Here is a 123334-nt window from a genome sequence, read left to right as displayed (position 1 = left end):
AAATTCTCAACTTCTCCCTTCCCCTGCAACATCCTCCTCAGCCTAATTTCTACCCATCTGGGGAAGAATAACTTCGCGCCCCCCCACCTTAAGGATTTTGGATCCACATCCAGCTCTGAGTTGTGCAACTTGTTCTTCCCTACAGACAGAACCAGGCTTTAATAATAACACTCTGCTCTTTCTGTAGCACTAACTAGTTTAACAGCCACAGCCACACAATCACCATAGGGGGGTATCAAACCTGCGACCTACAGCACCAAAAGGGCAAGTACCACTGGGGCTAAAGGGATAACTCCATTAGCTGTTAGTAAACAGCAGCTTCTTGTTAACTCTGGGGCCGAGCACTAGCGGGCGACACTACCCATCACAATGTCATAAGGAGGTGGGAGAAAACTTGTTCATCTTCGCCTCTAAGGCTAGAACAAGAAGCAATGGGCTTAAACTGCAGCAAGGGAGGTTTAGATTGGACATTAGGAAAAAGTTCTTAACTGTCAGGGTGGTTAAACACTGGAATAAACTGCCTAGGGAGGTTGTGGAATCTCCATCTCTGGAGATATTTAAGAGCAGGTTAGATAAATGTCTATCCGGGATGGTCTAGACAGTATTTGGTCCTGCCATGAGGGCAGGGGACTGGACTCGATGACATCTCGAGGTCCTTTCCAGTCCTAGAGTCTATGAATCTATGAATGCATTGCACAACAGTTAATTTCTCCTGTCTCCTGGCAGGTGGGTAAGCAGTATGGATCACTCCCATTTTACAGGTAGAGACTTTAGCAGCTATGCTATGACTTGCCAAAGGTCACTGAGCCCGCAATAGAGCTGCAAATGGCCTTCACATCTCCTAACGCCCAGTCCTGAGCCGGAACCCACTTCCTTCCGCATAGTCAACAGCATCACGCTGTTAGATGGGAAATACTATGCGCTACTTCTGTGTGCCTAGGATAACATGACTCACGGGGCTTGGCCTTCTTCTCGGTTCTAGCTCTGGAAGCTTGGCCGTCTCCTTAGCTATAAAGTTTCTCGCACTGTGCCAGTTTGGCTGAGCTCCCAGCAGCGCCAGGAGCCACGCAATCAAAGTGTGATGAACTCAGCAGCCACAAGCCGGGATGGGTTTGAACCACCGAGACCCAGATCCAAATGTTCTGAGAGGGAGGGAGGTGGGTTTGGCTCTAGCGTTCTGGTCCACGCCAATCTCTGCTCATGTTCTGCCTGCACACCGTGCCGGCCGGGATAAAGAAAGACAACTTCATTGGTTTGGATACCACAGCAGATGCAATCCAGGTTCCCACAGTCTCCTGCTGCAGCAGGGGATTGAGACAGAACATTGACCGAACAGTCCAGGGCAGGCCCTGCATTCAGAAAAGCAGACTAGGGTGCTCTCAAGGGGATTCCCCAATTATTTTTCCAGCACTAACCTCCCCCATAGATTCTATTTTCCGTCTGCACTCCCACCCCACTGGTCTGAGCGTCGCAGCTGGGCTCGGGTCTCCAGAGAGTGGTAGGGGAGCCCTGCCGTGTTGATCAGCCTGGGGACATGGTTCACTTTAGCAGCAGCAGCAGCAGCCTGTCCCTGGCAGCCATATTTTGCCCAGGTTCCCCCCAGCCCACACCCAGAAGCCGCATCCTCCTTCAAGTGCTGTGCTCACACTCTCCACTCCGCCCCTCTCTGGGGCTTTGACAGGCCTGCAGCTGACCCCAAAAGAGCCGTGGACTGCAAGCCGCAGCCTCTCCCTGCACCACTGTGACATGCGGCCCAGCGAAAGGAGCGGAGGCCTCGGAGTCATGGACCAATGAGTCCCCAGGCCAGGGGAGGAGTGCAGCGATCCCGACCCCAATCGGCCTGGGAAAAAAGCTCATAAACCACAGCTATGCTTTGACCGAGGCCACAGTGACCTTGGCTGGATAACACCAGTGGCGGATTTAAAGTTAGTCGTGCCCTGAGAGCAGCTTCATTTTCACCCCCCACACACCCCTCAGGACCCAGCCAAGAAAAAGAACATTCTCTTTTATCTCCCCCGCCTCCCTTTTTCATTCTTTTTTTCTTCATCCTCCTCCTATACGATAAGTAATGGGAAGTAAATGAAAATAAAATGAGGTACCTTGATTGGGGCAGGGGGTTGGGATGCAGGCTCTGGGAGGAAGTTTGGGTGCGGGGTGCAGGCTCTGGGCTGGGCCAGGGGGTTGGGGTGAGGAGGGGGTGAGGGGTGCAGGCTCTGGGAGGACGTTTGGGTGCTGGGTGCAGGCTCTGGGCTGGGCCAGGGGGTTGGGGTGAGGAGGGGGTGAGGGGTGCAGGCTCTGGGAGGAAGTTTGGGTGCTGAGTGCAGGCTCTGGGCTGGGCCAGGGGGTTGGAGTGAAGGAAGAGGTGAGGGGTGCAGGCTCTGGGAGGAAGTTTGGGTGCTGGGTGCAGGCTCTGGGCTGGGCCAGGGGGTGGGGGTGCGGAGGGGGTGAGAGGTGCAGGCTCTGGGAGGACGTTTGGGTGCTGGGTGCGGGCTCTGGGCTGGGCCAGGGGGTTGGAGTGAAGGAAGAGGTGAGGGGTGCAGGCTCTGGGAGGAAGTTTGGGTGCGGGGTGCAGGCTCTGGGCCTGAGCCTTGCTGTGCTGCCACCCGGGACTCGGGGGCAGGTTGTCAGATGAGATTTGTCCAGGATTTTGGGGGCCCCCCTGTCATTGGGGGCCCTGTGCCACTGCACAGTTTCATGGTAAATCCACTCCTGGATAACACAGAGCCTGGCGCCAGGGCGAGGAGTCCTCTCCCCGGCTCCCTCCCACTCGCTCCCGGCAGGCGGTGCCTCCCTGGGATTAAAATCGAATGAGTGCTTTGTTCCTGGGCTGCGGGTTTTGTGCCCACTCAAGCACGTCACTCCAGGGGCACAGTATGAGGTGAGGTGACCTCACGGGGGCGAGACGCCCAGCCAGAGCCACATGCACATGAACGAACCCCCAAAGCAGGTGAGCTGAAACCAGGGTCAGGCTCCCCACAAGGCTGGGAGGCTGGACTGAGCTTGCAGGGGGATAGGAGCTGAATTTCAAGAGGGGGCCTGAGGCCGACTTTCCAGTGAGTTTGGTGTCATGTTTGGAGCAGATATGGGGTCAGTTTGTGCTTATGGGGCCGTTCGCACCCATCATTCCAGGGGAAGCTCAAAGGGCCAAGGCCCCCGAAAGGTGAAAGCAGAGAAAAGGCCAGGGACGAGGGATGCCACCTGGCCAGGCTTCCCCAGGATTGTCCCTTCGCGAGGTAGCTGCCCCAGGACGTCAGACAGGGGGCTCAGTGCACACCGCCAGCTTTGTGAGCTCACGCCCATCCCAGAGGGTTTGTCCCTCAGAGGGGAACCCCGATCCTGGAGCCTGCTCCCGCTCCGGTTCTCAGACGTGGCTCTTTGCTGAGCCATTTCCAGTGGGACATGTACCCGGCTGCCTTTCCGGCTCACCAAGCGCTACTGGGGAGGGTGAAACACCCCCTGTGCCGGACGGGGGAGACGTCATTCCAGCCCTCGCTTGCCTCTGCTAGGCCACGGCTGGGGAGCTGGGCTCGGCCAGTGTGGCTCGGCTGCTGTCCGTTCTCCTCCGCCTGCCTGTCCCGGTGGGAACACACGTGCTGAATGGGCCGTTTCTCCTTCCTGTTTCCCCTGACGGACGTTTAATGAGGACTCAGCGGCGTATTCGTCAGCGTTTCCTCACTCCCGTGGAGGGTCGGGAGCCCAGCTGAGCAGGGCAGAAGTTATACGAGTGTCTAAAAATACAGCTCACCTGGCAAGGCTGGCGCTGCTCCAGCCTGCTCCTTCCCCCCGCTGGGCAGTGCCTCCGGCTTCCTGATCGGAATGAGACACGACTCAAGTGGACACCAGGCCTGAATGTAAAGGTTTGGGGAGTGAAGAACTAGAAGGTCTTTTTAGAGCTGAGCTGAGCTTTTCCAAGGAGCCCAAGGGAGTTAGGTGCCTATTAAATTTCACAGCCTAGAGCTTATTTGTGCCTGTTCCTCTTGGTGATCAAAATGCAGCAGCTGAAATAGGCCAGGAGCTGCCTGCAGCTGAGACTGGCCCAGTTTGGCTCTTTACTGGTTTCCCTGGTAGGAAAAGTCCTGGAGGGTCCCCTGCCACGGCCTCCCTCTGGTGGACATGGCTGGCTGTTTAGCTGGTCCTGTCACTGCACAACCTGAGAGCCTGGGGCAGGGAAGTGTTGTCCCCAGCTGCCCGACGGAGGACTGAAGCCCAGGGCAGACGCAGTGACTTGCTCAAGGTTGCACGGGTGAGGATGTGGCTGAGCTGGGACTAGACCTCATGTCTGCTGAGTCCCAAGCCTGTGTCCTAGCCACTGGACCTACCCTAGGGAGGGGCCCAGGCATGAAAACGGGGCCCCCTATCTCAAGACGCTTTACAGAGCAAAGTAATAGCCACGAGTCACAGGAGCGAGAAGCAGCAACGTGCAGGCCAGGGAGAGGAGAGGGGATGCCAGCGGGACATTGGGACTACAGCTGGTGTGAGGCTGAGAGGCCCTGCAAGGCGCTTCCTGAGTGCGGGAAGCGCGGAGGAGAAGGCTCTTGCACCAGCAGCAGGGGCTGTATGAAAGGAGCCGATCAGCACTGAGACTCCCCAGGCTGGAAGCCGGATGGTGCGGGTCAGACATGAGAGGCGGAGGCCCTCTCTCTGCTGCTGCGCCTCACCTTGCAGCCACCTGGCCGGATCACGCCCTGCATCTCCCTGTGGAAAATGCCATTTCCTGGGCTAGGGGCTGCCTGCGTTTCCATTCCAGGCACCTGCACTGCTTGACCGGCCCTTGGCCCCTCTCCCTTCATTTCCCCGCCCCCACCTTGCTAGAAAACAAAGAGCGGAACAATAAACACCAAGACCCAGCGTGGTCGGAAGAGCAGAGTCGCCCTGTGGTGTCTCCAAAACTGGAGCCCCTCCGGACGCCGCATCACAGCGGAGAAGAAACCACAATAAAAACCACAAAGGATCCGGGCTGGGATCAAAGAGAAGCTCTTGACGCAGACGTCGCCAGCAATGTCCTGCGTTTGGCTCCCAGCCCCGAGGGCGCGGGGGGGCGCGGGGGGGGGGCAGATCACTGCCTGGGGCTGTTTGGTGGCTTGTTTGCTGGTTTTGCACAAACAAAAGCTGATGGAACGGCCCCGTGGCCGGGAGGCTCTACCCTGTGTGTTCTGTCCCCCCCGTCCCAGCGAGGCGCTTTCCCATCTCCAGGGGAAATATTGAATTTGGCTGAAGGTTCCAAATCTTCCGGGGGGGGATTCAAAGGTGGGTTTTGTTTACATGGTTATGCTGGATTAAGACCGGGATAGAGCAGATTAACAGCCCTGTCGTTATCCACACTACACGCAGGCCCCAGCCCTGCCTAGCCCTGGCGGTGGGACCGTAGAGTCAGAGAACCGGGGGGTTGGAAGGGACCGCAAGGGTCAGCTGCTCTAACCCCCTGCGAGCTGCTTCTCCAAGCCCCAGGAACTCTGCTCCACGTTTGGGCGCTGTCTGTCCTTAGCAATTAACTATGCACACGCACACAGAGCGAGCCCCTCCGGGTGTCTCCCCGTGGTGCTGCAGGTGTAAGTTGCAGCTTGAGGAGCTACCCATGGGAGCGTGCTGCAAAGGACAGTGCCACCGCGGTGGCAAGGGCTAGCTGCCTCTTGCCTAGCGTCCTGGCTAGGTGAGTACTCAGGGCAACTAGCCCCTCCCATCACAGCTATGCCCTGGTTTTAGCACCCTCATTCTGATCAGCTAACAAGGGGGAAGTTTGGAGCTGATCGGGAATGTCACAGAACCACATCTGTCCGCCACCCCCTGTGCACAGTCTGCAAATGTAACAGCTGCACAGACGGACACACATGTCTCTCCCTCCCAGCTAAACAATGGCATATCTCACCCAAACACACGGCCCTCTCCCGCTCATCTCAATTGCTCATCGCACGCACCCAGATCATTTACAAGAACGCTTCCTCTCGGTGTGCCATGAGGCGGATGACCTTGAACGGAGCGAGACCTCATTGTTCAGGGGGAAATTTCAGTTTCTCTGGTGACCGTGACTTGCTCAGGAAATCAGATCCTGACAAGGGTCATTTTTATTTGGCCTTTCCAAGCGGTTCGTCTCTGTCCTCTCCCAACAGAGCAGCGCAAGGTGTCAAGGAAAAGTCAGATTTTTCCAAAAAAGAGCTCCCAGTAAATACTAAAGAGTAGCTTCAGCTCTCGTTTGATGCCCGGGAGCGGGCCAGACTCAGACCGCGGTTAACGTTGGAGGAGCTACTCCAGATTTACACTGGTGTAACTGAAACCAGAATCGGGTCCTAACTCCGGAGAAACATAATGCTGTAAAACCCCGGGAAATGAGGGCTAGGAGATCGTTTCTGGCACTGATGTTACTAAGCCTTGATTTCACGCAAGGGGGCTGGAACAATTTGTATAGTGGGGGTGCTGAGAGCCAATGAATCAAACTGTAAACCCTGTGTGTGATGGAAACCACTTCAAGCCAGGGGGTGTGGCAGCACCCCTAGTTCCAGCACTTGTCATTTCATGTGGGAAACTGCATAGCCACCATGGGCCTGGTGCCGCTGTCTGTTATACTGCTGTCAAACCACAAGAAACTAGAGTCAGTCCAGATCTTAGCACATGTGGAGCTGTAAGTCTAATAAAACCAAATTCTGCATGATGAATTGCAATGGCTGAGCTGCTGCGCTGGCCTGCCCTCAGGCTGCAGCGCTGGTTTGCTGGGCTGAAAGGAGCACATTTCAAGATCAACATGTAGTGCACTGTGTTCTTTCAGAGACCTTTCCCCTCAACTGCCCAAAATAATTCTTCCCTGGGACTGGTTCCAAATCCTTAAACTGGAACGACGCCTCTCCAGAGCTGCTCGCTGAAACCATGGTACCCAACGTGCCCGAAAAAGTGGCTGCTGCTGCTGCTGTTTAGAATTGACGTTAAAACCGGATTAGATCTATTGAGTGGGAGCCAATCTTCTGTAGGCCAAAGGAAATGCATATCGCAGGCCAACCTCTCAGCTATATGGCGAAATCTTTTTGCGAGAGGTATGTACGAACTGTTAGAGTCTTAAAATATCCTCTTTGCTGTGCGTGAGAATGAGGCAATTGAGATAGTGAGTAGGATGGTGGACAGAAGAGAAACGTGTTGCCTGGTTGGTTAGACTAGGGGACAGGGAGTCAGGACTCCTGGATTCTTTCCTACCTGTGCCCTGGATTTGCTCTGTGACCTTGGACAGATCTCCTCCTGCGCTGTGCCTCAGTTCCCGTCTGTAAAATGCAGATCATAATAGTGTCCTTATGACAGGGTGCTGGGCAAGAACTACTGACTCAGCCCTCTGTCACACCAGCCCCTGTTATGCGAAGTTTCAGAGTAGCAGCCGTGTTAGTCTGTATCTGCAAAAAGAACAGGCGTACTTGTGGCACAAATTTATTTGAGCATAAACTTTATGGGAAGCAAATTGGAGCTGGCTAGAGAAAACCGGGGCCTACTGGGCGAATGGGAGACAGCAGCCCGCCCAATTAGCTGGGGGCTAGATAAAGGCTGCAGGGAAGGAAGCCAGGGGGAGGAGAGGAGAGGAAGCAGAGTGCAAGCCCTTCCCTCCTGGGAGCAGACACTAGAACCCAAGCTGTGTATGGTGAGAAGATGGTGGAAGCACAACCTGTAAATAAAAAGCACCAGTGGTTACTGAAGCCCAGGGTCTCTGAGTGACTTTATCAGCACAGCAGGGGCAGGAGCCCAGAGGGCCCTGCCACGACCTGCTACAGTCCTATATCCGTGGGGCTGTGGCGAGCCGTAATGAATATATGTCAAATGCTCCAAGGTCCTTTCAGAACAGACACTCCAGACACGCACAGGATTCTTCTTCTTCTTCCAAGAAACCCTCCTTTGGAGAAGCCACCTAGTAACCGTTCCTCTGTGTGTCTGGAGAAGGAGTTTGCTTCCAGCTGGATGACAGGATCATGTGATGACCTGCAGGGCTGGGACATGGCTAAGCAAAAAGCTGCAGTTGGGAAATGAGTGGCAGCACCCTCTGACCCACCTCACCTCAGAGCATGAAATAACTAAGAAGCTTGGCTGGGGGAGAGGTCACAATATTGTCCGTGTCCAGCAAAGGATTCCCCCCCTTCTTTCCAACGTTCAAAGGCCCAGGTTCCTTGGGGCCTGAGTAACAATTCACATTCACTCGGAACTGAGGCTGAAAGGCGAGATTTGCAAAGGGGCCCGGCTCTCATTGACTTCAGCCGCAGTTGGCTCCCTTGATAATCCTCCCAGCCTAAATGTGGCTGGATGCACTGTGCCAACACGAGCTATTTCAGCAAACCTGGCCTGCTACCCAGTTTGGCTCAGGCCTCCTCTGTGCCACACGAGCAGCGGTGACAGCTCTTGGGACGCTATTGCCACTGTCACTCGATTTGGGCTGAAATCCTGGCCCCAGGGAGACGTGACTCCCTGATGAGCTCTGCTCTCGGTTAAATGAAAAAGTAACTTTCTAGTCCTCACAGCTGCAGAGAAAAAGCTGGAGAACGTGATCCCTAAAGGCTCAACACCCAGAATTCAAATAAGAAGATGCCCCCACCCGCCATCCATTTATTATTGTCATCTCTCGTGAGCGTGGAGCCAAGCTCAGGATTTTGGGGGGCCTGACTCATGCTTTCCGAAGGCCGGGGGATGGCCACATTGCGTGTGTCCTGCCCATTGATTCGGGGGTTAAAATGACTTCCTCTTCCTCCGGGACCAGTGTAAGCCGGGCCAGGAGAGCGGGGCTGATGCACTCAAGCATAAACTGATCCGTGCAGACAACCGCGAGCATCTCCTGTGGGGCGTAGGAGGGTTCAGATCTGCTGTGACAACGCAGCAGCTATTACCTCAGCCTGCTGCATGCCGGGAGGCAGGAGTGGAGGTAATGGGAAGCGACGGCTGTTGGGGAGAGGTGGGCCTAGTCCTGACCCCCCTGAGGAGAGGCAGAAGCCAGGCGCCCCTTGAATGCACGATGACGTCTCATCGTGTTAGGCCCACTGGTTAACCCCTTCAGTGCTGCCTCGCTGTGCCACCTACAGGGGGCAAACAGCCCTCCAGTGCTGCTCCCTGTGCCTGGTGCATCAAATGCTCTGCTGGAGTAAATAGATGCGGCTGCATTAGCTTGCCCCATTTCCAGTGCAGCATCGGCGCTCAGGAGCAGGCTGTCCCACAGCAGCTGCAGCAGAACCAGAGGCTGTGAAGAGCGAACGTTCTGAGGCCAAAGCAAAAGGCCAGACCCTGCTTGTGCACTAAGAACCAGCACCCAAGGGACACTGGGAGCCCAGTGCCCACTGAAAGGCTGGGGGACTTAGGCCACGGAGAGTACGTCTGCACAGCTGCTGGGAACCAGGCTCACAGCCAGAGTCGACAGATTCACGCCAGCAGGGCCCAGGCTAGCACGCTAGAAATAGCAGTGTGGACATTCCGGCCCGGTCTCTGACGCCTAGGGAGAGGGGTTGTCTTCAGAGCCAGAGCTCCAGCCCGAGCCGATCGGCAAAGCAACATCAGCCCCCGCTATGAAAATGGTGGTGGTTGACTAGGGTTCCAGAACGTGCCCTCTTGGGCCTGGGCTCACGGGCGGAAGTGGAGAGCGGAGGTGCAGGAGTCAATGAAGTTACTCCCAAGTAAGACCGGGATAAGCAAGTGGAGAATCAGCCCCTTTCCTGCGGCTGATTCTCCCCGGCTTTGCAACATATGCAGCTATTTATGCCTGAGCAACATGGCTGTAGAACGCCACCAAATCAGAATTCCCTTCTCGCTTACACCCATGGTAGCATTTGACCCTCATTTTGCACAGGTGTAAATGGAGACACAAGCGGCTTGGCCAGGGAGCCCCTGGCCTGCTTTCATAGGGGAGGGCTGCAGCGCAACCACAGGGTCGACACCTCAGCTAGCTCCATCCAGCATGGGCTTCACTGCAGGCCGTACGAGCCCACCCAGGCACCTGGGTACGTCCTCGGGCAGCTAGGCCACACTGGAGCCCGTGCTCTCACTGCTCTGCTATCCAAGCTAGAGCAGTCATGTCTACACATGCTACAACCACACCCCACGACTGCAGTGTCGACAAACCTGTAGAGACGCACCGGCCCCAAGACCCAAGCTCTGAAGTCCCCTAAACTTTGATCTCAATTTTGTTAATGGCCCTGTGTTTATAATGAGCAACAAACCACTCGTGCACATTGGGGTGTTCAGTATCTCGCGTGGCTTGAATCCAACTCTTCGTCAGTGGCTGGCTGCTATTCAGAGTGCAGCTGTCTTTCCAGCCGCCCAGCCCAGCGAATGCCTCTATTGACCCCGAGAGCTTTAATTTGAAAGCCACAGGCAAGGCGGAAGGCAAATCCATGCGTCCATGTGTGTTTAAAAAATATATTGTCCCTGCTGCAGTTCAGCAGGTCAGAGGCCTGATTAGCTGCCCAGACACATGCTAAAGTTGGCTGACACCGAGCGCCACGGAATTCAGAGCTCTGTTTTTCTTTACACAAGGCCCTGTCGTCCCTTCACGCCTGTAGTGAAATCATATGTCACTAGCCTTTAACAACAGCCAATGGAAGCATTTATGGCTGGAAGGGATCATAAATAACCGCAGGCCGCTCCAGGCCAGCTCTTGCCAAAGGACTCGCTAGGGAGTCTAAGGGCATGCAAATGCCTTTTGCAAATGTAAAGGAAAAACGGGAGCTACCAGTGGCAATGGGCCAGGCTGCTTGAGCACAATAGAGACATTATAGCTTTAAAACACAGCTCCCTCTCCGCCCCCACCCTCAGCGATGCAGTCTGCAGTCGCCCGTCCTGATGCATGCTCTGCATTGGACAGAGGGGGCTGCGCTGGGCGTCCTGGGAGCAGTCTATGCACATAGGTCAGATTTTCCCAGGACTGAGCCTACGTTACTGGCTGGTGACTGGGGCTGGCTTGTAGACAGGTGACTTGAAAGCAGGGGCTTTGCTGAGCGGGCGGGGGCTGTCCGTGTTGGGAGGACTTTGCCTCCTTCAGGGGGAGAGTTTGCAAAAGGATGAAATAAGCGATGTGGTGCCTTCTAGGAGGCAGCAGTAACATCCCAGGACTTTTTACTCCCCGGTTGATGTTGTAGAGATGACAGAGGCCCAGGGTATTGTGGCTGGGCGAATGCCAGGTTGTCTTTATGCCGATAGGGCTTGTGCCTTTCCACTTCTGAGCCCTCCCTCCCCAGCACCGCCCTGCGTTTTTAAAACGGGATTTCACGATGACAGGCAGATACGGTGGGGTCAGTTTCGACAGAGACCTCCGCCCTCACCCTTTCCCTGGACTGCAGGGCTGGGAACTCTGCGCCCTGCCGAGGAAGGACCGCTGCTAAGGAATGCAGGGCTTGCAGCAGACAGCTGCGCACATCTGGCTCAATCCGCTGAGAAGGGCAGCGCTGCTGTCAGCCCCAGAGAAACACTAAAGCCCCCAGACATGTCAGGATTCAGTGCAAGTGTTGAGGGATTAAGCTCGTCTCTCAGTGACAAATCGTTTTCTCCTGCTTTGGGCTCAGAGCAGCTGATGGCCAACAAGAGAGGCTCGGCACTGGCTTCAGGGAGGGGGAGAAACTGGCCGTGCAGTGACGTCCACACAGGGAATCGCAGGAGCATTGTCAGCAATATCTGATGCAAGGACTTGGACTTTGGAACCCGCCCGGGGGCCAGAGCATGGCAGTAAATTGCTGCCCCGGTTGGCATCAGCGCAGAGGTGCATGAGTCCAGGCACAGCGCCCCCTAGTGTTCCCTGGCATCCATTGGATGAGCCTGCAGGAGGCAAAGAGGCCTGGGGATGCAGAAGGCAGGGGTACGTCACCATCAGGGAGGGGACATGCTGGGTCAGGCCAAGGGGATCGACTGTTTCGGGGCCTTGGGACCTTGCACTTTCACCTGGCAGTGGCTGTCCAGCAAAGAGGGGTGATGGCAGCTAGGCTCAGGGGGCTTTTAGGGCAGCAGATTCCTGATACTGCTCCTCTCCCATCAGCGTTAAAGACCAGCCAGCCCCAGAGTGCTTTGTCTGCGCACGTGCACCCCAGACTGCTGGGATTCATAGAGAGGGGAGCAGGATCCAAACCGCCCTCACCTTTGAATGGCGGCTCCCCAGCCCGCGAGGTCTAGGAAGCCCAAATGCAGCCCTGACTCTGCCTGGTTCTCTCTGATGGGACAAATTAGCCAAACCCCAGTGAACACTGAGGCGGGTCTGGGTAAAGAAAGGCCCCGCTCCAGGGGTTCTCAAACTGGGGTCGGGACCCCTCAGGGGGTCATGAGGTTGTTACATGGGGGTATCACGAGCTGTCAGCCTCCACCCCAAACCCCGCTTTGCCTCCAGCATTTATAATGGTGTTACATTTCTAAAAAAGTGTTTTTAATGTCTAAGGGGGGGGCACACCCAGAGGCTTGCCGTGTGAAAGGGGTCACCAGTACAAAGTCTGAGAACTCCTGCCCTCCTTTTCCAGTTAGGAACCTGGCTCTCCCTGGCTGTGACACTGGAACCCCCAAATCTTCTGAGGCAGCGATCAGAGGACCCTGAGGAGAGGCTGCTGAGCTGAATGTCCGGGGAGGGGCGAGGGGCAGGCGGGAGGCAGATGAGTCACGCTCCAGCATTCCAGTATCTTTTAGAAGCTATTTCTTGCACTTGACAATTTGCTAGTCTCGTTATCAGCCCCCTGATCTGCTCTAGCCGTAAAGCCCAATTGCAATCAGAGGTTCCTTTCATTGCGTTGGCCCGAAGTAGTTTGCTCACATGTTCTGGCTCTCGCTGCAAATATCTAACCTCATTAAAAAAATGAAAGCAAAACCCATGCTAGTATAAAGGCAAATGCCCTGAGCTGGAGCTTCCATTGCTGAAATGAAACTTTATAGCTTGAACCAATGTACATATTTTCCATCACTCTCTCTGTGGTGCTATTTGGATCCTAATGACTTCGGAAAATATGATCACTCTTTATCCAGGTTCTTTCTATAGGGACTAGAAGGGGTTCACAGATCGAAATCTCTTTCTTCTTCCTAGCAAAACATGGCACTTCTGGATGGACGCGGCAATTGAGCGGCAGCTGATTAGCTCAAGCACAGTACAGGGCATTAGAAAGAGCTGGTTAGCTGGGAGAATTGCCTAGAGTACAAACAGAGCTGAAAGAGTAGATCAAAATGTGTGTTAAAATGATGAGGGCCAATGACATTTGACTCAGGCCAGGCTGAGAATGGGGAGAGTTGAGGCCAGATCCTCAGCTGGAATCAATGGGCCTCGCCCCATTGGCCGCAGTGAGCGATGCTGATTTACGCCAGCTGAGGATCTTTCCATCAAAATCTGGCCCCGCCATTCACGTCCCTTCTCTGTGTGCCCCAGCCCACCCATCTGACATGGCCATTCCCGCTAACCCTGGAACAGCGGCAGTTACAGCTCTCACCTCAAGGGGAGTCAGGCAGCAGCAGCCCCGAGTCACTGTGCAGTGGGGGCTGCGTGGTTGTGGTTGTTACTCATAGACTTTAAGGTCAGAAGGGACCATTATGATCATCTAGTCTGACCTCCTGCACAAAGCAGGCCACAGAATCTTACCCATCTACTTCTATAACAAACCCCTAACCTATGTCTGAGTTATTGAAGTCTTCAAATTGTGGTTTGAAGACCTCAAGCTGCAGAGAATCCTCCAGCAAGTGACCCGTGCCCCATGCTGCAGAGGAAGGCGAGAAACCTCCAGGGCCTCTGCCAATCTGCCCCGGAGGAAAATTCCTTCCCGACCCCAAATATGGCGATCAGTTAAACCCTGAGCATGTGGGCAAGACTCACCTGCCAGCACCCAGGAAAGAATTCTCTGTAGTAACTCAAATCCCACCCCATCTAATATCCCATCACAGACCACTGGGTATACTTACCTGCTGATAATCAAAGATCAATTGCCAAAATTAGGCTATCCCATCATACCATCCCCTCCATAAACTTATCAAGCTTAGTCTTAAAGCCAGATATGTCTTTTGCCCCCACTAGAATCATAGAATCATAGAATCTCAGGGTTGGAAGGGACCTCAGGAGGTCATCTAGTCCAACCCCCTGCTCAAAGGGTGGGACCCGGAAGCTGAAAGGACCCGTGGCTGTTTGGTGGCCAATCCGAGGTGACTCCGGGGTCTCGGCCTAGGGCCCAGTGGGCAGAAGTCCAGATCCCCCATCCCGCACCAGGAACGGGCACTAATGGGCTTTCTTCTAGGCCGGCTCTGCAGAGAGTCAAGGACTGAGTGGGCCATAGACATTTAACCTTTGCACTGCTGGAGGGGATCCCTCAGGGGCAGGGCTGAAGCTCCCTGGCAAGGCACCATGGGAGCAGATGGCTCAGCACCTGCGTGTGTGGTCCCAGTTCTGGGGGGAGGGACCCTCAGAGCAGCCAGCCTCCTCCCGCTTCACCAACTCATTGCACTGTGGATGCAGACCAGGCAAAGGGGAAGGGACGTCCCAGCCTAGCTGGGTTTCCTTCCGCCCCTGCACCACGCCCAGCCTTTGAGCCCAGCCTCTCGCCACGCTGGACAGGGGCCTTAGCGAGACGGTGCTGGGCACCCAGGTGTTTACCCAGAAAAGTTGGACCGAGGCCCCTGCCGCTCAGCTGGTCCAGCCTGCCCCAGGTGCAGGGGGGTTACGTGGCTTTCAGACACCTTGGCAGTCCTCGCACTCCAGCACCTGGCAGGGCCCGCGCTGGCCGACAGCGCTAACCTGCGCTCTGATACCCTGGCTCCTACAGCCTGGGGGAAACAGAGAATAGCCACACCTGCTCCCCCCCTTCACTGACCCCCCCGCTCCACTGGGGGCTGCAGCAGCTGGATGGTCGCAGAGGAAGGGTCAGTTTCTGCCCGTTCCGAGGCCCCTTACGCCACAAGGCTGGTGCATAGGGGCCTGCGCACCAGGGAGAATTGGCCCGCAAGTGTTTTGCTGTAGAGCCCTGTCTGAGAGCACACTGGCGGGTCCCTTCCCCCAGCTGACAGGCTCCCTCACCCGGCGTAGCCGTCCTCACACCCAGGGCGGGAGCGACACTGTAATGTCATTGTAACGCGCCGCGCTCTGGGGCCGGCCAAGAGAACAAAGGGGGCTGTTGTTTCCATTCTTTCCAGGCTCCTCAGGCGCCCCAGAGCCACCAGTCACTTTGGTTTGCGCGATGTAACCTGACTGTCTGCGCGAGGTGACAGCCGGCTCCCCAGGGACTGCCTGGAGCGGCTGGGACTGGGAGCCAGGCTGATCTGAATGGCGGGCGACCCCCCCGCTTGGCGCCGCGGGGGGAGAAGGAGCCCGTCACCAGTGCATGGCTCTGCTTAGACAGCCCCACACCACTCAAAGCCAATTACACATCTGACATCCCCATGTCTAGCTGCGTGAGCTTAACTGAAGCTCTCTCCTTTCATCTCCACAGCGGCTCGCCATGTGAGCTCGTTAGAGGAGGAACTAGAATAGGATCCCATATCCCGACAGTGCCCCAGGGAGTGGCATTGGTGAGTCAATAGGAGGCACTGTTCCTGCGGAAGCAGTGCCCCAGGGTGGCATTAGGTGGCACTTTTTTTCAGACAGTCCCTTGACATTTATTGTTGACATCTGGACGTTTGTCCCATGGTTCTGGCCCTCCTCCAGTTTGTGTCATTGCAGTCTCCTGCCCTAAATTGTCCCTGCAATTTTTTCCCTTTGTGTCCTAAACTTTTGTGGACTGTCGTAGTGTGCTGTTGAATTGCTGCCGCACGCCACCCCAGAAGTGGCTGCATTCCAGTGCCGGGAAAACCAATTCCTGTATACAATTTGTAGGGAGCCTCAGGCTGACACACAGCCTATAAACGTAAGAGATTATTTTGCTGTGTATACATACCAATCGCCAGACACGTTCAGAAAACCGCAGGGAGCCAAGGTCACTATTTTTGTACATTGTCTTTAATGCCAAATAAAAGTACAAGCTGACTTGAGCCCTGCGGTGGCACGAGTTGGACAGGCAGTTAATTGAGGACTAGAAACAGGACCGGTTACTCACCTGACATAGATCCAGTGTAGCTCCTTTTACCTCAATGGAGCTTTGCCAATTTCCACCATGCAAGGACCTAGCACACTTTAATTAACTAGATGTGACCCTAAGGAGAGAACAGCCCTGGCAGATCAGCAAGCAGGGGGCAGGAGCGGGTCTGGCTAGTACTTGCATGGAGAACCCAGATGCTGCAGTATACAGTGTTGATGGCTCACTGGCTGCCTGCCTTCCCTCTGAGTCAGGGTCGGATTAATGCCCCAGCATGAGCTGACGCCTTTCAGTCCAATGTCCCTGGCATTCCTGGTCTTTAAAGACCCCTTGGTGCGTGTTATGAGTCAGGTGACTAGCTGGCACCATGGTCCTGGCTATCTGAGTAGCTGCCTTGTGCCAAACTAAACACTCCTGCAGGGTAATGGGGAAGGCAGGCTTCACATCAGAGAAACAGTGTCGTGCAGTGTGGCGAGAGCAGAGGAGCTGCTGCGTTTCCTCTCCAAGTGGTGGGTTTCCAGCATACAGCGCCCCAAAGAGTTTTGACATCCTTCAGCTAGACAGTGCTCATAGGAATGACTGTCAATAAATAGAGCCCTACCAAATTCACAGCCATAAAAAACATGTCACAGACCATGAAATCTGGTCTCCCCCCGCGAAATCTGGTCTTTTCTGTGCTTTTACCCTATAATATAGCGTTTTCACAGCAGAGACCAGTGTTCCTCAAACTGGGGGTCCTGACCCAAAAGGGAGTTGCAGGGGGGTCACAAGGTTATTTTAGGGGGGTTGCAGTATTGCCACCCTTATTTCTGTGCTGCTGCCTTCAGAGCTGGGTGGCTGGAGAGCGGCGGCTGGTGGCCAGGCACCCAGCTCTGAAGGCAGCGCCCCGCCAGCAGCAGCGCAGAAGTAAGGGTGGCAATACCGTACCAGGCCATCCTTACTGCTGCGCTGCTGCCTTCAGAGCTGGGCAGCCAGAGAGTGGTGGCTGCCGACTGAGGGTCCAGCTCTGTAGGCAGCAGCGCAGAAGTAAGGGTGGCAACTATACCATGTCGTCCATACTGATAAACTCAGGGCCAGTCCTAACACATACCTGCTCAGCGGCCTCCATCACCCGCTGGCTTGTATAGACTCTGCCCTGGCCACCTTGAACAATCACCTTAGGTACCAAACCTCATTGATTTCTCTGAGTGAGAAACACTCCCAAATTTCCCCAGCCCCCCTGTAGTGACAAGAGTCCCCACCCCAAACTGTGCGACAGACTGATGGGCTCCTTGTCAGACGTGCTGAGCACTGTCAGCTCCGTGGGAGTTATAGGCACCTGCTGTCCCGGGTTATCTCTACACCATGCTGATGGATCGAAAGCACACAGGAGTCAATGGAAAGACTGACACTGACTTCACTGGGTATTGGATAAGGCCCACGATTTCTAACCTGGGACTCAGCCCTTCAGCCTTTATCCAAACATCCCTGCCCACGTCGGCCAGGGAAACCAGCTAGCAGCAACCACGTCTGGCCAGGATTCCCCCGGCAGGGTTCAGCTGCCACCCCCAGGGGCAGGGCCTTACGAATCCCAGATGGTCGGAGCGAGAGCAGCTGTTCTGGAGCCTCCCCGTTCACCAGGCTCTGGGATAACGATTATTCCTGCCCGTGTGAATCAATCAGGGCGTGAGACTGACTCATTCATATCGTGTTACCGGACGAGTGACAGAGCATCAGACGGCCTGGATGCAAAACTCTCCCACTCTGCAGTTTGGTACCAAGCTTGTCCTTTCGCAGCATTGCAATGGCGTGTCCAGGTGGGGTCACATTTGCCCCACGAAGCTCAGAAGTTAAAACCGGCTGCTTGATGCCACATGTCTCCACACTGGCCCTAATTTGCTGGGACCCTCCTACCTTTCCATTTCACTGGGGAATTTGCATCCAAATTTCTTTCCACCCTGCACAGCTTGTAACTGTTGTTCCTGAGATTCCCCAGAGAGGAGACACAAAATCAGTTTGGGAGAAACTTTGCTCACAACTTTCAGAAATCCCCCCACACACACACACACACCAGCTTTGAAAGTTTCCTCTTATGCTATTTTTTGTCCTCTCTCATTCCAGTTACTCCCCTTATAAAATGGAAGGACAATCGACTGCTCTTTAGCGATCAAGTGTGAGTTTCCACTTTTTCCTCCATTAGTAACTTTCTTTGTCTCAGGTCTGCAGTAGCAGATGACATGCGCTTTTCACCCTCTGAGCCGGGGGAATTTTATTTTAATGAGCACTCCCATCTCTTTGCATCCCGGGCATTACATTTTGATTGCATTGAAAAATGTGTCATCCCGTTGCAAAAGGACAAACCACAGGAGAGGCATAGAGCGGTTCTCACTATTATTGTGTTCCAGTGGTACCGAGGGGCTGCAGATGAGATCAGGGCCCCATTATGCCCAGTTCTGCACATAGATGTAATAAGAGAAAGTCCCTCCCCAAAGAGATTATTGCGTAACTAGACAAAATGGATACAAAGGAATATAGATGATGTGACTTGCCCAAGGTCACAAAGGAAATCTGTGGAAGAGCCAGAAATTCAACCCAGATCTCCTGAGTCCCATCCCAGTGCTGTGGACCAAAATTCTCCTTCCTTCCAGACTGAGGCTGCATATATTAGGCTCTGCAATCACTGCTGTGGATCCAACCTGAGATCTTTGGTACATGTCCCTTGCCACATGAGTTAAAGGAGAAACCCTCCAGCAAAGTATTTAAACTCCTGCTTAACTTTAAACAGGTCCCCACGTGCATTGCTGGGTGGAGGCTCAGAGGTGGCTATGTAGCAGCTGTCACCTGGACCAGCCACAATGGGCAGCACAACCTGGTGCACCGCCCACCTGGCTGCCACCCTCCACCCCAGAGGTGGCTGCTTTTCCACTGCACTTGGGCATGCCAGGTCCAGGGATGGTTCCTGGAGCACAACTGGGAAGTGAGTCTGGGGAGTGCTGGGCCTTGGGCTCCTGGTCAGTTATGGGGCAGAGCAGAGTAGCACTAAGACCTGGTGGAATCCTTGTCCTGCAGCTAACCAGTATCACCGGTGAGAGTGTGCACTGGGTGGGGGCATGTCCCCTGCTCCCTCCGGGCCAGCTCACGGGAGAGGGGCGCCCAGCCTTGGCTTTTCTCCACTGCAGCTGGGCGTTGGGAAATCAGCCCGGCTACAGGCAAACTCAGGTCCGAGTTTAACGCAGCGGCTGGGGTGTTGCATGGGCTGCTCCTCCAGCCACTCCTGTCGGGGGGAGGATTTATGACTTGGGAAGGGAGGGGACGTGTCTTCCACAGCCGGCGTCCGCAAGAGCGCAGCAAAAACTCTCCGGACCGGGGGCGCTGATCTCCCGGCGCCAGCGGCCAGGTTCGGGGGGGGGCTGCGGGACCCTGCCCCGGAATATGACTGAGCTCCAGCCGCTCATCTGCCTTCAGAGCGCGCAGCTTTGGGCTCGAGGGTAGTTTTGCCATGTTGGCCAGGACGGCGCTTCAGCTCGCCCTGTGGCTGCAAGTTGCGCTGGAGCAGAACCTGCCCAAGAAAGGTGAGTGCTTGGAGATCCCGGGGCTAGTCAGGGCTATTGACCCTGGAAACGCCACCCGGGAGTTATGCAGTCGAGTTATTAAAGGGGGCGGGGGAGCGAACCCCAGCAGGGAGCAAACGTGTCTGTTGTTGTTTATTGCAGCAAATAACGTGCGATTGCGGAGCTCAGTCCGGTCCGAAGGAAAGGGAGCCCTGGTTCTTTATTACAGACATTTTCATTTAAAAAATACCTGCCGGTGCTACAGCTGCGCCTGCTAATTATTGAGGTTTCACAACTATATCTCCTCCTCTCCCACCTTTCAGATATGTTCCCTCTGCCCGTGTGTTGTGGGAAAGCCCCATTGCAAACAACGGGGGAACTGGCAATGAAACCGACAACACGTTAAGTGCTGTCACAAGCACAAAGTAAACAACGTGGAAAATCAGGGGGTGGGTGGGATCTCTGGAGTCACTTGAGACGGTAATGAACAAAAAAAGTTTTCAGACAACAGAGTGGGGTTTAAGTCAGCAGCGTCTGCTTAATTCTTCATTTGTTTATAGGTGGAACAAATTCTAGGCTTTGGATGTTAGACTAACAGTAGCTGCAGGTGGATTTCACGGGGGTGATAGGAAAGCAGCCACACCTGCGGCTGTGTGAGAGGAGATGTGAACTTCCAGTCAGGTCTGGAGAACAGATTCTCGGCCTCTCCTGCTGGGGGAGCAGCTGTGGGATTGAAGGAGAGCTGGGTGGGCAACAGTTTTCCCGTCCTGGGGAAAAGTTATTGATTCCAAAAACGTTCCTGTCCCAAATCAGAACAAAAGATGAAACTCGTGAACATCTTTGCAAACCGACAATCTGGAAAATAAACAGTTTGGCTCCATCCACACATTTCATGGTGATGATTATGAAATGTTTTCTTGTGATGACTCTTTTATGTATGTATTTGTTTAAATGAAAAGTTAGTGTTGAAACGTCTTTTGAAATGTTTTTGAAAATGAGAGATTTGTCGGGACCGACCCTTGCCCACAAACGTGTTCCAAATTTGAGTATCAGAGGGTGAATGCCCACTTTGTCGGATGCAAGATGTATTCACAGCTCATGCTCCAAAATGTCTGTTAGTCTAAATGTTGAGGAATTGGCAAATTGTGACACCCCCCCCCCCCCAAAAGCAACGTCTAAAAATTCCTGACCAGCTCTAATTAGAAGCCTTCTGGGGCAGATTCTGCCACCTTTACTCAAGATGAGCAGGACCTTGCTGCTGGCTGCAGTGGGACTCCTTGCAGAGGAAAGCACTGCTCAGTGGAAGAGAGCTGGAATCTGGCCCCAGTGACATAATTCACCAAGCTAGATTCCTATGCCCAGGCAGGCATGATTGCTCCTGGTGCTGGGCCAGGATTTTCTGATGGCTACACAAGCAGAAATGATTATTCTTACTCATTTAACCAGCCCTGGTAATGTACAGGGCACTTCTGTAGCCTGGCCTAAGAGAGAGACCTTGCTTTGAAGAGGAAATTTAAAAAAGGGCAAACCTAGCTTTATAAAACGGATGTGGCTGACACGAGAAGCAAAGTTATACAAGTTGCAATCTCGGTTTCTTTGCTTTAGTTTTACAACTCTGCGACGAAATGCAACTGCTGGTCAGCTGGTCTGAGATTATTTTCCACAATCCGACTGCTTCGCTCTTCAGTGCTTTATGGCTCCTAGCAGAGGTGCCTCTAAAGTTTTGTATAAAGTGCTCTGGAGAAGCTCTGTGTGTTGGATGGGCTGTTGTGTGCAGCTTAGATTGATTTACCAGCATGGTGTGGGGTGGGCTGGATTGGCAGGCAGAAAGTCAGTCCACACATCCCTGGCTCTTCCTGGTGCTCACACTTAACACTCTTGTGGCTTCACTGTTAATTGCAGCAAACAATGCAGGAATGTTCTTGGGTGGCCAGTGGCATTTCTGAGCTCCCAGGAATGACTGGTCAATAGCTATCGTTATCGGAGAGCTGCCGCTAAGACAGTGGGGTGCATGACCTGCGGCATGCTTAGGACCAGATTCTTATCTCAGCCCCACCCGCCCGGTGCCAATCTAGAGTTCCACCTCTTGTTATTCTGGGTTCCCATGGGTGTAACTGAGATCAGCATTAGCTGGTCATTCTAGATTTACACCAGCGGAAATCAAAATCCAGCCTATAGAAAGGAGAACATTTAGAGCCCAATTCATCACTGCCCTATACCCTGTGCCATCATTTACTCCCATGCAAAACCCTTGTGCAGCAGCAGTGGTTGCATTTTGCAGCTGCACTGTGTGACTGACACCAGCACAATGTATGGCAGAGAGCAGCACGGAGCCGGGCCTTTGGGATGGACAGACTGTCGTCTGTCTTCCAGCAGTTATGCTGCCCTGAAAAGACAGATCCGTTGGTGAGTGTGAAGGCAGGAAACAGCAGGTGAAGGCAGGCTGAACCTGGGGTTTAGCGGCAATTTTAGCACAAACTCCTGGAGGAGAGTAGCTGATTGAAAACTGCAAGGTTGAGAGCAGCTGCTGCCGCCAGCCCCGCTCATTTCACCCTCTGTGTCGTGGTGGGAGCATGTAAGATTATTGCCTAGACACAGTGAAGTGGGGCTGCTTCTTTGGAAGGAGACCTGGCCATCGTAGGCGGCTAGCTCTGGGGGCATGCGAGGGCGGTACTGGAGACGTGAGGTGTATAGTGGATGATGTTTAACCCCCAGTGTCTGAGTGCTGTGCACTACGCAGGGGATGAGAAGGGGAATGGAGGTCACCAACCCAACCTATGCTGCAGCTAGCCCAGGAGGCCACTGTCCTTCCATGCACACTTTGGACAGGGTCCCACCTGCTCATTCAGCCTCAGCAAGGAGCTGCGCAGTGCAGAGAAACCCCAGTCAGGCAGGGTGCACTTGGGTCACATTCTCCACTTCCACGAGGGCTAGAAACTTCTTATTTATTTATTATTGGAAGCTGAGATTATCTTCTAATCACAGGACTCTGGGAGCTGGGGCTTTATGCAAAGCCCCAAGTATCACAAGACAACCATGAGATGTGGCAACACTGCTGTAGCCTTAAAAGTAGCTTGGTTGAAGCCTGAAGAGCTATTTTTCAATCTGTAGCTTATATTTTGTGCACACGGATTGCCCCTGGCTTACCCTGCAGAACAGCTTTGGTCTTTTGGTTGTGTGAGCATCCCTCATTTGGAGAGATCTGTTTTATCCCCTACACCCTCCATCTCCCAAGCAGTGTGGTCCCTTTCGCTTGTAGCACAGCATCTCCTCTCTGTAATCGGCCTGGCACTCCAGAGTAACACCCCCAGGGTTGGGTCGATGGTAAAGATCCCCTCTTGGGAGATTGATGCCTTTGCCCTAGGGTGAGTCCGTCTCCTCCCATCTGTTCGGACGGGGGCAGCAGTGAGAACAGAGCCTGCTTTCTTCAGCAACCAAACTCCAGCTCTGTTTCTGAGGGTGCTGGGTCATTTCCCCTTAGGGCAAAACAGTTGGAGGTGGAGGGAGTGGCAGGGCTGGAGGTTTTAAGGCACAATTAAGAGACTGGTGACTGATGTCTCTTGGCTGCTGAGTTCGTGCCGTTCCTCCTGCCAGTTCTGAGTCCCGTATAACTCAAGCAGCGCACCGTGCGTGGGTGACACCGCTGCAAGGGAGGGGAGTCTGGGCCAGCATCATCCTTTGATATCTCAATTCAGGCAGGAGGAAAGCTTTGGCCAGCTACGTTCTCCCAGCTAAAGCCAAGCAACTCGATGGTCCCGTGAGAGCTTTGTGATCTCCACACTGATCGCAGCCAGTCACGGAGCCCGTACCTCGCTTGGCTGGCGTGCACGTTGCAATACAAAAAGGTCAGCGAGTGGGAGAGCGGGGCTGCGGGGCTCTGCCTCTTGTTTCCAAGGACCTGGGTCCCAGGCCAGCCTGGGGTCACCAGTGACATGAGTTTCCCCACAGTTAGTCCCCAGGTGAGGCAATTTTGTGCCTTAGAATAAGGGGCACGAGGTGCATCGGCCGAGCTGCTGCAGGCGCTCAGCAGTGGTAGAGCAGACAGTGCTGCAGGGCTCTGAGCCCAGCAGTGGAACAGGGTCTCCTGTCCCAAGGCTGGAGCTAGTTCCACGAAGCACGTTTTAAGGAAGTCTCTTTACCAGTTGCCAAGAGAACCGAGATGGGTTTAATAAAGCAACCCAAACCCAACCGCCCTAGCTAGGCCTGTGTATGTTTGGCACTGGCCTGGGCTGGGTCGATGACGCTGAGGCAGGTTCCTTGTCTTAAAGATCCCACTGGAGGTGAGAAATCTCAGTTTTCCAACTAAGCTTCGAGGATTAATTACATTTCAGCGTTGCTTGGAGCAGGGGCTGACTGCAAAGCACCACAGGATTAACCAGCAGTTTGAACCCCACGGGGTCCCCTTCCATCTCTGAGGAAATGTGGAGGAAAGAACTGGTACAATTACAAGGACATTAAAAAACAAAAATGCAAAGGGAGGCACCTGAGAGCCTTGTAGCGTGTTGTGCTCCTGTCCCATGCTTTTCCATCCAGCTCTGGTGACAACTGTGAAGAGAGAGATACCAGGGGGAGGGGGGAGCAATTTATTTATATTTGATTGGGGTTAAGTGTCAGGGGAAGCTGACCCTGATATAGCATTTGTTGTTGTTTGTTTTTTTTATAAAGGAGCAAACCTGCATATCTCAGCCCTAGAGGGGAGGGAATCAGCCATTCTGTGGTACCCATAAATAGCTGCAAAATATACGCCTGCCTCCTTGCACAGGTTCTCCAACCAATCAAATCTAACCACCTTCCGGGAAGTCCTGTCTCGAAGATGTGGTGCTTCCTGGAGTGCCAGACAATCAACACACCCATTTCCAGCGCAGCATGATGGCTCTATCTAGCCTTTCAGTGGGTGGTGGCATCATCTGCGGTCTGGCAGGATGCTGGTTCGCATCCCTCCTTTGATAGTTTCCTCTTGGGAGTGGCTGCGCTGTGGGTTTTTTGGTCAGTGCCTTTCTTGACTGCTGAGTGACTCAGTAACACTGGCAGGGCTGGGTTTTTACTGGAGCCTTGTCCCTCGTGGGGCATGCTTTGCTTTGCCCAGGGAGTTCAAGTGCACATGATCTTGTTTACCACTGACAAGCAGACTCCTTGGGCCACCTCCAGTCCCAGGCCATCCAGACCCTACCAGGGCCAGGAGCCATTGCAGCTGCTTGTTGCAACAGTCAGAAAAGTAAGTGATACTCCTCTGGCGGATGGGGGTAGGAGAAGAGACAGGGCAACAGATGACATCACGCCAGGAGATGGCAACTGTGCTGCCAAGCGCTCTCGCCCTGGCCTGCCAGCCAAGCAGCTGGCCCTGCCGTCTGACTTGGGCCTACAGCAGCGTGGGTGACCCAGCAGGGGAAAGCACAGGGCAGTGGCAGCATGAGCGGAGTGACTTGCTGCAGGAATCCAAACATGTCAACCAGCCAATGTGGAACCCTCTGACCGAATGGACTGAAGTTAGTGGCGAGGGTGTATATATCGCCCTGTACGTCACCGGTTTGAATCTGGCTCGGGCTAGTATTGTCTGAAAGTCTCCTCTCAGGTGGGTCCAAGAGTCTCTTTCTCCAGAACCCCTATTGGCTGCAGCCTTGCTGGCAGACTCAGCGGAGAGGCCAAGGACTCAATGGGCCGTGGAAAGTAGATTTTTTCCCCCCCGAGCTGAGGCCAGGATTGATGCTGACGCTGCCCAGGCTGTGCCAGTTTTGTGAATAAATAGCAGATCCCTCTGTGTGGTTTGTTGGTCCCGTGCCTACTCTAGGCACTCATGTGGCTGTCCGGCAGTGTGGCTCAGTGAGCTGAAGGCTCGACACTTGGTCTTGAGAGACCTGGGTTCTATCCCTTGACTTGATGAGTGACCTCAGGAATGTCCCTGCCTCAGTTTGCCCATCTGTAAAATGGAGACAGTAATGCTTACCCCATCCGTGGAGCACTTTGAGCTCTCTGGATGGGAAGTGCTGTATCAGAGCTAGGTTTTACAATGAATTATTGCCCTGCTGCAGGTCTGCCCCCAACTCTTGACATTAAACATGGGTTCAAATGTCACTGAAATGGACTCTGTGTGGTGGTTTGTTCTGCAAACGGGTCTGTAATTCTGCTGTGCCGGTGGGTGTGTTTCTGCACCGGGCTGGGTCAGGCCAAGGTGGCTGTGATGAACGTAAGCTCCGTGAGCGCCTCTTCTGGGCATCTCCCATGTAGTCGCCACCCTCTGACTTCAGTGCTCTCCCTTGTCGGGTGGGATTGTAATGAGGGGGATTCGCATGACTTCTGCTGCCGGGTCATGATGTGTTGGAACGGCTACGTCATCCCGTCAGCTAGCACATCAGACCCAAGACAGGTTCATGGGCTAGTCGGCTATGGGTGCTGCTTCCAGGGAAGACATGCAAACAGCAGGCAGGGAGGGACATTGTGGGGCTCTGGTGCTTCAGGGCATGTTGCCTTTGGGATTTTCAGCTGCAGATGTCTAGATTGAAGAGCTAACAAACACAATCCCACACACGCTTCCCGCCATCCTGCACGTGCACCCAGAGCAATGCAGTGCTCCGGCTCACGTGTTCTTATGTTCCTGAAATGCTCGCCCTGATACACACGGGCCCCCTGCCAAATACCGGCCCCAACTCACACACCCGACACGGATGGGCCCCCTGCCAAATACCGGCCCCAACTCACACACCCGACACGCACGGCTGCCCCCAACGCCCTTGACACTCTCCGCACCCCTGCTACACACACCCTGAAACACGCATGCACTCTGAGACACCCCCTGCCACCACAGGATGGGCCCAGATCTAACCTACGCCGAGGATCAACAGTGAAGTGAAGGCACCTAGCAGGAGAACCCTATATCCAGACAGGGGTCCTGGTCCTGAGCCAGCCGGCCTCGGAGCAAAGGGGGGCACAGGGATGAGTTTGTATCCCCGCGCTGCTAAACCAGCATCCGTGGGCTAGAGACCGAACTCTCCAAAGAGCTTTACAAACGGCCTAGATGTTCAAGCTGGGAAAGCCCAATAAGGGCATGTGGCCTGCTCCCCACAGGTTTTCTCCCGGTGCTGCACTTACATTTGGACAACACACCAGCATGTCCACCTCGCGTGCAGCGTGGCCACTTGGAATGTGATGGGGTAGAATATAGACCCTCCTGTTTCCAAAGCACCCCCTGCCACTGGACTAAAGGAGAATCCCCATTAGCTGTCAGCAGTGTAGGGGTCTATGACACGCAGTTGAGTAGTTCTGGTTCCATGCAGGGAGGATAAGGACATGGATACATTCAGCCCCCCCCCAACCCCCCCCCCCACCAACTCATCACAACATTGTCTAGTCCAGCTTTAAATTTCTCAAGCCATGTGGCTTCCAGCTCTGCCCTAGAGAGACCAAGAGGTTTCACGCGGAGGAAGTTTTAAATTGTGCTTCCTCCCATCCTGTTCCTCCGATCGGCATCCCCTGGGCTCCTGTGAGCCATTCCCCAGCCTGCTGGGTGATTGCACCTCTCAGAGAGCTGCGTGCGTCCCCCTGGCAGCCGTCTGCCATTGCTCATCCTTTCTCGCTTTCACCTAGTCCCCTCGCTGCTTGGTTCCCCCGATGCCTGCCCCTGGCATGTGCTCTCCCTCCCTTTCCCCCCCCCGCCAGCGGGCTCAGGGTGGGAGGTGTATGTGCCTCCTTTGCGAGCTCTTTCTTGGGCAGGTTCCCATTCAACTGTCTCCTGCCTTGTGGGTTTGGCTCCCCTGTGCAGGCCGTTTGAGGGCAGAGCGCTCGCCGCTCCGGGCTGCACCAGGAGCTTCCGTGCGCCTTGGCTCAGGCGGCGTTTGAGCTCCACATTCGGAGCAAAGCGCTCTCGCCCACCGAGTGGGAATGGATTCCCCTCTGGGCAGCTTCCCCTCCCCGTTCTCCTCGGGAGTGGCCTCTTTTCGGGCTGTCGAAGGAGGGGGCGAGGCCCTAGGGGGCTGGCCTGAGCCTGTTCCCTTCCCCCACTCCCACCTCAAAGCCCTTCCTGCTTTTCTATTCCTGGCCCCATGTCCCCCACTCCTGTCCCCCAGCACCCACTCCCGTTCCAGTCCCGGACCCACACGCGCTGCCCTGCCAATGCCTCTCAGCCCTGCCCTGCAGCCTGCCCTGGGTTCCCCATGCAGATCTGGCAATGCCCCCTGCCTCGCTCTGCCCTGCTCTTCCAATGCCCCTCATCCTTGCCGTGCAGAGCCCCGCGATCCCAGTGATTGGTCTCTGTAACGGGCAGGCTGCCAGTCTTGTCGAACAATTCAGCATTGCCAGCCATTGTGATTTCTGCACAAACCTTGCGATATCTGGTGGGGGGATTAAAGCTCCAGCTCCCGGAGTCCTGTGATTACATGAGAATCTCAGCTTTCATTTGTGGAAAAGTGGGGAGGAAGCGCTGGAAAATCTGACACACACACACACACCCCACACCAAGGCTCAAAACCCAGAAAGACAATTAAAAGACCTGAAACCTTCTTACTTTAAAAACGTTTCCAGCTCACTAAGCCAATCTTGTGGCTGTTTGAACTCTTGGGGTGGACAGTACTGCTAGGGAATGGATTGTGGTTTCTAGCCTCATTTCTCTTCTGACCCGCAGGCAGCTGAGGGCCCAGGTGTTCAGAGAAGCAAGACTAGCACACTGCAGTTCCACACTGCCCAGCAGAAGCATTTTCAGTCCATCTTCCACCGCTTGGCGTTTGTCCCCTAAGGATTCATGCAGCGCAGACAGCGTTTTCTGTAATAAGGGTCTGAAGAATTTATTAAGTTCTGAGCCCAGCCCCGCAGCCGTGAACAAATAAGCCAGAGAGAAATGCTGCTATCACAGCAGATTCTCCATCATATTCTCTGTCCTCCTCCGCTTCCCCCGAGTGCTCCGTTTAACTAAGCTGTGAATAGCAATAATGCTACCTTTCTTCTTGGGGGATCTCCCAGAGCTATGTGGGCTGTTTATCCAGGGCTCACCCACCAGGCACGGAAATGTAGACCCCTTTTGGGTGGGGAATGCAGCGGGATCACACAGCAGTCTTTGGGAGATGTGAATAACAACTGGCATCGCTGAAATCATCAGGGGAATTTAGGTCACTTGGATGGGACTGTGCTGGAACTGACGATACGAGGATCACGCATGGCTGATGGGAGATCTAGTCAGTTGTGGGTTAATGTGAGGCTCGGGCATCGTTAGGAGAGACTCCTGCAGGATCCTTGCTCTTTTGGGAGGACATCCCAACTTTCACAAGCAGTTTCCATGGGTACATTAACAGCCATGAATGATCTGGATCTGGATTGTCTCTCTCCTCTGGAAGATGCCTCCCATCACCGTGCTGGCCCAATGGGCTCAGAACTGACCCAGCGGGAAAGTCACCTCCTGAACCATCAGTACCTCTTACAACCCACCTTTGCATGGGGGAGGAGGGCGTCCAAGTGCTGACCAGTCCCCACCCTATTTAGTTTGGAAGATCTGGCGAGCTCCTACCTGAGGTGACACAGCGGTGGGGGTGGCTCATTGTCGGAGCTGAGCTTTGACCAAGTGCAACCAATGGGGTCCCGCAGATTCTGCAGCTCGTGGCCCTGATTGGCTCTTTGTAACAAGCAAAAATTAAATGCGCCTAGAGCTCAAGCCACAAAGGCTGGCTCCAGATAGGAGTGAGCTTTGGGGTTCGGGCCCACCTCTAAAGTCTAGAAGCCTGCGAGAGTCTGTACGGTGCCTCCTGGAGTCTCCGGAGCAGCACGCTCCAGCCTGGTTCTCTGGCAGAGTCGGTCGGCGCGTATGCCAGGCTGACAGAGCGGGACTGTTCGAAAGCACCAAGTGCGTTAGGAGCGCACATCCTGCTGGCTTCCGAAAACCCCAGCTCCTGTCTGCAGTGGCCTTAAGCACCAGCTCTCCCCCGGCACCACTCCACAGGGGTTATCGGCAGTGTCCGCACGAGTGAGGCCAAAGCGCTGGCGTCCCTCCCATTGTGTCCTGCCCACCTGCCTGAGAAGGGTGAGACGCAGCAGTTAAAATGCCAGCATCTGGGCTACACCAGTGCTCCTGCCTGCAGAGCTGCCCTGGCCGTAGTGGGGGCGGGTCAGAAACAGGACTGCTGGAGCTGGAGCCGGAGCCATTGCTCTACCATGAGCGATCTCTCCTTCCGGCTGAGGGCAAGGTGAATGGAGCAGGTGGGAACCTCCAAATGGGCAAGAAAGTCTTAACGACCCCAAAGCAAAGGGACGCGTTTGGCGAGTCAAGGGAAGGGCCGTAAGCCCCAAATATTACACCTGCTTAGCCCCACGGAGGAAACGTATAGAGGCTTGGACTGTCTCTGAAACCCCAGGGTGGCATCTAGGCAGCTGCTGGGGGCTGAGCTCTCTGGGTACTGGGAAATGACTCGAGTTTATTTCAGTTGGGCCACTAAAGATTCAGGCCCTCCACCTTATGGAGGATGAACTGCGACCAAGGGAGGCCTGCCTCCATCTCTGCCACCAGGAGCGGATTTCGCTGTTAACATCTGGGCTGGTCACACAGCTCTGATGCCCACCCAGGATGGATTCTCGCTGCAACCCTGGAAGCAAGCCAAGAGCCCCCCAGCCAGCTCAGAGATCCAGCTGCCCCTCCTGGGAATCTAGAAATGGCAGCGTCTCCCACCACATTACTTTATTGTCTCTATTTTTTCCAAACTGTCCTTGGTTTTCTTCTGGCCAAACTCAGCCTCAGGAAGTCAGAGGCGCCTCCTCCTCAGTGTCCCGTTCCCTTAGCAGTGACTCTGCCTGTTTCTTCCCAGCTGTTTGTTTCTGGTTCTGGAGTTTGCTCTGCCCTAGGCTAAGACAGTAGGTGTGGCTGGCATGGATGTTTCAGAGCCTCCCTCTGGGGTCCAAACATTGTGCTGGCTGGGAATGCTGAGCACACAGGAGAAGCCTCTGGCAGTGTGTGAGAACAGGCCGGGAAATGGCCTGTGTGCTGTGCAACAGAGACGCATGTGAGAACAAATCGATTTTATAGGGAGAGCTCAGGAGATCGGCAGCTAGGCCTCCTGGGTTTGACTCCTGGCTCTGCCACTGCTGCCCGGCGTGACCCTGGGTAAGTCACAGCCCTTCTCTGTGCCTCCATCTGTAAAACGGGGTGCCGCAGGTGAGTACGTCTGTAAAGTGCTTTGAGATCGCTGGATGGAAGGTGCTTGAGAAGGGCAAGGTATTCTTACTACCGGCTGAGGAACCAAACGTACTACCTTACCCGTTGGAATAGCCCCCTAGCACCCCCTGTACCACAGCCGCAGAACTGCGCCGGGTCCCAGCTCCTGACTGGCATGGACGGCATGCTCCCCCAGTCTCCGGGTGACCCTCCTTGTTGTCTCACTGCCCCTTGGGAGAAGGATGGCAGCACCGGCCTGGGTTGACATCCCCGCCTCACTCCCTCTGGGAGGTCAGCAGCAGCTTCGGCTCCGTACACCCGCTGGCTGTGCTGATCTCCCGGAAGATGAATGTTGTTGAGCATTCTCCCCTTTCTTGTTAGGTAAAGGGCAGCGTGGTCCAGTGGGTAGGGCACCGCGCTGGGCTCTATTCTGGGAGCTGCCAGTGACCTACTGTGGGACTTTCACAAGGGTCCCTGTGCCTCTTTCCTCTCCCATCCAGTGTGTGTCTAGCTTCGATACTGTGAGCTCTTTGCCATAGGGACAGTCTCTCCCCATGTGTCTGCACAGTGCCTAGTTCAGTGGGGCTCCGAGGTGCTGGTGTAATACCAGGAATAATCACTTCCCTGCCTTTCCTCCCTCCTTGTGTGTTTTTCTTTGCAAAATGTGACTTTAAAAGGAACTTGGCGAGGAGCCTCTGAGAGCAGAGACGCAGCACAAGCCGCTGCCTGGCTCGTCAGCCGCCGGAGCTGTGCTCTGCATCCTGACTCTTGCCGCCGCTGGCTGATTACTGCCCTGGAAGCTGCAGAACATGCCCGTAGAAGGACGGTGCTCCCAGAGGCCAGGCCCGACTCAGTGCCAAGAGCGGGAGGGTGAGAGGTGTTCGGCAGCACTGGGATTCGCTGGCTGTTTGGGTGACCCAGGATCCTGTTTACAGCAGCTGCCTGCTTGATTTTAACCCTTGTTCTGCGGAAGGCCCGGGTCCCAGGAGCGGTGCCGTAGCACGGCTCTTCGCGTGCTGTGGAGCTGCACCTCCGCTTGCAGGGATGGTCCAAACATAACCTCTTGCGCTGCAGCCCCAGGTGCTGTGCGTGTAGCCTTGTCTCTGGTGTGAGCCAGGTTGTACAGGAGGGATTGTCTCATCTCACTTCTCTCCTTCTTGTGATCATGCGCCTCTCGCGCGCAGCCTCCATCATCACACAGTGAAACGGCCAAAAAAGCTGACTTTTGACAGTTGAGGTTTGGAGAGACTTCCATGCCACACCGTTTTCTGGGTTAAGTGCTTCCAAATGTCTCCATTAGAAAGGTGTTTAGAGAACCAAATTCTGTTCTTACGTTAAAACGACGAGGAGTCCTTGTGGCACCTTAGAGACTAACAAATTTATTTGGGCCCAATTTGCTACTCTCTAAGGTGCCATGAGAATGCCTCGTTGTTTTTGCTAATACAGACTAACACGGCTACCCCTCTGAAACCTGTTCTTAAGTTGTCACTACATGGAGTCCGTGGCCGTATTAAAAGGAACAAGCCTTTGTCTATGTCTGTGTCTCCCTGCTTCGCACTCCTCATCTCAGGCTCTCACCCTGCTCTGCAGAAATTAAGCTCCACACCCAGTGGGTGAGGCAGATCAGTGCAACGAATGCTGCTGTGCAGGCAGGGAAAGGGAGGTGCAGAGAGGTGACGTGACTTGCCCAGGCTGGCACTGAGAGTCAGTGGCAGGGCCTGGAGTAGAACCCAGGAGTCTTTATGCCAAGTCAGAAAATGTAGAAACAAGGGGCCAATCCCGAGGTCCTTACTCTGGCAGATTCCCATTGGAGCGCCTGCATATGGACCTCAGGATCTGGGCGAAGATGAGCAAATTCACTGCTCCCAGGCTCCTGTGGCAAGGGCTGGACTGGGTCACAGCATCTCAATAACCTCCTCTCTGTCTCTCTCTCTCTGCCAGGTCTCCAGCCCTTCATTCCAGACTCAGAAGGGGACCTCCTCTTCCTGCTGGACAGCTCTGGCAGTGTCTCCTTCTACGAGTTCTCTAGGGTCAAGGAGTTCATCAGGGGCCTCCTGCGACCCTTTACCTTCGGCCCCAGTGACGTCCAGACCAGCATCATCCACATCAGCACTGTGCCCACCATAGAGTTCCCCTTCGACCGGTACTTGTCCAGTGGGGCGGTGCAACAGGCCATCCGGGACACGCAGCAGCTGATGGGGGACACCAACACGGGCAAAGCCCTCTCCTTCGCCAAGGAGAAGTTCTTCACGGATGAAGCTGGCGCCCGGGCGGATGTGCCCAAGGTGCTGGTGTGGGTGACGGATGGCTTCTCTACTGATGACATCTCCCAGCCCATGCAGCTGCTGAAGGACATGGGGGTCACGGTCTTCATCATCAGCACCGGGCGGGGGAACTACCTGGAGCTTTCGGCAGCTGCCAGCCAGCCTCCTGAGAAGCACTTGTACTTTGTGGACGTGGATGACCTGCCCATCATCACCAAGGAGCTGAGGGACGCCATCATAGGTACCATTCACTGGCCGGCCTGGGGAGAGCTGTTCTAGTTAGCGATGCCCCTTTGGGGTGGGGGGATGGGTGAACGCCAGCCAGTTCCTCAGTTAGGGGAAGCGCCCTAGAGTTCAGGTACTTCTGTGAACCTTCTGTGGAGGTCACGGCTCCTCCAGTCCCACAAAGAACGCAGAGGGGCTAAACCAGTGATCCAAACTTTTCACAATCGCACTCCCCCTTGCTCCTGTCCACACCCCAGGGGCCAGGAGTGGGGCTGCGGCTCCCGGGAAGGGGAGGGGGCATGGACGGGGTAAGGGGCCCAGGCTGGGGCCACACCGGGGGGCAGGTCTGGGGCCAGGAGCTGGGGATGTGGCAAAGCTGGGGGCACAGCAGGGCTGGGTGCTGCTCCCTCCCTGTCGTGCCCCCCAAAATGTTCCTCTGCGCCCCCGCCATGGGGACGCGCCCCATAGTTTGGGGACCACTGGGCTAAGTCCATTTTACTGAATCGCAGCAGGTGGCCAGACCTTGCGTCACCTCTGAGAACGCTCAGTTCTGGGGAGGGGTGAAAGTCAGGGTCAGCTGGTATCTCCCCCTCGCTCGCTGGCACTGCCGCCTACGCAGATGTTTGCTATGGGGTGACGGCGCGCTGCCCCCCGGGTGGGCTCAGCAGCCGCAGAAGAGATTGAATCTGGGGGGCCGTGTCATAAAGCAGGAGCCTCTGCTGCCTGAGGTAAAAGAACCAGCTCTGCTGGTCGAGGCTGTAACAGGCTCCTCAACCTCAACATGAGGTCCAGCCCTGACTAGCGCCACACCGAGTGGGTTGCCGTGACAAAGGCCAGATTCTCAAAGGTATTTAGGTGCCTAACTGTTCAGCTAGGGGCTGAGGGGGATTTTCTAAAGTGTCTAAACTGTCTAGGCACCAAACCAACGGGAGTTAGGAGCTTAACCTGCTTCTGTGCTCGTAGAAATCCCGCCAGGCGCAGGTCTGCATCGTTAGGTGCCTAAATACCTTTGAAAATCTGGCCCTAGTGCTCCATGCTTTGAAGATAAGAAGGCCCCTTCTCTCAGGAGCTGGTGGGGTACGAATCCCCCTAGACACTCTGCATCGCTGCTGTGCCGGGTAGATTGGCTTCCCCATCCTTTGCTAGCAGAGGTCAGGACTGTAGTGTGGGTTGGTGGGGAGACCTCCAGGGCAGATTGGCAGAGGCCCTGGAGGTTTTTCGCCTTCCTCTGCAGCATGGGGCACGGGTCACTTGCTGGAGGATTCTCTGCAGCTTGAGGTCTTCAAACCACAATTTGAGGACTTCAGTAACTCAGACATAGGTTAGGGGTTTGTTATAGAAGTGGATGGGTGAGATTCTGTGGCCTGCATTGTGCAGGAGGTCAGACTAGATGATCATAATGGTCCCTTCTGACCTTAAAGCCTATGAGTCTATGAGACCTCCTATTGACCCAGGACAGCTGCCACATTGATCTTGCTTGTCCAGGAGTGACCCCAGGCCTTGAGGAGGTTGGGAGTAGAGTGGGGACAAATTCTTGTCTTTTGGGGGAAGATCCCGCAAGGTCTTGCAGCTGTAGCATCTCCCTGCACACTACAATGGAAACAAGCCAGGGACCGTTCCCTTCTGTGGGCTGGGGGGCAGTTAGCTGTGTTCACGTTGCAATGATTTGCTGGGTGGGGGAGAAGAGAGGGGAGCTCAGACACGAGTTGTCTGGATTCCTTTGAAACCCCCCAGATTTGGAAATGAATCATCACAGATGCAGGTCATTGGCTTCCCTTGCAAGTCAAGACAGGAAGGAAAATGCACCAAACCCAAGAACTATCCTCCTGTCTCCACGGGTTAATGGTTACCCAGGAGGTTTAGCTGTAGAAAATAAAGGTTAGGATTTTCAAGAGTTAGGTGCCCAAATCCCTTTGAAACATAAGAGAATATTGGTGCCTATTTCTCTGAGGCACCCTAGTAAATTCCAGCCAAAAAGATTACCTGGCTGCCCAGTGAGCCTGGTGTAACAATTTGTTCTTTAGTATGTAAACACACCAGTCCAGGCTACATCTAGGTGGTAGTGTGAGCTCTTGAGTGGCATGTGTTAGTGCAAGCTCAGATTTTCCAAGTTGTATCCCAGCTCCGCCACTGACTCCCTCTGTGACACTTGGTAAGTCACTTAACTTCCCTGAGTTAGTTTCTCCCTCCGTAAGACAGGGATAACACCGGCTTGCCTTAGAAGATTACTTAGTTTTCATAAAGCAGCTGGAGGCCATAAAGCATGAAGCGACTCTGTAGAACTCAACAATCGGGCTGTGAATTACTGTGGGTTCATTCTAAATGGACGGTGAAAATTTTCCAAAAATTTTAAACCAACATTTCAAAGACGTCAAGCGTCTCAAAGCTGTCCCAGCAAAACAAAGGAGAATAATCACGAGCACGCGCTGCACGCACCGAATAAACCCAGTGCTGATAGAACTGTTGGCAGGGTCGACTCACTTCGCGCTTACCCTGTGGAACAGAGCTAACCTAACGTGGCTGCGTGTATCCACGGAGGCTGGCATTCACCAAAGGATCAAAGCCCTGCCCTGAGGCCACCTGGCATGCTGCTCTCTTAATAATCATTAAACGTGGTTCCTAGTGGGATTCCAGCAATGGAAATTGTGACCCAGAGTTTTGCATCTCACAGGCCGTGTTGTAACGTGCTATAGGAGATAGCCAAGGGGAATGATCTATAGCCCAGTTTTGGCTAGCGCAGTCCTCGGAAGAAAATCCTGGCCAGACTAGTCAAGGTTAGCATGTTGGCAGCAAGCCGGTTTGCTGCGAGTGTGGCTGTGGAACTGGAGTCGTTGGTAAGAGTGGAAGGCCGAAGGTGCGTTCGATTTTCATGGTCAGCCTTTGCAAAGTGGCCGGGAGAGAGACCCAGGCAGCCAAAAGCCACGTGCGCAGTGCTGGAGGGAGACAGCCTGGCCGAAGCAAAGGGGAACACCTTGTGCTCGTTTGCACGTCCTTACCTACAACTCTCGTCCTCCACGCAGCTCTTCAGTGCCATTCCTCCGGGTGTTGCCTGCCCTTGCAAAGCTGGGGCCTGGCCCAAGCCGCCTAGTAGTCTAGGATTTCTTGGGAAGCAAAGCCAGTTCCTCTGGCCCTACGAGGCGTTCCAGGCGCTTTCTGGAGACAGTTTTCCTGCTGAGGGGAGACTGGTTAGACCTCGGTGTGGAGGAGCCAATTAACCCTTTCCATGGTCTCCTATTGACCCAGCAATTTTGTCACTAAAGAAAAGCCCACATTTAGAAAACCGAGGATGAAAAATTCATACATTATAACTATAAAAAAGAAAACTAACCACATCTGCACAGTAGCTGGGTGACAAGCCGGGGCTTCCCCCTCCCCTCCAATCGGGGGATCAGGGAGCACGTACTATGTATATCGCAGCCGTGGCTGGAATGTGCAAGGTGCTGGACAAACCCCAGCTGGCAAATGGGCCGCAGCAGCCCAGAAGCTGGAGGGGGGGGGGGAGTCATTGCCAGCTCCTAGCACACACCAATCAGAAGTGAGGCCCCTCCAGGATCTGGTGCGAAGATCACGAGATTGTCAGCAATAATACGTGCTGTGTTCCTTTGCCTTCTGGCTTGCAGGTGGCTGGCTTGCACTCAGGCCAAGCTTTGCTCTGCATCAGTGAGGTCTAGAATTTTTTTTTTTAAATGAATCCAGGATTCTCCCCTATGCCCAGGACTCCAGGAGCTGGGGCTTTAAGACAAATACCAACTACCTCGATAAAATTGTGAGCTTGCCAAGAGCGGGCCCTGGTGCAGACCCCTTCGCCTTCCCTTCCCCAGAGCTGCGGGTTCCGGGCTGTGCACGCACAAAGCGCATATGCCATGGGGAGGAAGGGAGGGCAGCTGGCATGCAGTGCAGGGAGGCCGTTCCAAGCGAGCGGGCAGCATGGGAAAAGGCCTGGAGCTGGCATTATTATCATCATTATCCTATCCTCATCTCTTGAAACAAGATAGACATTAAAAGGCCTTTTGTAGGTGCACAAATGAGCTTTGTAATGAAATTGGCCAGTTTCCTCCCTCCACCCCTGTCCAGGAAGGGGCTGGGTTTCATCCCCACTCGTTGCTATATGCCTGCAGGATGGACCTGGCTCCCAGGCAGCAGCTGCCTCAGGTGTGAACGTGAGCATGGGAACAACCCACAAAGGGAGTAAATCAGAGGGGCCGCGCCTCTTCTCTGAGCTGCATTAGCCTTTCTCTCCTCTTTGCTCCCTTCAGAAGCATCTCCTTTGCTTTTAAAGATTTGCTCACAGATCTAAGCAGGCAACTAATACACCAAAGCTGTTTGGTCCGGGAGTCATTCTGGAGTTGTAGATCCAAGCCAACAAGAAAGGCAGTGCCGAGAGTGAGTGAGTGAGAGAAGGGGAATAGACTCGTGTTTGAGACATATGGGGGCTCCCCCCTGCTGGTTTCTAATCCTGCCTCTGTGGAAAAGTGACAGCAGCTCCCTGCCTCAGTTTCCCTCCGCATACAGTGGGTGTGATGATATGAACTGACCTCCGGTGAGGGGTGTTGGGAAGGTCAGTGAATGTAAATGGCTCGACGGACTGTTGGCCTGCTTCTGATCTGGCTTGCTCTGGTGTCAATCGGGAGTAGCCCTGTTGAAGTCAGTGGAGCTGTGACAGTGTAAAACTCTTGTAAGCAAGAGGAGATTCAGGCTATGCTAGGAGATTGACCAGGGCAACTGTCTCCCCCATAGTTACTTCATTCCACCCCCACCTCCCTGGCCTTCTCCAGTCAAGGGGGGCTGTTGGGAACCCCTTCTAAACTGTCCACCATTGCTTTAAATCCGCAATCGCTTGCATTTGCTTTCCTACTTGAATTGACGGGACCTAAATCTGTCACCCCCTAGTCAATGTGCCGCTCTCCTCTGGCCAGCAGACAGATGCTGTCCGTGCTGCCCCTCCGCAGCAAAGATATAAAGGGTTGATCCTGCTCCTTTCGCCAGGTCAAATCATCACAGCCTGGAACGGGCACCAGGGAAATACCTGCGACAGACAGATGGATGCAGGGAAAACAAATCGGATCTTGGGGAAATGGCTGAGCAACGTAGCGCAGGCAATGAGGCTGCTTCTCAGAGACAGTGGCGTTGAAATACGCTGGACCAGATGGACTAGGGTCCAATCTAATATGGCAGTGGCTGGTTCTACAGTGTAACCTTCCTGACTTCCAGTGGGTTACTCTACGTACACCAGCGCAGGTGAGAAGAGTGGCCCATGATTAAGCTGCTAGTGTCCCCTTAAAATGGTGAGAAACACGCACCTATTCTCAAGGTACTGTAGTTGGGGGAGAGAGTCTGGCTCTATTCTCCAAGGGATGAACCTGAGATGCAATCAAAGAATTCCTGTGGGGTGACGTGTGGGTCTCTCCCTGCTCACATCTGATTGGAGGCTGTGCTCTGTAGAAACTGACATCACCCTTTGGCACCTTCTCCACTGCAGGATCCTACTTGCAGAGTAGCAATAAAAACTGCAGCCGGTTCCAGCACAGGCACAGGGGGAGCAGCACGTCTGTGAGCTCCAGCAGCCCATGGCGAAGGCTCCCTGTCAGGGACCTGGGGACATGTGATGTGAGGCCCTACCCTTGACGGGCAGAATTCAGTCTGTTCTAACCTGCGTTTGTTTGTTAAAATGGACAATGACTGGCCATTCCGTTTGAAATCAAACTTTGGGAGCCTGATCCTATTAGCACCTAGCATTTTCCATCCCAGTGCCTCGGAGCACTTCACAGCGGTTGGTAGGTATCCATACCCCAGATAGGAATACTGAGGCACAGAGCTGAAGGGATTTGTCCAAGGTCACAGCTGAGCCAGTGGTGGAGATGGTAATATCAGAACAATAATGAATACCTAACTCCTATGCAGCACTTTGGATCTCAAAGAGCTTTACAGAGGAGAGCGGTATGCTTATCCCCATTTTGCAGATGGTGAAACCAAGGCACAGAGTGGAGAAGTGGTTTGCCTGAGGTCATCCCACAAGCCAGCAGCAGAACTGGGAACTGGACTCAGGTCTCCTGGGTCCCAACCCAGCCGACTGCACCGAGAAGAACAATGTTTCCTTGGCAGATGATGAAAGAGCAGGTTTCCTGCCACTTAGCCTTGGGCTCACTGAGAGTCAAGACATTTCCAAAAAGCCCATGGCTGTGAAAAGTGCTCATCTGTGTCCATCCTACATGAACCACAAAGAGACACTGAGAGAGAATCAGATTGTTAATGGGGGGTGAGTGAGGGGGTGTCTGGGGTGCAGTAATCATTGGTGACTGGAAAGCTTCAGCCGGGATGGATGGCTAGGGCATAACATCCTGCTAGCCTAACGTTAGTTTAGATCAGAAATTCATAGGGTGCTGAATCAATCAAGCCACATACCTCTGCTCTCTGTGGCTTTATGGCCTAGGCAGTTCCGGCTATGCAGCAGGGCACAGAGCTTGATGCTGTTAGCAAGCTACAGGCCAGATCCCCAGCTGATGTAAAACAGGGTAGTTCCATGGATGGTGCGATGTTAGTTTGCACCACCCGATTCTCACACAACACCCCTGGAGGGCTCTGTCTCGGAGATGATTCATTTCCAGCCCAAGTGCACTTGGCCTTTGGCAGGATAAATGTTCTTTCCAGCACCTCAATCTCTGTCTCCGAGTTTTGAAATGAGCTGATCCTTTGTGCTCTTAGGAATCGCACTGCATGGAGCAGCAGGGGTGGCAGGATTGGGAGCTTACAAAGGAGTTCTTACAAAGCACGGTGGGAAGCAGGGAGGAGGGGGCGTTGAATGCTGCTGGCTGGCTGTTGGTGTGAAGGGGGAAAGCGAGGGCATGGCAGATGTGGAATGTTCCTGCCCAGCTGGGCGAGCCCACAAACAGCCCAAAGGAAAAACTGAGGCTATTTTCCAGTGTACCAGGGAGCTGGCCTGGAACTCCAGCAGTTTAAAGGAGGAAGGCTGGGCTTCTGGCTCCTGGGCAGGCCTGAGATCTGGTTGGTGTTCCCAGCTCTGTTGTGGATTTGCTGTGTGCTCTTCAGGAGGTCAGGGCTGTGCTCAGTGCCTCAGTTTCCCCACCTGTCTGTGTTGGACAGTGATATGTGTAAAGTGTTTTGAGCTTGAGATGGAAGGTGGGGGATGCAGTAGGTCCAAGCCCCATGCAAAGGCTTCCCCTCTGCCAGTGGCTGGCATCACAGGGAAAAGGCAGAGCTGAGTTTTCCCAGCTCCTCCCTTTCCCACTCAGGCAGGAAGCTGTGTGGTTTGGAGCCAGTAAAGCAAAGGGGAGTCTCTTATCGGACAGCGGCCTGCTGCTTCCAGTAATCTGCACTGTCAGCGGTGCACTGGGCAGGCCCACAGGCCAATACGGTGAGAGGTGGGTTTGCGCCTCTAACAAGCCTCAAGGCCTTGGGAATGCAGGCCGGGAGCCCTGCCAGTCCCAGGGCCAGGCAATGTCCTACCCCGCCTTGCAGGAGCAACAGAAAAGCCACAGTCAGATTCCAGCCTCTGCACCCAGACGGCTCTGCAGGGATGGAAACATGGAAGAGAGAAAAGGCTTTTAGGAGGCAAGGGGGGGCGAGCGGGTGCTGAGGCCCTGGGAATGGTGGGAGCTGCAGAGGAGAAGGCCCTGGCGCCAGAGGTGCTGAGTTGAAACGCAAAGGTCTGCAGAGAAGGGCTTTGCAATGGTACCATGGGAGGTGGCAAAGGACATGGCCAGAGGTGATCAGTGACCGCACAGGTCCGGGCAGGGGGCAATGGGGGCTCTGCTGGTTTGCCAGCCCTGGAGAGAGGAGCCGCCTCTGGGAGAGAAAGGGGGAAAGCAGTGGGCAGTGCCGGGGCGGGGAACGCTGCGGCACTGAGTGCCACAACACAATGGGGCATCTGTGGAGCACTGGGATGGGTGACCTCAGCCGGGATGAATGCAGGGGGCTCAGCAAATGCCAAACAACCTCCTAGCTCTCCCCCGCCCCCCTTCTGCAGCAGCAGGGCTGGGGCACGGAGTCTCCTGGGGAGAACTGCCTCCTCTTCCACGCTGGCTGACCTTGGGCTCTTCCCCTGCACCGGAGGAGCAGGTGCTTTGACTTGGCTCCTGGGGAGGCAGGGGATTGACCTCTGGAGCGTGACCCACGTGGGACTAAGAGTCAGAGCTCGGGGGTTCTGTTCCCAGCTCTGTCGCTGACTCTGTGTGAGCTCGAGTGAGGCTTTCATGGCCAGAAGCCAGTGGGGGCAGGGGGCGCCTGATAACCAGACCATTCACCTCTGTAGGCCTCAGTTTACCACGCTGGTGAATTGGGGACCGTGGCACTGCCTGCCTCTCAAGTGGAGCGTCCCTCCCATCCCCGGCGTGAACTAAGGAGAGTTTCCACCCAAGGGAAGCCGTTGCCCCTGCTTGCAGCAGGCTGTGCCCACGTGCAGGCCCCCGGGTTAGGCGGGGAACGCACACCGTGCAGACACAGTCATTTTCCCCGTGAACATCCCAGCACGGCGCCTCAGGCAGGGCCGGGGTTGCCACAGCAGGCCGGGTAAGTGCCAGCCCGAGGCATTAGAAGTACGATGACTGCTGCGTGCCGGTGACTGCAGGGCAGGGCTGGGCTGGCTCTCACCCGACGGGCCAAGCACAGCAACACCACCCCGGCCTCAGGGTCGGCGGTTCCAGCCCAGCCCCGCCTGGCAGCGATACCAGCCCGAGACTGTCGGGCTCCAGTGTGAGAGGAGCATGGGTGGGAATGGGGGTGGTTCTCAGCACAGCCCCAGTGAGGCAGGTGTCTCCACCCCAACAGTTTGCCCTCCGTGCAGTCCTTGCGGTGGGGTTGGGCGGGACACACAAACACACATGAATGATGCGCAGGGGCCTTTCCAGAGCAGCCTGGGGCACAGTGGCGGGGCGGAGCTGCCCTGTCCTGTCCCAGCTGTAGCTGTTCTGTTCAGCGTCAGTTCCCCCGCTCTGAAGGGCACAAGAGCAACAGGGCCAGGTACTATTTAGTGGGCATCTGGGGTAGAGCTGCCCCCCGCCACAGACACACACAGCTGTGCAGTTCTGAGCCCTGTGCCAGCTTTTTGGGGTGTGGTTTCCACTGCCATCTGGTGGTCGTAGCAGAGAGATGCTTTGCAAGCACCACCCTGGTACTCTATGGATGATCACGGCTACAATGGGGTGTTATTTAGACTTGGAAGTGACTAAAGTGATCCAGATTCCCCTGCTTCTGTTTACACTCACTTCATGGCTTTGAGGCAAAGGCTAGAGGCACATTTGTGCTCCAGAATCTTAAAAATAAAAACTAAATAAAAAAAGGGACTGGTTCATGGCAGCCCAGCTCCAACCTGCTGTGCAGTGTTGCAGTGAGCTGCTAAACAGCTGCCTTGTTCCACCCCAGAAGTGGCTGCATTGCAGCTGTGCAGTGTTGCAGTGAGCTGCTAAACAGCTGCCTTGTTCCACCCCAGAAGTGGCTGCATTGCAACTAAGTGTGATCTGAGTGGTGTATAGAGTTATTTCTAATGTATTTAGAGCTCCTAGCATGAGAGGCGAACCCCAGCTACCTGGGCGATGCAAAACGCTCACCTGCATTTTCTGTGCCTAACGAAGCTATTGCTGCAGATGTGATGGGAGGGAGTTGGTTGCACAGGCACAGGGAATCAGTGGGGCTTCTCTGATCCTCCAGTGACTTCTTATTGCTGTTTCTCTCCCAGATGTTATCCGAGCCAAGCGGCTCCGTGCCGTGGAGATCACCTCCAGCAGCTTCCGTCTGACGTGGCCTCGGCTCCTCTCCAGCGACACTGGCTACTACGTGCTGGAGTACGCCCCTGCGGACGACCCGAGGAGGAAGCTGGTGAAGCAGGTGTCCGGGGATCACACCAGCCTCTTCCTGAGCGATCTCTTGCCAGACACCACCTACGAGGTCGTGCTCGTTCCAGAGTCCAACGAGCACTATATCCCTCCGCAAACCACCAGGGTCACCACGCTGGAAGGTAAGACGATGACGTACGTTACGGTAGCACCAGTCAAGGGTCAGGGCCCCATGGTGCTCGGTGCCATAGAGACACATAGCACAGACAGTCCCTGGCCCAGACCTTATAGCTGAGGCATGAGGAGAGTGAGTATGGGGTTGAGAGAGACCCTCTAGCTCGGCCACGAGGTGTGGGCGTGATGCAGGAATCACTCGGTGGAATTCTCTGGCCTGGGTTATGCAGGAGGTCAGATTAGATGGCCACACAGTGAGAGTCCGTCTGGCCTTAAAATCTCTGCAGATTCTAAGCGGAAGACGGGGTGGGTCACCCCAACCGCCCGGTTCTGTTCACTGCTCGCTGTGGGAGACAGGAGGCTGGGTTAGATGGACCATTGGTCTGACCCAGTATGGCCGTTCTTATGAATCGAGAGAAAACACCAGCAGAATTTAGTTGGAAACTGGAAGTCTCGGCTCTCCCCTGGCTTACCCAGTGCCGATCGGCGGATCCCATCAGGGTAAAGGGAAGCAAAGCACAAGCAGGTGGAAAGAGCTCCATAAACCTGCCCTCCCCGTCTCGCTATCATCGTGTGACAACCCAGGCATGTATAACATGCCCTGAATGGGTGGTCGTCATCAGCTGGGAAGGAACCTGTGACCGATGGGTCTAGAACCATGAGCTGCTCCTGCCTGAGCTCAAAGACACGGGTGTCTGAGCTGAGGCGGTAGCAAGCTTCCCATCCTCTACTGGTGACCACTAGTGGGTGACGTGGAGTCGGTGACCACTAGATGGTGACATTGTGAGCAGAAGCTGGACCCGTTTGAGGGAGAAGTGTAGAAAACTAGTTCCCTGTGGGAGCCTTTTGATTTAGAGCAGGATTGGGCTGTGTCGACATGTCTGACTGGAGTCGAGTTGCTTCCACCTCCATGACGGCCAATAGGCTCCCAGATTATTTACGCTGCTCTGGCTGGAGGCTGCTCTGCTGCCGTGAATCACACCGACACTTGTCTTCCTTTCCCTCCTCCCCGCAGAGGAAATCAGCCCAACTCGGGTTGTCATCTCGGAGTCCAAGCCGCACAGCTTCCGCGTCAGCTGGGCTCCCACGCCGGACAGCGTGAGGAACTACCAGGTCCTGTACGGGCCACTGCCTGGCAATTCGGCTAAGCTGCTGGAAGTGGATGGGGCACACAACAGCACGGTAGTGGAGAACCTGGCCCCCAACACCACCTACTTGGTGACGGTGGCGGCCATCTATAAATCGGGGAAGGAGACAGCTCTGTCGGCCAAAGCTTGCACGCAGGAAGGTGAGTGAGCAGGGCCCTCTGCTGACAGGACACCGCTGTCCCAGCTGTGAGATAACACTGTGTGGGGTTGAACTGAACAGGGACTGGTCTTGTTACCTGTGCTCAAACTGGTGGCCTGGGGTTCCTCCAGAATAGGCCATCTCTTTGGCCAGACCAGGCACTGAGTGGGAAGCCCGTCTCCCACCCCCATCGCCTTTGCAAGCAAAGCCAAAGCCCACAGCAAGGGAGTGCTGCACCTCAGGGAAAGGACTCCAGCAATTGAGCGGGTCAGCCAAGCCAGCTAGCAGGGGCCAGAGGTAGAATGCGGCCAGGGGGACGATGCAGCTCTCAGGGAACAGAGCGTGCATATCCTAGAAATGTGGCAGAGTGACAGAGCGTAGGACTGATGAAAATTCGGCAGTAGGTGTGCAACAGGTCTCCAGTGGAGTCTGTCCTCCTGAGCCACCTGGAGCATCACAAGCAGAGCTGGCTGGGAGGATGCTGGAGTCCCCAGGGACAGAAGGTCGTTGCTGTCGTCCTCTCCTTGCTCGTGGCCTGTCTCTTGGAGCCTCGGAGGGATGGAGGTCATGAGCTCCCCTTGGGCACATGGCCAAAACTCCCACTGAGGTGGAAACTCATTAACAGGGGTGTCATGAGTTGGGGGCTCCCAGGAAGTGAAGTCTCTGGAGCTTAGCTTGTCAGAGCAGGCAAAATCCGGCTTGATTTAGTCAGAAGGATTCCAGAGTGAGCAATGGTGGAGATGGGAGGTGAGTTGGGGCGTGGGGGTATCACAGCCCAGCTCCCATGGGCAGGTGTCCGTGTCAGCAGAGAGGCTGAGGACTCCACAAGCCCTGGAGATGGACCCTGTCCCCGCCTGCCTGGAGCAGGCCCTCCCAGGGCAGGGGGAGCCACGCAGAGGGAGTCTGGCGACTGCCCAAGCTGTCCCTGTTCTGAGGATAAACAGGGGCCTGTGGCTTGCAGAGCTGTCCACGCTGCCCTCTTCCCAGTGCCAGTCACTAAAAGGGGGGAAATCGGCCCCAGAAGGAGGGATGATGCCAAATGACCGGGCCCCCGTAACCTCCTCTTCTCCCTGTCCCCCTGCTAGAGAGCTCCAAGGTGAGGCACCTGCGCTTTGAGGACCTGGGCCCCAACACCCTGAAGGCCTCCTGGGACTCGGCTGACGGGCCAGTCCTCGGTTACCGGGTGAGGTGCCGGCGGCAGACGGGCCCCTCGTCGCTCCTCAGCGTCTCGCCGCAGATCCACAGCGTGCTCCTGACGGACCTGGCCTCGGGCACTGCCAACAAAGTGTGTGTGAAGCCCGTGTACAGGAACCAGCCAGGGAAGGGGCTGTGCCGCATGGTTCACATGCAGCATGGTGAGTCGGGGAGAGGAGCCCCCCTGGAGAGGGCAATGCACTAGTGCCGTCGTGCCAGGGGCTTTGTGAGGGGATGCGGTAGTGCCAGAATTTCTTTGGCCCAGTAGCCATTGGTGTCACTGCAGGCTGAACCCCATAAGGCAGAACAACCCCAAAGGCCAGTGCCCACCCAACAGTGTATATTGGGTACAGCCATGGGCTCGGGGCAGGACAGAAGTGGCCTGATTTACAGAGGTGCTCAGCACCTGCAGCCCCCATTGACTTCCATGAGCACTGTAGATACTCTGCACCTGTGAAAATCAGACCGAGGGTGGGGGGAGTTTGGCAGGATTCCGGTTCGTAACGTCAGTAGAGGGACCTGGAGAGATTTCTTTTAAATCCTCTGTTTTAACCTGACCCTGTCCGAGAAGCACTGTTGTCTGGGAGGTTGATTTGCTCTGGTTCCTTGGCTGAGGAGCCCTGTTTTAACGGCGTACTGGGGTTCTCTGAGTGCCGAGATGGCGGCGGAGAGTTTCACAAGTAACGAGTGACTGTAGCTTAGCCTGGTTTTCCCAAGGCAAGTGCTCAGCGCTGTCTGGAAATCCGGCTTCTTTGAGGGGTCTCGAGTCGGTCACATAAAAATGGAGGTACCCAAACCAGAGGCTGCTGACACTTTGACACTGAAATCCTCTTTCAGTTCTTAGAGGGCTCAATCCAGAGCCCTTTGAAATCAAGGGGATCTTTCCATCCACTTCGGTGAGCATTGGATCAGGCTCTAAGTGCCATGACGCTGCTCTTGTGCTCGGGGGCTGGTATGCCGATGTATCACCCCACAACCTTAGAGGCCTCCCCAGGCTGTGATGCATCCAGCTGTTGTTCACACAGAGTGCTCCCCCAGTGGCTGTGGCTTGTCTACATGGCCCTGTTGTTCAGCCTAGGGGTGTGAATCGCAGCTTTGCAGGCAGGAGGAAATGTGCCAACCTGCAAAAAAGTACCTGGGGCTAGCAGGAGAGGAGCAGGGCACCTGGGTGCTGGAATTGCAGTGTGAAAATCTTCCTGGTGGTATCCAGGGCTGCTTTGACATCACCCATCTGCCTTGAAGGAGGAGAAGTTCAGGGAGGGGCATCGGGGACGGGCGGGAGAAAGTGCAGGAACCTCTTTATGGGAGGAGCAGGTGGGTGTGCTGGCATGGCTGGCGCCAGGGGGAAGGTGAGATAAGGGACCAGAGCAGAGTTGCAGGGGAGGGGCTGAGCTGAGAAGGGCTTGGAAGGTGAAAACTAGAAGATTGGAACTTGAGGTGGTGAAATGGGGGAGGAAGCCGAGGCATTCAAAGAAGGGGCGATACCGTCAGAGTGACGGTAAAGGAAGAGGATCTGAGTATGAATGGGAGCAGGTTGGGGAAGGGGTTGCGGTAGTCGAGAGAGGAGGGGACAGGCTGGGAGAGGAGTTTTCCTGTGTGGACAGAGGAAAGGTCAGAGCTTGGACACTGCCTGGCTAGGTAAGGCCAGGGGGAGGGCGGAGTCGAGGTATCCCCCTTCCACCCCCTGAGCGATGGTGGAGCTATGGCTCGGGGGCGAGCTCTCTGAGGTTTCCCCGGAGGGTCAGACAGGCAGAACTGACCGTTTGCCCTTTGGCCCCCTTTCCAGTGACAGCGGCACAAGGATACAAGCACAGGCGGAGCGCGTGAGAGACACTGGACTGAGCTGTTCCCCTACAGTGCGAGGGGAAAGGATTGAACAAGGATGAATGGGGGGACCTCACAGATCAGCTCCCATCCTGCGTTACCCCTCGAGGTGTGTGGTTCCCCCTAGCTGTTGTCAAGCCCACAGACTCCTGAAACTGTAAAGTGCAACCCCCAGCTTATCAAACGGCTTGGCTGGCTGGAGCAAGCGGATGGGCTGATGGATCCCAGCCATGCAATGGGTACAGGTTAAAAATTGTTCTAGCCTTTTGTATGTTCCAACGCCTGAAAAATTAGCGACGGAAAGACTAAGTGGGAAATCTTAACCATTGTTTGCTTCCTGTTTTTATTCATTTTCTGTCTTGTTTTGGTTTTTGCAAAGTATAAATGGCCTTGCACTGATCACAAGTGGCTGGGAACCACGTTGATCCCTGGTGTATAACTCCATTGAAGCTGTTGGAGTTAGACAGGGGTGAATTGTGCCCAGTGAGATCAATGGGTTTGGGAGGCAGATCTAGGGAATAGGGTAGGACTGCAAAGAATAGATTCACCTAATGACTAGCACCTTCCACCCAAACATCCCAGATGTTCAACGAGCATCGCAACAGGACTCCCATCATCCATCCCTGAAGTACAGCCACCTCTGATGTGAAAGGACAGAGCCTTTAAAGGCGCTTAGACTATGCAGGGACAATGCAGCTAGAAGGATCATTTGGGGACAGAAGAAGAGATACAAAATCCCATCTGGCGTTTGGCCAGGACACAGTGGTTAACTCCCTGACTCTTATAAAGTGCCCCAGGGTATTTAATAACCACAACAAGTCCAGATCTTGATTTATGTCTCTCTCCGAAGACTGGCAGTCTTTGCATGATTAACTCCCAGGAATGGAGCAGCAGGGTTGTTCCAGGTCAAGGTTGACGTGCATTGGCAGAACTGTGTGAAGGAAGCTCATACAGGGTTTGCCTTGTCAACACGGCTTCAGTCTCTCAATTCCGTGGATACTAAACCACCCCCCCCAAAAAAAATCTGCTCAGAAATGAGGGGATTTCAGGAAATCCTGCCCCCCTCACCCCCAACAGGTACCAGATTATACCCTTTCTGCCTTCCACTGGGATCAGAAGCAGCATGTCATGGGCACAGAAAGGCCAGTTGAGGTGTCCATTTCTCTCTCTCTCTCTCACCCCACAAGCAGCCAGCAACATAGTTGGTGCTAGTTTGGCCCAGCAGGTGGAAGATCCAGGGCAACCTGGATCAGGGAGATGAATTTACTCACACGCCCCAGACGTGTCCCGTTTGAATGAGTTTGAGTCCCAGCGGCAGGGCCACAGAGGGGAAGCTTGCGCTGCCGGTGCCGCTACCTGTTCGCAGTCTCCAGGAACCTTTCCCAACCACTATAGTCACATCAAAACCTTTTTCAAATAGCTGCTGCGCTGCATGTAAAAGGAGATAGCTGTGGGAGGAACACGGCTTAGCTGTTTTCTCGCCCACCAGGTTTGGTCTTGCTGCCTCTTCGGGATGGGAAGGTGTGTAGGGGGAAATGAGGCTGCTGATCATTTTAGTACCTAGTGAAAAGGCCATTTTGGATGTGCAGTTCCACCCGCCGGGGCACAGGATGTGCAGGAGATGTACATACTTCTCTGTGCCCGAGGGCACAGCGCCAACATGCACGTATTCCCCTAGAAACGCTTACTCTGTTTGGTGTTCATTGCTTATTTAACCTGCACGTGAAGCATTTTAATAGCTGTCCTGTATGTCTGGGAAGCCATGTGCTAGATCCTGCAAGCCCTTCAGGGGCCTGATTCTGCACCTTCGGAGTCGTTGGGAGTTTTGCCATTGACTTGATTGGACCCGATGTTTTGAACTCCAACTGGGTGGCTTACATGGGGCAGAGACCTTGGACGCCCCTTTGCACAGAGGTGACTGTCGCTCATTGATTCCAGCAGGAGAGCTTACAGGGCCTGTGCTCTCTAAAGAGTTACAGTTACATTTGCATCAAGGGGAAGATACAGCCTCCTGAATCTTTCATGCAGTAAAATGTAAAAGCATCTTGTTTGTTCTTGCTGTAAGATAGAGATCATTTAATTTTGCGCAACTCCCCGGCGTAACTTACTATGCGTTAACATTGCCTTCCCTCTACTGCTATGCATTCTTTTGAAGACGGTAAATTAAAAATACAAGATCTATTGAGTTGGACTGATTCTTTCCTGCTGGCTTACAAGGTGGCAAACAGGTTAAAGGTAACTTTTGCTCCGATGAGGGGTGTGTGCAGAAAACCTGGTATTCATTTTAATAAGTGCCTCAATATAATTGTTCGCATACAAGTTCATGGTAGGTAACTGTGGCAAGAACTTATGAAGGAAATACTCAAAATCCACAGTTCTAGGGAGACCCTCTTTCTATACATTGATTAAGGTATGTATTGAACTGAATAAAAAGTAATATTAAAATACATCTGTCAGATTACAATGTAACCAAGCTAATGTTGCTGTAGAATCCTCATTCTGAATCCTCAGCTGGAGTTACACTGATTTACGCCAACTGAGAATCTGGCTCCTTAATTTTGCGATTGTCTGGTTTATGTGTGTTTTATATTCCCAAGCTGAATGTTTCATTATCAGGATTTTTGACATGGGACACACATACCACAAGGATGGGCGTGTTAGAAATACCTAGATAAGATTTACAGTAATGTTGACTATTTCTGTCAATGTCTCAAGGATGGGAGATAAAGCAACTTACTCGTATTTTTTTTTCTCCATCATCCTGTGTAATGTCTTTGGATGTATTTTAACTTCTGTGCTGCACCCTGTATACAGTTCACGTGTAGATTTCAAAGAAAAAGGCAAAGGGGAATGAGTCAGTATTCCACTGGTTGGAATGATGCCTCAGATCTAAACAGAAATGAAAACGGTTTTAAAAGGAGCAGGAAAGTAAATGTCCTTTCGATCATAAAACATGGGCTTGAGCATCTAGGGTTGTGACTGCAGTGCCCATGAACCCCAAACATTCAGCCATGCTGGGTTGAAAGCAATGGTTGAAACTCAAATGCTTGGGAACTAAATCCTTAGGGAATGAGCCACGCTTATGATGAGGTTAGAGAAGAGCTTCTGCTACCAGCAGGTTAGTCCATAATTCCCCACTTTGGGGTCCTTCCATCTTTCTCTGAAGCATCTGATACTGGCCAGTGTTGCAGACTGCACCAGCTGGGACAACTGGTGGGATCTGCTACAGGACTGCCTACGTTCTTGTGCAAGGCAGGTCTCCCCAGCTGCCTCTTGTTGAGGCCTCCTGGGTCTTTGGAACATTGCCTGCCAGTCAAGTGCTGCTCCACCTGGAAAGGGAGTGAAACTTTCCAGTTTAGTTCACTTGTTATCAGAACACAAGAATGGCCATACTGGGTCAGACCAAAGGTCCATCTAGCCCAGTATCCTGTCTTCCAACAGCGGCCAATCCAGGAGCCCCAGAGGGAATGAACAGAACAGCTAATCATCAAGTGATCCATCCTGTCGCTCATTCCCAGCTTCTGGCAAACAGAGGCTAGAGACACCATATAGCCATTGATGGACCTACCCTCCATGAATGTATCTAGTTCTTTTTTGAACCCTGTTATAGACTTGGCCTTCACAACATCCTCTGGCAAAGAGTTCCACAGGTTGACTGTGCGTTGTGTGAAGAAATACTTCCTTTTGTTTGTTTTAAACCGCTGCCTATTAATTTCATGGGGTACCCCGTAGTTCTTGTGTTATGAGGAGTAAATAACACCTCCTTATTTACTTTCTCCAATCCAGTCATGATTTTATAGATCTCTATCATATCCCCCACCGCCCCCTTCGTTGTCTCTTTTCCAAGCTGATGTCCCAGTCTACCCAGGGATATGCCCTTAGCAGTTCTCTGCAGGAAAAGCCAGCGTATTTGGCCCCAGCTCCAGAGTTTAACTCTGGTGTTTTTGTTTTAACTCATAACAAACCCTGCTGCTCTGGGGTGAATTCTTCTGGCAGCCTTTCCTTACAACATCCCAGGCTCAAGCATACTTTCAAAGGGAAGTTGCGCTCTGGCTTAGGTGCTTGAGTGATTGTCTCCAAGCAGCAGGTTGGTTCTGTTTGCTCAGAGCTACTGGCGCCCAGAGGGCTACTGAAGCAGGTACTCAGCTGGCATCAATCAGCATTGCTCTATTGACTTCAGTGGAGCGACACTACCTTCTCACATTTATTGGAAGAAGGGGTGGGGTAAGGGGCTGCGGGAGGGAGTGTTTGTTGTCATTGGTCAGGAGAAGAAAATAGTTCTGTGGGTATAAAAGCTGGTCCAGTTCCCACAGGCCAGGGGGAAGCGTTCAGCCTGCCAGGAAAGTGCTCTGACAACAATGTGTGGGATGAAAGGCTCCCAAGAACAATGGTGTTTGTTCAGGGCTCCTCTTTTTTCCCCTTTGTACTTTCTCCTGCAGCACTGAGTGTCCCTACCATAAGCAGCTGCTGAAGCCAATGCTTCTGCATGCTCCGATGGGGGAGCAGCTGGCTGTGCTACAGCCGAAGGGGGATGGATGGCTTCCTTCCAGCACTCTGCCATGAAGGACATTATTAAATCCAGCCTTTAAAATCTTCAGAAGAACCAAACTGACAGGTAACAAACATTTGCAGATGCCCTAAAAATGAGAGCTCTGCCTAACTTACTGGCCTCTGTCTTAGGGGAGCTTTCTCTCCTTCATCACCCCCAAACTCCATGATTGGGCGGAGCATTGCCTTCAAATGGACATTTCCTCTGAGGGCCAATCCAATGTAAATGCAGCATCTGCATAGGAAAACTAGAAGAGAAAATCTATAACAGGTCATCTCCTAAAGCCTGGGAGGAGAGCCTCAGTTTAAGCCGAAGATGTGAGAAGAGAACTTTATTTCAACACACGTTGCAACAGCATTTTCTCTAGTAGTAAATATTGTACACTATTGGACTCTGCATGTAAACTTATAACCCACAGCCGCTTGCCTGAAAAAGGCCTACCCATCCCTCTTCTGATGTCACAGGTTTTATGTACAAAGCAGACAGGACACCACTTGAACTTATTTTTCAGGTCATGCATTCAGTTTCCAGTGTTGGTAGGAAGAAAATTCTGGCTTTGAGTTCTGGCTTGGACTTGGAACAGACAGGACAAAATTCTGTGTTGAGTGAATGCATCTGCTGGAGATGCACAGGTGTAAAGCCAGTGCAGACGATGGGTCACTATTGCAGGTCATTTGTGACCATAACTGTACGTTAGGTGGTTTAGTGCAATACATAAATGTTGCATATATTCTCTTTTCCAAAGAATGGTATGTTGGCTGGGATTGCAAAGGTGTCAAAAGGACTTAAGCACCTATATTCCATGGAAATTCAATGGGAGTGGAATACCGTAGTCCCATACAGTCTTTTCAAAATCCCAGTAGTTGTCACTTTGCTGCCTCATTTCATTCATCTTTCAAGAATCAGCAAAATCCAGACCCTTGGAATATTGGCTATTCATGAGGTAGAATCTGCAATATTTTATTAATCATCCACGTTTCTCATTTACACAGATTTTCTACAAAACAGTCATCCCAAGAGAAAACAATGATCACTTGAAAGGGAAGAACAGGCTTACGAGCTAGTGAGATGAGAGAGAACCACCTCCAAACAAAGATGTAATGAGCCACATTTTCAAACACAGATGCCTAAAGTTAAGCTCCGAAATCCCTATTTAGGCATCTAGAGGGGTTAGAAAAAGTTGGCCAATGTGTACTATGGAGAATATGCTAACAATGATCATTTCCTCGTGCTACCAAAACACACAGGGTGAAATCCTGGCTTCACTGAAGTCATGGGACTTTTGCCACTCACTTCATTGGGGCCAAGATTTCACGCATCTTTAAGTAAAAAAATCTTACATATGTACAGCATGAATCCCTAAAGCTTAAATTCTAAGCAACAAATCCATCACCCAACCACGTGGCAATAAAACCTAGGCCCTATATAGTCCTCTTTATCCACAGATCTCAAAGCACTTTACAAAGGAGGGTAAGTATCATTACCCCATTGAACCTCAGTTTCCTTATTTGTCAAGACAGGCACAATGACATACCCCTGTTCACACAGCCAGTCGGCGGCAGACCTGGGAAAAGAAACCAACTCTCTTGATGTCTAGTCCTGCGTTCTAGCCACGGGACTATGCAGCCTACCAGGTAAAGATGTTTGCTTTCTAGTGTGGCTGTTACTGGCTCTGAGAGGCTAGGGGGCATGGCCCAGTGTTTAGGCTTTGTGTTTTGAGGGGAGGGGGGATTTAGTGGAGAAGGGGGAGAGGTTAATGAAACCTAATACAATTGTTTGGAGTTTTAGTTCAGTTAAAGTTTTATTTTTTAAACTACAACCTCTCAAGGATATTTACCAACCAAGCACAGCAGTGTTGTGCTAATGCATGAGAAGCAGAAAGTGAAACTGACAGGGATAGCTTCATGCCCCAACAGAAATCCCAAATTAAACCAGGATAAACAGTGAAAAGTAAATTTAATTGGAAACATTTCCGTTTCTCTAGGGGTACTACCGGGGAAAGGGATGTGATCTGTTGCCTAACATGGTATCTTTCTGTACTGTACAGGGCAGATCATGCAGTTGTAAATGAACAGGAATGGATTTTAACAAAGTAACAGTATTCTCAATAGTTCTGTCACTTTCCCAGTGTTCCACTGGCAGGTTAAAACAGTTGCTTCCCCAGGAGAGGTAAACAATAGCAATTATTGAGATCTCCAGTAGAGGATTAGCCAATTTGTTTATGTCAGACCAAAATGAGTGAGGACATACTTTATTTTCGTTCTTCGAGTTCTTCTGCGCTTGTGAAACTAGTCCCTATTCCCAGCTCCCCTCTGTAATAGTTCAGAATATTTTGCCTTCAGTGTAGTAAATAGATTACCCGTGCTGGATAGCTGAAGTGCTCCAAACCAAGCCCTACTCAAGCCCCCCTGTGAGTGCTAGCAATGAGCACTGGTAACAGAGTTTTATTAAAACAATCAATATATTCTGAGGCCTCTGCGGGAAAATTTAAAATGGGAATTAGAAATTTGTTGAAGCAAAATTAATTATATTGTTTAGGGAACAGAGATGGATCGTCCCTGGGCTGTTTGCTTGTAAACTGTGGAAATAATGGACACTGCAGGCTAAAATCTTCAAAACAAACCAACCTGCCATTGTTTTGGCTTCCAGAATGGTCTGCATTGCACCTTGGGATCATGCAGCACAGAACATCTGTAAGTAGCTGCAGGAACCCATGTTTGCAGCTGAACCTGGGCAGCTTGCTGCTTTTAGAATGCTCTACTTGCCAGCAGCTAACTACAGAAGGGATTAAAGAAAAAAAATGAAGGAAACTACAAAAAAGAGCAAGGAGTCACTCAAACTGCACGTTGATGGAAGCAAGTGTTGAAAAGAAAGGACACCATAAGTGGAAAGGCTGAACAAATGCCATGATGCTATTTATCAATGTGTCCAAGCCCATCAATGCCGTATTCTGAGTTTTTCATCATCTCAAGCTGCAGGATCTGACAAATAGGGCTTTAGGGCTGTTTCTGAGGTCCTCATTATAATCTTTCCATAGATTTGTTCCCTTAACTTTCCCCTTGCCTCAATCCTTTCCCCTCTACTTCAGTAAAAGGCTCTTCTATACTGCAAGTAAGTTGATTAGGGATAGTTCCTCATAGGGTGAAATCCCCCCCCGTGCGGAAGGCCAGCATGTAGATTTTCTGCTGGCTCTTAGCACAGAGGTGAATAATAGCATTAGTGATTTGGCTTATTATCGTAAATAATAACTGACTAGCTTCAGCACTGAAGGCAGTGAAGATGCACCGGAGTGGAACTGGCCCATAGGCTAGTAGGTCTAAAGAATTCCCCTCTCCACCATCTTGTTTCCTTTTCATTAAGCACAGCACAGGGGCCTCCCAGAATTCACAGGCTGGAGTCTCTGATTGCATCTCCTACCAGCACAGGTTAGTTAGAGCTCTTCCCAGGCATTTCTGTTATTACTAGAGAGAGTGCAGGTGAGCAGGTTTCAAATGCTGTTGGAATTCCTTGGACATTGATGCCAGTTCCTGCCTATAGTTATATACAGACTGCAAGTCCTGGCTGTTCCTCAGCAACTCATTATTCTTGTGGGCTTCATAATGAAACTGGGAGTTTTTCATCTCATACCTAGAAAAGAGAAGCAGCAGTACTGGACAGGCTCTGAGAAGGGAATAATCATAAAAGCCACAGGGGCAGGCACCACATAAATGGTTCTTTTCCAAACATGCCTTGTCCTCTGGACTCTTCCTCCTATCCCCAAATCTTCCAAGCTCTGATCTCAGCTGAGCCAGTGTGGAAGTCATGAAAAAGTAGCATTACCTTTGTATTTGTGACTCTCCACCCAACCCACAAACCTATCTCGTGCCTAACCCCAAATATCTGTGTGCAGAGAATCTTGCCTCTCCAGCGCCCTACCTTTCTCTCCTGGATGCCCTAAGACTTCCTGGTGTGATGCACAGGTACTCGGTGGCATCATCCCAGCCGATGATCAGTCAGAGCCGCACATGACAGTGGGTTAAAGGAAGTCCATTACGTCTACAGGCAGCCTCAATGTGCTACAACCCTGCCTTGGGTGGGGCCCAGTTTAGAAGGATGTTCTAGAACCCTCATGGGAGGCAGGACACAAGTCGTTAACTGACATGCAGGACCAAGTGACCCTCGCTCTAGGAAACTCTTTAAAAGGCTCAATAATAAAATACCTTCCACTATCTATCCAGGTACTTATAAGGTCCTCATGGCTGAGATGCTGGAGTATCTCCCCTTATATTAAAAACAATTCCCTCTCTCCTGCTTTACAGCCACCAAGACTGGACTTTACTCTTTAGCACACTGATTTCCTCCTCCCATGAGCCCCCTCGCCCCCCGCTATTTCTCACAGAGCATAGAAGGAGATGGCTACTTCCATGACTGTTAGCATCATCAATGCTTCAGATTCACAGGTTTGTTAGCTTGTGCTCCCTCTGCTGGTTGAATAGCTGCTCTTATGTTTTCAGAACCCAGCACCAATCTGCACCCACACAATCTGTGTGCATGCACAGATCCATTTTGGCTCACAGTACTGGGCCCTGCAGAGGTCAAGGTTTAAGACCTTAGTCCTGAGGCGATTGGCTTGATTTTTGATGACAGAGTGAAGTATTTTGGAAGCACTATAGTGAATTGCGAAGTTATTTCTCCACCAGACTGTATATGTAGTAGCAGCCAAGGAGTTTTAAGCTGACCTGGGTCCAAGCACCCTTTCTCGTTTGGAGAAACCGAGCATGCAGCCTGGCCACTCAGGCTACCCACAAGGTTGAGGATTTTCACTTACCACTTTGGTTTTGGACCCCGAGTTCGCTCCAATTCTTGCTGCCTCTTTAGTTCTAATAACCATTCCTCCTCCACACGCAGGCGCTCCAGCCTGAGACGAGCCAGCTCCTTCTGATACGGGGACATTTCTATCAGGGACCTCCCAACAGCACCTTCTGCAAGAGTCTGCAAAAACCTGATCGATCAACAAGAACAAGCCCTTGCATTTCTATAAAATCTCTTAGCTGGGGAATTCAAAGCATTTTACAAACTGTGGCCCAAAGCGACTAGTGAGTTTAGTGGCTACAATTTTTGAGTGCCCAAACGGATTTTCAAAGAGCAGGTGCTCAATATTTTCTGAAAATCTGGCCCCTTTAAGGTGGCTCAAGCTGGGCCTCCAAAAATCACTGGACCGTTCCAGCTCCCGCTACTCCCAAACATGTGTGATTTTCCAGATAAAGGGGTAGGGGACATCCGGCTGTTTATGGTGAAGGGGAGTTTGAGGAAGGGAGTGCTGGAAGACTGACATCCCTACTGGGACAGAGTTAAAGGTGTGTCGTGTTCCATGCTGTTTGTTCTAGCAGGGAGGTGTGTCTTTCAGTGAAGAAGTAAAAAATATTAGAAGCTTTAACTTTTCATTTCCAGGGTTTTGTGCAAGCCTGTTGTGTATAAAGCAAGCTTGACTCACACACACTGTAGGGTTTTTATGTACTAATACAGCTCTAAAGTACAAGACATCATGAGAGAATGACTGCCATATAATGTAGGTAATCATCCATTAACCGCTTCTCTTAAAACAATAATTAGCACCTCCAGTGACATTGGTGGCAGTAGGGCTGACACGCAAGGCCCACAGGCTGATGTCTGAAAGACGTCAGCTTAGCCATACTAGGCCACAGGCTTAAAAAATGCTTGACGTAGGTAAGTGACCAAAGAATGACCCTATGCTATAAGATTATGGGAAAAGATGTACCAATGGGTGGTACTGTGAAAACTTAACCTTAAGAGTAATTTTTTACTACAAGATACCCAGTAGTCACATTGTTCTAACACAGGCCCTAACTACAGGGTGCACTATGTGCATCACTGCTAATGGGAATAAAAGAAACTACAAATAACCTATGAAAAATGGGGGACCCCAATATTCTTGGGGGACAATACAAATAAGGAAAAAGAGGGTGGACACTTTCATCCACATGCACAGAGTGTAGGTGTAGTGAGAATCAGAGGGCTCCCAGACTGGGTAAAATGAGTTTCCCTACAGGAAAACTGCATCAGGAACCATCCCTCTACTGATGATCAATTGGCAAGACATCCATCAGACCCTAAGAATATCATTAAGGATGTGAGTATGACTATATTTCTAACTTGTGCATAGGTCTTTATAGAATGTTTATATACATGGGTAATGATAACTAACTGGAACTTTAATAAAACTTGTAAAACAGACTAGCCCTTGTACTTGGGAATGTCTGTGTGGTCCCTATCCTGAGTCTCTGTGTGTACCTAGAGGCTCTAAATCTGAAGCAAGTAGAAGAGATGACTTGCTCTTCTGAGCTTGTAATTGTAGCCAAAAGAGCTGAACCCACAGTGGCGTAATACAACATTACTAAATTCACTTTAAATCATAGAATATCAGGATTGGAAGGAACCCTCAGGAGGTATCTAGTCCAACCCCCTGCTCAAAGCAGGACCAAGCCCCAGACAGATTTTTGCCCTGGATCCCTAAATGGCCCCCTCAAGGATTGAACTCACAACCCTGAGTTTAGGAGGCCAATGCTGAAACCACTGAGCTATCCCTCCCCCTACGTGATAAATTGACACCTGAAAGATCAATCATTACCCACCAATCCTGTGGGTAGCATAGACCTGCCCTGATACTTCTAAACATCACTGATTTCATCACTTCAGGAGTAACAAAACTCCTAATGGAGTCAAAACTAGCCCTAAACAGTAATGAAGGCACTCAGAATGCACGCATTCTGTCAGACACAAATACTTTGCCCCAACCTCCCTACAGGCTACAGAGGTGATGTTACATTAAAAGCTACTGTAAAATTCTGACTTTGGGTGGGTTGGTTTGTTTTAAACTACACGCTCCTTGGACTGATCCAAAATCCATTTTAAATCAAATGGAAAGACTCCCAGCGGCTTTGGATCAAGCCCTAAATTAACAAATTAAAAACCAAATTACAACGTAGCCTGGGAATATAATGTACTTTCTTGTGTGTTACATTATTTGGACAAACCAGTGTGTAATGTGGTCCCAAGTTACATCTGATAGTTATCTAGTAACATATTCTGGACTCGCACTGCCAGGAAGAACTCATGGAAAGCTTGAATCTCCGCATAAGCCTTTTCTTACCGTTCATTAATCTCCTGAGCTGTTGGTGAGGATACAGCAGTGGAGGGCAGACTGTAAGGGCTCCAAGAATAGCTCAGTGGTCCCCTTGTATTCATCCTGGCTGGAGTACAGGACCTGGCAGCCAGGGCTCCTGGTTTGTATATTCTGGATCGTGATTGTCTGGTTGAAGCTGTTTTCTTTCTGCTGTACCTAGACCTGCCAAAGTGTGGTGGAGGCTGGGCACAGGCATTTGCCTTAGCAGAATTTGGTCTCCAGATGGGTCTAGGTGACTGTGAGCGAGATCTTAGCCACCGGGTTCTTTTGGGAGCCGGAGAGAATGAACGGGATCGGTTGGTCCCAGAACGATCAAGGGAGAGGGACCTTTCAGGAGAGCAATCCTGCACTGGGATTTTAGGGGGCAACAATGACCTGACTCCAATCACATGAGGAGCACCAAGCTTCACTGGGAAAGACTCTGTATGTGCAAGATCCAGTGACGGCACATAGTTCCGACTTGCAATCTCACTCCCCAGGAGCCCTGGCACACGGTTGATGGGTGATGTGGAGAATGTCGGAAGGCCCAAGCTTGTTAATACTGGATACTCTCCCAGTGGTTTGACTAGATGTCTTGGGTTCAGAAACCACTCGGACTCTGCAGATGGCTTTGGTGAATCTCCGATGTATGCCTCTGCATAGGTCCCATTATGAACTCTTGGCCATGCAGAATTAAAGGTGCTCGAGTTGACTGTAGTGCTAGAATCTATGGCATAATCTTGATGAGGGTCAAAACTCAGACTTGAGGCCAAGCTGTCCACCTGAACTTTAAGTTTCCGCAAACTTTCTTCTAAATCATCAATGCTGGGACTCTTCTCTATATATGGAGACAAGCTAGTTTCTAGGTGGGAAAAATGCATTTATTTAGGAAATGTTATTAATTATACTTGTAGACTGCTCTACATTATCAGTATCAATTATTAGCACAGTGCAGAAATAACTGATCATATAGGTACTTCTCTCAAAGGATCTCAATGCACTTTACAAATTAAGCTTCACAGCCCCACAGGGATAGAAGAATTATTCTGCATGTTATAAGTATTGTGGCACACAGCTCTACCCTTAAGGGGTGGATGTTATACAATGTGTTATAAATAAGCCAGTCAAGGATAAGTATTGGACATATGAGAACTGACCATAGAAAAATCTGGATGAGATGTAGTCATTTTGAGGATAACTGTTGGTAGTTTGGGATTCTTCTCATTTTAAAGCACAATCTCTATCATAATAATAGTAGCAGAGAATATGGCCCAATAATTTTACATCTCTTAGGGATTTGCATTCCAAAGGATCTCAAAGCACTTCATATGCTATGGGACAAATCCTGCAAACACTAACTACTGACTATAGCGTTTACTATTGTGAGTGGTGCCATGATCTCCACGGGAGTACTTATAGCAGCAAGCACTATGTCCACTAGTAAGCATTTGCAGGATCAGGTCCTATACACATACAGCACCGACAAAATATAGCCAAGTTTGAGTCTGCCCTAGAGAATCTAGGTTTGTCAGTTCTGATATTTAGAACACTATCCACACCCCTCCTTCCTGTAAAAAAAAAAAAAAAAAACCACCACCATTCTCCTAGTTGCAAAATACAGACAACATTAAGTGAGTTAACACTTAAAGCAATTTTTAAATCCTTTGTTAAAATATATTTGCTCTCATTTTGGATTAAAAATCTATATTTTGTATGTTTATAATAAAAATCCTTTGAACATGAGTCTTCTATAGTTAAATAAAGTGGTCCTTATCCTGATCTCATTCACAATGGTTGGCTCCATTAGCTTCAAAGCACTTATTCCTGATTTACACTAACTTGAAACCTGAGTCTTTTCCAAATGATAAGATATACTATGTAAAAAGAGAGCATCCATGTCAAAGCGGTGACTTTATCATGATTTATATTATATCCTACCAGTTTGTTTTTTAAATAATGAAGTTCCTTCCCAGTTGCTGTGCAGTGTCTGGCTCTTTTCCGGTCCTTTGAGGCTCAGAAGGTGAGTAGTAGTAGTTTTCTGGGTGCTGCTAAGGAATTTGTTTGGCTTCTCTCTTTAAAGAAAAAAAAATTTTTGGTGTTGAGTGTTTTTATTAAATTTAATAACAGGCTGTGTGGGTGTTTGTGTTACTCTTGAAACTGGTGGGAAGTGTCCACTGTAGTCTAAATATGCATAGTAGTCTATATTCAGATGTGAACTATATTTAACACAGGCTCTGGCAATGGCAGGCTCCAGTGGTATCTCAGCTCTGAAGTAGGTGGTTATTGTGGAAATCAAAAGACAGAAACAGACTTGAATTGCTTCCTCTCACTTATACCAATGTAAATTACTTGGAACTTCATTTTAAGTCAATGGAGTTGAAATGGTGAAAAGCTGGTTATCTGAGAGCAGACTCCAGATCACTCTGAACATAGAATGTTTGTTTTCCTTCATTGTCTTAGTGTCTATACTCTGTAAATACTTTCACTCATTCCAAAGCCTGCTAGTGTTGATCTGTGCCATTCAATTATAATTTCTGCTGTTTTATCCAGGATACCTTTTCAAAAGTGTTGTTACAGTGTGCATAAATAGGAATAGCACCTCTAGTGATACAAGCTAAAATAAATATTATGAAGACTTTCAAGCTTACAGGTATGAGCTGATCAGCAGGTGCTGTGTTAGGGATTTTTTCATTCCTCTGAAACGTTCCCTTTGGTCACTAGATATCAACTGTCTTTTCCAGTGCTGCAGGAACTCGGACATGGGCGTTAACACACCATTGGTCTATCGGGCTGGATTGCAAACACTAGAAGGAACCCTGCTCGTTATTAAACTATCTTTCTCTTTAGCTTATTTTTGTTGTCATAAATGAACAGAAGTTCTGCAGAACTATTTAATTATTTTTACAAGAGATTGACTATTTCACAGTGAATTTATTTTACGTTCTCTGCTGTCTCTTGCTGGGAAGCGATGCTGCTTACCTGTTGCTGGAAACAATCACTGCTGGTCAATTTTCACTAATTCCTCAAAAGTGTGAATATGGCAAAGTTAATCCTCCCATTTCTACAATATAATGCGTGTAAGCCTCAAAACCGAGGGTGGGAAACCCAGACACCTAGAGTCAATGCCTGCCATGCGACGGAGCTGCCGTGTGATCTTGGCCAAATCACCTTTCCTCTCTGCAGTAGCTGCAGCATCTGTACCTAGGACTTGTACTTTCCTACCTCATGGTGATGGGTGTGAGCCGGGCACCTTGGCTGGGAGGAGCTAGAGAAGGGCAAAGTATTATAATAAAGCAGGCGGGCCCTGGGGCTCGCACCATGCACATTTCAATGGGGGGTTCATATCCCCACCCCTCTGGGGGTCATTCCATGGGGGCCAATACCCCCTTGTCTCCTGGAAGCGCTCCCCTACGTTCATGCCCCCTTCCTTTGGGGGCCGGGTAACACTTAGGCAGGGACACTCCCGTGGGCTTCCTCCCGCCCAGGGGATCCCCCCGTGGGGGTTCCTACCTGCCCCTGCGGGGTGGGTTACACTTCCCCCCGGGTTCCTTCTTCGCCCTCCCCGCAGGGGTCACATCCCTGGGGTTCCTCGCCCCTCCCTCCGGGGATCGCTTCCTACCGCCCTTCCCCCATGGGGGAGTCGCCCCCGGCCCTTACCTGATCCGGGCGCCGCGGCCCCGCACCCCCAGCGCTTGCTCCGCCATGTCCGGAACCGGCGGCTTCCCCTCCTTAGCGACGCCCGCAACACTCGCGTTGCTAGGCGGAAGCACCGCCCTGTTTCCTTTCCGTTTGTCCCTTCTCACCTCCCATCCTGACCTCAAAGTCCCGCCCCCTCAGCCGTCTCGCTAACCAATCGGATTACTCTTCCGAGCCGGCTCCAAGCGTCACCCTCTAGAATCGAGCCAATCGAAAGTAGGGAAAGGGATCACGTGACCGAGGGCGGGCCTCTCTGAGGGACGTGTTGAAGTCATTCCCAGCGTTACCAATCAGAACACCCGAGAAGTTTCACGTGCCGGTGATGCCCCGCTGGTCTGCTCCAATGGGCGCAGGGAGGGCGGTGCCGCGCCTGCGCGGTGGAAGCGGCGGCTCCTCCGCGTGTGGCTGGCTCCCGGCGGCGGTGCGGGCAGCATGTCGTGGCTGTTCGGCCTGAACCGGGGGTCTCCCCCCGTGGCGGGGGACGGAGGCCCGGGCGGGGCGGGCCTGGCCCTGCCGCCCCCTCCCTCCGCCGGCGGCCCCGCAGCGGGGGACGGAGCCGGGGACCGGCACGCGCCCAAGGACAAATGGAGCAACTTCGACCCCACCGGGCTGGAGCGCGCGGCCAAGGCGGCGCGGGAGCTGGAGGCCTCCCGTGAGTGGGGGCTGCTCGGGATGGAGGCAGGCCCGGGGGCGGGGGCTGAGCCGCTGCCAGGGCAAGTGCCCCATAGCGAGGCCGGCGGCACGAGGGGCTGGGGCTGAGGACTGGGCCCGTGGGGGCTGCCCGGCAGATCCGTGGGGGAGGGGACGTGGCTGGGGGATCCCCGCCAGCTGCGGGAGGGGGGTGCTGGGCAAGTTGCCGCTGCCATGAGTTTAGGGCTGGTGACAGGTGCAGCGCGGAGCTGAGTTTACTCTAAGCGCCTTTGCCCGAACCCCAGTGCCCAGGCCAGGCCTGCATTAAAATCTGCCCCGACACCCATCACTCGCTACCCGGTTCTGCAACCGCCTTGTGCTGGCGGGCGCAGCCTAAAATCGCAGCAACAGAGACCCGGAGTCTGGTTCCGGAACAGGTACTGCCCAGGCAGCTTTGTGAGGTTGCTCAGTTGCTGTGCCTCTTCCTTACTTTGGAGAGACTTCTTCTGTGAAGGGGGGGAAGGAGTTTTGTCTCCGTGACTGTCAATTCTTCATGCTTTTGCAGAGACTGGTGGTGGTAAGGATAGTTCTGTTGATGGAAGCTGTTTTATTAAAAGCTGGGCTGAGCCCCCACCAAATGAATTCACACAGGCTAACCAGCTGCCATTAGCTGCTAATAACCTTGTGTGACCTCTGACCTGCATCAGGTTCAGATCTATGACCTAGAAGTGACAGACCCTGTATCCTGTGAGCAGGCCCCCGTTTCCATTCATGCGCTTGATTCAGCTCCTCATCATGATAAACTGTAAATTAACAAATTATAATAAACACACTCTTGAGCCCTGAAATATTTCTTTTTGAGAAATAAAATAGCCCTGAAATGTTTTTGATCTTCCTTACTGTAAGAATTGGGAGCATTTAAGGGTGATGAAGGTTCCTGGCCAGGAATGTGGGGGCTCAACAAATTTTCAGAACTTAACACACAAAACACCTTTCTCTAATGCCTTCAACGCTGTGTAGTTTCTTTAAACATAGGGAAAGTAGTTGGATTTGGCAGCTGCGTTCAGGCAGCTCTTGCGCATGGTTACATCAAGCAATCAATTGCTCAATGCCCTTTTGACTTGTGGTCATCATATGACTAATGTGTTTAAAATACCTAGACACTGAAAGTTTTAAGGATAGAAGACTTCAGTTTCTAGAGCCAAGAGTGTGACATCTTTCACCAGCACCAAGTTTACCTAGAAAAATAGGATCTAATACTACAGAAACAAATTCTTAAACAACCTTATTAATTTCAGGCCATGCAAAAGATGCTCTTAGTCTTGCTCAGCTGCAGGAACAGACATTGCAAATGGAGCAGCAGTCCAAAATTAAGGTATGTTAAGCCTCAGGATCAAATTCATGCCTACTGCATCTCTGCTGACTTCTAGGCAGATTGCTATCCAATGGATATTTTGATTTCTTGCACAGAGGTGTTCACTTTTAGTACACTGTCTTTCCCTGCATTTTCATTACTTCATATCATTTATAAAAAAGAGAGTCTGGAAATGCAGCGTTGCAGCTGGACTAATTTCTGCTCTTTTACTGGGTTTATGTCCGTCCTAAGAACTTGTGGTATTTTGTGGCTAGTATTGGTATTGTAGCTCCCAGAATATCATTTTAGTCACAATGGCAATAAATTTGTTTCTTTTCCCAGTACCTCATTTGTGGTATCTGAGCCTCTAATATAGCACGGTATGTGTACGTGGCACTTTGCAAAACACAAAATCAGATATGATCCCTGGTCTTAAGAACTTCATTACCCCACTGAGGAACCGAAACCTATTAGAAACTATTTTGAAGAATATGATTGTAATTTGTAGTCCTCTGGAGGCTTTTGTGTTAAATTGACGTATGCTGACCCATTTCTTGTAGGAATATGAGGCAGCCATTGAACAGCTGAAGAATGAACAGATCCGGGTACAAGCAGATGAGAGAAGAAAGACACTAAGTGAAGAAACCAGACAGCATCAAGCGGTAAGACGTGATCGCTGGCTTGTTTTGCTGGCAGGAATGGGAACCACACCATGATAGGTGTATTCAGGTACACCAGCTATTCTCCACCTGGAGGTTGCTGTCCCTAAGGAGAGGACATTGCTAGTTGAATCTGCCTCATTCCCCAGCTCTGGTGTTCCATTGACGCTGGTTTTCATAGCTGCTTGTAACAGACCCTCAGACACCTAAAGAATCCAGGAAATAGGACCAGTTCCTTGGCTCTGCCTTGGAATTGTCTTTAAGTGCTGCAGGGAATTGGTGTAAAACATTCTGGGGTGCATCCTTGCTTGCAAGTATAAGTCATGGTTTGAAAAGAATTGAAAACTACTGGCTTACACAGCATGTCTGTTGGCTGGACAATGAAATGCACTCTGAATTACTTGGAGTGCAATCTCAGGTTGCCTCTAATTTTCCCTGTTTCTCTTAAGTCTTCTGGAATCTAACCCTTTGGAAAGAGATCCCAGGAAATTACCATCTTAACCCAGAATTTGACAAACTGATTTTTCTTCGTATGGGCTGGCTTTTGAGCCACTTTTTGATGGGGTGTACCAATAGATTCTGACAGCTCTTGGGACAGTGATGCTAAAATTGGGGAAATGCAGTTCAGTTTTCATTCTGATTGCTGACAAACTGATGTTCAAGGTTCAGCATCCTTGCTGTTTGTCATTAGCCCTAATTTTTCATGTATCAACCCCCTCTGCCCTACATCTTCAGCCAGCAGAGCTCTTTTGGCCCTGGTCTAGGACTGATTGTCTAACACAGGGGTTCTCAAACTGGGGGTCAGGACCCCTCGGGGTCGTGAAGTATTACATGGGGGTGGGGTCATGAGCCGTCAGCCTCCACCCCAAACTCCACTTTTCCTTCAGCATTTATAATGGTGTTATACATTAAAAACACTTTTTTATATATTTAAGGGGGGTCACACTCGGGCTTGCTGTGTGAAAGGGGTTACCAATACAAAAGTCTGAGAACCCTGTGTTATGTTTCAAGGGCTGATCTCTTTTGCTTCATATACCCCAGTCTTGTTGCTGATTAAGGCAGGGTTTTTCTTGAATACTTAATGTTCATGCATTTCCTCTTTTCTTTTTGTAGAGGGCCCAATATCAGGACAAGCTGGCAAGGCAGCGTTATGAAGAGCAGCTGCGGCAGCAGGTAAGATGTTCCATCCTCTAAAACTGCTGAGAGCCAGCCAATCTGTGTTAACTTCACTAGGAGCAATGTTGCCAAATTGTGCTCCACCCTCATGACCCAGTGACTGATGCTATGATGGGAGGGCTTAGATTTTTTTGCACAGCCTCAGGGTTTCTGCCTAGCAGGTCTGTGTCCTATTTGCTGTCAGTTGCTTTTGCATCACACAAAGGAGCAAGAAGTAGCTGGGAGAACATGAGATCCTGAATTTGAGTCTTTGTGGGTTTTTGGAGGAAGAATATACTTAATTCTTAAGTTTTGGGTTTTTTTTCAGAGCTTTTGCAATGTTTAGGTCTGCATGTGTATTAGGTTGATTGCATTTTTCACACACACTAGCTGTTTTAAGATCGCCAAACAGTTTTCCATCTTCCTGTTTTGCCTTTTCTCCCAAACTAATTCATCTTCTGATGTGATCTCTTCTTCTTAGCAACTCCTTAATGAAGAGAACTTGAGGAAGCAGGAGGAATCTGTGCAGAAGCAGGAAGCAATGAGGCGAGGTAATGCCGTATTTCAGTTTCCCCTTTTTGGTTGGGGATTAAGTGGCTATTCAGAGCAACCTCTGAACTGTATTTGGCATGCTAGTACATACCAGCTGGCTCATAATGCAGGATCTGCAAGCAGCAGCTAAATCACAGCTGTTTTAGGGTTTGTCTACACCAGAGTGGGCAAACTTTTTGGCCCGAGGGCCACATCTGGGTATGGAAATCGTATGGCAGGCTATGAATGCTCACAAAGGTGTGGGCTCTGGGGTGGGGCCAGAAATGAGGAGTTCAAGGTGCGGGAGGGTGCTCCAGGCTGAGACTGACAGGTTCAGAGGGCAGGAGAGGGATCAAGGCTGGGGCAGGGGTTTGGAGCGCAGGAGGGGGTCAGGGGTGGAGGCTCCAGGTGGTGCTTACCTAAAGCAGCTCCCAGAAGCAGCAGCGTGTCCCCTCTCCGGCTCCTACGCAGAGGCACAGCCAGGTGGCTCTGCGCGCTACCCTGCCTGCAGGCGCCATCCCTGCAGCTCCCATTGGCTGTGGTTCCCAGCCAATGGGAGCTGTGGGGGCAGAGCTTGGGGCAGGGCAGTGTGCGGAGCCCCCTGGCTGCCCCTATGAGTAGAAGCTGGAGAGGGGACATGTGGCTGCTTCCAGGAGCTGTGCGGAGTGGGGCAAGCCCTGGACCCCGCTCCCTGGCAGGAGCTCGAGGGCTGGATTAAAACCTCTGGAGGGCCAGATGTGGCCCCCGGGGCCGTAGTTTGCCCACCCCTGGTCTACACGAATGTTTAGTTCACAGCAAGCCGGGATGTGACTCTACCCTCACTAGCCTGCTGCGAACAAACTGTCCTTGTGGACCCAGCTGACGAACATTAACAGTTCCCTAGTACACTTTGATCTGTTCCTGTTTCAAAGCGGAGTAGATCAAAGTGCACTATGGAACTGTTGGGGCATGTCGGCAGTGTCCATGCAGACAGTTAGTGCAGGGTAGATTTAAACCCCAGCTTACTCTTGTAGACCTCTTGGAGTTGCTGGTGCCTGTAGCTCATTTCTGGGAAAGGCTAAAGTTCCACAGGGAGCCTTCGTTTGAATAAAAGCGCTCGAGTGTGGCCTCCAGTGGCTGAACACTGCAATACACCAACCCTTCTTGGTCTAGTAATACTATAGGTAATGCAGCACTCCTACATTTCCTGCCCTCAGGATTTAATCAGGAACCATTAGAATCAATCTGGTGTTTGGCTAGGACTTCTCTAAAGCATTAACACATGAAATCCAGTGTCGATTTTAAGTATCTTGTTAGCCAGGTCACAAACAGTACAGGCTTTTTCTGTAGGCAGGTAGAAATTCGAAGTGGAAAAGATCTGTAAAGTCATCCAGTTCCCTCTGCTGCAGTCCAGCACAACTGTCCCCTCTCATGCATCCTCTAGTGTTTGTCTCTAATTGTAAATATCTCAAATGCTGCGCTTTGTTGGGAGATTGTTCAATAGTTAAGCTTGGCAGGATTTGATTTAAATTGATAACTGTTGGCGTATAAATTTCAGCTGACACGCTGAAATCGATGAAAAAATATCAACTGGTGACAATTGTTGGGAGTGCAGCCGCCTCCTGGAGCCTGCAGGGTTTGGATGTCAGTGGCCCTGCAGCAGGTCAGAGATCCCTCTGCAGCACCGCTGGCTGTGTCCTCACTCCCATGACAGCAGAGGGCTCCCAGCTGGGGACAGAGCCATTCAGCACCATGGTGGCCTCCCCCACGGCCAGGGCTTGTTGTCCTCACAGTCCTGGTTGGGGTCTATGCTCCACCCTCCCAGGACCACAGCCTTCCTGCACCTTGTGCCTGGGTGTCTTGAGCTCCTCTACTGTGCATGCAGCCTTGCTGTCAGCGCTGCCCTAAAAAACCCTCAATCCTACCCCCCCTTAATTTCCAGGAGCTGTAAAAATAAAAATAGTTAAAAATTGATTATTAAAAATAAAAATAGAGTTCTGACAACTCTATCCATAGTCTAGCAGATTTCACTCTTGGGGGGATGTTTTATACTCCGCCTACATTGACCTTTCCCTTTCATCCCATTACTCCAAGTTGCTCATCCTCGGCGTGTTCATTCTTAGGTCTGTGGAATGTTAACATGTCCCCCTTGTCATTGCGCAGCCAATCTCTACCAGCCTATATTCCGTTTTCTTATTCTTCTCTCTGATGTCACACTCTGATTATTTTTGTTGCTTGTCTCTGAACAAATGTATTCAGTGTATTGGTAACATGTTCCCAGAACAGAATGATGATTCTTGGTGCAGTCCTGCCTAAATATTTCAGAGATGACCACCTCCTTGTTCTTAGAGGGAAGATTCCTAGACTTAGCTTTCATGCTGTTGCATTGATTTGTTTCCTTTTGTGGGGCAGGCTGGTCACCACTGAAATCTGTCGTCAGGTCACACACATCTGACATGTAGCAAAGCTGATAGTATTTATCCCTCTCCCAAAAGCTGGGTTTTGGGATAAAGCCCAGAGTAAAATCCCACCCCCTTGTTTCTTTTAAAGCCACTGTGGAGCGGGAGATGGAGTTGCGGCACAAGAATGAGATGCTGCGTATTGAAGCAGAAGTGCGAGCCCGCGCAAAGGCTGAGCGTGAGAACGCAGACCTCATTCGGGAGCAGATCCGCCTGAAAGCTGCTGAGCATCGCCAGACAGTGTTAGATTCTCTCAAGTACGTGCAAACCAGCTGAGGGGAGTTGGTCACCTTGCTACTGCCTCAAACTACCCCCATCAAACAGGGGCTGTGTAGAAAACCTTGGGGTTTTTTTGGGGGGGGGGGGGGAGGGGGTGGAGAGGGAGAGTTGCACAAGTTTGAAGGAAAAGAGAGTTATTGCTGGTGTTCCTTTATTCTCTGCTCCAGAGTAGCATATTTTAACACAGCTGTTTCACTATCTCTAGGTGTGATATGGGTGGATAGTGTAGTGGAAAGGGGAGCTATCGTGTAGTGGTTAGAGCCATGTGTTGGGTGCCAGGGTGCTTGCATTTTAGGCTGAGTTCTCTAACAGACTGCTTGACCTTAATCTGATCATTTGGGGGTGAAATCCTGGCTCTGTGAAAATCTTTGGCAACACTCTCATTGGATCCAGTGAAAAGAGGTTTCACCCTTTCTCTGAGACCATTTCCCACCTACAAAACAAACGTAAAATTTACCTACCTCACAAGAGTGTTGTCAGCTTTAATTTATTGATTTTTATAAAGTCTTTTGAATGAATGAATGAATGGAGTAAAAAATAAACATATTAGCTTTGGTCCAGAAGCTCTTCTGGATTTAACCCCAGATACACCAGACGGTTACAAATATATTTGCCCTGTATGTTCAGGTTCCTGGGTGAGCTCTGTTAGTTTTGACTGGTTCTGAAGAAAGTCATCAGGGAAACTGGAGTAATTTTGTAAGCTGCTTGCAATTCTGTCCTTAAAACTTAAAATCTTTCCTGCCATGTACTCCAATGACTCTCCTTACACTGCTGCTCTCTTTCTGCAGGACAGCGGGTACATTGTTTGGAGAAGGATTTCGTGCCTTTGTAACAGACTGGGATAAAGTTACAGCCACGGTAAGCTGTGGACATATCTTTTGGAAAATAGACAACAGTTATTTACAAACCTTGTCCCTGGTAATGTTAAAAATTCTGGGTTAGAAACTAAGAGTTGACTTTCCGAGATAGACAACGTCAACTTAAAACCATATTTCTGTCTGCAAGTCTGCTTCCAATTAACATGCAAGGTTATAATTATTACAAGAGTAGACAAAAATGAAAACTTTTCCCATTTACTTTGTACATGTTACAGCACTTTATGTACTGTCATTTTCACTTTTCTCCTGTATTCAATTTCCGCTGCCTGTTGTTTTTTGTGGGTCTTTCATCTAGCAAAAGCAGAGAGGAGAACTTGTTTAAAAAATCAGACTATTTTCTTTAAACCAAGAAGCTGACAGAGAGTCACAAGGACAAGCAGAGCATCTGATATTACTAACTCACTTTCTGAAATTGACTAGATTACAAAGTGACTGTTTTTTGTTAGCTTTTTCATCAGCAGTAGACACTGACAGTTCCATCTTTCAGTTAAAACGCAGCCCTCACTTTATTCCTTTGCAATGGAATCACAGATATCTCTACTTATTTTGCTCCTTTTATTTTGTTTGGCAGAACACTGCAGTTCATGTAATAGTGTTGATTAAGAACTCCAGTGCATTCTTCCTGTTCTGTTCTCAGAGAAGAGACTGTCTTGGTGTCTTGTCGGTGGCACTGTAATAAAATTGGAAGTGACTCTTTAAGGTGGGATGGAAAGAGTATCATGAATGCATTACGGTGTACCTGCAAATAGGGGGAACACGTTAAGTTTATGCCCTCTATTCTAGGCTGGACAACAAAGATCCAAAAGGGGTTTTTGGAGTGAAGGGAGTTTCTACTTGTTTTTTAATGTTCAAAATCTAGGCTGGGGTCTAGCCTGGAAAACTAAGATGATGGGGGGAAAAACTGCCCTTTTCTGGCTGTCAGTGACTTGAACGACAGGGCTTCCTCCTCTTCCCTTGGGACACTGCTCCTCTTTCAACCACATCTGTGTTCAGAATCATTTTGATTCACCCTAAATGTCCTTTCCTTCATTTTCTTCCCCTTAATTGAGGTTCATACAGCACTTTGGAGGGGTAATGAGCATATATATGCCAAGCATTGATCACTAGAGGTGCCATTTGAGCTGTGGATGAGAGTCATGAGAAGCTTTCTGGGTAACTAAGCAGTTTATTAGGAAGGGTTTCTTTTCTGTGCATTGTACAGTACAAATACAAATGATGCTGTTAAACACCTGCTAACGACTAATCTTTCTCCCTTCTCCTCCTTATTGTGGCTCCATTATTTTTGCTACCAACCTCCTCTTACCAAAAAAACACACTAATTTTTGCACTGCCCTCTAGATTTGTCCTTGCTTCTCACCTCTGCTTGTTGGTTTTATAAAACCAGGTACAGTGTGAAACTGAGTAGTGGTCTAATCCAAAAACCTATGTTAATCTTTGGATCAGGACCCACAGATGCAGCTGGGTCCGAGTCTAACACTCACTGGAGAATACTATGGGAAGCCTTGGCTTTTACAATTGAGGGGTTTGGGGCTTTTCTATCACAATGTATTTTTGGTTCTGAAAGACAAACTCTTCTATTAAACCAAGCTGTATATCCAGCAAGACTCAGGTGAATTATCACGCAGTACGTGCACCATGTAGGCACCAAAGGAAATCAGTAAAAAAAAAAAAAACCTCTGCTCTCTTAGAGATTAGTGAGACTACTAGGGCTTCCACCTATTTGCATTCTTGCACCTTGTGTGCATTTGGTGTCTGGCAATCCAGGCTCTGAGCAAGAGCTTGAGGATAGAATTTACACAGTGAAGTGTGCAGCCAGTTTTGGTGGCTTTCTGAACAGATTTGGATAATCAGCGTTTCTTTGCTACAGCGACTTGATTGTATGTGAACGTGTTGCTGTCATCTGCAACAGGTCACTGGGGCAGAAGAAAGTTCTGATGTTAGGCTGCAAGTACCCGCTTTGATTTGCAAAAGGCGAATCAGAAAAACTTAATTTAGAGGGAGAAAAGCTTAACAGAAGAGACATTTGTTTTTTATTTTCCCAGTCTAGTCTGCTGGCAGCAGAGGGGCTATTGAACGTGTTACTTCAGTTCCTGAAGTACGTACCACTAGGTGGCATTACTGACAATGGTAGAGAACCACCTCAATGCAGTAATGTTTACTCAGAAGTAGCTTCATGACAGCAGTGCTGCTGGCAGAACAATACTGAAGTGTCACGGTTTCCATTATAGTGCAGTCTAATTGCAGTGGCTTTATTACTTGGCTGTTGAGAGGAGAAAAGCTCTAGGTTTAAAATTGTTAATGAACTCTCAGGCAGGGGGCTAACTTTTTTCTTTGCCCTTGGATTTGACAGTTTCAGATGTTTGTTCTTTAACTCAAATGACTCTTTAACTTTAAACATTTAATTTAAAAAATAAAAGACGCACTCGTGGCTTTGGTTGATCTAGCACTCGAGTTGTGTTGAAAACATAAGGACGTGCATGAGGCTCTGGTCATCTCAGCAGTTTTCTGTGAATTGGTGTATTTCTGTCTAACTCTGCATGGCACCGCAAATACCCTTGTTAGACCCTGGGCAGAAAATCTGCAGATAAATGTTTAAGAAACTGTGTTTCTGCAAAGGAGTTTTACGAAGCAGATTGGGTTCATTCCTGCCTTGTTGTATGACACACGTTGCTGCTGCTTATCTTGGAAAGTCATCTGCAGTTTACACAATAGCTGAACTTTCAAGATCAGTGCTGATGTATGCAGTGCACCAGAAAGCAGGATTGAGCCTTTGATGTTGCATGCATGAAAGCTGCATTGTGCAGCTTATTGTGTAAGGAATCTGCATGCTAAAGTTCCCAAGGACACAGAGACTAAGTCCTCAGTGTGCCTGCTCAAATAAATGACTAGGTGGAGCTGTTTTCCTCTGAATATTACCCTTATGCCTGCCATGCAGAGATAATTTACACATAAAATAAATCCCAAATTAATGCTAATGTTCCTTACTTTTTCTGTTATGCCTAGATATTGTAGCATGCCTAATATATATATATAGTAACTTCACTAAATGAGCTTGCAGTTTCAAAACAAAAGCTGCTAGGATCTGATCCAAAGATCCTTGAAATTTATGGAAAGATTCCTATTTACTTCAGTGAGGTTTGGATCAGTCCTGAAGCATTTAGCAGAGCTCCTCTTCCGAGTATGTTGGCATTAGCATTAAAAGGACCCTTTCAGGCTAACAGTCTTGTAAGATGTCCTTTGCTATGGTGACAATTACTTTACTGAAGCAGAAATAAGTTTAGAAGCTGAATTAATCATCAGCCATTTGTTCCGTTTACTAGGCTTGCACTGTAAGATGAGTGGCCAGTGTCTCTCTGGGTCTCCTCCTGCACTTGTCACGTGTCGGGTTACAACACCATCCGGGGGAGTGATTAAATCCAGAAAAATAGTTTTTCAGTGAAATCTTTAAAAATTGTGGGAACAGTTTAATATTAAAGCACAGTAACAAAAATCCGTTACTCTTAGGATTTTGGCTCTAACTTACCCAAACGCTGCTTTAAACCTGATTTGTGCATTTTAATGCATTGTGAAAATCTCATATTGGACACTTTTGGCTTTTGCCTTACCCAACATCTTGTCTAATGCATATTGCTTTGTATTAGCTAAGATCTATAAGATACCAGCAGTTAGATGCCGTATCTGAGGTCCAGCTACTGAGGCCGTATTAGGTTTGGCTGAAAACTTGCTGTTGTATGTTTACCTACCTGTTTTTTTCTGTTTTCAAAATGCGATACATATTTATAAGAGATACTGATTTATAAACTATACCGGTGTCCTGCTTTAGGCACAGGCACAATTTTATGTTAACTCACCAGTAAGATAGGACTGCTGTCCATCAAACATTCTTCCTTACCCAGCCCATCAGGCCTCCACTCTCATCTACTTTGCCCTTCTTTATCTAGCTAGTACAGGTAACAATAGCAGTGTAGATGGGGCGGTATGGGCAACCAGCGTATGCATAAGAATGGCCCTACTGGATCAGACCAAAGGTCCATCTAGCCCACTATCCTGTCTTCCAACAGGACCAGGTGTCCCAGGGGGGATGAACAGGACAGGCAATCAAGTGATCCATCCTCTGTCACTCATTCCCAGCTTTCCAAGGCAGCTGGAATCCTGGGTACGTACTTGGGTTGCTGGCCCGTGTTGAAGCCCATGCTGCCATGGCTACACTGCTATCGTTACCAGTGTTAGCTAGATGGAAACTAGCCTGGGTGTGCCTCTCCGTGCTACAGTTACACCTTCACGTGCAGTGTAGACATACCCTTCTTCTTTCCTATGGCGAGAGTGGAGCCGTGAAAGCAACGGCATGACCACAGCTGCATCTTAAGGTCTCTTCTCCAGCCCAGAGCAGAGGGGGTAGCCGTGTGAATGGCCATGACACCTCCAAGGTGAGCATGGATGGGGCAGTCATCTGTGATGTGTCTGACAGTTAGCACCACGCCACAGTCACAGTTTGGCGATTTCCTCACTTTCCATCTACGAAGTAAGTATGCGCATCCTCCACATCGGGTGCGGATACGGTTTAGAGCTGTCCATACGCGCCGTAGGGAGGAGAAGCCCGACACTTGCATAGTTGGGTTGTCAATGAGATTTTTGTTTGGTATCTTGGCAGCTGCCCAGGTTTCAGGCCATCGTCTGCGAATATCCTTATCTTCTGCAAGGAGGGCTGTGGTGTGAGACCAGAAGAGTTCTCTTGATTTTCGTCAGTGGTGAGGGGAGTGTTTTAGGTCAGTGGTGCTCAACCAGGACCCCCTGGGAGGCTGCGAGCAGGTTTCAGGAGGCCCGCCAAGCAGGGCCAGCATTAGACTCGCTGGGGCCCAGGGCAGAAGGCTGAAGCCCCACCACATGGAGCTGAAGTCTGGGGCCCTGAGCCCCACCACCTGGGGCTGAAGCTAAATCCTGAGCAATGTAGCTTTGTGGGGGACCCTGTGGCATGGGGGTCCCAGGCAGTTGCCCTGCTTGCTAACCCCTAACTGGTCCTGGCTTTTATATGCAGAAAACCAGTTATTGTGGCAAAGGAGTTTTTATAGTATGTTGTGGGGAGGGGACTCGGAAAGAAAAAGGTTGAGACCCACTGTTTTAGGTCATGGTGGAGCGGTAGTGTGGCATTTTCCATGATCTCTATGTGCTCTCTAACTGGTAGACATACCCTAATGGTCATTGAACTCTGCCTCTGTAACACTGAGTTCCAAACTCAAGGGCTCTACATTCCTTCCCCCTGCTCCAAAGTGCAAGTTTGCTGGGTTAGTGAATTCTCAGAGTACCCAGTGGCCACGTGGAGTGAGTCGAGTCACTGACCTAGTTCCATAATGAACTGAAAAGACATTGGTAACCCACTTTCCTGCCTAGCTCCTTGCTAGCTCTGGGGCAGGTAGGAGGCTTGATGAAGACACTCCCTGCTAGTTTCTGGGGGAGTAAGCTCTGCCCTCTAGGGACACTCAGCATCTCTGGGAATAACAAGAGATGCAGCACGACAGCTGACTTTAATTTGCTATTTTAAGCTACTGCTTTTTAAGGCTGCTGCGAGACATTCTTCATTCTCCCTCTGAGCTCTGATGTCCTGCTTCCCTTACACTCCTTATTCCCCCCGCTTGCTGTCAAGATCTTGTGTGTCTGCCACCATTCCTCCAGCTGAAGACGACTGGGTGGGGCTCTCATTGGTGCCACTCTTAAACTGTCCAGAGAGGTTGCTGTAGAGAACCCTATGGGGATGTGCTCAGTCCTGAAGCCTGGAAGCGAGTCAAGGCTTAACCATCTCTGAAGATTTTCTTGTTTCCGTTACAATAGCGGCGTCTGTAAGCTTCCCCTCTTACTGCTGTGTACTGGTTTTGCTGTCACTTTAGTAAATGCAGTGTCAGGCTGGGTCAGGAAGCCCTGCTTTTTGTCCTATACAGTTATGCAAAATGATGCTCAACCATTTTTACTTTCTCCCTGGAAGTCCTGGCAGCAGCATATGGTAGCATTAATAGCACCGCTTTAGCGCAAAACCATTGGGTGATATGTATTGGGGACATTTTCTATTTATGTGGGAACTGGTGGAGGAGTCTGGAAGGACTCAAGCCCTGAGACTCTTCTGTTCCGAGCCCCCTAAGCCCCCATATAGTCCTGTGTATGTTTATTGATGCGAAGGATTTTGCTTAGGCTAAAGTTGAGCTTTAAACAAAATCGGTGGAGTCACCTGTTGAAGAAATTCCTACTTAAAATTTGTTACAACCTCTTGAATGAATTTTTACAGAAGCTTTTTTGAGGCTATATTTTCCTTTCCATCACAGAGCCGCAAGCCTGCCAAGCACTTGAAGTCCCATTGCATTTGCTGGAGTAAATTGCGGCTTAAAGCTGCACAGTGCCACTTACACAGCATGAATGCAGGGCAGCCTGTTCCTGTTGCCATGAAGTTGCCTCTTTAGAGTGTTACAAACTGAGCAACACGTCTTGATTTGTAGTTTGGAGAAGATATTTTTAGTAGCCCAGCTTGTTAAAATGGACACCTTGCTTGAAAGCGATTTCCACCGTCTGTTCCTCCCTCCCGTTTTATACGCAGGCTCCTGCGTGGGCTGGTCCAAAGGTCGCATTGCACGGCCACCCCAGTGAAAGCGAGACTTGCTTTGAGTGAATCCTTTTGTAGATTGTAGGTTGCACTTGGGGCATCTGGAGCCTTTACATCATTTTAAAACTTGCTGTCTGGTGCTTTCAGTGCCACAAATTCCTGATCCAGATACCTCTGCTTCATTGCAGCCTTTGTGCAAAATAACAAGCTCTTGCGTTGTGAACTTGAATTTTTAAGCTAAACTTTTTATTTCCTCTCAAACACTCACACTTGTATTTTCTGCCACTTGGAAATCTGTGGTAGCAGGCTTTGGGGAGTCGGGGTGGCTTGGGAGAGAGGTTTCCCTGACCTAGCCCTGTGTTCTGAGGCCTACTGGCTACCTGCCCCTCCTTACATGCAATCCCAATGGTTCTACTCAGCTGATGGATGCAGGATATTGTCAGAGAGCTCTGTTCTGGAATTCACTTTCCCTGCAGGTCCAAGAGAGCAAGACTGTTGGTTTTGGGTTGTGTCACTTACTCAGACCTTTGTGAAGCATTTCGATGCCGTGGTGATAGCGACATTATAAGAACCTGAATAGAATTGGAGGGGTTTGGGATTTAGTGAGTGGGAATGTGGGAGCCTGGACTAATGGTTTGAGATTTCTGTGGGTTTGGGTTTTTTATTTCATCTGTCCGTCCCAAAGCTGTGGTGGTGCATAGCTTATATTGCAGTTACGTAATAGTGACAGTCAAGTCTCATCTCTCTCTGGCAGGCCTTATCTTCATTTTTGCAGCCTATAACAGTGATTTAACCGAGGTCTGTGATGCACTAATAATAATTGCCGTGTGTCAAAGCTGAAGATCTGTGCCCAAGGTCACATGTTATGATCTAGATATTGGTTGTGGGTAGAGTCTCTTTACAGAGGGGTTCCTGGAAAAGGCAACGGGTTTCTCGCCTTCCCTTGTGGATTCCTTCCAACACATCTGTAAATTGAGATAAATTGAATGCTGAGGTCCTCCTGCTATTTTATGAATCTGAGGTTATTTTGAGCCTGCCAGGCCTGTTACTGCACACTTAGAGTGAGTAAAATTAAATGCTGTTCATATTCTATTTGCCCTTGAGCCCTTGGTTTGACCTTGTCATTCACTTTGAGAAAAGTAGTGTGTTTGCTGGCTCTAAAAGCAATTGTTTCATCCTGCTTTTTTTTTCTCTCTCTAACTGGAGCTGCTTTGGTTTGAATCACCAGCATCTGGCTGTAAGTTAAACATTAAGCTAATTACTCTGTAAGCTAATTGTGCAGTTGGGTTCTGGGGCACAGAGCTTGTTAAGTTTTTCTGGTGTGTTTTGCAGAACTGGCCTTTTCCTCCTGCCTATTCCCAAAACATCTTTCTTTCCAAACTCAAAGCAGTAACCTTTTAAGAACATCAGAATGGCCATGCTGGGTCAGACCAATGTTCCATCTAGCTCAGTATCTAGTCTTTCAGTAGTGGCCAGTGCCAGATGGTTCAGAGGGAATGAACAGAACAGGGACATTTATTGAGTGATCCATACCCTGTCATCCAATCCCAGCTTCTGGCAGTCAGAGGTTTAGGGACACCCAGAGAAAGAGAGTTGCATCCCTAACCATTGTGGATAATAGCCATTAATGGGCCTATCCTTCATGAATGCATTTAATTCTTTTTTGACCCCAATTATACTTTTGGCCTTCACAACATCCCCTGGCAACGAGTTCCATGGTTGACTGTGCATTGTGTGAAGACGTACTTCCTCATGTTTGTTTTAAACCTGCTGCCTATTAATTTTATTGTGTGACCCCCTGGTTCATGTGTTATGTGAAGGGGTAAATAACACTTCCTTATTCACTTTCTCCACATCATTCATGATTTTATAGACCACTATCATATCCCCCGTCCCCTTAGTCATCTCTTTTCTAAGCTTACCAATCCAAGTCTTTGTGATCGCGTCTCATATGGAAGCTGCTCCATAGCCCTAAACCATTTTTGTTTTGATTGTTTTCCAGTATGCATTACTTTGCAGTTATTGGCACTGAATTTCATCTGCCATTTTGTTGCCCTGTCACCCAGTTTTGTGAGGTCCTTTTGTAACTCTTCTTCGTCAGCTTTGGACTTAACTGTCTTGAGTAATTTTGCATCGTATGCAAATTTTGCCACATCACTGTTTACCCCTTTTTCGAGAGAGTTTATGAATACAGACGCTCCCCGACTTATGCAAGTGTTCCGTTCCGGAATGCCTTGCATAACTCGAATTTTGCTAAGTCGGAAACGTATACCCGACCATTATGCCAAAAAAAAACCCCTCCTATTTCTAGTTTACAGAACTTTTTCCGTTAAGTGCGGATTTGTATAAATCGGGTTTGTGTAACCCGGGGGGGCATTTGTATGTTGAATAGCACTGGTCCCAGTACAGATCCTTTACGGACCCTGCTATTTACCTCTCTCCGTTGTGAAAACTGACTGTTTATTCTTGCCCTTTGTTTCCTATCTTTTAACCAGTTACTGATCCATGAGAGGACATATTCCTTCTTATCCCATGACTGCTTATTTTGCGCAAGAGCCTTTGGCGAGGGGCCTTGTCAAAGTCTCTCTTAAAGTCTAAGTACACTGTATCCACTGGATCATCCTTGTTCACATCTTTTTTTACATCCTCAAGAACTCTGACAGATAGGTGAGGCATGATTTCCCTTTACAGAAGTCATGTTGACTGTTCCCCAACTTATCGTGTTCAACTACGTGTGTGATAATTCTGTGCTTAACTATAGTTTCAACCAGTTAGCCTGGTACTGAAGTTAGACTTACAGGCTTGTAATTGCTAGGATCACCTCTACCCTTTTTTAAAAATCGGTGTTACAGTAACTATCTGCCAGCCATCTGATACAGAGGCTGACTTAAGCGATAGGTTATGTACCTCAGTTAATAGTTCTGCAGTTTCATATCTCAGTTCCTCCAGAACTCTTGGGTGAATACAATCTGGTCCTGGTGACTTATTACTGTTCATTTTATCCCAAATCCTCCTTTGTTAATACCTCAATCTGGAACAGTTCCTCAGATTTGTCACCCACACCTGATCCAGTCTCTTTAGGAATCTCCCTCACATCCTCTGCAGTGAAGACTGATGCAAAGAATTCATTTAGCTTTTCTGCAGCAGCCTTCTTTTCCTTGAGTGCTTGTTCAGCACCTCAATCATCCTGTGGCCCGTTTGGCAGGCTTTCTGCTTCTGATACACACAAAAAAAAAAAAAAAATGCTGTTAATTTGTGTGCCTTTTACCTTAAGGTGAGCCGTTACTAAAATACACTGTGTAATGGTGATTAATCTTCTGCTTGTATAGGACCTTCCACCCCAAAGTACTTAATGGATTATATGCATAGGCAGGTGGCAACCCCTAGTTCACAGCGTACTATCCTACTATGGAAGAGGAAGGGAATTCTGGCCAGGGACACTGAGCCAAACCCCAGTTCTTACAAAAATGGCCATGGAACCATTACTGTCTATCCAGGCGTGTGCACGCTCTCCCCTCTCCCTCTCCTCTGTGGCACTCACTTTACCTACCTCAACAGGATGAAGTGCAGTTAACCCTCCGGAGACATGAACCTTCAAGGTCTCGTTTAACCATCAGTGCTCTGTAGTAGTTTAGAAGGAAAAAGGCAGATCCAACATGCAACGCCACATGTTGTCTAGTACATACATCCAGAAACTCTGAGATCTGGTTTCTATTTCTGACTGGGCCACTGACTCCATGTTAAGGTCTATCTCCATGAAAGCGGGACAGTAGCCATCTTTGCAGAGGGCTTTGAGGCCTGAAAGGTGATCGGAATGTCAGGTCGTAATAATCTCGTGGAGAGTTCTTAGTTAATCTTTAACGTTAACTCTTAAATTGGCAATCTTTATACACCTTGGAACGATTCCTGTTCAAGGCACAGCCTTGGCAGCCCGAAGAGTCACAGTGTGCACTGTGGCAGAATTTCCACTTGCTGTAATTAACAGTGCATATGATTTTCAGTGGAGAAGATCCTGCATGTGTCATGGCAGATGGAACTTGGGGGCAGAGCAGCTGTTGGGGCTTACATGACAAGGAATGCCAAGCAACATTGCCTAAAGAAAGGGTTTTGGAAGCCATCAAGTGCTTTACGTCTCTGGGAACAAGGAGACATGCCCATACACATTGAAGTCTTGTTTGAAGTCTTGCTGTTCTAATCTGTCCCACTTTGAAGCATTATTCTTGGCAATTTACCAGAATGCCCTTCGTGTTGTCTGAAAGGCAGCTTGCCTTACTCTGTCTGACAGGCAACTAGTGCAAAGTAACTAAGCAACCTTGCTGGCAGCTTAGTACAAGTTAACCTCAGGATTGTTGAACTGGACACCAGCTGTAACCCAAGGGGAAGTCTCAGGTCTTTCTGCTTCACTTGCTTATTGGTGGGGATATTTCGTGCCCTGTGCTTTCTGAGAACTGTAATTTTTAACATGGTGATTATAACTTCCAAGGTGGTTTCAGTTTTGAAGCTAGTCTTGGCTTCTGAGTGGCTGTTTTCTGTCTGCTGTGCTTCCCCCACCTCCAGCCAGGTGTAGTCTCCGCCAATCCCTGTTTGCAGCTGGATGCTGAGCCTTTGCTGCCATCGTATCTGTTCCCTGCTAGTCTTCCACTCACTAGGTCCTTTTTAAAATGAAGCTCACAGCCCACCTCTGTTGCAGTTCCCCATACTGACACTTAGAGTCCCAGGGCCACCTGTATCTTCAGCCCCATCTACTCATGCCTAGTTGTAACACATCCGTGTTCTGATGCTGTACACTCTGAAATGGTTGCATCAGTGATGCATTATGATGACGCACTCTCTAATTCCATGCACTGCTTCAGGTGATCACATTTGCCTATTTCATGTTCTTTTCAGGGAAGGTGGGAGTGGATGTATTTGAACTGTTACCATGCAAAAAATCCCCCCTCCTATTTTCATGCTTGCTTCTACCAAGCCTGTTCTTTTAAATCAGATGCTTAATATTAAATATGGGAGTCGCCTGCGGAAGCAGAATTTTAACTTTTCTCCACGTTCATGACCATGGGCAGTTATTCCCCCTGTCGCCCCCACCATTCTGCTAAGGGGCTGTGTAGGGTGAATGTAGAACTACATTCTATTCAGTCTCAGCCTCACCTCAGCCTTTCTTATTTCAACCAAACTACAACTGAAGTCAACGAGTGGGTCTCCCAGCAAGAATAGGCAGCTAATTTGAATCAGGCCCTAAGCAAACTGGGCTGGTGAGGCTGATATGAATCTGATGCAGAGAACACTACTGAAAATTGCAATTTCAGTTATATTAGGGCTGTAAGAGGAGACTTTCTGATGAACCACAGCTGTAAACTTTCTTCCACTGTCTTTGAAATGGTATCTTGGCAGATTCCTATGAGTTGAGCTGCTAGATCCCTGAGCGTTTCAGTGTAGATAGAGCACACCCCATATTTACAGACAGTGGTATGTGTCTTCTGTCTAGAATTAAGGGAAATGTTCTTTGATCTAAACTGACTGTTACAGAGGGAATGGAAGTAGCCTTCAGGTGCTGCTTAAACAGAGCTCAGAGGCACTGTACTGGAGCCTGAGCCAGAGTTTCTCTGGATGTAATGCTTCTGCTGAAGCACACTCAGGCCAGCCATCCCCATTTCCCTGTACTCCTGAAAAATGCCCTAAGACAAGACTATAATGGGCAGAAGCCCCTGAGTCACGAGAGAGACAGTGCTGCTGTGAATCCCCCTAGCAGGTCAAACGTGTTCATTTTGGATGCATTTTCCCCAGAAATCTTAGATGCCAAAGATAAATGGAGTATAGCAGGGCTCCATATATTATTCATTTACAGTCTTTGATATGAAAAAGTGAATAGGCACTTAAAGTCAGCTAGGAATAATGTTTAGAGCTTCCTGTCCTTTTTGAAATAAGAGCAGCCTTAGAGTTATAGGTAAACCCTGTAATACCAAGAGTTTCCAGTGTCATTAATCACAATGGAAATTGTCTTGATTATCCGAAACCGCTGTCCCAGGTAATTTGATTCCTCCTCCCCACACACACTATTGTGGTTGGATAATCAAGGTGGTACTGGATTGGGTTTTCAGCCCTCTTCATGTATGTATTAGCCCTTCCTAAAAATGTTGCGGTATTCTGTACAGAATGCTATGCTAATGCTACTTCATTGTGCATGGTTTTACTGTAGTGTGTTTATAATGGATTATGTTTATAAGGGTCATTAGACTGAACAGCTCTAGTGGCAAACTTAATCGCAGCTCACTGATATGCAGCACTGCATGGTAATGTGGATGTAGGTCCCTGCTACTGAACAGTAATACCAGTAGATGAGTGTGTCTTGCAGTTTAGTACTGGGAGCTCAACTATGTTAAGTGTGATAGGACTAGAGTGATGCATAGCTGGTGAAAATCTAAGGGCTGTCACTGAATGAATCAATATAATCAGGTAATCACAAGGCTTATGTTTTAGGCTTTAAAAGTTCTCTGGTCTTTGGGACAAAACGAGAACAAAAGGGCAAGATGAGGTTTCAACACATCCCTTGGCCGCTTCCCGCAGCCCCCATTGGCCTGGAGGGCAAACCGTGGCCAGTGGGAGCTGTGATCGGCCGAATCTGCGGACACGGCAGGTAAACAAACCGACCCGGCCTGCCAGGGTGCTTACCTTGGCGAGCAGCGTGCCAAAGGTTGCCAATCCCTGATGTAAATGTTCTAGCTGGCGTGAGCTAGGGACGTTAGCACCTACCAGATTTATATGCACTATAGAGATGAGGAGTCTGGTCCTGCTGACAAGGAAGCTTGAAACAGAGCAGTCCTAAGAAGGGCATGCAGCTAATATGTAACTTTCTAGCTCCTTGCCTTTTTTTCCTTACACCCCTTTTTCCTGAATTGTTGGTATCTCCCAGCATATTTTATGTGCTATCTCTCACCTCGTTTTGACAGGTGATGAATTGCTTGTGTATATTCATCTGAAAACCGCTGCCCTTAGCCCTCAGTAGCAAGCAGAATTCAGACATTTGTCATAGCCTCTTCATCCCAACAAGTAGTTTCTTTTGGGGGGTGGGGGGCACCAATACAGCACACGGTTAAATTCTTGTACAGAGGAGACTTAAAAATAACTCACCCCATGGTATAGTGATGCTGCCATAGGCTAGAGTGCTGGGAGCCAAGCTTGCCCTAAGGGAAATACTCGTTGGACCAGGTTTGGTTTGAAAAGGTTCAGCCCTGAAATTATAGGAGTGCAGATGAATTATTAGTCTTGTGGTTATATGATGGTGGATATTTCTGCCTTCCCAAAATTCCTGTGCAGTTTTGGTTGGATACACTACTCACCTCCTAGACTTTCGTTTCATGTTACTATGCACTGATGCATGGTTCCACCCCAAGGTAGCTGCATTTCAGTGGGGGGATGAGGGGGTGAAGTGATTTGTGTATATGGGTCAAGATTTTCAAAAGTGGCTTTGATTTTGGGTGCCCAACTTCACGCACTTGAAAGGGGCCAGATTTTCAGCCTGTATGCTCAGCATTTCCTGAAACTCAGGCTATTTTAAGGAGAATCATACAGGACACTCAGAACCATAGTTTGTTAAAACAGCTAAGGATTCTGTTGGCTGGAAGGCCGTTGTTCCTTCATGCAGTAATGCTCCAGGAACACCATGGGGCTATGACACTTTTTCCAGATTGGTCCATAAGTGAGTAACTTAAGGAGACTTTAAAATCTAGAAATAGCACTAGCTTTCTGCAGCACAACCCTGACCCCTTCTCTCTCCCCCTTTGTGTCACATTGGTGCCTGTGGCGTTTGGAATTTGTCGTTTTTCCTGTTCAAAGCATTTTGCTGCACAGTGACTAGTAGGGTTTTCTCTGCACTCAATTCATGTAGTAATTATTGGTGTTAAGAGTTCAGCTGGACACTAAAATGGCTGGTGAAGGAAGTTTATTTACAGGCTGCTTGTGAAAGCAGCTGCCGATGGTGTTTAAACGGCCTATGGGTAACTCACCTTATTGAGTGAAGCTTTCTTCCTGGCAGCTTTCCTGGTGGGGGCAGTTCATCCTAATTAAAGCTGGTTTCATGTAGAGCAAATAAAGCCAAGTTGGTTGGAAGAGGGATTGGTTGGCAGAGGAGGGGAGGGTGAAGCGGGCACCACTTCTCCATCCTGTTTGCCCCCTCATGCCTCCCTGGACAGTTGCCAAAGGGGACTGAAAGCTCTGCATTTTACCTTTAATCCCAGTGTTCTGTCACTCAGGGCTGTGTGGCTTTGGCACAGTTGTTTGCTGGTCGCTGTAAAGATTGGGGTTAAAGATGTGTATAGCAAACTCAGAGCAGGCCAATCATCAGCTGTTGACTCTGGCAGCTTGAATGCAGAAGCAGAGTACCTCTGCATCTAAGGATAAAGGAGATGCCCCAACCCCCACCCTTTGAAAGGAAGGGAATGGAAGAAGGGGAAGGATTTTTGTGACTATCCCAAAATTATTTTATGGGGGCCATGAGGGAGAGGTGCATGATCTAACCTGGCAACCATAGTCTGCAGCTGTGCCTTCACTGAGTTCAGCATGCAATGATTCAGAATTGTGGCTGTGGTAAAGTGACATTAAATTTGGCAGTTCCATGGTTACCTGCTTCTGGTGCGATTTCAAGCCATATCCCCCTTCACTGACAGATTTTAACCCTGGCAACCGGTTATGGGTTATGAGATATGGGGCACTTGGGCTTTTCCCCTTTGTTTCCTTAAATTGGATTTTTCTTAACTTGAAAACTGGGAGCCTTATTTCTAATGTGCCTTTTGGAAAGCTCAATCCTCTGCCATACTGCTCTCCAGCTGCCACCAAAGCAGTACCGATCAAGGACCAACAGCAGAGTATGGAGTGCCAATGGGACCTGGCCTCCGTAGGATACTTCAAAGTGTTTATCCAAGAGTATTTTAGCTAAAGTGCTGAAATATTAAAGCACCTTCCTTTCCTGAGAGTTCTGTTAGGAATAACACAAATCAAGGATTTTTTCCAGCTGACCAAGCTGCCCTCGTGCCACTAGCAAACATTCATTCATCTTTAACCTCATTTTGTTTCCTTGAACCAAATTTTCCACCATCCGTACGAAGCACTCTGTGAAAGAGCCAAGCTTTGAAGCTGGCCTCGACTGCCCCTTTGGGCAAGGGAGGTGACTGCCAATTGGAGCCTTAGTCATTCTTGGATTTACTCTGATTTCACAGATGTGCTCAGAGTTTCTCATCTATGGAAATCCTTCTAAAGTGTTTAAAGGGACTTGCTCAGATTTTTTTTTAAATCCTCTTGTATTGCAAGTAACATTCTAAATTATTGAAACTGGGCGCTGTAATGTTTTCAGAATGTGTTAGGTGCTTCATGGAACAAATGAAGGGCACCCATACACTGTCCTGAAGAGCTTGCAGCCCAGTGCACTCTTAGGTTGGGCAATGGAGAGAGACAGGTCTGATTCTTTTCTGTTTACAGTGAGTTTCTAACACTGTTGCTGTACGTGCAAACCTTACCGGTGATCCAAGAGAACATCCAAGCATACTTTTATGGAAATAGTTCTGCTGGTCTTCAGGTTTTGTGGATGCTTGTTTTTCAGTTAAACCTACATGTGGGGCCAGATTTGACATTGATTATTAATTGGTGATTTTGTGATGCCCTGTCCATTAATTCAAAGGAGGGACCACAAAGGTACATGACCACTGAAAAATCCCTTCTTAATACAGAGCAATCATATACTGGTAGTTATTAGAGGTACACTTTACTTTCTGTACACTAACACGTAAATATGAATCCAATCATCACTCTACCATTCATAGAATACACAAAGCTACACAGAATTAGCAACTAATACAGTTTGAGGATGCATTTAATTTTCAGTTTCATTCGTCATAATTTTGATTAACCAAGTCGGAAACAAAACTGATTATTTTGCATCTACCTCCATTATAACACCGTTCCGTTTACAGTGTGAGATGCATAGATCTGTGCTTTAACACCCTTCCACCAGGATGCAGATGGACAAGCCCTCCATACAGCCTTGAGTGTGACCTGCCAATAGGAGAGTGCTGCAGACTCCAGCTTGTCATTCTTATAGCATTGTCTTACAAAGGAAGTTGATCAGAATTTTCCCCTCTTCTCCAGGTGGCAGGTCTGACCCTGCTGGCAGTGGGGATATACACTGCCAAGAACGCTACTGGGGTTGCAGGGCGGTACATAGAAGCTCGTCTGGGCAAGCCCTCCCTGGTGAGAGAGACCTCGCGCATTACTGTGCTTGAGGCACTCAAGCATCCCATCAAGGTAAATACCTTCTTTCCTTTGGCTCGCCGTGCAGCTTGTGCTAGTCCTGCTCTAGGGAACTGGCAGTGTGACGTCGAGAACCCCACACTTAGTGCTCATATTTGCATGTGTTTGTTTTTTTTTAAAATGAATTTCTCCTTCTCAGGTTGGCAGGCGTCTTACCAGCAAGGCTCAAGATGCTCTCGAAGGAGTTGTTCTCAGCGTGAGTACCGGCTTTTGCTATCTCAAACCATCCAAGATCTTTGTGTCTAAATATCAAAGGTTCTCTCCTTGCTTTCATTTTAAATTCTGTTACAGTTCAGTAATGCTGAAAATGTAGCCCTCTTGGGGTGCCCAGAGTGTAAATAAGCTTCCATGTTCAGCATGGAACACATTAAACACCCTGCTAAACTTTGATCCCTCTGGACAGAGCAGTTGGAAGTCTTAGGTCAGCGTGATTTTTCTCCTTAGTCAGCACGTTAATGTGGCAATTTAGTCTGTCCAAATTCTACATGTTGTCTCTAATCTGTGAACTGTTACTGCTCTGACATCCACATTTAGGCCAGAGAACCAAGGAACGTATGCCTTTGACGTTGAACACCATCTGAATGGCTATCAATCCACTCATCACGACTGATTTTGCACATTTGTTTCTGAATTTAATTTCTTAATATCAGGTGAATTAAAGGGCTTTTTTTTGAGACAGTTACCAAAAAAAAAAACTGTAGGAATATCTGCCTCTGTATTTCTCAGAATGTAAGAATATGTATAAGAAAATCATTCACTCCCACTTACATGGAAGATTTATTACTACAATAGTTTTGCTTCTAACTTGGCTTGTTACATACCTTCCCCCTCTCGTCCCTTCTTGTAGGTAGTTCATGGAAAATAAGCTCCTAGAGCATCCATGGTAGGGTAGATTCTGAAATGTTCATATCCACTATCGGTCCCAAAAATTATTATTAGCTAAAGCTTTGCTCATTGTGGCTTGAATTTGAAGTAATTATAACTTGAAATACAATAAATCCTGAAGCAGAAGGAGGAACTACTCAAGTCCAAGTCAATAGCCTGAATTCCTGCAGCTTAAGAACTCATCAGACCTGAGACTCCAACCCTGCTGTCTGCAGACAGTACTGATGGCCATCTGCCTATACCACTGTGTGAAGCATACACAGCTCTGGGTATCGGATATGTTGTCTGTTTCCCAAACTTTACTTTTCTCCTCTTGCAGCCCAAGCTGGAGGAGCGTGTGAGAGACATTGCCATAGCAACAAGAAATACAAGAAAGAACAAAAGTTTGTACAGGAATATCCTTATGTACGGCCCGCCTGGTACTGGGAAGACTCTCTTTGCCAAGGTAAGGCCCTGCCAAGATCCTGACAGTCCAGCTGTTGTGGATTTTCAAGGAATACCCTACAGTGTTATAACTATACCTCTCTGGGCTGCAACTGCTGGGGCTTTGCCAAGCCCTGATGTGTGTGTAGTGGGGTTCTGTGGCGCTGAGGGAGGAAGAAGGGGCATCTACCTTATAGCGCTTTGCTCTGTGCTCCGGGCTAGACAGTCCAGTGGCTTGAATTCTGGTGCTCAGCCTAGAGGCAGAAACTGTTCCCTCTGGATTGGCTGGTGGCATGAAACAGCCTGCGTGCGCCACTTGGCAGACGTGACTTGTGAAATGCCAACGCCAGCCCTGGTATCTCATCTCCGCCTCTGTTTATCATATTTGACTCATAAACAGGGGCTATCCTGTTGCTTATTAACTCACAGGGGGAGGGAGCAGGAGGGCTAGATAAGTAGGAATTGTTCTGTGTGCTTCTCTCTGATTTAGTGTGGATTTGACTCTGAGAAACAGCGCACAACTTTCACGCAGAAGTTCTGAGAGGTGGAAAGGCCTCATTTAACGTAGATAATGGATTTCACTTTTGCTCTCAAAGCCCCAGAAAAAACTGTCGCCCAAACCCTGATAGCTGTTGGCTTATGACCCAATGCAGGAAGGTTTAGATACCTTCCAAACTTTTTTTAATATGTTGTTCTAATTCAGGATATTCTTATCCATATAAATATCCAGTACTTCCTGAATCCTGTTATACTCTTGGGCTCAGTGATCTCTTGTGGCAATGAGTTCCACAGGCCAGTCGTGGTGTGGAAAAGTCATTCCTTTTCAGTCTTGAATTTGCCACCTTTTTTCATTGACTATTCGTGTGTACTTGTATTACGAGCATCCGTGTTGTGAAAAACATTGTATGGGTCATGGAGACTGAGTTAGCATCTTGCCTCTCCAGGCTAGCCCTCAGGTTTGGAGTTGACCTATTGATGGAAAAGAGGAGATGTTATGGCTTGAACTGTCTCCACCCTTGCTGAATGAGTGTTTGTAGAAATAAAAGCTTTCGAGGATTCCTGAGAACACCTTTCACGAGCATTACATTTAGTTGCAGGGAGAGACGGCATTATCGCAGCTGGAGCTGTGCTTTCATTAGCCTGTTACAACCTAGATAGTCCATTACTCCTGTTTGGATCGTCTGTCTCTCTTGAATAACAGTGGTGGTGGCACACAATATGTTGTATGGCACTGAATCTACACCCTGCTGCCAGCCAGAATTCACCAGCCCCTGGGTGCAAAGATCCCATGCACTTACTCATTCTTTGGCCTTTAGGCGGTGGTGTGGAGCACAGCTGATGCTCAGGTCTTACACAGGCGTGCTACAACTAAAATACGCGTGGATAGCTACTGTGGGGGGGAGCTGCAGCACAGGCTTTGTAAACCTTCCTAAATAGCAAAATGAGATGCTGCCAGTACCATAGGAAACTAGCTACTGTTAGAATTCATCTGCTCATCTGAACATCATTGGTTTAAAGTCTAATTATGGATCAGCTGCCTTGACTTCTGAGAAGAACAAGTGTAGACCAAACATGACTCTAGTGTAAAGGAACGTAGGCTACAGGCATTATTTAACAATTTGATGGGAGGAAAGCATCAGTTTCTTGTGATCTACTCTAAGGAAATATGTCCTGCTCTTGTAGGTCTCTTGCCATCCCAAGCATCTGTGCTCCCATGAATGGGAGGTGGGGAAAGAAGTCTGCACCCCACCTTGATGGTCACATCCCCGTTATGCTCTCCTGCATATTTTTTTCGAGCAAGTGTGTATGGCAGTGTGTGCTGCCAGGCCCCGCTTGTACTCGGGGAGACACCATCCCTGAGAATTCAGAGCCTTCTTGTGCTTTCCAGTACTTAAACTGGTGGACAAATAAGGAAAGTCAGAGGAATCTGCAGGCTACTGGACTCTCAGGGCTGCTCCTTCTGTTGTAGAAATGTGCTCTTCAAACCAGGTCTGGTGTCAATGTGGGATCATGCCTAGATTTTGTGATTTTTTTTATTTTTTTATTTTTTTAAATACTGAAATGTGCATGTTTTTTTCCCTGTGTTCGGATACAGTTCTTAAGGTATTAAATGAGTCTTCTAGTTTCAGTGTCCTGTAATTTCGGTCACCTTATTCTCCCCAACAAGAGTGGAAAGCACTAGTCAGTTAAGATGGCTGTCCTTGAAAAGTGTGAGGTAATTAGCCCTGGACACGGAAGTCCACTCTCCACAGAACAGATGCAGCCCAACCAGCAGCGGCGGATGTTTGCCCACACTGCCTCATTGATCTCCTTCAATCCTGGCCTCTAGCGGCCACTGGATTTCTGTTTCCATAGCCCATTTGATCGCTGGCCAGTTGTGGTAGCATGGATGGCTTTTGTGATGTGGCTACTGATCCACCAGGAAAGAGGCTGAAAACCACTGACTTGTCCCACAGCATCAGCATTCACAGGCTTTAACAGAAAACAAAGCAGCTACATGGGCTCGGTCTTCAGTGAACGCTAAAGGATGGCAGCGTGGAGCAACGTGACAGGGTTTTCTGCCTCTTGCAGTGTAGGGCTCCATGGGTCAACAGTCCTGTTAGGTAGCTGTGCTGGATGGCAGGATGTGAACACGGGAGATGTGGCTCTGAGCTCCCAGCACTGTCAGCCTGATTCAGAACACTTCTAACATTTAGCAGCAGGAGCTGGGTGATTTTAATGGACAAAGCAAAGCTTTTTCCCCCCTGCCTCCTGCTGCTCAGCAATTAATTGGTCCTGTTCAGCTAAGCATGTTTCACTGGAGACGGGAAGGTGTTAATGGCGCATGGAGCTGTGGCTGTCGCCTCCCTGCACAAACTGGTTTGTTCACTTTGACCTTCAGACAACTTCCCTTTAGCTGATTCGGCAGAACTGGGTGGCAAGGACTGCGCTGGCGATTTGAGTTCTTTTCTCAATCCAGCCTGCTCTACGGCTCTGACACAGGCAGTTGCAGGCTAATTCCCCACTGGCATCATGTAGTCAGGTAGAGGGGATGTTTAAATTGGGAGTTAACATCATTGTCTTTAAATCATGAGTTGAGGACTTTGGTAACACAGCCAGAGGTTAGGGGTCTATGTCAGGAGTGGGTGGGTGAGGTTCTGTGGCCTGCAGTGTGTCAGACTTAGATGATCATGATGGTCCCTTCTGGCTTTAAAGTCTATTGCTCCAAAGCTGGAGGGACGAAGGGATGTTCTTCTGGTGCTATAATTCCACCCTGTGATGATACAGTGTCCTGAGCAACTCCAGCTGGCATGAAGCCATGCTCCATAAACATTGGCTCTGCGTCCTGTCAAACCCACCTGATGGGTCAGCTGGCATTCTGCACAAGCACAGCAGATTTTCTTTCTTTCAGGCTTATGGGAGAAATTCCTGGCCCACTCCAAAGGCTTCTTTATGAAACCCTTCACTTGGCAGTCACCAGATTAATGACTTGAGTCAGGCTTTAAAAACAGCCTCCAAAAGGGAAGGGAAAGTTCCATAATTTAGGCTGACTGCCAGAGAAGTTAAATAATCAACAACAATCCAGGTTTTTAACTCCATCAACAAATAGAGAAATGCAGAGCTTCCTCCCTTATTGTTTATATCACTCTAACCCCTAAAGACCTAGTTGAGATTAGGGCCTCATTGTGTTGCACAGACAGGCAAGAAACAGTCCCTGCCCTGCAGAGTTTACAGTCTAAACAAACAATGCAGAGAAAGGGATACAGCGTGTAATCAGAAGGTGGGAAACTGAGGCTCAGAAAGGTTAAATGAGTTGCCCAAGGGAGGGAGTCTGGTGTCCTGTTTTTAAAAAACATGGATGTCAAATTGGAAAGGGTTCAGAAGAGCTACAAGAATTATCTGAATTCTGGAAAATCTGCTTTACAAGTGAGAAACAGAAGAAGCTCAATCTATGTAGTTTCTCCAAGAGAGAGAAATGACTTGATCAAGATGTGTAAATTCTTACATAAAAAATTTCTTCTCATTTATCTAATCTAGCAGACAAAGGCATAACATGATCCCCGGTTTGGAAGCTGAAGCTAGATACATTCAGGCTACAATTAAAGTGTAAATTATTAACAGGCAGGGGTAATAACCATTGGAACAGCCCATGTCACTCAGTCTTTAAATCGAGACGAGATGTCTTTCTAAGATGTGTGCTCCAGCTCAAGCAAAAGTTACGGACTTGATGCAGAAATCATTGGGTGAAATTCTCTGCCCTGTGCTGTGAAGGAGGTCAGACTATAGGATTATAGTGGTCCCTTCTCTGCCTTAAAATTTGTGAATCTGGATGTCCTGAGTCTGCCTGCAAGGTCATCCAGTCTTCCTTCCCCTTAAAATACGCTAATGTGCCCCTCTGTGATTTGAGAGCGTGGTTTAATACAACTTGTACTTTCATTTTTCATCAGCACAGTAATTTGCAAGCATTAATACTCTCAACCAGGTGGGGGAGCGGTATGGTATTCTGAGGATTTTACAGATGGGCAAATGAGGTGGAGAGGCTCTGACATGTCCCAAGCCATAAAATGTCAGTAATTTAACACCCTCTCGCCACCTCATTGCTCTGTGCTCTTGAATAGTGAATGAGAACATTTTAATCACCACTCACACCCTCTTTTCTCTTCCCTCTTTGTTTTCCAGAAATTAGCCATGCATTCAGGCATGGATTATGCCATCATGACAGGTGGCGATGTCGCCCCCATGGGGCGGGAAGGAGTTACTGCCATGCACAAAGTCTTTGACTGGGCTAACACGAGTAGGAGAGGGTGAGTAGGAGTTCCTCTGGCATCTGAGCTTTGCATAGATCCTTTACCCTGCATGGGGGACCTAGTGGAATGGGAGCACGTAATGACCAGGCATTTGTGAATCGTAGGGTACGTCTGTACTTCAGTCACAAGGTGTGATTGCAGCTTGAATGGACATACCCGCGCAAGCTTTAATCTAGCTAGTTTGGATCCTAGGCCAGTAAAGCTGAGGCAGCATGAGCTTCAGTGAGCACTGTACAAGCCTGGGTAGAAACTGTAATGGAACAGGTGTTGCGTTCGCCCTCCCATGTCATGCCTTTTAATACTGACCTGCAATGGGGTGCCCTCTTCGGCTGCTTAATGATGTATAAAGGGCTGAAGAAGTTCTTCTCCTCCTGGCCCCGCCACTCATGGAAAAGAATGTTCTGCTGGCTCTTTACCGGAGACTTCCCAGGGGTGTCAGTGCTTGCTTCCGTGGTCCTAGCTGGATGTTTTCATAGAGGAACGGAGAACTGGAATGGCAGCTCTCTCGTTTCCTAGTTGAAGAAGCGGGAGTGGTAAGTCCCGGAGAGCTTTTCTCCTAAGTGCATCAGTGGTTGGAATTAAATAAATGTTAACAGAATTGAGACATGACCAGGGTTTAAAGAGTCTGTCTAATAATGACCTCCCCTTCCTGTTGCTCAGGTTTCAGGCTGTTGTGGTGTCATGATCCTCCTGCTTGTCTGGTTAGTTCGCCAATGAGCTTCCAGCAAAAACAGGGAATTTTCTTCTTGATGTTTGTAACAATCCATTCAAACACACTGACATTCATCAAGAAGCAAAGCACAAAACTCTCTCTGCCTTTTCAAGACCCCTTTAAAACAAACACTCTGGAGTGGTTCTTTCATTCAGACTAAATCCCCACTCTTGAGGCTTGAGAGAGCACCTAGCTAAGCTATTTGTGGTGATGTGAATTGCTTCATGCGAGCTGCAGGACGGCGTGGAGCTGATACCACTCTTCTGTGTGCACCCTTGTCCCCTCCCAGGCATATTAAAATCTAATAGAGGGCTGGGAGCCATCTCATTTTGTTCCTATGCTACTTTGCAGGATGTAAGCCGTGCATGGAGAGGGCTAATGGGTGATTTATGTGCCCTGTTATTGGTTCAGACAGACATTCTCTTGCAATGTCCATATTGATACTCTGCTGCGTTCATCACCAAAATGTTTTAATTTGCCCCTAAAAGTTGATATTTAAAGCTTGCAAAATAGACTTCCTTTGGAAGAGTTTACAGCCTCCATTTTGAGGAGCTGGAAGGCATACAGTTTTTAAGAAAATGGACTGGCATAGATGTCAAGTTATTCCACTGCATACAGTGTGCTGGAAAACTGGCCATCTGAGAGAGTGCTGCTTTCCGTAGGTTTGGATTATTGTTCCTACTGTCAGTAGGCAGCTACTGTTCTGGAAAGGGGGGTGTCGGGGGAGAGGAGAGATGAGGTTTCCACCTCTAACACAGACTCCCCGTCAGAACACCACGTTTCACAGCACTAGTTGGTCTGGAATTTGAACTTGCACACTTGCTCTATCTCAAGGCTGCACCCCAGACATAGTAAATGGAAAGGTTACGGAGAGGTAGCCGTGCATGTTCTTGGAGCAGCGCTCACAAGCTTTTAACCAGCTTCCATCAGGTGACATGCGTTGCCTTTCAGAGTTGTAGTTTAGCTGTTGCCTCTGCTAAACTGCCAGTATTTGGAGGCAGGGGCAGAGACAACTCTTAAGAAACTGTTCTGGTGGGAAAGTGCAGCTCAGACTATTCCCGGGGAAGCTGGAGTTGGGTAAAAGGTTTGTTCGGGTTTTTTTTGTTTGTTTGTTTGTTTTATCCCAAAAAGGCACTTGGATCACTTGAAATATCTGTCTGTCCTGCGGGGACCAGAAATCTTGGGTTACCAAGGCATTTATTTTTCTGAATTATTCATTGGCTTTACCTGGAGGAATGAATAAATAATAAAATCATTATTTCCAGCTGTATGTTCAAAACAATTAATAAAGAGGGGATGGGGAAAATACCACTAGTTGGTGGGGGAAATTTTTAGTCCATGGCTGTGACCCGAAAGTCACATCGGTAAAATTACAGCAGCCGTAGCCATGGAATTTTTATATGGAATATGCTGTCACCGGGGCCTGTTGTGTTCTTGGGTTTCTGCCTAGTGCCCTGAGCTGTGCATTTCCTTAGTATACAGATGCTAAAAGAGCACCTACCCTACTTAATTACTTGAACATAACTCAGTGCAGCTGTACAATTTAAGATTATCCACTCCCACTAAACCATGCGACTCGGACCCCCCACCAGCTGTTCCCCACACCCTCCTGTTTTCAGACATCTGGAGAAAAAAGATAAGCTTTGCAATGTGCGCTGAAAGTTCTCCAATTCAGGCTATTTCTGAGCAGTGGGGTACAAATGCCAAAGCTGGGGACCCCACCAGCAGCCCCTCCCCGTATACACTGGTGGAGCTTCAGCTTAGACACTTCCGATGATTAGGTCTGGGGAAAGAGGACCCTAAGCCAGTTAGGGTGCTCGAAATCATTTGCCTTCTTCCCTTGCTGTGTCTGTCTCCGTGTCTCTACTTGTTTTGTTCTTTTCCCTTCACAGTCTCTTGCTGTTTGTAGATGAAGCCGATGCATTCTTACGGAAGAGGGCAACAGTAAGTGCTTTTCCCTGCAACCCCCATCTGTGTGTGGCGGGGGTCGGTCACTCAGCCAGCAGCTTTCTCCATTAACCCGACTAGTTAGCCTCGACAGGCAAAAATGATTAAAACTGGCAGGTGCCCTACTGCTTACATCATTAAGAGACTTGGAGAGGAGAAATTACCCTCTTGCAGCTGTGTGGGGCAAAGATTGACTTGGGAATTTGTTCCTTTCTCCATCGAGCAGTGGGAGGTGGGTAGCGTGAGCTGTGTGTTGGACAGCTTACGGGTGGCTGGGTGGTAGGAGAGAAAATGAGAAATTAAAATGACAGGAGGCAGCGGAAACATGGTTCCACATTTCACTGCTGTGCACCTGCGGGTGTGTTTTACCCTGGCAAGTGGCTGGCTTGGACTCTTGTCAGAGCCGAGTTGTTTTCCACAGCACTAACAAAGCTGCGCCAAAAAAAGCCACCAGTTCCTTTTTGCCTGTTTAAGAGCAATTCCCCATGCTGTGCGTTGAAGGCAAATCTCCTTTTGCCCCAAGGCCCAGCACTGAGAATCCAAGTGATCTGTTTAAAGAGTTTTCACGTCCAGTCCTGGAAAAATCGTATTAATACATATGCAAGGGAATCCTTTTCTCATTGTAGCTTTTTATTCCCTTCCTTTCAAGTACCTAGATAGAAAGTGAAAGCTTCCCTTTGACAATTATTCAGCCAAAGGCAGCATGGTTCAGTGGATAGAGCACTGTATTGGGAGCCAGGAGACTTGGGTTCTATTCCTGGCTTTGCCACTGGTCTGCTTGGTAACCTTGAGCAAGTCACTTCACATCTGTGTTTTTCCCTTCCCACTCTGTCTTGAATAGGTAGAGTGTAAGCTCTTCAGGGCAGGCACTCACTGTACGTGTACAGTGCCTAGCATAAGGGGCCCTGATTTCTTGCAGGGCCTCTAAGCACGACCATAACAACAGAAAAATCACCATTGATATTTGCAAAGGTTGCGGCCCATCCTTGACCACCAGGTGAGTGACCCTCCTCTGAAATGTATCTTTGCAGGAGAAAATCAGTGAAGACCTAAGAGCGACATTGAATGCATTTCTGCACAGGACGGGACAGCACAGCAACAAGTAAGAACCCAGTCTCTGTAGTGCAATAACTCCTGTTCAGTAAAAGCAGGCAGAAGTCTCGCTAGCATTTTTGCCTGGTGCCAGGGAATACAAGTTGAGATGGTCATTGGAAGTTAGACCTTTGATCTCCTCCATCAAGAGATGCAAAAATCGATGCTGAGCAAACTGACTTACTGCGTCTTAAAAATAACATAAAAATTCGGTCACCTGCTTCTGTTTCCTTGGAGCCCGAAGAGAAGCTCGTAAGTGTAGTGCATGAGTGGACACTCCAGTTTGTCAAACTTGGAGGCTCTTTGAGTGCCCCAGAAAGTGTTTGAAGGGAGCCTGTACAGACCTTGTTGTAATGTACGGTCCTTATCCATGCAGATACTACCTATGGCTCTGTTTTAGCACTTGAGGTGCATTGCGCAGCCTTCGCTGAAATGGGTAAGGACAGTATATGGGTCTGTAGATCGCCCTGAAGGAAGCAGCACAGACTTTCCCCTTCCTGGGCAGTGAGCATTTCTGCTAAACCAGTGCAGTCTGGATTCATGGACGTCGGTGTCACTAAAGAAGGCGGTAGGCTTGCATTCTGGTGTGTGTCTGAACCCCTTTAACAGGACTCCCTGGTGCCTGTTTGACCTGCAGCTCGTTCACCGTTCTAGTGCCCCCCTCTGACCATGTGCCCGAGGGGTGAGCCATCTCTCTCGTGTGCCTAACGCTGGCCCTGTTCTCACTTCTGAGCAAGCCGTCTAGTGGATTCAGTATATTTGTACTCTCTACTGTAAATACACTTAGGAAACCCAGAGCTGTTCTCTCCGAGCCTGTCAGGTACGTCCACAAACGCAGATTATTGTTTGGTGTTCTTGTCAAATACGTGTGCATATGAATTAGCTTGGCTGTCATTCATCGTGTGCCCAGTTTCTGTGAAGTCAGCATTTCCCGCCCGGAGAGCATGGCTTAGCCTAATGGGAATCATTTCCCTGTGATCATCATGGTCACATGAAGATGAATTTTTTCCCCCTTTAAAGTAATTTTTTTACTTGGTTCTTTGCCAAGTCTGCTTGAAGATTAAATTTCTCCTTTTGTAAAGGAGCCAAGTCAAAAATAGCCATCTCCTTTCTGAGTGCGGGGAGGTCAGATGCCCAGACACTAAGAAAAAAAAAATAAGAGACGCAACTTCAGCAACGCGTGAATAACGTGGCTGAAGAAGGTATCTTATATATCTTATCTTACCCGCCCGCACGCGGGATCGATGTGGGGCTCCATATCCCCCTCCTCCACCACCGTCGTGCGCGGTGGAGTTCGAATCGCGAGAGCGAGAGTTGGATCGATATATATCACTAGATGAGACGACGATATATATATATCGAAAACTCGATCGCTACCCGCCGATACGGCGGGTAGTGTAGACGTAGCCCCAGTGATTAAAATGTAATGAAGGACATAGATAACGAAGTGCACATTGTTATGGTAACGCTGTGTGATTGGTTCAGGACACTAGCTGGAGTTTTTCTCCCAGAGGCACCCCCAGGACTCTTTTATTAGCACCAAGGGGAGCTATCGTCTGCCAAGTTTATTGTTTATGTACGTTGGTCGCCGTTACCCTTTTCAGTTGCCTTAAAAGGATGGGAATGTGGCCCACTGCATAGGGCACTGAAGCACAAGACGTGAAAGCTGGGTTCTGTTCCTGGCTCTCTTTGGTCTTGGATAATTCCTGTGCCTCGGTTTCCCCAGCCCTCCTTTTCTGAAGCACTTTGAGAAGCTCTAGCAACGCAAAGAATTTAAGCACAACTAGTAACAAGAATTAACCAGGGCTACCTCAGTATTTCCCAGAGGTGTGGCAGTAGAATGAACGCTGCCCGTACAGAGTGGGTGTAATGTTGTTTTAAAGCAAACCTGCAAAGATTTAAAGGGTGACAACTGATAAAGTCACTTAACAGAACTGTCTTTTACCCTGTGCCCTGCCAAAGCAATTGAGCTCAGCGAGGGAGCTCTGCCAGAAGAAGCCCCAGGACTCAGGATTAATAGTGTGCTGCAGCTCAAGATTTATCGTAGTTATTTCCTATCTTTCCTCCCAAGGAGTGGAGCGCTTTGCAAACCTTATGGCTCACGAGTCCAAGGGTAAACTGAAGCCTGGCGTCAGAGTCACAATCACACTGCGATCCAGCGGCAGATGGGGAATGGTTCATACCAGCCCCTTGCTCTAACTCCCTTTTTTCAGTGCATTGAGCAGAGCTCTGGAGAAGCTTCTTCCAGTGCTTGCTGCTCCAATCCAAATGGCCAGCTCCTCGTTTTGATGAGTACTTAATTCGCTCACGACTCCTGCAGTGAACCATTCTAGGAAAGCGAACATCTCCTGTTGATTTTTGTGCACTGCTTAATTTTCAGAGAGTCTCACTGCAGCTTCTTTAGAGAAGTCCTCCCTGCCAACGATATAGGAGGCTTTTGTTAAGTAACTCTAGTAGCCCATGTAAAGACACCAGTGTCAGTGGGACCCTGAGGAGTTCTGTTACTTAGCAGGAACTGCCTTCAATGAGTGCTAGGTTTTATGTAGCCAATCTTAGCTTCTCCAAAGGACGTATTGAGAAATCTCAGTGTTGAGTACCTGTTACTAACATCTCCAAGCGACTTCCTCCTCTCCCTTCTCTCGAGCTGTCTCACATAATCTTCCCCCTCGCCAAGGAACGACCTTTGTCTAGGAAGGCCCAGCTGTGCTTCCACCGTGGCTCAGCGGAATGCCAATGCGACTTTTGGGCCAGAGAAGTTATCTTTGCAAATAAATGTGAAGAACATGGCCCCTGGCAGGCCTGGATTTCAACAAGCAGCAAGAAGGTCAATATTCCAATAGCTGCTGTTAAAAGCCCATTTCAAATTATACTGCACCATTAAGCCAGTAGCATCAATTAATGCACTAAAGCGAAATTGGCATGGGGAGCGCGCATCATCACCAAGCGAAAAAGCAGCCGCTCTGTTTCCAAAATGCAAATTGGGAAGCCACCAGAAAGGGAGGGAGAGGGCAAGAGCGGGGTAGGTAGCTGGAGCAGCGTCCAGTGTGCTGGAGCAAGAGGAGGGTCAGGTCAGCCTGCCCATTCTTGGACACCTGCTTCCCTTTGGTGCGCTTGCTGGTGTGCTGGAAAGGCTGGGCTCTCTCAGGGTGTTCGCACTGAAGGAAACACCATCTAGCGTTACCCAGCTTTAAATCAAAAGCAATTTCCCTGCCACTTGCAGTCTCCCTGCTGTTAAATGTTTCCATCTTTTAAGAGGAATTAGTGTGCCTGCAAACTGCCGGCTTCTGAGTCCTAGAGACCCAAATCCTCCTGTCACAAAACGGGTGCGGCCCCACCAGTGCAAGCCTCCGTTTGTGCCATTCCCGGTGTCACTCCCCTTGTTCAAGGGGGCGCTCCTACCACCAAGATGGCTCTGTTCAGTCCTTGGGGCTTCCACTGAAAGGGCCATCAAGGGCTTTTTGTGGGGTGGACATGCGCGCACTAGGAACTGGACTGACGCTGCCCCCCCAGCTTGTTTCATTGAAGCCACTAGACTGCTGCTAGAGGGTAAGAGCTTTCAGGTGTGATGGAATCTGTCCCCTTGCCAGACCTGGGCCTGTCTCTTGCTTTGGCTCGTACGGGGAGATATTGGTGGTGGTCTAGGGGGAGGTCTCATGCTCCAGCCAGCTGCTGTTCTGATGTGACAAGCCTCTTTCCAGCCCATGTTCATCGCTGTGGTAGCAATGCCAATGCCACTTTCTGCATTGCGAGTAGACCTTCCCTGGAACATTAGATAGTGGGAGAAGACGAGCTTGGGGAGCTTGAGGAAGAAAGATTACCGCACGTGGGCTCTGTGTGGTGTGCAGATCTCTGGGCCGTAGCAGTCATGAGTCATCGTATTGGATCTGCATCCATGTGTGTCTTTCTCGCTGATCTCACCCCCTCTCTTCTCCCTTCCCCCCCACCCTCCTGCCAGGTTTATGCTTGTTTTAGCAAGTAACCAGCCGGAGCAGTTTGACTGGGCCATCAACGACCGAATTGATGAAATGGTGAACTTTGACCTACCGCAGCTACAAGAGCGGGAGCGTCTGGTGAGGATGTATTTTGATAAGCACGTCTTGAAGCCTGCCACAGAGGGGAAACAGTAAGTATCCCATCCTCAGAGCAGTGGGGTCATTGAAGGTTTTGTCCTTGTCACAGAAAAGCTCTTCCTTGATTATCATCACTGGAGACCAAAGCCCTCTTCCCAGCCAGTTGTGCCTGTTGGTCTGAAGGTGGATTCCTCTGGGCTTCAGCAGTGTTTGTGCTGCGTAATGACCATTAGGCTTCCTTTGCCATCATTCGAGAGTGTCCCCTGCTCTTCAGCAGAATTGGGGTAAGGGGCGGGTCACATACCCTGGTGACGGTGATTAGGCTGCTGGTGTGCAGACACCACTGGGGGAAATGCTGACCGGTATTGCCTCATCATTCCCTTGGACTCCACTGTCTGTAGCCATCTGTTGTGTCTTGTCTTAGACTTGAGTTGTAAGGTCCTTGGGGCAGGAACTATCGTTTTGTTTTGTTTGTACAGCACCTAGCACAATGAGATCCATGACTGGGACGTATAAGTGCTATGATAATAACGGATGCCCAAGTCTCACTCCTATTGGGTTCATTTTTGGCAGTATCACTTGCTCTTAGTGACACGCAATGCAATGCATGGTAAAATCAGGCTGAGAAGATGTAACTCCAAGTTTTGGTGGGCTTGGGGCATATCCCAATCTGTCAGAGTTCTTCTCCCTATTTTCCTCCCAGAATAAGCATCTCTTGTTAGTGACTACAATCAGGAGATAATTAGAGAAGGGGGAAATGGGGCAAAGTGAAGGCAGAAGAAATATTTCCTAGGCATTGACTTATTTCGAGTGTGCCCTCTGCTATCTTAAGAAGTTGATTCCAGTCTTTGTTTGCTAGCCAAACATTTATACTTCATTAAACTTGGGGTGGGGGGTTGTCTTTATTCACTTTGGAGAGTTGCCGGGGGAATAGTGAGCTGCAGACTCCCTAATGCGAAATACCCATATTGCAGTTTACACGCCTTGCTCCTAGAATATAACCTGCTTCCAGAGCACTCCTCATTCAGCATCTGATTCATAGTTACACAATGTCTTATTCCTAGCAGCTCTTCTGAGAATCTCCCCTCTTCGCCCCTCTTACCGCCGTCATGGGGGTGGGAGTCAGCATGCTACCGACTGGGGTAAACTGGGGCTTGGAGACAGTCACTCACACAGGAGGCCAGTGGCAGAGCTGGGAGTAGAACCCAGGTATCTTGATTCCCAGTCCTCTGCACACTTTGTATTGAGCTGTCTTTTGTCCTTCCGGCACCCAGCCCACAAATGGACTAGAGAGATTCAGCCTCATGGCAAGTCTCCCTTTTTTCTTATTGCTTATGAAACACTGGAACATTTGGCTTAGACCTCATGAAGAGAAGTGGAAATTTTGCCAGCCAGAGGGGGGACGCTAATTAATGAGAGAAGAGCTGATGACAAGCTGTGACAATCAAGTGTTCCCTGGGGGGCCAGTTTGAGCCTTTGTTTCCTAATTTCCAAAATAGAGCTGCTGCTGGGAGATAAAATTGCTCGAGTATTGATTGTTGACCAGTGCAGCAGCCACCTCTCCCTTGTTTTCAGCCAGTTCCTGGCCCCTTTGCCGGGACTCCACTCCCTCGGTTCAGGATGCCCGTGGCCTAATGAACATTCTTGGCAGGAATCTAAATCAGGCCAGAAGTTTCACATTGCCTTTGGGAGCCCACCACAGATGGCTGTGGCTTGCATTAGTCCATGTGCTATTCCTGATCCCCTCCTTTTTGGACACACAAGCACCCCCATGCATGCATTCAAGTGAATGGCTCCTGCACTGGCCTAACTCCATTTCCATTGACTTAAATGGACACGAGCACTTTTCAGAATCCCACCCTCCATTTTTTTTTCTCTCCTGATGTTACTGCATGGAAACTAATCCTTGTGCTTCTGACCTTTAGGCGTCTAAAGCTGGCCCAGTTTGACTACGGGGAAAAGTGTTCTGAGATTGCCAAGCTGACGGAGGGCATGTCTGGCCGAGAGATCTCCCAGCTTGCCGTGGCGTGGCAGGTAAGCTAGAAGTTGATGACTGGCATTCTTGGGTGGTTTTTCTTTTTCAAGGAAGGGCTCAACCCCAGTCCATACTCGAGCGATCAGCTGACGGCAGTTTTACATTTGTGCTAGTGAAATCTCAAATCCTGCCTTTAACACAGAACTTCACAAACTACACTCAGACAGCATGGCTGAAATGCAGCCAGCTCTGGGGTGGATGGCATCAGTCCACCAATACCCAGCACGCTGCACAGCAGTAGCAGAGGGGACACTTACAATAAGCCATTCCCACCTCAATAGCCTGTCAGCTTTTGCATTTTCCTGTGACATTTGAATCCCTCTTGCTGCGTTCTGGGTGTCCTGCAATTGGTTTATCGATACCTGACTTGGAGAAAGCTGGCTCAGTAAGAAGGGCTACCAGAGCATGGTGATAAATGATCAGTGAGCTGAGAGGAGCAGTGCCACACTTGCAAAGGCAAGGAACAAAAAGGGCAGATCTCCAGACAGCCCTCCATACAGAGCAGAGTCAGGCCCGAAGATGCAGGTCTGGCCAGACACTGGCCTCAATAGAGGTGGGTGAAGAGGTTTGTCAGGGATGACAAATCGCCCAAATATTGAGGGGCCAGATTCAGACCTGGCGGAAGCAGATGCAGAGACTTCACTGGAGTTACACCCCTCACAGCAGTCAGGAAACAGGTCCCCAAGACAGAGCAGGCAGAGTCTGAAAACTATCAGCCTAATGTTTGGTAGCTGTTCTGAAAGCAAAGCAAATACTGCGGTATCCAGGCAACTTAGAGCCCAAATACGAGATTGTTGAGATGCTGTACTGAGGGCTGGTGGTTATCCAGGATCTGGGGTGTTGTACAAGAAGCATATTGAACAGAGCAGAAAGACAGGTGCTGGGGAGACAGCTTTGGTCTCTGCTAGTGGATTTCTACGTCATTGTTAATGTGAAAATATCTAGTTCATAAGCAGCTATCAGGCAAGTGATGGTGGCTTGTTCTGACATTCTTGCCTCGGGGTGTGAGGGCCCAGGTAGTAGGGGCTGGGCATGTGTCTGGATTTTTGACATGTGAAAAGTAGCTTTGCTGTCAGTTTTCTGTTGCTCACAAAGACAGCGAAGTGTTTTGTGGATTGCGGCCCCTCCCTCGGACCCCAGTTGTGCTTCCCGGCATCCAACAGAGCACTGCCTTCCTGGTCCGCTCCGCTTATGGGGTCTGGGGATCCACTCAAAGTAATGACAGAAAGATGGCGCGCTCTGAAGTGGTCTCGTATGATGTGGCTATGCTCTCCCGCATGCCAAGCTTACAGCTGAGGGTTATCTAACATTTCTCTCCGCTTCAGTCAAGCGGGAAAGTTGGGAGCCTGTGGTGAGGCTCTGCAGATGCTTTTTTCATTGGTGCTCCCTGTGGATGTGGGCTGGAAGCTCAAGCCTTGATCAGTGTTTCCGGAAGGTGGGGTATTTGAGACCCAAGTACTATGTCATGTGTTGGTGCTGGCTAGAGTGTTTGGTACTCCGGTGAGACCTCTTTGTATTATGGTGGCCTGTTCATTTAGTCTGGGATAAAACTCCTCCTCTTACCTTCTTCAGAGCACTTTTTAGCCTGGAACCAGAACTGGTCTTGAGACACACTTAGAATACAGACCCACACAAAGCACATACGCCAGCCACGTTCCCTTCTCCCCTTTCCCTCCATCCGAGCTACGACATGGGTTACATCTGTGGCTGATGAAAAGAACAGCCCCACAGTGATTTGGCTTCAGCTTGATGCCCTCTTCTCGCTTTGCATTCATGAAAGGAGGCCTTGCAGAATTGCTTTTCTCATTAAAATGTAATTCTTCAGCGGCCGCAGTGGCATATGCCAGGGTGATGGCGTAGAGCCTGTTGCACATAACCAGCGCCCCTGACCTTCTGCTGGGTGTAAATTACAGTAGTCGGAGCAGAAAGTCTGTTGCTTTTTACAGCCGGTGCCCCAAAGCAGAGCACAAAATACACACCTGCTGATTTCTGTGTAAATAAACGTTACTGAGCTGCTGGAATAGAGATTGGAACTGGGTGTTTTCCTCTGTAGCGTTGGTCTCTTGCTGACGATCTGTATTGCTGTGGCTGTTACTGATAATAAGAAGCCTGTGATGCCTCGGGATTGGTTAGATACACTGAAGTATAGAAGATTGAATAGACTCCTCTAGCTAAATTCTGCACAGTAATTGAAGTCATGATGGATTTACACCTCAATGGAGAACTCAGGATTTACAATGTTATGGCCGAGAGCAGAGTTTGGCCTTTTAATAGTCAGTATGCCATGTGCAGCTTTAAAGTTACTAAAGAAGAGTTATACAACTTCCCTGAAAGTTACACACAGTTCCAAAAAGAGCTAGATAAGTTCATACAGGATAGGTCCAGCAATGGCTATTAGCCTCGATGGGCAGAGACGGCTTCTCTAGCCTTTGTTTGCCAGAAGCTGGGAATGGGAGACGGAGGATGGATCACTTGATGATTCCCTGTTCTGTTTGTTCCCTCTGGGGCACCTGGCATTGGCCATTGTCAGAAGACAGGATACTGAGCTAGATGGACCTTTGGTCTGACCACTGTGGCCATTCTTACATTCTTATCTTGCCTGCTAACGCCACATGAATAGTTGTTCACTTAGATTGTAAGAGGTTATGGGTACATTTTATGCATCTTTAAAGCAAATGCACGCTTATGGCCTGGTGGAAATTAATAATATATACCAGAAATAATGCCATTTATATAGCTTTTATGTTCTGTATTTTTTTTTCTGTTGCTAAAGGTATCCTTACATGAAAGCAGAGTCTTTGCTCTTAAGAATATCATCTTGTGCTGAAGTCCTAATCTTCTGGTATTGCATAGTGTGCAAATTGGGAAATCAATGAATGATTTTGGATTGAGAATAAGCATCAGGGAAAATAAAACCAGTTACACCTACGTATTCCTGTCCTCCCTGCATATATAAAACAGAAGGAAAGGAAATGTAATAAATATTTAAGCAGAATTGTTTCCAAATAGACTATTTGTCTGTTTTGCATGAAACACATGGGATTTAATTTCTAAAAGTATTTCAAGTTAATGGGAAATCTTGGTACAAAATTATTCTTAAAAGGTGTTAGAGCAGACGATAAATCATTTTATTATCCATGTGTCTCATGACACAGATGAAAATGAAAGCACTGAGCTGAGCCGTTATAAAATTGCTGTATTTCTTTTAGTGCTGGAATACAAGTAAAAGTTAATTTTTATTTTCTAGTAGGACATTTGCATTCCTTTCCATGTAAGAAGGATCTAGAGGTGTGTTGATTGAGTTGTATATTGGGATAAGCTTACGATTGCCTGATCTATCTTCCTGTCGGTTTGAAGGGCATTTACCTTGAAATTAACCCGAAAGAGCAGATGTTTGGTGACAGCTCTTTTGGAATAAAATGTGAAGGACTTGAAAACCATTTTAATTGTATGGCAAGAGGAAATCCTGTAATTTTAGGTTAGAGAAATTAGTCAGAGGGTCACTGTTTCCAATAAAGGTATTGTCAGCCTGTGCTCACTCTTGTAATAGGGCCAACCCATTTTTATAGTAACTCCTAAAAAGAGAGGGTTTGGTTTTTTAAACTTTCCACAAGGATCCATTTGATCCAGGCCAAATTTATAGCCTTCAAGTGTATCATTGCATGTCTAATCTGCACACAATTGCTGTGTTTGCCGCCACAAATTGAGTAATAGCGTGTGCAAATGAGGCAAGTATTGTGCTTATCTTACCGAGGGGGAACTGAGGCACAGAGACAGTGACCTGCCCAGGTCTTGTTCTTCCTCTCTACCTTCATGCGCAGTGCAGGCCTGCTGGCTAAACTGTTCTGCTAGGGGTTTAGGATTTGTGGCCTAGTGGCCAGAGCACATGACTGGGGCTCAGGAGACTTGGGTTCTATTCTGCAACTGGCCTGCTGGGTGCCCTGCGGCAAGTCACAAAACTCTGTCTGTTTTGCCATCTGTGAAGTGGAGATAATGATCCCAACCTCCACTGTGAAGTCCTTTGAGTCCTACTGATGGAAAAACACTGTACAAGGTGTATTTATTTATTATTGTACTTGAGGAATCAGGTATGAAACCTAATCTTGGGAGTCAGGGAATAAATCTCTTCTCTCACTTAACCCTTCATTCTGTCCTTTACTCAGTCTATATCCAGCAATCCTCATACTGGGTTTTCCTGCTTCTCTGTAGCTTGGAGGCAGAGATCAAACCTTTGCTCAGCCTGATGGGCTTTTGACCATCTCCTGGGAAATCTTCCCAGAATTCTCTGCCCCCACAAGCTGGCAGTATATCAGGAGCTTATTTTTCCCAATATATTAACCGGGGCTCAGAATATAGTCTAACATCAGAATTGCTGAAATTCACAGATGAGGCAGTCTGCCTGCAAAAGCTCATGTCTCAAAATTACTTTTCTAATACCTTGGCAAAAAAGCAACTGAAATTAACACATTCTTCCCTCTTCACAACTTCCTCTTATGGGTTTTATTTTAAAAGGAAATAAGCTAGATGTGGAATGAGCCAGACTGATGTAAATCTACATCGCTTCAACGGAGTTACACCAATCTGTCCAGTTGGCTTTTATTTAACCCTCAATGCATCTGTTCAGCCTCGTGCCTTTGGAAATAATTCATACAGACAGCTCTCGGGAGCAGAACTGAGTGTAGGGATAATGCAGGGTTGCTAAGCTCAAGCTAGACTCCCCAACACAAGTTATATTGTGGTATTAATGATGGAAATTCAGAGGAGCGTACTGTATGTGAACAAAAGGGTATCACAGAGCATTAGGTTTCAGTATGTATGATCAGGAGTTTGGGAGGCCGCAAGAGAACCTATAGAATAGCTAGTGGACAACATAACTTGGGGCATTCTCCTTCCCAATGGCAGTGGTTTAAGTTTTCACATTTTGATCTCTGCGTCGCTGTCCTGTCCCCGTTACCGGTGTACGTCTCGCACAGAGGTGAGCCCTCTCACACTCACACCATGTGCTGCATAATCCCCACCTGCCACCTTCCTGCTGCTGGGGAGACCAGCAAAGCTGCAAGATGCACTTGAAAGGGATAACACCCATCTCCCTGCAAACCCATCGCAAATTACCAAACATGGCTTTGTACCGAAATGGCTGTGTGATCATTTCTACTGAGTGAATAACAATTTGCAGTAAACTGGCAATTTACTTAATAAGATTCGAGTGTGGAGCCTGCTGATTGACCTGATGCTGCCATTCTGATTGAAGCTATTTTGTCTCCCAGACCTGCCCCCGGTGCCTGGATTTGGGCACATGGCTGGGTTAGAAGCTATTAGCTCTAGCTTCACTGGTCCTATGTCACTTTCCATTCTCTTTGGAAATCCCCCATAAAAGGGAGTTCCCAAAGCCGGCTGATTGGATCACTGTGGGAGCTGCAAACCAGTGGTGTACTAGGTTAATTTGTCAATAGTTGGTCGCTGCTACAATTTCACATTGCTGTGAAGAAATAGTGTGTGTACAAAGTTTCCCTTGAAATGTGGTAACACTTGGCTCCTAATTAATCCATGCAAACATAACTAATCTTAATGTCCCTATATCACCTTTCTGATCTCCTGGGTCCTACAGTTGTAGATTTTTGCATGTTCCTAAGCCCTGCCTTTTGTTCTGTGGCAATCAGAGCAATTACATACCCTGCTCTACTTACCCTGTTCCGCTCCTTAATCTTTTAAAATATCAAATGAAGCATCTTCTCCATAGCAGAGCTCTTCTGCAATTCCACTGTGGGAAGCTTCCAGAAGACATGTGACCCATGATATTGTTGTATGTTATGGCTGCTACCAGGAAACATCTGGTAGTTCAACTCAAAAGTCAAACATTGAATTAACTTTCCTTTCAGCAGCGCGTTCCTTAGAAATTAGCTGGAATGTGTAACTCTGTGTGTTATGGCTTCATGTTAATGAGCTCAGTGGTGGACATGGGAAGCCTGATTTTTCAGAAGTGAACATAATTGCATGTTTAGAGTGGCGCTCACAATTCCTACAATTGTACGTATAAATTGCATATTCACATGCACAGCTGCTGTCCATCTTCATGCCCAGATACCTAATTTGTGAAGGCAAATGTAGTAATTGTAACTGGCATTTGTGCACCCAGCTTTGAAAATCAAGCTCAGCACGTATATACATGGGATAGCTGGGCAGGTCAGTGGAAGCTTATGGCTGATTCTACATCCTGAACCAAAAGACAAGTCAGCAGGATTTTTGCCTTTACTTTCTGACATGCCTCAGCTATAATTTCACAAGGTGTTAGAAAAAGAATTTCATGCTGTACTGCAACAGCTTCTTTCCAGGTTAATGATTTGGACTAGTGAGAAATTAACGGGCCAAACCAATGCATTTTAAACCGTTAATGATGTAAACTTCAAAATGTGTCTTAACACTTTCCGTCAAAAGTCTGTGTACTTTGTTAGACTCCAAAATATTGCAAACCTAAATGGAACTTATTGCAAGGCAAGAGCTCTTGGCTTTTGTGGCATGTATAAAGTTCATCAAAAGGGGGTTTCTTTGATTGAGTTTAAGCCATGGAGTGTGTGTGTTTTCCACAGAAAACTCAGACATTGTGAGCAGACCAAATGAAATCAAAGAAACAAACTTTGGTGGTCAATTGTTCTGTCACCAGAAACCATTGGTTAAAAATTGAGCCATATCACACTTGGGTACAGTTAGTTTTCTAACATATACGCAACTCTCCAGTGCTAGACAGGGATGTCCAGAAAAGTGCAGCTTTGAGTTTAAAAAGGCTATCTTCTGGCAGTTGGGTCCCCTGCTCTCCCTTTCCCATAAAGAGGAGGTGAGGTTCTAAATGATGTTACAACTCAGTGAATGGTTTTAAAAATCAGAGTAGTATTAAAAACCAGATCAAATCTAGTTTGTCAGTTGCCTTGTTTAGCAGAATAGGTCTACTTGAGAGACAGGGGCAGTGCAATTACATGGTTTATTCTGCCAAAGAGTTTGACTCTTGTCTTGATTGCTGGCAGTTTTGGATAAGGGCCCAGTTCACGTACTTCATGACAAACCAGGCCCAAGTTTTGTAGCAAGAACGCTGGGTTTTGCAGCACTCTGCAGCAGGCTGCACGTGTGTCAGCTACGTTTGAATGAAGTATTGAGATTTTGAAGGCCTTAAGTATGAAGGTAAATACCATCAGTGCAGTATCCCGTGTCTGTTGTGATAGTAAATCAATTTATTTTTTGCTGTCTCTGCACTTGCAGTTTTTGATCTCCCTGGAGACTTTGGTACTGACAGTGCAGAACTGCACTGGAGAAGTTCGGGGTGGAAGCAGAGGGTAAGCTAGAAGTGGTTTGGCAACTGAGCAGGAGATAGGTTGGGATTTTTGGCACCCAGAAAGGCATGGGAGCTGACTCAGGTTGTGGGACCAGCACATCAGCTGGATAATTCTGCATTGGTAAGTTGTTGTCATTAGACTTCAGAAGGAAAGCCTCATTGATAGGAAGAGGGCAGTTCACACCTCCCCAGACTGTTTCAAGGTATCTAGAGTTTTGCGCTGGTTTTTAGGGCTGGCTTCTCAAACCACAAGGGCTTGACTTTTTTTTTTTTTTTTTTTTAAACTAAAGCTGAGATTGTGAAGCCCAGTTCTGCAGCAAGGGGTTGATTCAGCAGCCAGTCCCGGGTCCCTCACGCTGCAGAGTAAATAGAGCCCTGGTTATGGACCAGTCAGCGGTGGAGAGACTGAAAATGCTTTGCAGACATAACACTTGGCTGGAGAGCGGTCCGGCTTGCGTTCTTTCTTGCATATTGCCTCAGATCATCTTCAGCCAGCCATGTAGGGAGAGGCGTAATTGAGAACACCATCACTTTCTTACACATCACCACAACTGCCCGCTCTTGGCAATTGGTTTCAACTCAGATCAGTCAGAGCACTAAATAATAAATCGTATGTGGAAGCCAGGTGTTGGGATTACTTCATTAGCTGCCAAGCAGCTTTCTTCAGAGCCAGTAACTTCTAAATCACTCAAGAATTTTTCCCTTCCCCCCTGAAAAATGAGTGATCAGTACTTATAGTTGGTCATTCAGTTAAAAAGGGCTTCAGGGCCTCTTTATGAAGTCATGTGCAGTGCGCTCTTAGGAAGCCTTATGCGATGCCTCAGCTAGGCTGTCTTTACCAGATTAAAGGCTGAAATATAGCAGCCACAGTTACAGCCTCCTCCTTGCCCCCTTGGCAGCAAATCAGCTCCTCAAGTTGAATTTCACACTCTCGTCTCCACTGTCAGCCAAGTGGATTAAAGGTCATTGTTTTAGATGGGCTGCCTGTACTTGCACGAGCCTTGCAAGCCTCTCTGGCACGCAGCGTACTTGCCTGCCCTTCGCATAATGAAGCAATGAATGGTATTTTATTCACCTAGCAAACACTTTCTTGCCCTGGGAGTGAAATTTTGCAAAGCTGCTGCGGCACTGGGATATTAAGACTTTTATAAGCCAATTCCGTGTTCAGTGAAAAGGGAGAGGGCTTGAACTGGAATTGGGGGTGGGGGGGTTCCATAATAGTTTGTACTAGGGGAAGAGATGACAAGTCCGTTTGCTATTCTACTGGTAAACCCAAAAAACAGTTGTTCCTTCCATGAACAGCTGCTGAAGCATTTTGTGCAGGTAGAGGAGGAAGGTGAAAGCGAGCTGTTCATACGCGGAACAGTACCAGATCCACACTGGACCTGGGAGGAGTAACTCAAACAAGCCAGGAAGCAGCTAGTCTTATCCTAGTGAACTGCTGTATTCCAGAAGCCCTTTATACAGAACCGGCATCACACGTGTCCGGTTTGGCTTAGGAGGCCCACAAGTGCAGTATCTGGGACGTTTCATCTGGCTGGAATTGGGGGGGCACTTCCACAGCCTCATGTTACACTGATGTCTCGACAGGTATTTCAGCCTCTTCGTGAGCACTAAAAGTTATCCCTCCACTAATCCCCAAATCTAAAGAAAGGAAACCTCTTTACTTCCACACACACACACGTGTGTCTGCATGGGGAAAAATAAACACAATCACTGTGCTGGTAGTAATTGTTCAGAGCTATCGTTACCCTGTCTTGCCCGTGTGATTGGTGAAAGCCAGTAGTGTCAAGTTCACAACCATTTGTACAGCACCTTGCGCATTGGGGTCCTGCTCTGTAACTAGGACTTCTAGGCGCTGTGGTAATACAATATTCATCATAATACTCCGAATCCTATAAGCCCAGTTGCAACCTTCTAAAGTCAACTTTCTCTACACTGCTGCAACACATTGCTTTTAGAATCCACCTTTTAGCAACCGCACAGACACTTGCGAAGTTCATGTGCAATTCACTCCTGCTGAGATCCACTTGTTCCTGCTGCCTTTCAACCGGCGGATAGCATTTCTACCTTCTGATCCACTCAAATTGCTGTACACATTATGTGGGCTCAGGGGCAACTGCTTATGAGTGCTGTTGACAGTCTTCTTACTTCATTTTTGTCTGTCTGTTGGGATTCAATAAATCAATTTGCCGAGGTGAATGTTTCATTCCTGCTGTGTGCCAGCTCTCACATGGTTACAGAATACAGTGAAAGCTGAGACCTTGGCTATGATGACAATGCTTTTCTAGTAAAGAAGGCATGTGTGCAAGACTAGAAGTGGTTGGCTTATTATTTGAAGGGGCAGATACCTATCCAGCAGTCTTAAGTGGTTTGGATTATGGCTGTTACTTTCCTGATGAGGAGGCTTAATGAATTCAGTCCCCAAGTCTTGTCTGTACATGGGATTTAGCAAAAGGATGGGAGGAGACTGTCACAGCAGTGGCAGAGCTGGGACTAGATCCCCAGACCTGTGCTGTATCTCTCCGCTTGAAAGCAGCGCGCACACATCCACGAAATGGCAAGTTTCCTTGTTCACGCTTGGTTTTCTCAGGGCAGCTACTGCGAACTCCCGAGTCTAGACTTGGAGCCTTGTCTTGAGCTGTCTTGGAGAGAGTCAGTGTTCTGGGGAGACACAGCAAACCTTTCGTTGCATCAGGTTTCTTAAATTTACTTGATTAAAAAAAAAACCCACCCTATTAACACAGGTGAAGCGGCTTGGTACCAGGCATTTCCTGTAATGACTGGTTGCAGTTAATGGCCCTCAGCTTTTCATGAAGCCATCAACTCTTCCAGCTTTCATTAATCCCCAGGAATGACCTCTGCATCCATCATTTATTCTTGAAGTGATCTTGAACTAGCATCCCAAGGGAGGGAAGGTAGAGTACCTTGGCTTCCTTAGTGCCATTATCCTAATTACGTCTGTAAAATGTACATCCCAGCAATAGCGCTATTGAAACAAAACAAGCAGTCATGCAAAATGACAGCAGTTAAATTCGTATCTGCAGACAAGGCATTTGGAAAATCCGAGGGTTGCTGAGATTCAAGGGGAGGAGAAATAAGCAGGATATAAACTATTCGTGTACAAACGCTGCGTAGCATTTAGAGCAATGTGGTTCAGACCGTCCTACGGATAAGTCTTTCTGGTGAAGATGACAATCACGGCAGGGATTGGGTCACTAATTCACAAAATCCCAGTGCACATCGCGAAATCTCCACCCAGCTGACCAGACATAGGTCTCTTGAGAAGAGAGATCTGGGTATGGTGTGTTGGCAGAGCTGTGTCGAGGACTGGGATTCTTGCACTGAACTTTTTCTCCTTGATTCCTAGCTTTTTTTTTTTCTTTTTTTCCCCATGAGCATCGATTTCAGGAGCTTGAGAGAGTGTGTGTGTGTGTGTGTGTGTGTGTGTGTGTGTGTGTAAATGGCTTTCATGGCACAATTTATCATAGCCGAGGGTTGTGCCTTACAAAAGTGTGTTTATTTCAGGCTCTGCCATTGACATACATTGGATAGTTACTTAATTTTTTTCTGTTTTTGCTTAACCTGTCTTTGGATAAAACACTTGAGATCCATGGATGAAAACCACTCTATCAGTGCCTATTATTATTGTTGTTGTACCCAAAGCGGGTTTTTAATTAAAGGAAGGTCTTCTAAACCTAGCGGATCTTTTGGGATGGTATAAGTATAGTAGATCAATATCAGCCTTGGGGGAGTCCATGGTGGATGGCCCTTTCCCACAAGCTTTGTGTACTATATTGACACACAATAATAAATCAAGTTTCCGTCATGCTGCTAAAATTACCTAGCCCAGACCACTGCATCTAAATAAGATGTCAGCTCCCAAACTCTCTCTTGGCTGCCCTTTGTGGACAGTCTGTTCCTTGACTGCATTTCCCTTTCCCTGGTGGTTCGACCTAACGTAGTAGAAATTAAACACCCTTAAGCCGGACCATTTAGGGAGGTCTCTAATATTAGGTGACGTTGCAGCCCATAATACCCTTGCATAGTTGCTCATACTAATCCCTTCATCGCCGAATTCTTCGTTACAAAATGTGCTGCATACGCAAGGTTAAGGGGGGAGATGTGGAACCTACTGTACCTAAAAAACAACAAACACCACACGTGGCTATGGTCAGAAAATAACTCCCCCAAAACAGCATCTTTATCTTAGTCATCTGTGATTAGCTTTACTCCAGAAGCTCGTGTAACAATCTTATATTAACCCCCAGTCTGAGGCACTTTGGTGCTGCAACAGTGTAATACCTAGAATGCAGCCAGCTGCTTCATGCATCCACAGGATCACGAGGGTGGGGGTCCAGAATCTTTAGAGGTTGTGATTGATAGCTCAGTTCCCCCATCCACCCGTCCCACTCCCCTCTAGAAAATGTTGCGTTCACAGTGCTAACTGCTACCAGTTAGGGAAAATTTGTGAACAAAGCAGATGTGATGGTGTCGTCATTACAGTCCTGGTTTTCTAGTCACAGCTACGCCTTAAAGCTGGTAAACAGCAGATGCAGTGAGCCAGGTGCTCCTTAAGTCCTTGAAGCAGCCTTGAAGCAATTATAGGTATTTAAGCTTCCAAGTCTTCTCAAGATGGGCTCATCACAACGGCTCCCAAAATCTAATATGCCTAAAGACTATTAAATTTAAAATAAGAGTGAAATTGACCTATTCCATTGAAGATTATAGCACAAAGCCCCAGTAAAAATTGTCAGTTATGAATGCCAGAGCAAAATGCTCAATGGGAGCATTTCATCTGTCTTTTGTTTTGGGCTATTTTGTATTATGCCCTCGCCGTGACTCTAAGCTAATCCCCAAAGAGCAGGCGTAATTGCAACATGCCTGTCACTTAATTTGTCTCAGATTCATGTATCTATTTTCTTAATTAGCTTTTTCTCCAACAGTCGTTTGCAGTCTTGCTGTCTGTAATCATTAAACCTCCTTACGTGTGTCTCAAACCAAACAAAACAAAACCACGCGTAGTGTCTGGCAGGAGCACCGAATGCTGCAGGAGCGAAATGGCAGGCTTGAACAACACAAAATGCTGCTGCATTCCAGGAGATCTGTCCTCTGCCTACTCAAAGCAGGCCAGAGCCATGCTGCATCTGATTTCCATTCTGATTTCCACCCAGTTGAACCTGATCAAATCACCCATGAAACGCCAGACACAGCGCTATCAGCCCTCTGATTTTATTTATTTTATTTTTTTCCTCTCTCCCCCACTCCCCAAGTCAGCAGCATCCCTGGGAGAAAGGCAGGCAGAGAACCCATCTATTAAAACGCTGTCAAAAAGGCGTTTGACTTTGGGTGAAAAGGATGACCACAAGCGAAGGGTTTGAGCTGCTGGGTTACAGCACGCGGGTGCTATGCAGGGTTTGTGTTACTGCAGCATAAATTGCACCAACCCACGCTCTTCCTCCATACATGTGCGCTCCTTCATCCCTACACGCACTCATCCCTTCATGAGCTGCCGAGACTCCTGCTTGTCCAGCGCCGCAGATCTGCCAGGGCACCACTGGGTCCGGGGACCCTTCAGCTCTGCTGATGTACCTTGATCTCAGCCTGCAACCACACCACCACCACCACCCTGCCCCCCGCTTTGCTGGGGTCCTGGTCCATCACTAGCGTTCTTAGGCTCTGCAGTGATGATCCTCTAGTCTGGGGGTTACCAGTCATACCAAGCTCTTGTGGTCCTGTGCTGTGGATGAACATCCAGCCAGGCACTAGGATAAGAAATTATCAAACTTTGTTTGCTTCTGTACCAATAGGAAGGTGAATGAGGGTTTGTAGAAGTGAAAGGCTGGTGCACAGAGGCACTGTGTCACTTAGCCTCCAGTACCTCACATTAATGTATTCATACGCTGTGTGAACAGCATTGCCCCTGACTCTACCATCCTGCCTAAATAAGGATCGGGATAGTTGTTACAGCTAATACAGTTTTAATCCCACTGGATTTAAAATTGATCCTCTAGTGTAAACCAACTTATGGGTCATGGTCAGTTGTTTTTAGTTTCGCTTAGTTTGCCAAGACTTGTTTTAAGATGCTGATTAAGCCTCAACTGCAGTATTGTGTCCAGTTGCGGGCGCCACATTTCAGGGAAGATGTGGACAAACTAGAGAAAATCCAGAGAAGAGCAACAAAAATGATTATCGGTCTAGAAGACATGACCTTTGAGAGAAGATTGAAAAAATTGGGTTTGCTTAGTGTGGAGAAGAGAAGACTGAAAGGGGACATAACAGTTTTCAAGTACATAAAAGGTTGTTACAAGGAGGAGGGAGAAACATTGTTGTTCTTAATCTCTGAGGATAGGACAAGATGTAATGGGCTTAAATTGCAGCAAGGGAGGTTTAGGTTGGACATTAGGAAAAACTTCCTAACTGTCAGGGTGGTGAAGCACTGGAATAAATTGCCTAGGGAGGTTGTGGAATTTCCATCATTGGGGATTTTTAAGAGCAGGTTGGTCAAACACCTGTCGGAGATGGTCTAGATAATACTTAGTCCTGCCATGAGTGCAGGGACTGGACTAGATGACCTCTCGAGGTCCCTTCCAGTTCTATGATTCATGCATAAACATTAAGGTGCAGAAAGTCAGCATGTCTAGTCTCCAGCACTAGAAAACTACACCGCTGTCCAGTGTGCGGCTAAGTCTGCATGCTAGAAATCCAGATTTGGGCTTAGGCCCTCTTTTACAGACGATTGTCTGTCTGACTTCCCCTTTGCCCCGGGGGCTTTCCCTTCTCCATAGCTGGCCCTTACTGATACGGCAAAAGATTAAATTTACTTCCAGTATTGATCGTCTTTTCTTCAAGATATTTCCTGTACTATCCAAGCTCCTGACTCGTACATCTTGAATTGAAACTCATTGATATATGGCTGCTCTTATTGCTCTGGAATACCAGCAAATGAAGTGAGTTTTCATTGGTACAGCCCCCATCCGCTAACCTAGGAAAGATTCTCGGAACCTCACTGTAAGAGAATCCCAGGAATCCTGGTTCTGTCCCATTGGTAGAGTTGCCCAAGAGTTAGAAATAGGGGAGCTATCGTCAGTATTCCTGAATTCTGTTCCCTTCTCTGCCACGGACTTGTGTGACCTTACCCCATCTGCGTCTCATCTGCAGAATCCCTGCCTCGCCGGGCGGCGTGAGAATTAATGTTTGTGAAGTGCTTTGAGCTGAAGGGTGTTCAAGGTGAGATTGTTACGGGGCAGGCTGTCCTACGCTGCACCATCTCTGGTAAACACAACCCGGGGCGTACAGATCAGAGCTTGTCAGCTGAGTGTGACAGTCTCCTCCTTGAAGAGGAGCTTTGGGAGAATCGGCGAGATAATTCTGAAGGGATTTATGCTGTGCTCCCTCTCCAAGCTCCAAAATTATTTAATTTTGCCTTAGAATTGGTCCGTGTCTGGGTCCATGTTCTCAAGCTTGCAAAGTTGCATTAGAGAAATTGGGTTAAAATATGTCCGCCCAGAAGAGCGAAGTCTGAATCTAAACAAAGCGTGGGGCTGCTTTAAGCTACTCCCAGAAGGGATAGCCGCTTCCCCATTTGCTTTCTTGATAGCTAGGGCCCTGGGCTTTCTATTTATAGAAAGTCATTGAGAAAATCAACAGAGCGTGAACTGCACAGCATTGCTGAAGCTTTCACAATGGAATTGATGGGCTCTGCAGTGGCGGGGAAGAAGCGAACGCCTCCTGTCTATTCACCACAGGTGCATACGCACATCACAGGGAAGTGCTTACCCCATTTTAAAATGCCGGCTCTTCCCGAGTGCAGGGCTGCCCTGGGGGAAACCAGGCAGATTTGGGAGCGCAGCTCTGGCAGGCTGGATGCATCCCAAGAAGGGCTACACAGCCGTGAAGAAGGGATGTTCAAACCAGCCTTTTCACCGCAGCAGGTGCTGGGGGAGAAGGGGCCGCCCAGGCTCCTGTCGCTTTATAATGAGCATTCTTGGGGGCGGGCTGGTCAGTAAGCGATGCCAGGGCTCCCTTGCCAGCGTGCTGCAGAATGTGTCGCTGCGCAGCATGAAGCCTCCCTGCCTGGTTTAAGTGCTTGAACGTGGAGGACAAGCGTGTGGCAGCCCCGGCACGTTGTCCTTTCCTCACCACCTGCGGCGCTTCTCAGCCGCGCTCCTTGAGGCTGTTCGCTAACTTTAGGTGCACAGACACCTCCGTGAGCTGGGAATTTACCCTTGCGCCAAGGTGGGGAAATGGGCGGCAGAGAGGTTGGACAGGCTTATCCCAGGTGCATCAGCGACTCAGCGGCCATAGAATAGAGCAGTCCTAATTTCCAGCCCTCTGCTCCGATCGGCAGCCCCCAGCACCTCCCCGGGGGGCAGGAATCTTCCTGCTGGACTTACTAAAACATGACTGAAGAGGTGACCAGCAAGCTGGACTGCTCTGCTCAGGCTCTTGCACTCAGCCCCCACCCTGCTGTGAGCAGTCAGCTCTCTTGCCTGCCCCAGCCCATCACTCTCTAGGCTTTAAGTAGCTACAGCTTGGGCTTGAGAGCTGGGCTGCGAAGCAGCACCTGAGGAGGGAACAATCAGCTATTCAGAAGGAGGAAGGTAGGTAGGCAGGGGTGTCCTGACCGCACTTAAATCAGCTTCCTGTTCCAGGCCTGTGCCTTGAGAGTGGGGTGTCCCCTTGGCTTTGTGAGGGGAAGCCTGTGCTCAGAGGCCCATTGCAGTCAAAAAGCCACACACTCCTGCTCTGTGCCTGCCCTCTCTTGGCGCTGGGAGGGTTTGCCTTCCCCTGTGGGTCTTGGCTTCCCCCGGGCGTGACCTGCAGCAGCCGAGCAAAGCTGTCGTGCAGACTTCCCGGCTCCGGCCTCAACTCTCCGTGCCCGCCTTTGCAAAGGTGATGGCGATAAATTGTTAACTTGCTTGCCACAAAATCTTTGCCCAGGGCAAGTGGAGGAATTTGCAAGGTTACACCCCAGTGTCTCCCGGGGTGGAGACATGAGAGGATGATGCAGCCTTTGGGAATCGGACACTGCTGTCTGCATGTCCAGTGGAGTGCCCTGCTGTGGCCAGATCAGCCTTCCTCCACTTGCTAGTTGTCCAGCTGTCTGCGGAAGAAGAGGGGCAGAGGTGGGTGGGAGGGGAGCAAGGACCAAGTTGGGAACCTTGTGCCTTGTGATTAGGAGAGAACGTTTCGGATCCTGCTGTAATGGGGAGGCGTGAATCACATGAGCAGGTGAAGCCTCCCCCTATAGGCCATCCCCTTACTCTGCTGGCACAGTGCTGTGCAGCATCTCCCTCTTGGATTAGTTTACTGTCTGCCTGTATAACAGCCCGGGGGAGCTAGAAACCATTGCGTTACATTTCATAGGCTGCTGGATCGTAAATGCTGCAAACCTTGTTGCCTGGCAGCCTCAGTGTTGGACTCTCATTAATGATTTATGGAGCCAGGTGCTTGTGCGCGATGCTTTATAGATGCAAGACGCGGCCTCTGCCTTGAAGAGCTTCTACTCTAATTCAGCCAGACACCTGGGATCCGTGGGGAAGCCCCTCTGCCAGACTGCCGGGGGACCAGTGCTGGCAGGTGGCGAGCAGGGCTGGCTGGGTTTGCACAAAGTGGGTCAGGAGAAGCGGGCAGGTGGTAAGGAGTCTGGGCCTGTTCCCAGCGTTGGGGAGGAGATGAGCTAGGGGTTCCATCCTGCACGGTGCCAAGCACCCTCACTCCCATTGGCACCCAGGGAGTGGAGGCTGCTGTCAGGATTTTGCAGGATCAAGGCCCAGGAGAGGGGAGTGGAGGCTGGGGCACAATTGCAATTAGCACGGAAGGTGAGGAGCTCGAGTTTGAGTACCATGGAGGAACCAGCGTGGCCGTCCTCCCTGCTCCATGTGTCTGTCCTTACCACCCAGGAGATCTCAGCGGCGCTCCTGGTGTGATCATTTGGGGGTGGGTGGGCGGCCTAGGTGACACAAGACGTTGTGCCAGAACACAAGGCAAATGGCTGGTCTGTTTGCTCCTTCCCGGTCTGCTGCTGGTGGCTTTTGAAGTTGCTAACTGTTAGGAAGCGAGTTCAGCTCCTGCCCAGCCCTTCATGCACAGAACTGTTTAATCCGATTTGCATTCGCATAAAAACTGCAGGGAGGACATACGTTTCCATGGCATGTCGTGCTTTTATGAATCGGAATTAGCGTGTGTGGCCTGAGTCCACTAGTGTTGTCCCTTCAGCTCAGCAGCTGGAGTACGTTGGCCAGGGTGGGGGGCCTTGCATGGTCATGCCGCTCCTTGTCTGTGGGCAAACAAGTTGTCAGTCTGGCACCTTTCATTAGCAATAGATGAAGCATGGCTGCTGCCATGTGATAATTTGTGTCTCAGTTCTGAGGCTCAAGCTGTCTGGAGCCCCCTGTTCCTCACTGGAGTGGGGAGATCAATAGGGGTTTATAACCAGACTTACATTTTGGGCTAGTCTTTTACGTGTGTCCGTTTCTTTGCATCCGTAGCATTTTGTAAGGCTGTGTGTGTAGTTAGCTTCCCCTCCCCTGAAAGAGGTGAGCTTTAATTTTTTTTCCCGTTGCAATGATTTGCAGTGGAAACACTTTTTTTTAAATAAAAGGCGGCATTTGCGAGTGAAATAGCGTCTGTCTTTTCCTCTGCTGCTTTTATGATGCGGAGAGAAGCCCTGGCAGCATTTTTTGTTTTTTTTTTTCTTTTACCACCAAAAAGCTACAGTGTGTTGCTGCTACTGTTTGCTGCATGAGAAGTGGTGGGCTTGTCTGCCCTGTGGATAACTGGGGAATGATTAGGGTTACAATATCACCAGGATGAAGCAAAGGAAACCTGAGCGATGAAAGGGATTTTTAGGGAGGCAAAGAGGGGGAAGGTCTGTCTGATGTTAACCCCGATTTAATTCAAACGCCCGTCGAGCGGGAAGGAAGATCTCTCTGCATGTGATGCTAGCCCTTCGAGTGAGGGCTGCGAGCTCCAGGGCAGCTCGCTGACCCTCCTGCAAATCCAGGTGACGCCAGACTTGCTGCCTCTGATCGTTCTAAGGTGAAAAAACTGAAATTAGCCACAGCCTTGTCCATGATGGGGATTTGCCCTGATTTCTGCCCCCAGGTGCAGCTATCCCAGTGCAAACCTCTACGGCAGACAGACAAAACTGCTTTTAGCCCCAGTGAATCTTACCCTGGTTTCAGGAAGCCGGGCCGATAGCAGCTTTGCCAGTTTGCCCTGGAGCAGTTGCACTGGTGGCTAGCAGGATAGACAAGGCCCAGTACCAGGGTGCTCAGGAACCAAGGTGATGAGCATTGTCGGGAGGGAGGAGGCCAGGGCTTTCCGTTTCTAACCAGCTGGCCTTCTCTTCCCCTCTGCAGGCCGCAGCCTATGCGTCCGAGGACGGCGTCCTGACCGAGGCCATGATCGACGCCCGCGTGGCCGACGCGGTGCAGCAGCACAAGCAGAAGATGGAGTGGTTGAAAGCGGAGGGCACAGACCCGAGCAAGGAAGCTGGCAAGAGCCAACGGCTGCCTCTCCCCGTGGGGCCGGCTGTCTGAGAAGCTGCAGACTGGTGTGCGTGGGGAGGGCAGCGGGGAATGCCGTTGGAGGGTCGGTTGGCCGGCTGTGTGGGTGGAATCATGTGCTGGAGATGGGCGCCCGGTGGTGCCAGCCTTGCAGAGATGGGAGCTGCCTAGGCCCTGCCCTCTCAATTTTATACTTTTAGGGAACACCAGAAATAAATGTGTCTTTTAAAGCAGGCTGAAGAAGCTGCCACATTAAAGGATCCCCCTTGCCGCAAAGCCATTGCCTCGCTGATAGTCTGTGGCCTTTCTCCTGAGAGCACCAAAGTCAACCCCCTCTGTCTGCCATTGGAGCCCTTGTGAAAGCCAGGCCCTGTGGGCACCCTGGGAATAGCCGTGCTCTCCGGCTGTGCCGAGGGGTGGTCCCCGGCAGTGTGAATCCCTCAGCTCCGGCTCATTCACGTCTCGCCCCTGGCGTCCCCTTGGGCGAATACACCCTGGGCTCCCCATCCCGCTGCCTGGGGTGTGGGTGGAGCTGGGAGGGGTCAGAGCGGGCTCATGGGCACGTGCAGACTCCCATTGGTTGTTGGGCCGTGTCTCTGGGAGGAAGGCTCCTGCGAGTGCTGCGGTTTGGCTGCATGCCCTGCTGGGTGGTGGGGTGACGGACAGGCCTATGCAGGGGTTATGGCATTTGCAGGTAAAACAAATCCCTTGCTGAGGGATTCTCACTTCCCTGGTGGAAAGCTGGGGCCTCCCTCGCCCTAAGCACGAGTAACAGAGGAAATCACTGGTGCTGGTGGCTTCCCTCCTCCCGTTCCACATGGGCACCTCTCCAAGTTTCTTGGTGGCTGGACACAGCTGCGGGGCTGCTGCCTGTCCCAGAGAATTGCTGGCAGCAGCACGGCACAGCAGCTACATGCTTCTGCCACGGCAAGAGTCTCCCCACAGCGTGTCTGTTCGCACACC

At 49.5% G+C, this 123334-nt stretch overlaps 3 protein-coding genes and 1 long non-coding RNA gene across 8 annotated transcripts; 2 read left to right on the top strand and 2 right to left on the bottom strand.

The window, feature by feature from the left end:
* The first annotated feature begins 19033 nt into the window (after positions 1-19033).
* Positions 19034-49555, top strand: VWA1 (von Willebrand factor A domain containing 1). 2 transcript variants are annotated; one of them, XM_039509245.1, is made up of 6 exons: positions 19034-19157; positions 32556-33119; positions 42795-43073; positions 44081-44353; positions 45438-45707; positions 47333-49555. In XM_039509245.1, the coding sequence occupies exons 1-6, from the start codon at positions 19049-19051 to the stop codon at positions 47371-47373; spliced, it is 1536 nt and encodes a 511-aa protein (XP_039365179.1). In that variant the 5' UTR covers positions 19034-19048; the 3' UTR covers positions 47374-49555. The 2 variants fall into 2 exon arrangements, with proteins under 2 accessions (XP_039365179.1, XP_039365180.1); XM_039509246.1 differs by lacking the exon at positions 19034-19157 and adding an exon at positions 19168-19510.
* Positions 49556-54639: 5084 nt separating this feature from the next.
* On the bottom strand, positions 54640-62934 carry LOC120387836. 4 transcript variants are annotated; one of them, XM_039509049.1, is made up of 6 exons: positions 62739-62934; positions 61730-61885; positions 61020-61153; positions 59070-59943; positions 56727-56900; positions 54640-55546 (listed from the first exon to the last, which is right to left on the bottom strand). In XM_039509049.1, exons 2-6 carry the CDS (start codon positions 61840-61842, stop codon positions 55381-55383), a joined length of 1461 nt encoding a protein of 486 aa, XP_039364983.1. In that variant the 5' UTR covers positions 61843-61885; positions 62739-62934; the 3' UTR covers positions 54640-55380. The 4 variants fall into 4 exon arrangements, with proteins under 4 accessions (XP_039364983.1, XP_039364986.1, XP_039364984.1 ...); XM_039509052.1 differs by lacking the exon at positions 61730-61885 and adding an exon at positions 62304-62346 and having other exon boundaries at positions 62739-62931; XM_039509050.1 differs by lacking the exon at positions 62739-62934 and adding an exon at positions 62061-62288.
* A 174-nt stretch (positions 62935-63108) lies between these two features.
* On the top strand, positions 63109-122647 carry ATAD3A (ATPase family AAA domain containing 3A). Its single transcript, XM_039509048.1, has 16 exons — positions 63109-63429; positions 64706-64782; positions 65322-65423; positions 66534-66593; positions 67057-67126; positions 69636-69801; positions 70612-70681; positions 87422-87577; positions 87723-87779; positions 88788-88913; positions 93551-93675; positions 96283-96334; positions 97369-97439; positions 101385-101552; positions 103425-103533; positions 122225-122647. Exons 1-16 carry the CDS (start codon positions 63210-63212, stop codon positions 122402-122404), a joined length of 1809 nt encoding a protein of 602 aa, XP_039364982.1. The 5' UTR covers positions 63109-63209; the 3' UTR covers positions 122405-122647.
* Positions 77797-82040, bottom strand: LOC120387838. Its single transcript, XR_005590368.1, has 3 exons — positions 80838-82040; positions 80313-80503; positions 77797-78252 (listed from the first exon to the last, which is right to left on the bottom strand). It is a non-coding gene; the product is annotated as an uncharacterized LOC120387838 (long non-coding RNA).
* Positions 122648-123334: the final 687 nt, after the last annotated feature.

Source organism: Mauremys reevesii, linkage group 21 (genome assembly GCF_016161935.1).
Source record: "Mauremys reevesii isolate NIE-2019 linkage group 21, ASM1616193v1, whole genome shotgun sequence".
NCBI classification, from domain to species: domain Eukaryota; kingdom Metazoa; phylum Chordata; order Testudines; family Geoemydidae; genus Mauremys; species Mauremys reevesii.
This window is presented reverse-complemented; position numbering and strand designations above follow the sequence as displayed.

What these genes read in the sequence shown, in the direction of transcription:
- VWA1 (XM_039509245.1), top strand. Translation starts at nt 19,049, where the DNA reads ATGTCCCCTGCTCCCTCCGGGCCAGCTCACGGGAGAGGGGCGCCCAGC. An exon ending in CAGGGTCACCACGCTGGAAG is followed by an intron (nt 43,074 to 44,080) that starts GTAAGACGATGA and finishes TCCTCCCCGCAG; the next exon opens with AGGAAATCAGCCCAACTCGG. An exon ending in CATGGTTCACATGCAGCATG is followed by an intron (nt 45,708 to 47,332) that starts GTGAGTCGGGGA and finishes CCCCCTTTCCAG; the next exon opens with TGACAGCGGCACAAGGATAC.
- LOC120387836 (XM_039509049.1), bottom strand. Translation starts at nt 61,842, where the DNA reads ATGTCCGAGTTCCTGCAGCACTGGAAAAGACAGTTGATATCTAGTGAC. An exon ending in CTGCTGATCAGCTCATACCT is followed by an intron (nt 61,154 to 61,729) that starts GTAAGCTTGAAA and finishes TTTTCTTTAAAG; the next exon opens with AGAGAAGCCAAACAAATTCC. An exon ending in GCTCAGGAGATTAATGAACG is followed by an intron (nt 56,901 to 59,069) that starts GTAAGAAAAGGC and finishes TTGATCGATCAG; the next exon opens with GTTTTTGCAGACTCTTGCAG.
- ATAD3A (XM_039509048.1), top strand. Translation starts at nt 63,210, where the DNA reads ATGTCGTGGCTGTTCGGCCTGAACCGGGGGTCTCCCCCCGTGGCGGGG. An exon ending in AAACCAGACAGCATCAAGCG is followed by an intron (nt 65,424 to 66,533) that starts GTAAGACGTGAT and finishes TTCTTTTTGTAG; the next exon opens with AGGGCCCAATATCAGGACAA. An exon ending in TCGAAGGAGTTGTTCTCAGC is followed by an intron (nt 87,780 to 88,787) that starts GTGAGTACCGGC and finishes CTCCTCTTGCAG; the next exon opens with CCCAAGCTGGAGGAGCGTGT.